This window comes from Malania oleifera, chromosome 12 (genome assembly GCF_029873635.1).
Source record: "Malania oleifera isolate guangnan ecotype guangnan chromosome 12, ASM2987363v1, whole genome shotgun sequence".
In the NCBI taxonomy this organism is placed as follows: domain Eukaryota; kingdom Viridiplantae; phylum Streptophyta; class Magnoliopsida; order Santalales; family Ximeniaceae; genus Malania; species Malania oleifera.
The window spans coordinates 7,910,813-8,054,991 of record NC_080428.1 but is presented as its reverse complement, the minus strand read 5'-3'; the positions used below and the strand labels follow the sequence as shown (position 1 = coordinate 8,054,991).

Sequence of the window (144,179 nt, the reverse complement as noted above, 5' to 3'; positions counted from 1 at the left end):
AGATATGAATTCTCATCAATGTTTCAATAAGGCATCCCCTAATTAGTGACAATACTTTAATAAGTTGTTTAATGAAAACCAAACTATAAGTTTAAACCTAGAAGTGAAACTAATATAAAAACCAAGAAAATATCAGAGGAATGGAGGAAAATCACTTTAATACCTATATAAAAAAAAAAATTTAAAAATGGGGCAGCCCAGTGCACACTTTAATACAACAAAAAAAAAAGTGATGTTCGAAAGTGTAATAACTATCATGGAATTAAACTTATGATTCATGCAATGAAATTGTGGAAAGGATTAATTGAACAAATAATAAGAATAGAGCTCGGGAGATCGACAACAAATGTAATCTGTCTATTAGGAAGATTAATGGAAAGGTTCAAGAAAATGAATACTTGCATATGGTTTTTATTGACTTGGAGGAAGCAAATTGTAAAGTACCTAGGAAAGTTCTTTGATGGGTTCTAGAAAAAGAAGAGAGCATGCACAAACATACTGATGTTATTAAGACATGCATGATAGAGTAACGATTAGTGTTAGGACTATAAGAGGAAAGTCTATAGAATTCCCAATCACAATAAGTGTACATCAAGGATCTACTTTGAGCCCCTATCTATTTGCTTTAGTGATTGATGAACTCACGAGGAATATCCAAAAAATGAGAAGTTATGGAGCATGTTGTTTGCAAATGATATTGTTTTGATTGATGAAAGTACGAGTTGGGTAGAGTCTAAGTTAGAACTTTGGAAAACAATGTTAGAATCTAAAGGTTTTAAGATAAGTAGAAACAAAATAAAGTATGTAAAATGTAATTTCAGCCATGTAAAGAGGAATATTGAAGTTAAAATTAAACTTCATAAGCAAGAAATCAATAATACTAGCAGATTTCAATATCTTGAATCTATTATGCAAGCAAAGGGAGAAATTGAAAAAAATGTAGTACATAAACTTAAATAAAATTGGGTAAAATGGAGGAATGCTTCAGGTGTGATGTGTGATCGTAGAATATCACTAAAATTAAAAAGAAAGTTCTATAGGACAACTATAAGACCAGCAATGCTATATGGATCAGAATATTGGTTAACTAAGAAAACATATTCAAAAGGTAATAGCGATCAAAATGTGCATGCTAAGGTGGATGAGTGGTGTAACATTAAAGGATAAATTAAGGACCAAAAAAATTTGAAATGAGTTGGACATAGCACTAGTAGAAGATAATAGAGGGATGGCTTAAATGGTTTGCTCATTTGAAATGCAAGCCAAGTAATGCACTAATGAGGAGAAGTGAGCAAATTACTATTAATGATACTAGAAAAGAAAGGGGCAAACTTAAAATAACTTGGAATAAGATGGTGAGAAAAGAGTTAACAGCTCTTAAGTTAGTCAAAGAAAATGCCTTGATTTAGTGAATTGGTGGAGAAGGATTCATATAGTTGACCTTACTTAGTGGGACTTAAAGGCTAAGGCTTGTTATTGCTGTTAGCCGTTGTTGATGTGTTGTTTGACTAGTAGTAACTATTTGTAATTTAGTAGTGATCTAACACTTGCATCAAGATTTATTTGTGGAGTCTTGGTAAGTTTAAATCACTCAATCAAGACCGATTTATGAGACAAGGAAATATGGATTCACAAAGATGCATTAAGTGTTTTGTTGCTAAGGAATTCCATGAACCTTACATTTCTAGGATGTGTTTGCACCTTGATACAAATGGGATTATGCCAACTCTTGTATTCTAGTGATCTTAGTGGCATGCATGATCTCTCCTTAGAGGAATTTTAATTGCAATAGGTGTAAAGAGTGTTGTTTAGTATTTTGTGGAGATAAAGTGCATTCTTGAGTTGATTAAACCATTGATTTGATGTTCGTAAGATGCAGAAACAGAGGGAGCAAGTAACAAATCTTCAAGTTTTGGTCAATTTGAGTCATGAATTGTGAACCAATTGTAATGTAGAATTACCATCATCAACTAACATTTATTCTCACCTAATTCATGCCTCATTAGCACTATTCTTTGTGGGCAAAGCTTTGTGTTTGTTACAAGAAGTGGTACAAGTACACGATCTAGTGGTAGTATGGGTTCCCAAGATGGTCTATGACACCATACTATCATAGTGGTAGAGACAGGCGTGGTAAAGGTTCATCATGGAAGTGCACCCCTTATAGATGATTAAATCACGTGACTAATCTCTATTGGAAATTGAGTAGTAAACCCCTCAAAGTAGTTGATGCTACAACTACTAATTCGGCCTCTACCACTACGCAGTTAAAGAACAAAGAGTTGTTTCTATATCAAAATATGAATACTCCGAAGTTTCTCCAGTATCAGGCATCTCTTCTGTTGCATCTTTTGCTCAGTTAGGTAAACCTATGACTCGTCTTACATGTAGTAATAGGTTATATATTCCTAACTTCTCTGTTAATCTAATGCATTTTAGCAAACTCACAAAATCCTTCAATTGTTCAATACTCTTGTTCCTAATTTTGTTGTTCTTCAAGACTCAAAGATGACAAGGATGATCAATGGACATGAAGTTGGAGACCTCTATCCCTTTGACTCATCATCGTATTTTACTTTTTGCTTAGTTACAACTACACCTCTTCAAATTCATTCTTTGCTCAATCGTACCTCCTTAGAAAAGTGAAAAGTGTAAGTCATGTATCTAATCTAGACTTGTAATGACCAGGAAATTAAAAATTATTAAAATAATTAGAAAGTATAATAAATGAAATGGATTAAAGGATAATAAGGGGAAAAGGAAAGAAATAGGAGAATTAGTAGCAGGCCTCATCGACGAATGTTCTATCTTCGTTGACGAGTGTCCTTCTAGAGATCATCGACGAATACTGCTCCTCGTCAACGAAGGAATCCTGAAAGAGTAAATTTTGAACTCTAAATTTCATCGACGAAAGTATCTTCTCATTGACGTAGTATCTACAGTGACTCGTCGATGAACTCACGTGTCTCGTCGACGAATCCACATGGCAGTAGCGTCTATAAAAAGGTCCACGGGTACTTCTACACAAAGAAAATGAATTTTCTTCGTTTCTCTCTCTACAAATTCGGTTTCTCTCCCTTCTCTCTTCGATTTTGGGTTGTATTTGACCCAGTTTGATGATCTAAAACTACCACGAGATTCGTAGGATCATTCTCTACAAGGCTATAGGAGCTTATCATTGGTTTGAGAGGTTTGAGAAACATCCCAAAATAAAGGTAAGTGAGTTATTTTGGGAATCTCTTAACGAGTATTTTTATTTGAAGTCTAGGAAGTATTAAATAAGTATTTTTTCTTAAGATTTGAATCAGTTGGGATTTATTTAATTAAACTAGGGTTTTGATTCAGGGTCCAAGTGAACGTCGTGGGTATCAGTTCGGGGATCCTGCCAGCGTAGTTCAGAAGTCAGGTAAAGGGAAATTATATATTAAATTAGGTTTTTATATATTAAATAAAATGGACCATGTTATATATATGTATATGAGTTTTCATTTGGGTATAAAATGTCAGCCATGCAAAATATGTTTTCTAAGCTTAGGATTGCTTATTTAGCTATGTTTATGTGAAAATGAACCAATGAAAGTGAATAATATTTTCAGGATAATTATGTAAGAAATGAAAGGTATATTTTTAGTATATAAATATTAAAAGTTGATTGGCCTATTTTACAAGAATATGTATGAATTTTACTGCTAAATTGTGTGGCATGAGTAAATGTAAGTTCTATGCAAATATATGTTAAATGTATGAGATGCAGGCTAAGTAAGTAAAGCATTAATATGATATGGACTATGCTACTTGCATATGTTAATGCAACCATGTAAATGTAAGACAGCTAAAAAGAGTCATGTTAGCATATTTTAACACATTTCTATGTAGACTAACTGATGACTGCTAAAAGATGTTGTAGACTAACTTATGATGGCTAAAGACCAGTTGTAGTACGAATGAAAGAAAGAAAAATGCAATGAAATGACAATGAAATGATAATTGAATGAAATGTGAAATGTGAACAATATAAATGGAAAGAGTCACTTAAAGTGAAACGCAATGTAATGCTTAAGTTATGAGCATGAATAGATGTGAATGGTTGATCGAGTAATGACAGAAAGAATAATGTATTATGTTATTAGAAGTATTTATGTCATTAGAACATGTTACGATTGGGTGAGGCATACTCTTCGCCTGAGGGCTTATTGAGAAAGGCGAGTGCGCTAGTAACTTCAGATGTGGCAGTAGCTGCATAACGTACTAGGCCAGAAGGAACCTACTTGTCTGGGTGGGTAGATTTCTCAATCCTTGGGGCCTTCGCCAGTAAAATTTTGTTGAACTGTGTGAGTACAAGATCGATTTAATACGTGAGGGCTTACTGAGTAAGCCGAGTACCCTAGTATGCTTTAATAGTGACCTTCGGGTTGCTTAAGTATTAGAGCAGAGGGGTGCTACTTGTATGGGCAGGTAATCACCTCTATCCTCAGGTAATCTCATGGGTTAAATCTATTGCATGTGATTGATTAGGTTCAGAGAATGATTTCAATGTTTGTGATAACGATTTTCAAATGTTATTAAATGATATCTATAAACCTCATGTTAGCCACACGCTATTTTAATATCTTGTTTCTTCCCTTACGGAGATGTGTCTCACCCGAATATGATTATTTCTTTTTTAGGACATCCTCGAGGTCGGGCCTAGAGAGCTCGAGGGTTTTTAGCATTTTTTAGGACTATAAAAGAAAAGGTATGTCATGGTAATATTTTGAGGAAGTAAATATTTTATATTTTATGTTTTTATGTTTTAAGTCTATTGAGAAAGGAATGATTGTGAATACTGAAATCTTTTGGAGATATGTGTATGTATGGAAATGCAGGTGATGATGGATAATATGGATTATAGATAGGAAATAGTAGACTCTGGTATTATATTTATGGATATTATGTTTATGTTTTCCACTACGTATATGTTGATTTATGGATTATCAGAATTTTATCAGGTATAACGCACTGGACCCAAGATTAAGGGTTTGGGGTGTTACAATACTAGAGTGAGTCATTTGGTGAAGCATCATAATGTCCTCTTTGCCTTTCAAGTCAATAATTAGTCTATCAATCCTTTTTATTAAGTTCATTCAAATGGTTAAGTCCTGGTAGTGTTTATCTAGCAGGATTTTCAACTTTTCATTTGTCTATTATGTTTGTTGATGATCTATTCAAGGGTGACTTGGCTTTACTTAATGAAATATAGCTCTATGTTACGCAATAAACTATGTTCCTTTTGTCTAAAATTAAAATTATGTCTAATGTATCTATTTCCATTCAAATGACAATGCAAAGAATATTTTAGTACTCAATTCACTCCCTATATAAGTAAATTACACATACTCCAAAACTCCACAACAAATGAGTTTCTAAAAGAAAGAATAGACATATTTTAGATGTAGCTCTTACCCTTTTATTTCAAATGATTGTGCCTAAGGTGTTTTGACGCGAAGCAGTTCATAATAGAATGTGTTCTCAATTCTCAAAGGTAAAATACCATATTCTGTCTCATTTCCTCATGAACCTCTATTTTCTTTACCTCCTTGTGTATTTAATAATGTTTTGTTCATCAGTTAAATCCTAGTGCTAATAACCTGGATACCTATATAGTTGTTCATGTGGACCTTGGTCCTTTACTAGCTTAATACAAATGATCAGCTAGGGATGAGGATTCCCCATAAATGGTCCCATGGGACAAAGAAGTCTAGGTTAGCCAAAAGACGGTTATCGGTTCAAGGACACAAGTAATGCGCTATAATTATAATGAAATTATAGACCATTTGTTTTATTATTGCTAATTGGCTAAGGAGATTTGGGTTAGGCTGTTTCAGTCTTTGATAAGGATGTGGTTTTCCCATAAACAGCTGAAGCCTTCTTCAAAGTGCATTACACAAGCTTTGGAAGAAGGAAGGGATGGTTCTTTGGAGATATGCTATATTTGCCATCCTTTGGACTCTTTGGATGCAACAAAACACAAGGATTTTTAATGACAAGGCAACCCAACTCTGTATCCTATGGGACTTAGTGATTTTCCTCATGTCTTTTTTGGCTTATTCTTTTGGTTCTTTCCAGGGATTACTCTTGTCAGACACTCGGAGGAATCAGAGGGGAGCATTATTGTAATTTCTTTTGTTTCTTTTGTTCCTTTGGTTTTCTAGGACGATCTATTATCCTCCAACCCTTGCAAATTCTCCTCTCTTTTTGTTAATGAATTTCTTTTTCTATCAAAAATAATAATAATAACTTGGATCCCTAAGTTCACAAGGGTTCTTTTGGGTATTTTCATTCTCAAAAAGTTAATTTATTGCCTTTATGATGCAATTCTACAATCTTAATTTAATTTTTTATTTTTGTCGAGTGTTGTTGTTTAGTTAGGGGTACTTTTGTAATTTTAGAATGTTGGGGTTTATTTTGGTCAAATTAGTTCTGAGGGTCATTTACAATATTCAGGGGTATTTTTGTGATGGGAATTATTTTTGGTGGGGCTTCAAGAGATAAGTGGCTTCTCAAGGGGGTTATGTGCAAAATAGGAGTTGGCTTCTCTTAGATCCATTAGGCCTAGTGTAAATAAGAGTCTTCAGCCACTCTTCCAGAGGCTTTTTGGCATTTATCTTTAAAAGGATTTCTCTCTCGAGCTCAACTCCAGATCATATAGGGTTTGAAGATTTGGAGGCTTGGTTTAAAGGCACAAGAAGTTAGCAAAAAGTCATTGTTACTATTGAGATTATAGTAAGTGGAGACTTTAGCACCAACCCAGCTACTTTTGTTGAGGTTGGAGACCGGCGACCACCAACCCTACCCACCATGTTGAAATTAAGCCACCTAATTTTGACTTCCACCCCCCATCCATGGCTATAAATGAGATGTGTGTGTGTGTGTGTGTGTGGAATTGTGTTGTAGTGTGCGTGCAGAACAGAGTGTGCAGAAGGTGTGAGGAACAGAGACTGTTGTGAGAGAGAGTGAGAGAGAGAGAGAGAGAGAGAGAGAGAGAGAGAGAGAGAGAGAGAGAGCTAAGTAAAGAGCAGCAGCCTCCTCCTCCTTGTATTTATTCTCCCAGTCTATAGTGAAATTCAGTGTGCTCCATGGATGTAGGTCACAGTGGACTAAACCACGTAAATCTAGTATTCCATTTTGGTTGTTTATATTTTGCCTGTATGTGATTATTGTTCCTAGATCTCTCAACAATTGGTATCAGAGCTAGATCGGAACAAAATCGCCAAATTGGAGCCCCTATCCAGTATCTCAAAATTGAGTTTTGAGGCCACCATTGTGTTTCTCTCATCAAGACAAAGCCAACAGTATAAACTGAAGCTCAAATGGAGTTCCCACGACGCCGCACGTGCCCACACGCGCCTTCGGCAGCCACCCGACGAAGCCACACACTGTCACACGCCTCCCAGTCCTCGGCAGGTGATCCCATGCTTGCCAACTCCATATTTGATTTTAATTTATTTACAAATATTTAAGCAAATTTTTGGAAAAACTTTATTTTTGAACATCTTTTAAACAAATTTTTTTTTTTTAAAAGCTACATGAACTGGTTTGGAAATTATTTCCGACTCCTGTTCCTCCAATGTGACCTTACGTTGGTCTGTTGGATGCATGATGTGTGGCTTGTTGTGGAAAAAAAATCATGTGAAGCCAATGCCATTAATCCAAAACATCGACACCGACAGTGCACAACAACGCCATCGGAATATTCCTGCAAATCCCAATCTCCACCGCTGAGTGCAAGCACATGTGAACCGCTATAATATCGCCAATGGCTCCATCTTCATCATGATGGCCTCGATGAAACCAGCAATATTGGTACCGTGGCCCAACTCCGATAGCACGATGTTGGGTATAGAGTTGAACCGTATGTTCAGCAGCGGTGGCAGCGCAACTCGCTCTCCGAGCCGAAGAAATAGTTGACCCATTGGCTTATATTTTTAATTAAATACCTAATTACTCTCAGTATTTTAACACGGTCTCCTATTTATAATATTTTGGTTTTATTGAGTAATTTATTAATTTTTGGCATTTTTTTATCGCGGGAAAATTTTCGGGAGCTAAAACCAGTACTAGTTTATAATTTGAGCATAATTTTTCCGTCCAAACTTCGATTAAGACGATTCAAAATCCTAGAGAAAGATGAGAAGATTATCTACAACTTTCATGTTTTGAGTTTTGAGATAAATGGGCTCTAGTAGGGTCAAAATCACCCTTGTTTGCCAAGAAATACAAAAAAGAAGGAAAAAAAGAAAAAAAAAATTAAAAACATATTTGATGTGACCCAGCCATGCACCCAGGTCCGGGTGTCTCGCTGGGTAGGGCAGTGACCCTCTCCCCATATAAATTTTTTTTTTTTCTCATCCAGGGGGCCGCACCTTCTTCTTCTCCCTTTTCCTTTCTCTTATTCCCTTCTCCCTTCTCCTTTCTCTTCTCTTCCCCTACTCCTTGCTGTCGTTCCTCCATGCTCCAGCTGCTGCCTTCTTTTTCTTCTTCTTCTTCTTCTTCTTCTTCTGCTGCTACTGCTGCTTGCCTGAGTAGCCGACCCTCTTCTCCCTTCTTTCTCACGCACAGTCCCCAGCTCCCCTCTCACTTTCGGCCCTTCTCTTACCTTCTCTCATTCTCCTTGCTCCTTCTCCTCTTCTCCTCTCTCTCCCCCTTTCTCCTTACCTTCCTGCTGCGGCCTTCTTCCTCAAGTCTTGTCGTGCCTTGCTACAGCCGTGAAGGTCTGCTGCTGCTTTTGTAGTTGGCTGGACCCGAGAACATCCCAACCGAAGATCCTGTTTTTGTTCCCTTGTTGCTACTACTTCGAGCCACTCCATTCGAGAAGAACTGTTGGTGCTGCTCCAGCCACTGCCCATGACCAGCCACTTCCCGATGTCAGCCACGGCCAGCCACTCTCAACTCTCTCTCCCTTCTTTCTCGTTCTTTTTTTTTTTCTTTCCTTTCTTCATTCTCTTTCTTTTAAATTGTTTCTTTTTATTATTGTTTTTAAAGAACTGAGTTACTGTTATTTACTTTCTTTGGCAAAGTTTTATTTTAAGTTTTAATTTTTGAAGTTTGTTTGAGTGTTATTATAGTGGTAGAATTTTAATTAAAATTTTAATTTTTTTTGTTTGAAGTCCTTTAAATAAAGTTAATTTCTTTCCTTATTCTTCGTATTTATTTAGCGTTGGTTGAGTGATTATGTCTAAGTTCGTGTTGATCTCCTGATATAAAAAGAAAAAAAATAATAAATATATTTTCTTTATGATTTATATTAATTGTCTTCTTTAAAATTTAAATTTTGTTGAGTTCAATTTAGTTTAATTTTTATTAAAGTTCATTTTTTTAGTGTTTAGTTTATAGTTTAGTTCTTGAAGTCTTGAATTTCTATTTAAGTTCTTGGTTGCACTAAAATTAGTTGTTATTTAAATTTGTGATTGGTTGTGTTCTTAGAATTGTTTGTTTTAATTACGTGTTAAAGTTATCATCTTTAGTTTTTATTCCGGAGTTTAAATGCATGTTTCAATTCTTTCTTGATTAGACGTAGGATTTTCGTGTTTCGTTATTGAATTCAGTGCGTGTTAGGATTAGAATTTAAATTGCATGCTCATTTAATTTGTCAAAAGAAATCTCAACCATTCTGAAAAAACTCGAATCTGAACTGTGTTTAGTAAATTTTATTTTCAATTGGAAATACGTAAAATTTGAGATCAAACCGCATTCCTTGAAGAGACGACATGGCCTTTAGGCTAAATATTACACAACGGAACTCTTATACTTGGGATAGCTTCCGAGCTGCTCATTTTTAGAGTGAGTTAGTTAGGATTTTCTAAAACCTCGCTCTAATGCCAATTGAAAGTTGAGTTGTAGTCCCAAGAGGGGGGGTGAATTGGGTTATTTAAATTTTTCGTTTAATTCTTTTTGAGAATTCTTAACCACTTGTTACTTTAACAAACACACAGTAAAGCTTTTTAATCACTTAATCAATCCACAAACCAATACTCAACACAATTAATCAAAAATCAATCAACCAAGAACCAATCAACAACTTTAAAGTAAGCAACCAAAGATACCAAATCAAGATATGATATGCAGCTTCTTGACAATTATCAATTTTTACAAGAATTCAAGATATTTGCTTGTTTGCAGCTGTTTGAATATATGTAAGCCCTGTATTGATGGATTTGATTTCTTAATATGATGCACAATCTGAAATCCAACACTCCTTCCAAGAACTTGGACTTTAAATAAACTTTCAGTTAATGAGTCTTGGGTGTTAAGCAATCAACCTACTCCCTTACGATTTTCGCAATTTGTATTGATCAACCAACGTACTTCCTTTCAATTTCCGTAAATCTCAAAATCAAATTAATCTTTAGTTTATTTATATCCAATCCACGCAGTGTATATGATCAAAAATTAAATTCAACCACACAGTTAATATATGCTAGAATTTTAAGAGAGCAAGGAAAGAGAGTGACACCACATTTTTTACGAGGTTCGGCTTATCCCCAGCCTACGTCCTCGCTTTTGGCCAATATCACCTAAGTATTTCACCAATATCCTTCTCTAAATGATGATTAGCAGTAGAAATCAAAGTAGGATGGATCAGCACTTTAGTATTCTCAACAAATCAGATTTTGCAATAAGTGAGCAAGAGATGGCTTTGAAAGAGCAAGTATGTTTTCAACCTTGAAACAGATTTTTCAATTCTTGGTTATGATTTGATTTGCAAAACCATGTATTTATAGGCTTAGAAAAAGTAATTTCATGTTGCACAAGATTACTTGGAGTATCTCCTAAGTTTTCATAATTTTTGGGGCACAATAAACCTTTATTTGAAATTTAAAACATTTAATATTTTTTAACCATTAACAATGTTCAGGCGATTGAAGTATCGGATTCAGTCTTTTGATATTCCTTAAAAAATTAAAAATTTGAACTGGACATAGGGTCAGACGACTGAACTGAGGGTTCAATCTTCTGAAGTTCTAGATCAGACGACTGAACTAATGGTTCAGTCTTATGAGGGTGTACTGCCTCCTCTGTATTCCTTAAGAAAAATCTTCAGTAGACTGAACCAATTCTTCAGTCTTTTGAATAAATTCTTCAGTAGACTGAGGTAAAACTTCAATCTTCTGAGGTACATCTTCAGTCTTCTGAGGGTACACCTCAATCATCTAGGCAGACCAAATTCAAATTTTTCATTTTAGTTTTCAAAAATCATTTTTGCTCTCTCGCTATTATTTCTTATAAAACATTTTTGGGGTTTTAAATAAGGTCTCTAAGTCAATGAATAACCCTAGAAGAGATTTCAACATATTTCCATAAGATATTTAAAACATGAAGTAATTACATCATATCTCTTAAAGCCTACAACTCTAAGCTTTGAAGTCTTCCATGATATTTTTGCTTTCGCTCCATCTTGTCTTCAAGCTTTAATATATTTTAGCAAGTCCTCATTCATGCTCTAATGATCTTCAAGCTTTATTAGATCATCTTTGAATCCATGCCTTAATATTCTTTAAGCTTCATTTGATCATCCTTCTTTGGAGTATAAGCTTTTAATAATCTTTGTGAGCACTTGACCTTGTATTCTCATTCTTGAGTCCTATCACATCATCACTTAACCAAATATGTTAAGTTCCTCTGATTTTTTATCATCAAAAAAATATTTGAAGCCTTGTAAGGCCAACAAAACTTGTTGAACTTTCTGGTTAGTAAGGTTATGTCCTCGTCCAAGTCCTGCTCACTTTCCTCACTAGAGCTACCCCTTGAAGCTTTTAGAGTTGTAACTTTCTTTTTTTTTCTCTGCTCATTTAGGCTATCATTGATTGCCATTTCATATGTGATGAGAGATCCAATGAGCTCGTCCAACGTCATTTGTAACGCCTCGACCCCCCCCCCCCAACATGGGCCCGAAGTGCTACCTATCCATTTATTTACCTGATAATCCACATTCTAATATCATGTACGCAGCGAAAAACATAATTATAAGCTTCCAACAAATATAATACCAGAGTGTTCTAAATCTATCTACACACCATAATAAACCATGCGTCCACCTGTATTCTCATATATACACATCTCCAAAACATAACCTACACTTCCAGTATTCTCAACCATCCATATCTCATAAGACTTAAAAAATAAACCATAAAACATAAAATATACATATCAAAATTAATATATAAATATTCCCTTTTCTCTTTTTATTACCCAAAAATGCTATAAAATCTCAAGCTCCCTAAACTCGATCTCGAGGAAATCCTAAAAAAGATAAATTCATATTTGAGTGAGACACATCTCAGTAAGGGAAGAAACAATATATTAAAACAGTGTGTGGCTAACATGAGTTTATATAACAGCAGAATATTCATCATTTGAAAATCATTAACTTAATCTCTGAAATCATTTTTTGATCCTAATCAAACACATGCAAGACATTTTACCCACGAGATTACCTAAGGATAGGGATGATTACCCGCTCATACAAGTAGCACCCCTCTACTCTGATACCTAGGCAACCCAAAGGTCATAGCTAAAGCATACTAGGGCACTTACCTTACTTAGTAAGCCCTCAAGTGATAAATTAATCTCGTACTCACACAGTTCATACAAAAGTTTACCAGTGAAAGCTCCCAAGAATAGGGAAATCTACTCGCCTATACAAGGAGTTTCCCTCTGCCTTAGCACGTTATACAGCCTACTGCTACACTTGGTACAATCAGGGCACTCGCCTTTCTCAGCCAGCCCTCAGGTGAAGAGTTTGCCTTGCCCAAACGTAACATGTTCTACTAGCATAAATACTACTAATACCATAATACATTATTTTGTTTGCCATTATTCTGCATCTCTCAACTGTTCATGTTTTCATCTTTTACTTTTCATTTCATTTCACTTTACATGACTCTTTCCTATTTTACATTGTTCACATTTCACATTTGATTTATATTTCATTCATTTTCATTTTCATTTCATTTCATTTCATACCCAGCATCTTTCAGCTATTTCACCTAACATCTTTCAGCTGTTTTACCCAACATTTTTCAACTATCATACATTTATCCAGCATCTTTCAATTGTTTTATCCAGCAACTTTCAGTTGTTTTACCTAATATTTTTTAGTTGTCATGCATTTACCCAGCATCTTTCAGCTGTTTTACCCAGCATTTTTCAATTGTCATACATTTACCCAACATCTTTTAGCTGTTTTACCCACCATATTTCAGTTGTTTACATGGTTGCATTAACACACACAAGCAGCATAGTTCATATCATATTTCATTCTCAATGTATTACTTACTTAACCTGCATCTCATACATTTAACATATATGTAACGACCTGCTTAATTTCCATATAATTTTAATATATATATTTTTTTATAATATAATAAAACTAGTATGACAAGCTCAGCAGATCATAATCAACCTAAACCTGTGGGTACAGGGATACATCATAAGTACAGTGCGGAAGCCTAAGCAGCAGGAAACATAAAATCATAATATATCATATACCCATCATCACTTATCACAATACCAGAGTTACTACATCCATTGTGTCACGACGTCCTAGGAGCGCGTGTGCCCTGGGCAGCGAAATTGAAATCAATTTTGATTTTCAGGGAAAAACATGGAATGTCGGAGTCGCCACTAACCTTTTAGTGTGGTTAGAACACGTGATTACTACTCCGTTAGGGGTAGAATGGGTCTATGTTACCAGAGTTAGGGTCGGGAGTTCGGTTACGCGAGGGGAAGGTACAAGCACCCCCTACGCGCCCGTTCTTACGAACAGTACCTAATTAATTTGAAATTATCCCTAAGTTAATCTAACAAGTCTTTACATTACTCCTTTTTATGCATTTATAAATACACATGAAAAATAAATAAATAAATAAATAAATATAATATATATATATATATATATATATATACACATATATCCCCTCAGAGCTTAAAGGTACGTGAAGCCCGAAGGCTAATACCCCCCGCAATAAAATCATAGGGATTAAAAATCAAAAAAACTTTATAAAATACGCTCCCAAATTTTAGAAATTTTATGGGTTTTCCTAAGTATGAAAATACTAGTTTGGGAGGTTTTGGATAATAGATATAATAATTTAAACATAATAAATAAATAAATAAATAAATAAAATAGTAAGAAACTTGAATATTAGTATACCGCAATACGTACTAATCAACATATATAATAGAAGCTAAAATATCTAACATACCAATAATAGTAGAATGTAAACATATAATATAGACTAAGATAATGAGCATATCATAATATTAAAAAACTACATGTACGTTATAAACAAAAATACTTAAACATACCATAATACACATAATCACGATAATAATAATAAATATCCACGAATAATATAATACGTAATAAATTACTATAATACTATATATACTAAACATACCATATAATGGCATGATACCAAAACACCAAATATACGTTATTAACTAAAATGCCAAACTTACCATAATAAACAATACCTTGTATATTAACATACTAAAAATATAATAATAATATATAATATTACCTAAAATGCTATATTACTAAATGTACGTGGTCACCTAAAATACTAAATTAAATGTATAATGTTACTTAAAATTCTAAGTTGCTAAATATAAATATCACTTGTTCAAATAAATATTATAGCATTAAAAATTCCACAACAATGTTATGAACACGACAAAATAATAATACAATCGTATACGAGAAATAAATAAATAATAAACAATAATGAACATAAATATATACGCAATAACAATACAAAGTAAATTAAATAAAACACTACTCAAAACCCTAATAACGTGAAATAGCCAAAACCCTAAAATAAAACAATAACCCAAAACCCTAAATGGTCGTATTATGAAAATAATGTAAATAATCAAGAATCCTAGATGTGCATAAATATTACAATCCTAAATAATAAACAAAATCCTTAAACATCGTATGAAAAATAAACATGATAAATATCCTAAATACACCGAAACCCTAAATAATATCTACACAACAACATGATATACAAACCCCTTAGATATATATAACAATGATAAAAAATCCTATGATAATATACCCACCATAATATATAATATACCACAAATATGTAACAATGACAAAACTATATATCATAAATACATAATAACAATAAGGAACTAAAATGATAAACTATATACATGATAGGACAACAATAATGAGAGCAAACCGGGTAATATTTATAATAATTATCACAAAAAAAAAAATTTAAACAAACATCACCGTGATTAAATAAGATCGTGAACACAATATTTAAAAAATTTATCATATATATAATAGAAAGCCTAAATGCCAATATTTACTTACTACGATAAATAACATATTAATGTAAACACCTATACAATGAAGTCTTAAGCTTTAAGTATTAAAACAAGTCAAAATAAGAAAAGAAACAAGGAAATAAATAAATTCATTAATTAACAAATAAACAAATGGACATCAAATATATATAGAACCTGCATAAATATTATTACACAAGATGAAAAATAAATAAATAAATAAAATCCTGCAAAAAATAAATTATATATATATATATATATAACATCAATTAAATGTATGATAAAAAATAAATAAAAAAAAAGAAATTAAACTTCACATATACACGTGCGCATGTGTGGCTTGCATGAAATACACTCACCGAGGGGGCTGCCGGGGGATTTGCAGAGGCTATGCGTGGTCAGAGGTGGGGCTAGCCGGAGAAGGGGCTGTGCTCGGTCGTTTGCTGCGGCCGACCGTGGTCGCTGGACTCGGATGGCGGCTGGAGGGACGTTGCAGAGGAGGGTGGAACAGGTGCTGAAACTGGTGCTCGGGTCTGCTGGTTTGAATGGTGGCAATGAGCAGAGAGCGACGGCGGGAACTCCTCTCCTGCTGGTGCGGCTGTGGAGGATGGTCGGTGCAGGGGATCTGCTGCAAGGGGGGCGTCCGAAGATCGGATGTTTGTAGAAAGCAGCCGTGGAGCAGAGGTGGTGCCAGTGGTTATGGCAGAGGGTCGTGGGAAACTGTGGCGGTGGGCGTCGTCGGAGTGTTGCAGCGATCTGGAAGCTGCTGGAGGGTGGTGCTCAGGTCTGCTACTGTGACGGCAATGTGGAGAAAGAACAAAGATAGGGAGAATGGAGATGGGAGAAGGTGACGGCGGTTGTGTGTCTCCGGGGAGAAGAAGAAGAAGAAGAAGAAGTAGGAATATTTTCTTTTTTTTTTTCGGCTGCGCCCCCTTTTCCGCTGCTGTGCGCTGCCTCCGCCTTTATAAAAAAATTTTGTGAAAACCCTAAGAAACTTTCCTTTCTGGATTTTATTTTTTCTTTTTCTCTTTTTTTTTATGCTTTTATTCTTATGGTAATAATGAAAAAGGAAATAATATTAATAATCATAATAATATAAATATCAATAAGGTAATAATAATAATAATAATAATAATACTAAATAGTAAATAGTAATAAATAATTATAGTAAAAATAAAAATAATAAAGATAAAATAATAATAATAATGATAATAATAAATAAATAATAGTGATAATAATAAATTACTAATAATAATAGTAATAATATTAATAATAATAATAATAATAAACAAATAACAATAATAATAATAATAATAAAGCATCAATTTTGAATAAAATAATAATAATAATAATAATAAAGTAATAATAATTATAGTAAATTAATAATAACAATAATAATAAATAAAAAATAATTATAAGAAAGTAATAATAAAAATACTAATAATAATAATAAAATAATAATAAAAAGGGAACCCCTTGTTCTATTTGGCTAGGGCAAAAATAGGGTGTCTACAGCTGCCCCTCTTTGTAGGCTTAGTTGCTTCAATGTAACGGTAGGAACTCTCCTACGTTTTTTGTAGTAACAAGCCTATTTTAGCCAGGCCACGCAACTGTCTGGGCTTTTCAATCAGATGTTGTTTTCCTTTTCCAATCAGGGATAATTTGCACTGAATGTAAGAATCCAAACGCCAAAGTATGTGAGAATGACTTGCACTGGGTTTGAGAACCCGAGCGCCAAAGTACAATGATACTAACTTGCACTGGGTTCGAGAACCCGAGCGCCAAAGTATATGAGAATGACTTGCACTGGGTTTGAGAACCCGAGCGCCAAAGTACATGAGACTAACTTGCACTCGGTTTGAGAACCCGAACGCCAAAGTATATGAGAATGACTTGTACTGGGTTTGAGAACCCGAGCGCCAAAGTAAATGAGACTAACTTGCACTAGGTTTGAGAACCCGAGCGCCAAAGTATATGAGAATGACTTGCACTGGGTTTGAGAACCCGAGCGCCAAAGTACATAAGAATGACTTGCACTGGGTTTGAGAACCCGAGTGCCAAAGTACATGAGAATGACTTGCACTGGGTTTGAGAACCCGAGCGCCAAAGTACGTGAGACTAACTTGCACTGGGTTTGAGAACCCGAGCGCCAAAGTACATGAGACTAACTTGCACTAGGTTTGAGAACCCAAGCGCCAAAGTATATGAGAATGACTTGCACTGGGTTTGAGAACCCGAGCGCCAAAGTACATGAGACTAACTTGCACTAGGTTTGAGAACCCAAGCGCCAAAGTATATGAGAATGACTTGCACTGGGTTTGAGAACTCGAGCGCCAAAGTACATGAAACTAACTTGCACTAGGTTTAAGAACCCGAGCGCCAAAGTATATGAGAATGACTTGCACTGGGTTTGAGAACCCGAGCGCCAAAGTACATAAGACTAACTTGCACTAGGTTTGAGAACCCGAGCGCCAAAGTATATGAGAATGACTTGCACTGGGTTTGAGAACCCGAGCGCCAAAGTACATGAGAATGACTTGCACTAGGTTTGAGAACCCGAGTGCCAAAGTACATGAGAATGACTTGCACTGGGTTTGAGAACCCGAGCGCCAAAGTACGTGAGACTAACTTGCACTGGGTTTGAGAACCCAAGCGCCAAAGTACATGAGACTAACTTGCACTAGGTTTGAGAACCCGAGCGCCAAAGTATATGAGAATGACTTGCACTGGGTTTGAGAACCCGAGCGCCAAAGTACATGAGACTAACTTGCACTAGGTTTGAGAACCCAAGCGCCAAAGTATATGAGAATGACTTGCACTGGGTTTGAGAACCCGAGCGCCAAAGTACATGAGACTAACTTGCACTAGGTTTGAGAACCCGAGAGCCAAAGTATATGAGAATGACTTGCACTGGGTTTGAGAACCCGAGCGCCAAAGTACAATGATGGCTTGCTTCGAATGTAAGAATCCGAGCAGTAGGGATACGATGATCCAGCCATGGGACACAATGATGGCTTGCTTCGAATGTAAGAATCCGAGCCGTAGGGACACAATGATCCAGCCATGGGACACAATGATGGCTTGCTTCGAATGTAAGAATCCGAGCGCCAAAGTATACGATGATCCAGCCATGGGACACAATGATGGCTTGCTTCGAATGTAAGAATCTGAGCCGTAGGGACAAGATGATCCAGTCATAGGACACAATGATGGCTTGCTTCGAATGTAAGAATCCGATCCGTAGGGACACGATGATCCAGCCATGGGACACAATGATGGCTTGCTTCGAATGTAAGAATCCAAGCCGTAGGGACACGATGATCCAGCCATGGGACACAATGATGGCTTGCTTCGAATGTAAGAATCCGAGCCTTAGGGACACGATGATCTAGCCATGGGACACAATGATGGCTTGCTTCAAATGTAAGAATCTGAGCCGTAGGGACATGATGATCCAGCCATGGGACACAATGATGGCTTGCTTCGAATGTAAGAATCCGAGCCGTAGGGACATGATGATCCATTCATGATACACAATGATGGCTTGCTTCGAATGTAAGAATTCGAGCCGTAGGGACAGGATAATCCAGCCACCTCAATCCAGTAACAAGATGTGAAGGCAAAGTTTGGAAAATTATTACTCTATTTGGAAAATGCACTTGGGATAAAGTCTGAATGTCAATGAATGAATCCCCTTGTCTTTGGGATCTGTTGCCCTAGTTTCAAAATAAATCAACGTGTGTCTGGGGTCAACTTGCCCTAGTTTTCCAAGTAAATCAATGTGCGCTTGGGGTCAGTTACCCCAGCTCATAATTAAACACAACAAGAATCTCTCCATCAAGTATGTCAAATAATCATTCGAAAGCTTAAGACAAGTGTGAAGGGTGCTCTATTGCTGCTTGTGATGCTAGAATGATATGCTGCTATATGTATGCATGTTGCTAACTTATAATACAGTGATATGTTGCTATTAATATGCATATTACTAACTTGTGATTATATGTATGCATTTTTATTTTTTGTGTAATGTATGAAACGCACAATGGCGATGCATGAGATGTATGGTAATGCATAAGATGTATGGCAATGGGTGAAATGCAAGACAATGCGTAAAATGTATGGTAATACGTGAAATGCATGTTAACGCATAAGATGTATGGAAATACATGAAATGTAGGTAATGCATTGAATGGATGATAATGCATGAAATGTAGATAATGCATGCAATGGATGATAATGCATAAAATGTAGATAATGCATGAAATGCATGACAATGCATGAGATGAATGGTAATGCATGGAATGCATGGCAATATATGAAATCTAGGTAATGCATGAAATGTATGACAATGCATGAAATTTGGGGTAATGCATGACAATGCATGAATCTTTTCTCCCAATGCACTCGTGATCAATGTCCTCATCTTTGGTCTCCACATGAAACTCGCCATATTTGAATGGATCCATAACTGATCTTGGCTTAATCTTCTTTATTCATCCAGTCATGAAAGTGATTGACTCAGCTCAAAAATCACAAAATCTACCCCAGTTGAATGGACCTACAGCTGATCTGGACTCTGATTTCCTATTCCAATCTGATAAGAAAGTGTTTGAATGGGACCTACTGAGACTCAACTCGGAATTTGCCCTAGTTAAATTCATCTGCCATCGATCTTGACTCTATTATTGGATTCCTTTTGAACTTGACATAACATTTGTCCCAGTTTGACTGCCCTTTCTCCACAAGGATCTTTTTATAGAAATTTCTGGTGATTCTGAAACTCTTTGACTATCCATCCTCTTTTAATGCTCTAAAGAATAAGAAGGATTCCTTTTTTTCTTTTTCTTTTTTTTGTGATTTTAAGGAACGAGACATGATTATGTAACTATGACATCAACTTGCTAAATCAAAAGGCCATCCGCACAAAATAAATGTTTTACCATGTTTCAATGCTATCATAGGGAAAAAATTCATACCAGTATTCAAAAGTCATGTAACGTTAATTTCCCAACCTAGATGACTGTCCTTCTCATCAACTGCCCCGGTTTCATCAACCTATGCTTTGATCTCAAGATGGTCTTTAAGACTCGGGACGAAACGTAGGCTTAGGGATGTAGGATTTCAGAATAAAAGGAAAACTAAGGCTCAACAATACCACCCCAAATAATGTTTTATGCCCCCAGTTCGAGTTGAGGCGCTATTGCAAGATGTTGACCGAACTTGTTATTTAAACAAGCTACCTACGTACCTTTTCAGGATCAGGTCATTACGTAGTTCAGACTCAACATTGAGTCTAACAAATCATTTAAGACAATAATGTATACCAATCTGGTTAGGACTTTCATTTGGATCGTAATGTAGGCTAAGGATATGGGTTAAAGAAGAAAGAAGTTACATAAGGCTCAAAATCATCAATTTCATCAAGGGTAATTTGGTCAAAGATCACATATGTAGTAAGTCCCTTATTCTCTTTCTTCTTCCTCCTGTTTTTCTTTTTCTTTTCTTTCCCTTTTAATCTTCTTTTCCTTCTTTTACTGCAACTTTCACTTTTCCTTTTATAAAGGAATCTTGTCTTCATTTTCATTTGAACTTCAATTGGGACCAATCTTTTAAATACTGCCCCAGTGTGGGGTGTGATCCTTCAACAGGTTAATCAAGGAATGAATTTTTCAGGCTCAAAAGGGTTGTCAAGGGATTTCTTCTTTTACTTTCTTTTGGATAGCAGAAAAATGGCCTGCCATCATTTTGGTAATGACTATTGTCTCAAATGATTTGCCAAACGCTAAGGGACCCAAACCCAGGTTGGATTTTTGGTGATCTGACTTTTAAGAGAAAGCTGGTTTAACATTCAGGCTCAATTTGGTTAACAAATGGTAAATCATTGTTTAGGTTCTTTTAGGGATAACTGGTCGGCCAAAGAGGGCCATCCATCATTTGATCAAAACATGAGTGATTAATTAATAGGAAATTATTAAAACAGCATAGCCGCTTCGTTGAATTCCTTGGAAAGTAAGATATTTCTTCATAACGTCTGAATTCAATGATTGTTTCATCCTTTAACATATCTTTCTAACTCATGAACACTGGCAATATTACTTTCCCTATTCCGGCATGAAACATAAGTAAACAAAATTTTGGCAAATGAACTCATGATGCAAGTGAGATAACGAAATGCATAATTCATTTTATTGAATATAGAAACTATTCCGAGACACAGGCATCCATGGATTACAAAAAGCAAATAACAATGGAAAAAAAAAGAACATCAACTGAAAAGGATTAGATAGTCAAAAGTTTGGTACTCCATCACTTTAGCCTCGGTGGATAACGACTGAAACCATTGATTTGGGAACCCCCCTGATATGTTAACCACTTCCTTCCTCGTGTTTGGGCAAAGGATTCCCCTGGACTCCTGGTTGCTTGTCATCAAAAGCTAACCATCCTGCATCTCTTAACGATTGCACCTTATGCTTAAAAGCCTAACAGCGGTCAATAGTATGGCCGGGAAAGTTAGCGTGGTACTCACAATGAACCCGAGGATCATACCACTGTGGAGGAGGGTTCACAACAGGCATCCCAGGGATTGTGGATACCATCCCCCTTTCCCGCAGCTGACGAAATAATTCGGCATATGTCATAGGAATGGGGTCCACCCTTCGAAAGTTTCTGGTCACAAACCTGTCTTGTGTTTGCTGATTCGGTGGACCAGAGTGAACAATCTAGGGCCTTGTGCCTGTATGCGCCGTTTGATTTACCATGGGCTCAAAACCAAAGTTTCTATTGGGCCATTGGTTCCCACCTCTGGTGTACTAATTCTTCCAATTAAATTGCCCCTGTATCATTTGTGCCTCTTCCTCCTTCTTTCTATTGGTCCACCTTTTGCCTAAACCAGTTTCCAAGCCACTATCCTTGACTAGGCCTGCCTTGATAGCGCCTTCAATTCTTCCTCCCGCAGCCACAATATCCATAAAATCGTGGGGAGTTGCTCCCCGAAGATGTGTGAGGTAGGGGTCTTTCAATGTGCTCACAAGCAAGGAGATGGCCTCTCGGTCACTCACCGGGGGGTCCACTTCGATCGACATATCCCTCCACCTATAAGCATATTCTCTGAATGTTTCGGTGGATTTCTTCTCCATCTCTTGTAGAGTCATTCGATCAGGCGCCATTTCCGTCATATGGCGGTAGTGAGTAACAAAGGCGTTGGCCAAGTCCTTCCAAGTGCAGACTCGAGCCTTATCTTGCTGAATGTACCAACGGATAGCGGACCCGGTCAAACTGCTTTGAAAGCAATGCATCATTAGTTTTTCATCGTCTGAGTACGCGGCCATTGCTTGGCAGTACATCACTAAATGTGTTCGAGGGCAACGGGTCCTGTCAAACTTTTCAAAGTCTAGCATTTTGAACTTTGGTGGCAGGGTGACTTTTGGCACCAAGCATAGGTCATTTGGATTCACGGAATCGAAAGAATTAGATCCTTCCATTGCTTTCAAGCGCTCTTCCAATACCTCACAGCGACGCTCAGCCTCAGATTTGCTGATCCCCATATCAGATGGTACTAATGGAGGAGTTCCTGCCACTGGGAACCCTTGTGCTGGCACAGTAGGGATAAAAGAAGGCATATTTGGCAGTGGACCCCCCATAACACCTAGTGGTGGAACTGATGTTTGTCCATGATCTGGGGTGAACCCTGGGGGATAGGCGGGGTCCACATCTACTTCAGGATCAACATGCACTGCCTTTCCCTTATTCATCAGTAACTCTAGAACCTTACTTATCTTATCATTTATCTCTTCTTGTCCTTGTTCTAGGCCCAGGACTCTATTTTCCAACTGTTCACTCATTTCTCTCGCTCTTCGCCTGGTATTGTACTGATGCGTGGTGGTCTCAATTATTGCTTTATATTACTCAAACAACCTTTTTGAATTGAAAACTAACAATTTCTTTTTTAGAATCATGAATGCACAATTATGTACTGCATGAGTGAATGTGTTTTGATACATGATTAGGGTATGCAATAGGTGTTTATGCATGGATGCAACTAGTGCACTTATATATACAAACAAAGATATGAGTGTGCATGCAACTTATCGTGCATGACTATGTATGAAATGAAGTGTATGCATACGATGTAACCTAAATGACAACTCAGCCAGGATTCTAGAAAAATTCCACTAATGAAACATTTCAAAGATTAAAACGACCATTAATGGACCACGATTTCAATTCAAATCTTCCTTTAACCATTCATTTCCTAATTAACGGCCCATGTACCTCAGATATGAAGGGTTAGATTATGTTCTAAGGTTGGGGTTGACCCAAGCTAGTCAACCCATTGGATTCATTCAATGTGGGCTTATGGACTTTAGTGTACACTTGGGCCTCAAGTATTTTAAAATATGGGCTTCAATGTATTTCATGATGAGATTAGGCCCTAGTTTTAAAAAGGACTTGGGCTTGGATTATTTGAAAAATGTCGGCCCGAATTTTTAGGTAATAGGGCCGAAGCCCATTTTTGAAATTTGGGTTTGACCCCTTTTGAAAATCGGGCCTGGGCCGAGTTTTTGCTTAGGAAAAGGTCAGGCCCAAGTTTGTTTTTAAAGAATTGGGCCCGAGTTATTTGAAAAGGGTTGGGCCGACCCATATTTTAAAATGCTTGGGTCAAGTGCTTCATTTTTTGAAAGGATGGACCATCGTCTCATTATTAGGCTTTTTCAAAATACTAGTTAAGTAGTATATAAGTCTAAAATGGATGCAGAATGCATGGTATAATACAAGGTATCTCACAACATATATACAACATATTATACATGGAGTAGGATGTGGCTCCTGTCCCAACCCAGGGTAGGTATGTATATACAGGGTTCTTCATGACTCTATCCTAATTAAGGAAAACTATATACAAGTATGTGTGGGTAGGCTCTAATCCCTATATACAAAGGTTCCCAATCTAACCTCCATCCTCACCCAAAAGGGGTTTGGACAAAGTTTAAATTGAGCTGAGTGGTTCGCAGGCCCCCACAATCCCTACCACGTGGGGATAAACGCTATTACACCCCTATCTAACCCTAAATGGTAAAGCTCGGGTATAGAGGATGAAAGTGTGTGCATTCAAATTTTAACCTAATCCCACTATATCCACATTTATTCACATGCTATTAAAAATAAAGAAACAAGATATCTACAATTAATATATTTATTCAAAAGTTAAGGAAACACAATATATGCAATTAATATGTTTATTCAAAAAATTTGGAAACAAAATATTTTTAATTAATATGTTTACTTAAAAAAAATATATGGAAACAAAATATTTACGATTAGTATACAAAATATCTACAATTGATATGCTTATTCAAAATATCTACAATTAATATGCTTATTCAGAATATTTGGAAACAAAATATCTACAATTAATATTCACAAAATTAGGAAACAAAATATTTTTAATTAATTAAGGTTATTTGTAAATTATGGAAGTAAAATATTTACAATTAATCAAGGTTATTTACGAATTACAATATTCACAAATAAGGAGTAATTAAAAGATTTATTAAATTTGAACTTGGAATAATTTCTAATTAATTAATGGCTCGACTCTTTAAGGTCCCCAGCGGAGTCGCCAGGCTGTCGCGGCGTCCCGGGCGGCGAAATAAAAATAATTTTTAATGTTTAATTAAAAAATAAGAATGTCGGAGTCGCCACTAACCTTTTAGTGTGGTTAGAACACGTGATTACTACCACGTTAGGGGTAGAATGGGTCTATCTTACCAGAGTTAGGCTCGGGAGTTCGGTTATGCGAGGGGAAGGTACAAACACCCCCTACGCGCCCGTTCTTATGAACGGTACCTAATTAATTTGAAATTATCCCTAAGTTAATCTAACAAGTCTTTACATTACTCCTTTTTATGCATTTATAAATACACATGAAAAATAAATAAATAAATAAATAAATATATTATATATATATATATATATATACACATATATCCCCTCAGAGCTTAAAGGTACGTGAAGTCCGAAGGCTAATACCCCCCGCAATAAAATCATAGGGATTAAAAATCAAAAATACTTTATAAAATACGCTCCCAAATTTTAGAAATTTTATGGGTTTTCCTAAGTATGAAAATACTAGTTTGGGAGGTTTTGGATAATAGATATAATAATTTAAACATAATAAATAAATAAATAAAATAGTAAGAAACTTGAATATTAGCATACCGTAATACGTACTAATCAACATATATAATAGAAGCTAAAATATCTAACATACCAATAATAGTAGAATGTAAACATATAATATAGACTAAGATAATGAGCATATCATAATATTAAAAAACTACATGTACGTTATAAACAAAAATACTTAAACATACCATAATACACATAATCACGATAATAATAATAAATATCCACGAATAATATAATACGTAATAAATTACTATAATACTATATATACTAAACATACCATATAATGGCATGATACCAAAACACCAAATATACGTTATTAACTAAAATACCAAACTTACCATAATAAATAATACCTTGTATATTAACATACTAAAAATATAATAATAATATATAATATTACCTAAAATGCTATATTACTAAATGTACATGGTCACCTAAAATACTAAATTAAATGTATAATGTTACTTAAAATTCTAAGTTGCTAAATATAAATTTCACTTGTTCAAATAAATATTATAGCATTAAAAATTCCACAACAATGTTATGAACACGACAAAATAATAATACAATCGTATACGAGAAATAAATAAATAATAAACAATAATGAACATAAATATATACGCAATAACAATATAAAGTAAATTAAATAAAACACTACTCAAAACCCTAATAACGTGAAATAGCCAAAACCCTAAAATAAAACAATAACCCAAAACCCTAAATGGTCGTATTATGAAAATAATGTAAATAATCAAGAATCCTAGATGTGCATAAATATTACAATCCTAAATAATAAACAAAATCCTTAAACATCGTATGAAAAATAAACATGATAAATATCCTAAATACACCGAAACCCTAAATAATATCTACACAACAACATGATATACAAACCCCTTAGATATATATAACAATGATAAAAAATCCTATGATAATATACCCACCATAATATATAATATACCACAAATATGTAACAATGACAAAACTATATATCATAAATACATAATAACAATAAGGAACTAAAATGATAAACTATATACATGATAGGACAACAATAATGAGAGCAAACCGGGTAATATTTATAATAATTATCACAAAAAAAAAAATTTAAACAAACATCACCGTGATTAAATAAGATCGTGAACACAATATTTAAAAAATTTATCATATATATAATAGAAAGCCTAAATGCCAATATTTACTTACTACGATAAATAACATATTAATGTAAACACCTATACAATGAAGTCTTAAGCTTTAAGTATTAAAACAAGTCAAAATAAGAAAAGAAACAAGGAAATAAATAAATTCATTAATTAACAAATAAACAAATGGACATCAAATATATATAGAACCTGCATAAATATTATTACACAAGATGAAAAATAAATAAATAAATAAAATCCTGCAAAAAATAAATTATATATATATATATATATATATATAACATCAATTAAATGTATGATAAAAAATAAATAAAAAAAAAGAAATTAAACTTCACATATACACGTGCGCATGTGTGGCTTGCATGAAATACACTCACCGAGGGGGCTGCCGGGGGATTTGCAGAGGCTATGCGTGGTCAGAGGTGGGGCTAGCCGGAGAAGGGGCTGTGCTCGGTCGTTTGCTGCGGCCGACCGTGGTCGCTGGACTCGGATGGCGGCTGGAGGGACGTTGCAGAGGAGGGTGGAACAGGTGCTGAAACTGGTGCTCGGGTCTGCTGGTTTGAATGATGGCAGTGAGCAGAGAGCGACGGCGGGAACTCCTCTCCTGCTGGTGCGGCTGTGGAGGATGGTCAGTGCAGGGGATCTGCTGTAAGGGGGGCGTCCGGAGATCGGATGTTTGTAGAAAGCAGTCGTGGAGCAGAGGTGGTGCCGGTGGTTATGGCAGAGGGTCGTGGGAAACTATGGCGGTGGGTGTCATCGGAGTATTGCAGCGATCTGGAAGCTGCTGGAGGGTGGTGCTCGGGTCTGCTACTGTGACGGCAACGTGGAGAAAGAGCAAAGATAGGGAGAATGGAGATGGGAGAGGGTGACGGCGGTTGTGTGTCTCCGGGGAGAAGAAGAAGAAGAAGCAGGAATATTTTCTTTGTTTTTTTCGGCTGCGCCCCCTTTTCCGTTGCTGTGCGCTGCCTCCGCCTTTATAAACAAATTTTGTGAAAACCCTAAGAAACTTTCCTTTCTTGATTTTATTTTTTCTTTTTCTCTTTTTTTTTTATGCTTTTTTTCTTATGGTAATAATGAAAAAGGAAATAATATTAATAATCATAATAATATAAATATCAATAAGGTAATAATAATAATAATAATAATACTAAATAGTAAATAGTAATAAATAATTATAGTAAAAATAAAAATAATAAAGATAAAATAATACTAATAATGATAGTAATAAATAAATAATAGTGATAATAATAAATTACTAATAATAATAGTAATAATATTAATAATAATAATAATAATAAATAATAATAAACAAATAAAAATAAAAATAAAAATAATAATAATAATAATAATAATAATAATAATAATAATAATAATAATAATAATAAAGCATCAATTTTGAATAAAATAATAATAATAATAATAATAATAATAAAGTAATAATAATTATAGTAAATTAATAATAACAATAATAATAAATAAATAATAATTATAAGAAAGTAATAATAAAAATACTAATAATAATAATAAAAAGGGAACCCCTTGTTCTATTTGGTTAGGGCAAAAATAGGGTGTCTACACATTGTATTTAAATATACATAATATACTCCCAAAACAGACATAGGGTCATTTTTCACAAAATCTATCTGATCCTATCAAAGTACTTCAGAATGGACAGGTCAACTGTATCTATCCCAGCGTATCTTTATTCGCTCTCCTATCAAGGGCTCCAAAAAAGTTCAAATAATTCGGGGTGAGACACCTCTCTGTAAGGGAAATAAACTAATACTATTGTGTGGCAACATGATTAATTCTGTGTTCTATATAAAATCATACATAAGCATATTAGTACAACTATCTGTATCATATCTGGAAAACTTATATTCTCATGTCATGGCAGAACATACATGATTTTCATAAGCATAATTCGTCTCACATAAATATAATATAAAAATAACCCGGGTAGGTTAGTTGGCTATTGTCATGTATTACTCCCACATGACTGGGTTGTCTAGCTCGAAGGCGGGACCTGACAATGGTTGGTTGACCACTGCCAAGTCAAAAGTTACAGTCTATAAGTCCTATGGGTTTGCCAGACCTGGTTCATACACTAGGGGTGCTCACACTTCTTAAAACCACATTAACTATTCATCCTCACGCTACTCCGTATAGCAGCGTTAACATAATATCGTGATGATCACAAACACATAGCAGCAGTACCGTGCTAGTGCTAGTCTAAACCAAGTCAACCAGGTTTTGATAGCATATAACATATAATGAAATTGTGATACATGGATATTTCATACCATTAATTACCAAATCAATATCATCATATCGTTTTTCATATATACGTATATCATGAAAATCATCGGCTTGTACGCCGGTATTTCACATTTTACCATAGCTTGGCCCGTACGCTGGCAAAACATATCCATAGCACGGCCAGTACGCTAGCAAATTATATCCATAGCACAGCCCATATGCCAGCAAATCATATCCATAGCACAGCCCGTACGCCAGCAAATCATATCCATAGCACGACCTGTACGCCAAAAATACATATAAAAATTCTCAGCCCGTACGCCAATTTTTCATTATAAAAATTCATATTTTATCATATTCCCATAAAACAGTATTTCATTACAAATTTTGCTCTTGCCACATAAAATAGGTTTTATACATATTTAAACATATCATCTTTTACAGTAGTATTTCCAAACATAAAGTATATATAAATATATTTATTTTCCTGAAATCAGATGTTATAATAACATACATAAAATTTCATAAAATAACTAGTTTAGTTTATCCCCTTACCTGATTCTTGAAAAGCCTCTAAGATAATCAGTCCTACACCCGCAGGGTTTCCCATTCAATACCCTGAAAATGATATTTCCCAAAACTAAACTTCAGTATTTCTACACATACTACGCTTTCTATAACTGTCAAGAAACCAAATACTAAGTAGAAAGTCTTACCTTGGATTTGGGATGGTTTCCAACTCAGCCCCACAGACGGTCCACTCCAGTAGATTTGAAGAGAACTCTCCCAGGAGTGTCGTGGCGGCTTCAGATCGTCAAATTGGCAAAAATTCGACCCAAAAATTAAGAGAGAAGAGAGGGAAACCAAAATGGGAGAGAGAGAAAGATTTTACGCCAGAAATTCTGCTGAAAATGAAGTTTAACACTATTTATACACTGGCCTTCGTCAACGAGCCACGTCACCTCGTCGACGAGGTCATGAAGGAAGTTCATCGATGAACCCTGTTCCACACAGATGAAATTCAGAAATGAGAGGATTACTTATCGGTATTTTCTCGTCAAAGAAATGTACCCTCGTCGACGAGCCCAATTGTAACTTCGTTGACAAACACGAAGCGCTCGTCGACAAGGCCTGCTGCCTCTTTCTTTTCCTTCCCAATTTCTATTTCCTCCCACTCCATTATTATTTAAAATACCATAATCTCCCTGGATCACTACATTCTCCCCTCCTTATAAAATTTTGTCCTCAAAATATACTATGCATCGTCCCCTGAAACAAAATGGTCTACTTATTTTATTACTTTCCCTCACTTATGGCAGAGGAATACTATGGTTACATTCCGAGTCCTGAGAGATTACATATACAAAATAAAATTCTCCCAAAACTAAAATATTACTTACTAATTAAACCTTTACATGTATCTACAAAAGAAAAATTACCTATTTTTCACATTTTACTTGTCAGATTCCTTAGAATACATGCGGATACTTCTGCTTCATCTGCTCCTCGGACTCCCAAGAAGCTTCCTCCACTATATGATTCCTCCACAAAACTTTTACCAAAGGAATCTTCTTGTTACGTAACTCCTGCACTTTCCTATCCAAAATCTGTACTGGCACCTCCTCATGCACTAGTGAATCACTGAGCTCTAATTCATCATAACTAATAATATAAGAAGGGTTTGGGACGTATTTCCTCAACATAGATACGTGGAATACGTCGTGAATTCTGGATAACACAGGTTGCAAAGCTAGCATGTAGGCCACCGGCCCCACTTTCTCTAGGATCTCAAATGAACCAATAAACTTAGGGCTAAGTTTACCTTTCTTTTCAAATCGCATAACCCCTTTCAATGGAGCTATCTTCAAAAATACATTATCACCAACTTCAAATTCCAGATTCCTGTGACGATTATCAGCATAACTCTTCTGTCGGCTCTGAGCTGTACTGATTGTGTCTCTGATAAGCCAAACCTTATCACATGCTTGCTGAACAAGCTCTGGTCCCACTACTCGCCACTCACCCACTTCATCCCAAAATAAAAAAGAACAACATCTCCTACCATATAGTGTTTCAAACGGTGTCATTCCTATGCTGGCTTGATAACTGTTATTATACGCAAATTCCACCAGCAGCATGAATTAAGTCCAACTACCCCCAAAATCTAATACGCACACTCGAAGCGTATCTTCCAATATCAGTATCGTCCTCTCAGTCTACTTGTCTAACTGAGGATGGAATGCCTTGCTAAATGATAACTGAGACCCTAGTGCTTCCTGCAAACTCTTCCAAAAACATGATGTAAAGCGTGGGTCTTGATCTGACTCAATAGATACTGGCACCCCATGTGAACGGACTATCTCCTGAATATAAATTTTCGCCAACCTATTGAGGGAGTGGCTTATCTTAATAGGCAAAAAATGGGCGGTCTTAGTCAAACGGTCAACAATCACCTAGATGGTATTCTGGTCGTGCAACGCCATCAGCAATCCTAACACAAAATCCATAGATATATGATCCCACTTCCACTCTGGGATAAATAATGGCTACAACTGCCCTGCCGGCCTCTGGTGCTTAGCTTTTACCTGCTGGCACGTCAAACATTGGGTTACATATTCAGCAATCTCTTTCTTCATACCACTCCACTAGTACGACTCTCGCAGATCCCTATACATTTTTGTACTATCCGGATAAACTATGTATAAAGATCTGTGAGCCTCCTTTAAAATAGTTTTCCTAATCTCAGTATCAGCAAGAACGCATAATATGGAACGGAATCGCAAAGCTTTGTCATCTATAATACTAAATTCCTCCCCCTGTCCACTTTGTAATCTATCCATCACCTCTGCTAATTCTGGGTTTTCCTTCTGGGCAGCTTTAATTCTTTCCTGTAGAGTAGGCTGCACCACTAAATTAGCAATACAATCCTGAGAACCACTCTCGACCAACTCTATACCAAATCTCTCCAGGTCCATCATAATCGAATACTGGATTTCCATAGCTGCCATCACTGATTCCCTAGATTTTCTACTCAACGCATCAGCTACCAAGTTTGCTTTCCCTGGGTGATAACTGATGGTACAATCAAAATCCTTAATTAGCTCCAACCACCTTCTTTGCCTCATATTCAATTCCTTTTGCGTGAAAAAGTACTTCAAACTCTTGTGGTCGGAAAAATCTCACAACGCTCGCCATACAGGTAATGCCTCCAAATCTTTAATAAGTGTACTACTGCAGCCAATTCAAGATCATGGGTAGGGTAATTCTTTTCATATTCTTTCAACTATCTAGAAGCATATGCCACCACCCTGTCATGTTGCATCAATATACAGCCAAGTCATTTCAAGGACGCATCACTGTAAATGACATAACCCTCACCCCCTAATGGGATGACCAATACTGGTGTTGTGACTAAACTCTGCTTCAATTCCTGGAAACTCTGCTCACAGCTGTCGTCCCACTCAAATCTGACATTCTTTCTAGTCAGTCGTGTCAGAGGCCCTGAAAATGCTGAGAATCCCTCAACAAAATGACGGTAATACCCAACTAACCCTAAGAAACTCCTGATCTCCTGAACGTTCCTCGGTCTAGCCCAATTCACTACTGCCTCAATCTTACTAGGATCCACATAAATACCGTCTCTAGAAATTACATGCCCTAAAAACACGACCTTCTCAAGCTAGAATTCGCATTTACTGAACTTAGCATACAACTTCCTTTCCCGAAGTATCTGTAGAACGTGCCTTAAATGCATCTCATGCTCCTCATAGCTTTTCAAATAGACCAGTACATCATCAATAAAAACAACAACAAACTGATCTAGATATGGATAAAAAATCTTATTCATCAAATCTATAAATATAGCAAGAGCATTCTTCAGACCAAATGGTATAACAAGGAACTCGTAATGCCCGCACTTGGTCCTGAAGGCCGTCTTCGAGACATCTTCTGCTTTTTCTTTTACCTGATGATATCCTGATCTGAGATTAATCTTTGAATACACTCGTGTACCCTGGAGCTGATCAAACAAGTCATCTATACGGGGTAGAGGATATTTGTTCTTGATCGTCACTTTATTAATCTCTCTATAATCTATACACATCCTTATAGAACCGTCTTTCTTCTTCACAAATAGGATTGGAGCTCCCCACAAAGATACACTAGGTCGTATAAAGCCCTTATCTAGCAAATCTTGCAACTGATTCTTCAATTCTGTCAACTCTGCTGACGCCATTCGGTAAGGTACTTTAGAAATCGGCATTGTACCTAGAAGTAGATCAATAGGAAAATCTACCTCATGATCGGGTTGCAAGCCTAATAACTCATCTGGGAAAACATCTGTAAATTCTTTTACTACGAAGTACCCTACTACACTTCACTGCTGACCCAATCGGTGTAGATACCAACAATTCAATGTCTAACAAATGTGTTTCTACCCCATAAAGTCTAGTGTACTCCGAAGATACAAACGAGTGTGTAGCTCTGGAATCAAACAATGCTATAACTTTAAAAGAAAGCATAATAACCATACTTGTCACCACGTCACCGGCTGTCTCAGCGTCCCTCTGCGTTAGAGCAAACACTCTAGCTGGAGTCGTATTCCTCTATTGGCCCCCTCGTGGCTCCTAATAACCTCCCATGTATGGTCTGGGAGCAGGAGCTGCATCTGGTGGTGTAGAGCAATCTCGCACCATATGACTCTACCTACTGCAGTGGTAGCAGACAACTCGACCTGCGCGACACTCTCCTCAGTGTCTCCTCCCACAAGTCTGGAAGACTGGAGGACCCTACACTACCTATATCTCACGACCTTCAGTCTCCTGTCTTCGTCCTTTATCATGGTTTCCTATCCTCCATTGATTCTGTCTAGAACCCTACTAGTAGCCCGTAGATGCAGTTCTTTTCCTCTGTCCCTGCTCCTCTGCATCCAGCCGCTCACCAACCTCTGCCAAGGCTACCCTATCGACTAACTCCGTAAAGTCCTGGATCTGTAGTACCACCACCTTCTTGAAGATACCTTGCCTCAAACCTCTCTCAAACTGCCTCGCTTTTTCACCTCATCAGGTACAATATACATAGCAAAGTTAGAGAGCTTAATAAAACGCATCGCATACTGTTGGACTGATAACTGTCTCTGCTTCAGACTCAGGAACTTCTCCAATTTAGCTTTCCTAACAGTAGCTGGGAAATATCTATTGAAGAACAACTCTTTAAACTGATACCAAGTCATGACTATCAGCATCGTCCTCTGCTGCTCCAGCAATCTCACAGCCATCCACCACCTCTCGGCCTCCCCTATCTATTCTTCAGTACACTACAACACAGCCAAGACTTTCTCAGTCTCCTGCATCCAGTTCTCGATGGCTGCAGGATCGGCCCCTCCTGAAAATGCTGGAGGATTCATCTTCGTAAACTTCTTGATAGTGCATCCATGGACTACAGATGAACCACCTTACTCTCTGGAGCTCCTAGCGATCTTAGCCATAATCTACTAAGCCACGCTACGTAATACTGCGTCAGGGTTGGTCTTACCTACACTCGAGGGCCCTGCCCCATCACTGCCGCTTGCATGTGCACTACCTCCTCCTGGATCCATCATGAAAAAAACAGACGCAACTCAGTAATCCTATCCTTATAATTTACCCGCAAAACTTAGCCTCCTATCACAACACTCTCAGCTTATTTCTAACCCTAGTCCTACACTCTAGGAACATAACCCGACAATAGTTACCTATGATTTTCCTAAAATCGTTACCCTAGGAAAAACATAGAAACCATCACGGAAGTCCTGCCTCTAGACTGTAGAACAAAACCTTAAATAATTTCCTATACTCTAGTATCGTTTCTGCTGTATCCTAAAGTTTATAGAACCTAACAACCTAGGCTCTGATACCAAACTGTAACGACCTACTTAATTTCCATATAATTTTAATATATATTTTTTTATAATATAATAAAACCAGTATGACAAGCTCAATAGATCATAATCAACGTGAACCCATGGGTACAGGGATACATTATAAGTACAGTACGGAACCCTAAGCAATTGGAAACATAAAATCATAATATATCATATACCCATCATCACTCATCACAATACCAAAGTTACTATATCCATTGTATTTAAATATACATAATACACTCCCAATAGAGACATAAGGTCACTTTTCACAAAATCCATCTGACCCTATCAAAGTACTTATCCTTTAGAAAGGGCAGGTCAACTATATCTATCCCACCGGAGCTTTATCCGCTCTCCTATCAGGGGCTCCAAAAATGTTCATATAATTCGAGGTGAGACAACTCTCAGTAAAGGAAATAAACTAATACTAGTGTGTGGCAACATAAATAATTCCGTGTTCTATATAAAATCATACATAAGCATATCAGTATAACTGTCTATATCGTATCTGGAAAACTTATATTCTCATGTCATGGCAGAACATACATGATTTTCATAAGCATAATTCATCTCACATAAATATAATATAAAAAACAACCCTGGTAGGTTAGCTGGTTGTTGTCATGTATTACCCTCACATGACTAGGTTGTGTGGCCCGAAGGCGGGACCTAATAGTGGTTGGCCGACTACTGTCAAGTCAAAAGTATAGTTTGTAAATCTGATGGGTCTATCAAACCTAGTTCGTACACCAGGGGCGCTCACACTTCTTAAAACCACATCGACTATCCGTCCTCACGCTACTCCGTACAGTAGCGTTAACACAATATCGTGATGATCACGAACATATAGCAGCAGTATCATGCAAGTGCTAGCCTAAACGTAGCCAACCAGGTTCTGATAGCATATAACATATAATGAAATTGTATTACATTGATATTTCATACCATTAATTACCAAATCAATATCATCATATCATTTTGCATATATACGTATATCATGAAAATCATCGGCTTGTACGCTGGTATTTCACATTTTACCATAGCTTGGCCCATACGCCAGCAAAACATATCCATAGCACGGCCAGTACGCCAAAACATCATATCCATAACATGGCCCGTATGCCAGCAAATCATATTCATAGCACGGCCCGTACGCAAAAAAATCATATCCATAGCACGGCCCATATGCTGGCTAATCATATCTATAGCCTGATTTATATGCCGCCAATACATATAAAAATTCTCGACCCATACGCCGGTAATACATACAAAAATTCTTAGCCCATACGCCAGTTTTTCACTATAAAAATCCATATTTTATCATATTCTCAGAAAACAGTATTTCATTACAAATTCTGCTTATGCCACACAAAATAACTTTTATACATATTTAAACATATCATCTTTTACAACAGTATTTCCCAACATAAAGTATATATAAATATATTTTTTTCCCTGAAATCGGATGTTGTAATAACATACATACAATTTCATAAAATAACTAGCTTAGTTTATCCACTTACTTGATTCTTGAAAAGCCCCTAAGATAATCAGTCCTGCACCCGCAAGGTTTCCCGTTCAACACCTTGAAAATGATATTTCCCAGAACTAAACTTCAGTATTTCTACACATACTACGCTTTCTACAACTCTCAAGAAACCAAATACTAAGTAGAAAGCCTTTCCCTGGATTTGGGATGATTTCCAACTTAGCCCCACCAATGATCCACTCCAGCAGATTTGAAGAGAACTCTCCCGGGAGTGTCATGGTGGCTTCAGATCGTCAAACTGGCAAAAATTCAAGCCAAAAATTAAAAGAGAAGAGAGGGAAACCAAAATGGGAGAGAGAGAAAGATCTTACGCTAGAAATTCTACTGAAAATGAGGTTTAACACTATTTATACATTGGTCTTCGTCGGCGAACCACGTCACCTCGTCGACGAGGTCATGAAGGAAGGTCCTCGACGAACCTTGTTCCTCGTCGATGAAATAAATTTAGAAATGAGAGGATTACTCTTCAATATTTTATCGTCGACGAAACGTACTCTCGTCGACGTGCCTAATTGTAACTTCGTCGACGAAATGTACTCGCGTCGACGCGCCTAATTGAAACTTCATCGACGAACACATGCTACCTCTTTCTCTTCCTTCCCAATTTCTATTTCCTCCCACTCTATTATTATTTAAAATACCATAATATCCTTGGGTCACTACTATATATTTCCACACAGCATTCATATTTACTCATGTCACACAATTTAGTAATAAAATTCATACACTTCCTGTAACATAAGCCAACGAACATTTAATGTTTATATACTGAAAATACCTTTCATTTCTTACATAATTACCCTGGAAATATTTTTCCACTTTCATCGGTTCATTTTCACATATACGTATCTAATAAATAGCCTTAAACTTGAAAAAAAACATAATTTAAACAGTTGACATTTTAAACTTATACCGAAACGTATACACGTACATTTAACACAATTTATTTTTTATTAAATTCATAAAAATTTTGATTTAATATATATATTTTTCCCTTACCTGGTTTCTTGAACTACACCAATAGGAACTCCAAAAAATACCTGTGGTGCTCACTTGGACCCTGAATCAAAAATTCTAATTCTATTAAATTAATCTTAAATAAAAAAAATATTTTAATATTTCCTAGGCCTTTAAATACCAAATAAAGAGTTATACCCTCAAATATAACTAATTTGCAAAAATTTTCAAATCTCACTCTCGCTTTGAAGTGGGGCCTAAAAAACCCCAATTAGAAATTTACTTATGTCAAAATGACTACGATCACGACTAGGACGCCATGGTGGTGTCTAATTGTCGACTTAACAGCAGATTTAACGAGAAATTAAGAAATTAGGGGAAGATCGCCTTACCCTAGGAATGGTGTCTACGCCTCTCCCACGAAAAATTCACTCCAGTAGAAACGTCGATGGCGGAGTTAGGAATCCAACGAGACCTTCTTTTTTTCGATCAACGCTCATTAAGCCGACAAAATCGAAGAAAGAGAGGAGAAGGATGGAGGAGAGACACAGGAACATGAGAAAGTTATTGAGAGAGAGATGTGGAGAGGCTACTAACATATTTCAATCCCAAGTTAAGCTTCCTTTCTCTTTTCTTTTTTTTTTTCTTTACTTACATTACATATATCATATTATTTATTTACATCAGATTTAATAATACTTAATTAATTAATTAATTCATAATAATTTTTTTAAAAAATTTTATTTATTTATTTATTTAATATTAATTAATTAATTAATTAATAATTACTCTTAACTTTTTTTTCATACTATTTTTTTTATTTTTTTATTTTTTTATTTAATACATTAATTTAATAATTTTTTAACTACTTAATTGATTAATAATTTTAATTAATTAATTTTTTAATTAATAATTTTTTTTTTTTTTTGTTATTACATTCTTCCCTCCTTTAGGAAATTTCATCCTCGAAATTTTGCAAGCTAATCAATCATTTCCTCATTTCAAGAATTCCAAACATTTCCATTTACTCCAATTTAAATATCAAACACCTAAGTTGACCACCAATCGTTAAACCACAACGCCTAAATTATTCTTCTTCAATGATTTTTCTCCCTAAATCAACCAACCTAACCATGGAGTTCAAATCCCAAGTTATAATTTCTCTACTCAGAAATATCACCATCAAAGGATTTGCCATGATTTTCTAAAACTAACTACTTCTTCAGAAAAACACAGAAGACCATCAAGGAATTTTTGCCCCCAAGCTTACGAAACACAACTCAGAATTCCTAATGGTATCTTAATCTACCAATCCATATCCTTATCGCAACTCAATCTTACACTCTGGTATAAATCATTCCTAACCTAATACTCCAATATTTCTATATTCAGGCGATGTCAAATTAATCACACTCCCGACTCCCCCCCCCCCCTATGTGGGCCCGGAGTGCTACTAATCCATTTATTTACCTGATAATCCACATTCTAATATCATGTACGCTGCGGAAAACATAATTATAAGCTTCCAACAAATATAATACCAAAGTTTTCTAAATCTATCTACACACCATAATAAACCATGCGTCCACCTATATTCCCATATATACACATCTCCAAAACATAACCTACACTTCCAGTATTCTCAACCATCCATATCTCATAAGACTTAAAACATAGACCACAATACATAAAATATACATATCAAAATTAATATAAAAATATACTTTTTTCTCTTTCTATTACCCAAAAATACTATAAAATCTCGAGCTCTCTAAACTCTATCTTGAGGAAATTCTAAAAAAGATAAATTCATATTCGGGTGAGACACATCTCAATAAGGGAAGAAACAATATATTAAAACAGTGTGTGGCTAACATGAGTTTATATAACAACATAATATTCATCATTTGAAAATCATTAACTTAATCTCTGAAATCATTTTCTGATCCTAATCAAACATATGCAAGATATTTTACCCACGAGATTACCTAAGGATAGGGGTGATTACCTGCCCATACAAGTAGCACCCCTCTACTCTAATACCTAAGCAACCCAAAGGTCACAGTTAAAGCATACCAGGGCACTCACCTTACTCATTAAGCCCTTAAGTGATCAATTAATATCGTACTCACACAGTCAAACAAAAGTTTACCGGCGAAGGCTCCCAAGAATAGGGAAATCTACCTGCCCATACAAGTAGTTTCCCTCTACTCTAGCACGTTATGTAGCCTACTGCTACACTTGATACAACCAGGGCACTCGTCTTTCTCAAGAAGCCCTCAGGTGAAGAGTTTTCCTCACCCAAACGTAACATGTTCTACTAGCATAAATACTGCTAATACCATAATACATTATTTTGTTTGCCATTATTCTGCATCTCTCAACTGTTCATGTTTTCATCTTTTACTTTTCATTTCATTCCACTTTACATGGCTCTTTCCCACTTTAAATTGTTCACATTTCACATTTCATTTTTATTTCATTCATTTCCATTTCCATTTCATTTCATTTCATACCCAGCATCTTTCAGCTATTTTACCCAGCATCTTTCAGCTACTTTACCCAACATTTTTTGTTGTTGTCATACATTTACCCAGCATCTTTCAGCTATTTTGCCCAGCATCTTTCAACTGTTTTACTCAACATTTTTCAGCTGTCATACATTTACCCAACATCTTTCAGTTGTTTTACCCAGCATTTTTCAGTTGTCATACATTTACTCAGCATCTTTTAGCTGTTTTACCCAACATATTTCAGTTGTTTACATGGTTGCATTAACACACACAAGCAGCATAGTTCATATCATATTTCATTCTCAATGTATTACTTACTCAACCTGCATCTCATATATTTAACATATATTTCCACACATCATTTATATTTACTCATGCCACACAATTTAGCAAATAAAATTCATACACTGCTTGTAAAATAAGCCAACCAACATTTAATATTTATATACTAAAAATACCTTTCATTTCTTACATAATTACCCTGAAAATATTTTTTCACTTTCATCAGTTCATTTTCGCATATACGTGTCTAATAAACAGCCCTAAACTCGAAAAAAAATAATTTAAATAGTTGGCATTTTAAACCCATACCGAAACATATACACATACATTTAACACAATTTACTTTTCATTAAATTCATAAAAATTCTAATTTAATATATATACTTTTCCCTTACCTAGTTTCTTAAACTACACCAATAGGGACCCCAAAAAATACCTGCAGCGCTCACCCGGACCCTGAATCAAAAATCCTAATTTTATTAAATTAATCCTAAATAAAATATTATTTTAATATTTTCTAAGTCTATAAATACCAAATAAACAGTTATACCCTCAAATATAACCATTTTGCCAAATTTCCCAAATCCCACTCTCATTTTGGAGTGGGTCCTAAAAAACCCCAATTGAAAATTTACTCATGTCAAAATGATGACGATCACGACTAGGACCCCATGGTCGTGTTTGATCATCGATTTGATAGCAGATTTAACGATAAATTGAGAAATTAGGGGAAGGTTGCCTTACCCCAGGAATGGTGTCTACTGGCTCCCACGACAAATCCACTCTGGTAAAAATATCGGTGGCGGAGTTAGGAATCCAATGGCACCTTTCATTTTCCGATTGAAGCTCGTTAGGCCAATGAAATCGAAGAGTGAGAGGAGGAGGACGGAGGAGAGACGCGAGAACGTGAGAGAGTTATAGAGAGAAAGATTGAGAGAGAGACGTGGAGAGGCTGCTAACGGATTTCAATCCTAGGTTAGGCTTCCTTTCTCTTTTTTTTTTTTTTTTTTCTTTACTCACTTTACATATAATATAATAATACTATATTATATTTTATATATATATATATATATATATATATATGCACATCTATACGTTAACCATTATATATATACATATATCATATTATTTATTTAATACATTAGATTTAATAATACTTAATTCATTCATTCATTCATAATAATTTTTAAAAAAAAATTATTTATTTATTTATTTATTTAATTTAATAATGTTTAATTAATTAATTAATTAATAATTACTCTTAACTTTTTTTTCATAATATTTCTTTTTATTTGTTTATTTAATACATTAATTTAATAATGTTTAACTAATTAATTGATTAATAATTTTAATTAATTAATTTTTTTAATTAATAATTTTTTTTTTCGAGTTATTACATCATTGCTTTCAAATCTCTTCTTTCAGCTATAACTGTTGCTTTTGGCTCCTAGATTTGAGGTAATCCTCAAAGTACCTTCCTAATCATTTCACAAGTAGGATATGTTTTGCCAAGAGCATTTAAATAGTTAGTAATGTGTGTGAATCTAGTGTACATGGATTATACATATTCTTTGGAAGTCATTCTAAAGGCTTCATATTCATTAGCATATCTATACAACTATCCTTCACATCTTTAATTCCTTCATATGTTACTTCTAGTTTATCTCAAATCTCCTTAACAGTTTTACATGCCATGATTCTATTAAATTCATTTGCATCTAATGCACAGTATAAAGCATTCATAGCACTAGCATTTACACTTACTAATTTCATGTCATCTTTAGTAAAATCATCTTCAGCTTCAAGAACACTTTTTCCTTCAACAGTTGTTACAAGTATATAATCTCCCTTAGCTACAACCCTCCACACTCTCTAATCTATATTTTGAAGAAAAATTCTCATTCTTTGTTTCTAAAATGTGTAGTTAACACCACAAAAGATTGAAGGGCATGAAGATGATTGTCCCGCCCCAAAAGTGTAGACACCAAGATGAGCCATGTGATCTTTAACAAAAATGTTTAAGCTTTTTGTAATAAGGCTCTGATAATAGTTGTGAGTTTTTGTGCAATCCCAAGAGGGGGGTGAATTGAATATTTTAAAAATCTAGGTCACTTTTTGCCCTATTTTTAAAACACAACCACACTATCTCAAGCTTAGGGTTTCTTAATCAATCTTAAGGCTATAGATATTTAAAGCAAGCACAATAATCACAACAACATAAATGTAAATAGACAAGTGCAGAAAAATAAATAAGAGTAGGGAAAGAGAAAGCAAATACGGCGATTTTTACAAGGTTCGGCTATGCCCGCCTACATCCTTGCCTCAAGACAACCACTTGAGGATTCCACTATCCACTCCTTAACCAACGTGGAGCCACCATATACACACTCCTTCAATCAGGCAAAGTCAGCCGTTACACCACTTCTTATAGGTGGAGCCACCTCTCCAAATGATATCCCCTCGTTTAGCACAGTTCTATACCCAAAGATATAAAAATGAGAATAAAAGTTTTTGCATACAGTAAAAAGCTTCTTCAATAAGCTAGTTTTTATAATTAAAAACCTAATGCACTCTCACAAGATAAGATTTAAGCTCAATAGAGTTAGGGTTTCTCTCTTATAAAAAATATCTTTGAAATAAATGAGAGTAGATGAGAGTGGTTGATCTTTGATGCAAAAATAAATGTGCAATAAATGCTTCCCCAAAGATTCAAGAGCAATAAATGATTTCTCCAAAAGTGATTTTCAAAACCAAGAGTATAGGAGAACCTAGGGTTTCTCTCTCAAAATGATTTTGTAAATGAAGAGAGTATACGAGAGTAAATGCTCTTTGATTTAAGAAAATGAGATAATAAAATGCCCAAATATGTAAGAGTTTAATACAAGATTAGTAAAAGTTTTTTAAGGGTTTTGGGCTTGGTATTTATAGGCAAAGATCCCTTGTGACCGTTTTATGACTGTTTGGCTAATATAATAATAATAAATTTGAATTTTGTGGCCCCTTTCTTTTCCTCAAAATAGCCTAAACCCGAGAGTTTCAGTCAACTGACCCGAGGTCTGGTCGACCAGCCCAAAGGTGATTTTCCTTTTAGCGTAGTTCGGTCGACTGGGTCATGCATCTAGTCTCCCGAATCTTCATTTCATGAGTACCGGTCAACCGGGCTCATGATCCGGTCGACTAGGCCCTTTATAAAAATGCATTTTAGCCTTGCTTTGAACTTCAAAATCTTCTCAAAACTTTTTTATGAGTTTAACTTTTTAAGTAAAAGGTTTTCCATGAACAATTTGAGTTCCTAGGGTCAGTCTATGGTCGTTATTGAGTTTTCCATCAGATCAAGTAAGACATGAGCATACAATTGAATCTAAATGCATTACAACTGAAACAATATATGGCTTCACTCTTTGCTCTTCAATTTTCAATGGAATAGGCAAGGTGATGTGTGCTTTAAATGCCTCATGGCTTCCATATTGCATTGACTATTTGTGCCTTATGAAATATAAATTTGTTCATACACTAAATACACAAGTGAGATGCATATGATTTGTCATTATCAAAACGAGATAGGATTCAAAAAGTTAACACCCTAGAAGCAATTGAAACCAATTGCTCTGATACCAATTTGTTGTGCAAATCAATGCGTAGAGGAAACTAACAATCTCACAATGCAGCACTTAATAGTGAAATATACATAAAACACAATCACACAGATTATAATGAAAGCAATGAAATAATGACATGAAAAAATACGTGGTTCGGTAATGCCTACATCCATGGGAGCAAATGGCAGTGAATTTTTACTATCTTGTGTCAAAAGACACTGAGTTACCTCTTACAACATGTATATATAACTCTCTAGAAGTTTTTCTCCTGAAACCCAACCTATACAACTTCCCAATTCAAAATTTGAAAACCAGCATTGAGTAACCTAGCAAAACCGTCGACGGTTTCAGACATACTGTCGACGATTTAATGCTGAGACCAAACGGTCGATAAAACACTGCATAATAGTCGACTGTTTTCTTCTCATCCCGATAGTACCATCGATGGTTTCATGCAAACCCTCGACAATTTCATGCAAACCAGCATCTGTTGTTTTCTACTATGTTTTCTCTTTGTACATGCATTCCACTCAACATATGTGCTACATATTATAATAAGTTTGCAATTCAACCATTGATTTTTGGAAATCTTCATTGATTCACGGGTATTCTTACTTTTGGTTTTATAATCAAGAATCACTTATTCCCATAAAAATCTTCAACATCGACATCTCTCATCCCATTTTACAAGATGTGCATCTAGATTTTCAACCTAGTTTGGGGAAGCAATAAAAGATATAAATTGGCAAAAAAGACTCTAGCTAGTTATACTTTAAAATTTCAAAAATACCCCAATTATGAAATGATTTGCACATGGTTAAAAGTCATAATTTGACAAACGTATTTATGAATTGCATATTTATTGTTATCATCATCACCATTGTTGTCATTTTTGCCATTGCCATTTTCATTGTTGTTATTTTTCTCAATTATTAGAATTATTATTTTAGAAAATTGTTGCAATGCCAAATTAGCCTTTGAATTATGTAATGATTTATATTCTTATTCTAATTATTGTTTTTGATATCATGTTTTTAATGAGTTAGCTAATTTTATATTTTTTTAATGAATTCATTAATGTTTTTTATACCCTATAATTTTGCTTAGAGAAAATAAACAGAAATATAAAAAATAACAATATATGTCGTACCAATTTTTTAAAAACACAAATAAAAATATTTGCAAAAAGGGTGCAAGTAAATTTTACACATTTTTTGAAATCCCCAACACTTTACCTCATGGTAAAGAAAAATTACTAAATTACAAGTGAATGTTTTTGTGGGTGGTGAAGTGAACGTGAGTCCACCGTTTAGAATTTGGTGCATGCCTAGCTACCCAGTCATAGAGAGCTATGATGAGAAATGGGAGGATTGTAGCCAACTAATTAACGGGATTGGGTGGTGTCAAAAGTGAAACCGTGGATGAATACATATAGTAATATATATATATATATATATATATGCCCCTTTTAAAAGTCAAAAGACACATGCATGATACATATATTTTAAATTACACAGAGAAGTAAATTAATAAAGGGCAGGCCAAAAATTACACCACTCGCCCATCCACAAACTAGTTCCACAAAATTAATGACATGAAGTATGGCATCGCACGCTGCTCATCGCTCTCATCTCCAAACTGCAGCTGACAGCTCCTGTGACGATGATGGACATCCCAGGAGGACTGGTAATTATAATTAAAACCCTTCCACCCCGCTACTGATCCTACTACCACCTTAATTATTAATCCCTTACCCTCCATGTATGTTTGCATGCATTTTCCTTGTTTCATTTCTTCTTTTTTCCTTTTGAAACTCTCTTTCTATCTTTCCAAACAGACAATTAATTAGTGGTCTAATAAAGAGAAAGAAGGAATAAAAAAAAAATGGTGATAGACTAATGAATTAATTTTTCAGGAACCTTGAGGAGTTGCGTCGCTCATATAATTACAGCGCTGATTGGGTCAGGGGTTTTGTCTCTTGCATTGAGCATTGCACAGCTGGGGTGGATAGGAGGGCCATTTGCCTTGATCTGCTTTGCATTTGCTGGATACATTTCAGCAGTGCTGCTGTCTGACTGCTATAGGTCTCCTCATCCCGTCACTGGAACAAGAAACTACTCTTACATGGATGCTGTCAGGGTTTATCTTGGTACCAAACACACCCTCTTGTGTGGCTTTCTCCAGTTTGTCAGCCTCTACGGCACATGCATAGCTTATGTTATCACTACTTCAACCTGTATGAGGTATATTTCAATTCCTATATATATATTGTCTAGGGACACACCTTTGACTGTTTGTTTTTTAAATTAGTATCTTAAATTTGAATTTGTATGAAAAGTTATAATGTAATTTGCATTAAGAAAAAACATGTACACAAATTTAAAAAAAAAAGAATCAATGTTTGCAATCCAAACTTCAAAACAAGTACACCTATGATCAATTTTTTTAATAATTTATTTTTTCCCTCTTTTTCTTCTTTTGATTCTAGGGCTTTCTTAAATTAACAATGCAGAGCAATTCAGAAGTCAAACTGCTACCACAAGGAGGGACATGAAGCTAAATGTGCAAGCGGGGATGGTTTGTACATGGTGGTGTTTGGAGCAATTCAGATTATATTGTCCCAGATACCAGATTTACATAGTATAGAATGGCTCTCTACTGTTGCAGCCCTAATGTCCTTCTCTTACTCCTTCATTGGATTGGCCTTAGCCCTTGCAAAAGTAATAGGTAGCTGTCAATTACCTTCCTTAATCTACCTGTCAATTTATGCTTGGGACTACAAACTCACCGAATTAAACTTTGATACGAAAAGCAATAACTATTGAAAGAAAAATAAAAGTAAATTAATAGTTAGATGTCCAAAGTTTCGATAATCCAACCACAATTAGGCTCTTTAGACCGATTTGAAACTTAAAAAAAATATCAAGATAACGAAAAAAGAAATTCACTCTTTCAATTATTAAGGAAAGAGAGAAAGAAATAAAATATATATCAAATTAATGAACAAAAATTAAAATTTTCAAATTATTAGCATATATTTGGTGTCTTAAAATTTTTAATTATGTCAAAATAAATTTTAAATTTTAGTAGTATTTGTAGCATGTGAGTGCAGAGAGAGAGAGAGAGAGGGTAAGAGAGAGGGAGAGAGAGAGAACACAATCAAAATGAATTTCCTCTTACTCTCTCCATTATTTTCCTAGAGAAAATCTTGATCCAAACATTAAGTTTAATGCTTTTATTTTTGTGTAATTGCAGAAAACGGGAGAATTAAGGGAAGTATTGGAGGAGTCCCAGCTGCTACAGCAGTTCAAAAACTATGGCTAATCTTCCAAGCACTTGGTGACCTTGCTTTTGCATATCCATACTCAAATCTTCTTCTTGAGATACAGGTGTGGCTTCTTGATCTATTAATCCTATTTCCTAGCTATAAAGAAATTCTCTATCAATAATGAAAAAGTGGAAGACAAATTCGAATCAAAGGCTGAAATGATCAAAAGATGATATTTGTGAAAATGAAGGATACTTTGGGGTCTCCTCCACCAGAAAATAGTACAATGAAGAAGGCTTCAATGGTTGCAATCTCTACCACCACCTTCTTCTACATCTGTTGTGGGTGTTTGGGTTATGCAGCGTTTGGGAGCGTTACGCCAGGGAATCTCTTGACGGGTTTTGGATTTTATGAGCCCTTTTGGCTCGTTGACTTCGCTAATGCTTGCATTGTTGTTCATCTTATGGGAGGATATCAGGTAGGTACTCCTCATGAACTATTTTGTATTTACCTCGATATATATATATATATATATGTCTTTTACGCTGGTTTGAAATTTGAAACATTAAGAAAAAGAAGAAATATCAGCCTGTGTTTTTTCTTTCAAAATTCAGATTTGAAATCTTTAAATTCTGAATTTATTTTCGTTCCTCCAGGTGTATGGCCAACCCATCTTTGCATTCATGGAAAGATGGTCAGCCAAGAAGCTCCCAAGAAGCGGACTTGTCAATAAATTCTACACCTTCAAAGTCCCATTTTTGCCAGCTTTTCAAGTGAATTTTCTAAGATTAAGCTTTCGAACTATTTATGTTGTGTCAACGACGGGAGTAGCTGTGATCTTTCCCTTCTTCAACGAAGTTTTGGGAATGATAGGTGCAGTCAGCTTTTGGCCTATGACCGTATATTTTCCTGTAGAAATGTACTTCGTGCGGAAGAAAATTAGTAGGTGGACAAAGAAGTGGATTGTTCTTCAGATATTTAGCAGCTTGTGCTTCCTTGTCACGATGATGGCTTTCATTGGTTCAGCTGAAGGCGTTATTAGGGCCAAGTTAGGCTAATGAATGTACATCTTCCTTGTTTTTCTTTTTTTATTTTTTTTTCTCTTTTTAATTAAAAACTGTCACAAAACTCTCTGTAATTTAATTTTATTGATACTATGAACATTCCATTAGTTGACTAAATGACTGTCATTTACATTTTATTTAAGCATTTTTTTTTTATCTCAGAATCAGTGAATAGAAAGTTCATTTCATTAAATAATATTAAACATCATAGGGTTCTTTGATGGTTTATGAAAGCACAGGAGAGAGTGTCATTTTTAGAAAACATAGAAGTGGGGGCAACCAACTCCCCTAAAACTTTAAAAAAAAAAAAAATAGAGAGACTTTGGACGCAAATCAAAATTTCCTGATCTCAGTGCAGATTTATGACTGTTTGATAAAACCACGATAAAGAAAATCAAGGTAGTAGTTTGAACTGTTCAATTCTCCATTCTCCCAAATCCTTACCCTAATTTCAACATACAAAATGTTGAAATTAGGAGATAAAAAGTGACGGTATGGTCCCGGAGTTTTGGCATTTAAAAATTGATTCATTGCCTAAAGAAAATCATACCGCCACTTTTTATCTCCTAATTTCAGCTATTTGCCTCCCCATTTCTACGTTAAAATAAAAATGTTGAAAAACTAAAAACAAAGATAGCATTTTGTAATTTGAAAATACCACTGCAGAAAAAACCTGCACCACCTACTCAACTTTTTTTATCTTTTTCTACAAAAAGAAAAACTACTTGAGAAAAAAGTTAGCTTTTCTATAGTGAATCATTTGAATTTTGGTCACACAAAATAGCTGCCCTTCGACCATGTGCTATGCAGAAATTGCTCTTCCACATGCGGGTGCAATAAGCTGTGACCAGACTCAAGAAATTGGAATAAAATGTTGTTCTTCTTTTTTCCTCCTAGCCACCTAACAAAAACAGCGTTAATGATACCCCCAGGGTCTGGTTCAGGTGGCAGTGCGGGCTGCGGGAATGCCTGTCACGAGGTCAGGTGTTCAAACCTTCCCGGGTTTGTTGAGAATTCCACTTGTGAGCTTGTCCCACATTGAAAAATTAAAGTGAATGATGGGTACTTATATACATGGATGGACCTAAGATCCAATTAGCTTGAGCTTTTGGGTCAAATTGGTGTTCACCCATGTGTATCAAACCCACCCATGGGCTCCTCCGATCCTAACAAGTGGTATCAGAGCCGATGGTTCGTAACTCTCGGTAAGCGACATCGTAGAAATCAAGACGGGAAGCTAATTCTCCTGATGTGCTAACAGTTGGAGGACCAAGTGTGTGGCTGAGGCCAATAAGGATCATTTAGGCTGCGGATGGATATGAATAGGGTCAAGACGTGGAAGGTAGGATTGATTTGGAGGCACGTGGAATGCAATCTGAGGCACGTAAGACGCCACTGGTAAGGCCCACTTGAGCAACTGTTGGAGAATTGTCCTAGAAGGGAGACGGTTTCTGTTCAAGGGGGAGCAGGAACTCACAAGTAAGGGGGAGATTGTTGAGAATTCCACTTGTGAGCTTGTCCCACATTGGAAAATTAAAGTGAATGATGGGTGCTTATATACATGGATGGACCCAAGATCCAATTAGCTTGAGCTTTTGGGTCAAATTGGTGTTCACCCATGTGTATCAAGCCCACCCATGGGCTCCTCCGATCCTAACAGGATTCATTTCCACCCCTGGACTCCTGAATTTACCCTCCCTTTGGAGTTGTGGGGTCAACTTCAAGGGGCGCAGGATTAGTCACGTGGATCGTAAAAACGGACACGTGGATTCCCGGTGCGTAATCCAAAAAAAATTGCGTTAATGAAAAGAAACTCAGTGATGTTCTGCTCAGTGCCTTCACTACCGTCCTTCTGTTCACAAACTTCACTTCCACCCTCTACTTCCTCTAATGGGCTAACTGGTTCTGGCTTTGCAGGCCCTGGACCAGCAAACACCTTCACCATTGAAGGATGCAACAGCCTGTCACCAAGTTTAAACCCCTTGCGATACTCATCAAGGACAAATCCTTCTTCAAATTCTGTGGACTCCTCACGCATAATAGCTTCGTGCAACTATAATCCCCCAAAAAACTAATGTCAGAAACAACCAAGATTAGGAACTAGGATTAATCCACAGCTAAAAAAGATCCAAATCTTTTTCAAGTCATTATTACTTGCCAAAGCTTCTTTATATGATTGCAGTGAAGCTATGATGGTTGAATTATGGCTCAGTATTGTTACTGTTGAATTATGGCTCATTTCTAGAAGTTCACCATTGAAGTCTTCAATGGTGGGCTAGCTTTTCAATTGTAGGTGATGAGTTGTTATAATAGTGTTATTTTCTAACCTATATAAATCCATCACTTCCATTTGTAATCTCATCCCCAAATTTGCCTACTTCTCTCTTAGGCACATTCTCTCTTCTCTCTCTCATTTTGTAATATTTCTACAATAGAGGAATATTGATTGATAGTGTCCGATGACGTAGGCACAATTAGCCGAACCTCGTTAAATTCTGGTGTTCTTCCTTTCATCTATTCAGTAGTTAGCTTTTTTCAGATATAGTTGTAGTAATATATTGTGTTAATTACATGTCTAAGGAAAATTCTGTCTAGGAAAGTGGGATTTAAGCTATCCCTTGTGACCCCGCACTTCCCTGAGAATTTACCTGGTGTAATTTTGTACAATTATTCACTCTCTATTTACCTGTACAATAGCAAACTATGGTAAAGTTAGGTGGAATAATCTCAAGTTTCACAACAATTGGTATTAGAGCCAAGGTTATTCTTAGTATGCTCTGTGATTGCAGCTTAGTCTAATCTTCCACATCAGAAAAGTTTTCCTTGGGCTATTGGCATTCCGCATCGACAGCTATTGAATAGCATTTATGGCAGAGATGGAAGATAGTGCAAAAACATCCACATCAAACTCATCTATTTTGGCAAGAACTACTGTGACAAATGCCAAATTTGCAGTAAATATTTTTTACGGCACTGGTCATTTTGGTATGTGGCAAAGTAAGGTTCTAGACGCTCTCTTTCAGCAAGGTCTAGACATTGCCATTGAAGAAGAGAAACCAGAAGATATTGAGAAGAAAGAATGGGGGACCATCAATTGGTTAGCATGTGGTACAATTCGATCGTGTCTTTCAAGAGAGCAGAAGTATGCATTCTGTAAGGAAACTTTTGCAAATAAGCTGTGGAAGGCACTGGAGGAAAAGTTTTTGAAGAAAAGCTCTCAGAACAAACTCTATATGAAGAAGAGACTATTTCGCTTCACTTATGTCTCGGGTACCACTATGAATGATCATATCACCAACTTTAATAGGTTGGTTACTGATCTAGTTAATCTGGATGAGACTTTTAAAGATGAAGACCTGGCTTTGATGTTGTTGGGATCCCTTCCTGAGGAGTTTGAGTTTCTACTCCATGGAAAGGATAAAGTGTCTCTTGTGGAGGTTTGTGCTGCTTTGTATGGCTATGAATTGAGGAAGAAGGACAAGCTTGAAAGCACAAGTGAAGCCAATGAGACTCTAGTAGTTCGAGGCCGTTCACAAAGCCAAAATAGAAGAAAGAAAGAGAGATCCAAGTCAAGGTCCAAACCAAACAATGATGAATATGCCTTTTGCCGGGAAAAGGGGCATTGGAAGAAAGACTGTCCGAAGCTAAAGAATAAAGGAAAACTTGATAAAGGAAAGGTCATCTCAAATGTGGCTGAGTACAAAGATGGAAGCTCAGATCTTTCACTTGCTATTACGTCATCAACTAGTTCTTCAAGTATATGACTACTAGATTCTGGGTGTAACCATCATATGTGTCCCAATCGGGATTGGTTCTTTGATTTTAAAGAACTATAAGGTGGAGTCGTCTACACAGCAAATGATATCTCTCTTACCACACATGGGATTGGTTTAGTCTGCTTGAGGAATCAAGATGGATCAATCAAAATATTGACGGACGTTAGATATGTACCAAGTTTGATGAAAAATCTTATTTCTGTGGGAACCCTAGAATCAAAGGGATTCAAAGTAATAGCAGAAAACAGAGTCATGAAGATCATCTCTGGTGCACTCATGGTAATCAAGGGAATTCTGAAGAATAATAACTTTTATCACTATCAAGGTCATACAGTTATTGGGACGACAGCAACAGTTTCTACTGATGATAAGGAAATAGAAGCAACTAGGTTATGGCATATATGATTGGGGCATGCAGGTGAAAAATCCTTGAAACTTCTTACAAATCAAGGATTATTAAAGGGAACAAAGACCTACAAACTAGATTTCTGTGAACATTGCATCAAAGGGAAGCAAACAAGAGTGAAATTTGGTACTGCAATCCATAATACCAAGGGCATTTTGGATTATGTTCACTCTGATGTGTGGGGACCTTCCAAGACAACTTCACTGGGAGGAAAACACTACGATGTGACCTTTGTTGATGATTTTTCTCAAAGAGTATGGGTGCATACTATGAAAACTAAGGATGAAGTGTTAGGAGTCTTCCTCAAATGAAAAAATATGGTGGAAACTCAAACAAGCAGAAGGATCAAGCGCCTCCGTACAGATAATGGTGGAGAATATAGAAGTGATCCATTTCTTAAAGTCTGCGAAGATGAAGGTATTATACGACACTTCACAGTGAGAAGTACACCACAACAGAATGGAGTGGCAGAACGTATGAATCGAACATTGTTGGAGAAGGTTCGATTTATGTTGTCCAATGCTGGGTTGGGTAGAGAATTTTGGGCCGAGGCTGTAACATATGCTTGCCACCTCATCAACCGCCTACCATCTACTGCAATTTTTGGTAAAACACCATTGGAGAAATGGTTTGGAAAGCCTGCTACAGATTATGATTCCTTACATGTATTCGGTTCCACTACCTACTATCATGTCAAGGAATCAAAGCTGCATCCGAGGGCTAAGAAAGCAATCTATATGGGAATCACCTCTGGAGTAAAGGGATATCGTCGTTGGTGTCCATAAACAAAGAAAATAATCTTCAACAGGGATGTTACCTTTAATGAATCTACTTTTTAAAAAAGGGTGACAACAGAAAGTGTTGAGCAAAAAGATGTTGCTCCAAAACAGGTGGAGTTTGATAGAAGAATTGTTTTCCCAGAAAATGAAGACTCTCCTATGGTAGAAGAAGAGTCGCCTAAAAAAGAGGTTTCAACCCAAGAACCTCCACAACAACATGAATCTATTGCATTGAGTAAGCCAAAGAGAAAAATTAGAAAGCCTGCTCGCTTTGTTGACATGGTGGCTTACGCATCTCCAATTGCAAACGATGATACTCCTGTCACTTACAATGAAGCAATCCAAAGTTCAGAAGAAGAAAAGTGGAGGGGAGCCATGAATGAAGAAATGCAATCCCTTCATAAGAATCGAACATGGAAGCTTGTTAGTCTTCCAAAGGGAAAGAAGACAATTGGGTGTAAATGGGTATATACAAAGAAAGATGGTTTTCCTAACAAGAATAGTGTTCTCTACAAAGCAAAGTTGGTGGCTAAAGGCTATGCACAAACGGAGGGAATTGATTACAATGAGGTATTTTCTCCAGTAGTAAAACATTCCTCTATTAGAATCTTATTGGCTTTGGTAGCAAAATTGGATATGGAACTAGTTCAATTAGATGTAAAAACTGCATTTTTTCATGGAGACTTGGAAGATGAAATTTACATGACTCAGCCAAGAGGTTTCAAAGTTGCTAGAAAAGAAAATATGGTGTGCAAACTTGAAAAATTTTTGTATGGATTAAAGCAATCCCCAAGGCAGTGGTACAAACGATTTGACAAGTTTATGATAGGGCAAAAGTACAGAAGAAGCAAATATGATTGCTGTGTGTATTTTTGCAAGCTACAAGATAGATCTTACATATATCTTCTTCTTTATGTTGATGATATATTGATAGCCTCCAAGAGTCAGACAGAAATTAAAAAACTGAAGGCTCGATTGAATAGGGAGTTTGAGATGAAGGATCTAGGCGAAGCAAAGAAAATTCTCGGTATGGCGATAAGTAGAGATAGGAAATTGGGGAGGCTTTGTTTGACTCAAAAACAATATTTGAGGAAAGTACTGAAGCGTTTTGGTATGAATGAGATGTCAAAACCTGTTAGTACTTCGCTTGCTCCTCATTTCAAGCTGAATGCATCTATGTCTCCAAAAATTGAAGTACAATGAGAATACATGTCAAAAGTACCATATTCAAGTGTTGTTGGTAGCTTGATGTATGCCATGGTGTGTACAAGGCCCAATATTTCACAAGCCGTTGGAGTTATGAGCAGGTATATGCATGATCCTGGAAAGGAACATTGGCAAGCTGTGAAATGGATGTTACGATACATTTTGTGTATGGTAGATGATGGACAGATATTTGAGTAAGATAAGCAAGATGATCATAGTATTGTTGGATACTGTGATTCCGACTACGCTGGTGATTTGAATAAGCGTCGGTCAACTACTGGCTATGTTTTTACTCTTGCAAAAGCGCCGATTAGTTAGAGGTCTACCTTACAGTCAACAGTTGCTTTGTCCACTATAGAGTTAGAGTATATGGTAGTCACAGAGGCTGTGAAGGAGGCAATTTGGCTTCAAGGATTGATGAAAGATTTGGAAATTGAACAGAAGCACATCAAGGTGCATTGTGATAGACAAAGTGCTATCCATCTAGCAAAGAACCAAGTCTACCATTCAAGGACAAAGCACATCGACGTTCGATATCACTTTGTTTGAGAAATTCTGGAAGAATATGGAATAGTAATTCAGAAGATTCGAACCACTAAGAATCCTACTGATATAATGACAAAAGTGGTGATTGTGGTCAAGTTTCAACATTGCTTGAACTTGATCAACATTGTTGAAAATTGAAAGATTTGCCCTACAAGCACGTTTGAAGACATTATGGAATCCATGAGAGATGTTAAGAGATAGAATTTCACCAAGGTGGAGATTTGTTGAATTATGGCTCATTTCTAGAAGTTCACCATTGAAGTCTTCAATGGTGGGATAGTTTTTCAATTGTAGGTGATGAGTTGTTATAATAGTGTTATTTTCTAACCTATATAAACCCATCACTTCCATTTGTAATCTCATCCCCAAATTTGCCTACTTCTCTCTTAGGCACATTCTCTCTTCTCTCTCTCAATTTGTAATATTTCTACAATAGAGGAATATTGATTGACAGTGTCCAAGGACGTAGGCACAATTAGCTGAACCTTGTTAAATTATGGTGTTCTTCCTTTCATCTATTCAGTTGTTAGCTTTTGTAGCATGTAGTTGTAGTAATATATTGTGTTCATTACATTTCTAAGGAAAATTCTGTCTAGGAAAGTAAAATTTAAGCAGTTCGTTGTGACCCCCCACTTCCCTGAGAATTTACCTGATGTAATTTTGCACAATTATTCACTCTCTATTTACCTGTACAATAGCAAACTGTGGTAAAGTTAGGTGGAATAATCTCAAGTTTCACAACAGTTACTGTCACTTGTAGTATCTTCTCCATGAATAGCACCATCTGAATTGTCCTGCTACAAAAAGCTATCAGAATAATCACATTGACAAAGACACGGCCTTCAATAATGCATGGTAAGGAACTAATAATGAAAATTTTAGAAAGCTTCAATATAGTGAAAATGAATAGTGCATATAAATTTAACTGTCAAACCAAATTCAGAATATCAACAAATCCTCCCATGCAGATCAAGAGGAGAAAAGGAGGGAGAGGACTACTCTCTCCTCCATCAACCCTAATTTGGCATCAGAGCATTCAATTCCCCCTCTATTGTTCCTTTTTTTTTTTTTTTTTCCTTCTGTCAATCTCATGTGAAAAAGGGGCAAAAACAAGGAAATAAGAGAAACCATCAGCTGTGGAATAGAGGCAAAGTAGGCGCATGATGTCACAGTGTCTATACCATATAGACATCCATACAGTACATTTTGTACAGTTGATGCAGGGCAGCATCAAGGTTTTGCAAGCATGGAGAAATTAGTAAAGGAATGGGAAGGGAGGAAAGAGGAGATACTGGCGGTGGGGGTGGGGGACTTCAATCAAATTCATCACCTACTACAACATGGCTTTCACACACTATTTATAAGAAAGCCTATTCACATGAAAATTTCACATAAACCCTTAGAACTAAATTACATTACAAAGATACCCCTAGAATACACAAATACTACAAACAAGCCCCCAAATACACAATATTCTACTCATTAAATTAAACATACAATAAACTACTAACTTAAACCAACAATTCATTGACCCAACTCTTCTTAATTATTCTCCAACAAGGATCTTCCCAAGGTTTTTGTTCTTGTCCTACATCAACTCTCCCCCAATTAGAAAAAAATCGGCCTTGAATTTTGAAATGTTGAAGGATCAAAAGTAAGAGGCAAACTTGGACTCTTCGAAAGGCAGCACTTAAAAGAGACAAGAAACCACATTCCATTGGCAGCACCATAGACTTGACTTGAGAATTAGCATCAATGAACTCATTGGAGATGACAAACTCTACTATAAGAATGTTTGAAAGACTTTGGATGTCTTCAAACACATTCATTGTCTTGCTTGTAGTGTCTTCAAGTTGAGTAACTTTGACATGATCAATATATGCTTTGTCCTGTTTGGTTGGTAAAGGAGGCTTCAAAATGATTTTCTTTCCATTATAGTGGATGACATGTGTTCTCATGTCCTTTAGTCAAACCCAAATCATCCAACCAAGAAATACATGGCCAATGTTCATGAGTATAATATCACACCAAATATTATCAAAATAGTCACCCATTTATATAGGCACCAAACATCTTTCACAAACATATATGGCAGAGTCATCAATCCAATATATGTCATAAGGCTTTGGATGGGGTTCTAAATGAAGTTACATACAAATGACTATTTATGGAAACCAATTGGACATCTTCCATCAATGAAGATTTTGCAAACCTTTTCTCCGCATTTGAGAAAAGTGTTGTACAGCTTGAAATTGTGCCCGAAGTTTAGCGAGTGGCATTCCTTTCCTATAATTGTCACCATGTTGCTGAATCTATGCATAAGTATCAACAGCCTTTTAACACAACTTTCCCACAAGCTTTACTCCCAATTTCTCAAAAACAATCTTCAATTCACCTTGATTTTGATTGTCCCGCTGAAATAAAATAAATTCATAAAGAAAACCCATAAATTAGAGGAACGATATCTTATCTGATTTTTAACGCTAGAGTGACAATTTCTAGAGTTTCGTGCCAAACTATGCCACTTTCTTGCAATAAATTGTGTCCACAATCAAAATGTCTCCTTCCAGGTCAAAATATTGGAATCGGGAAAACACTCAGGCAGTGTCCCACTCGCTGGTCGCCAGCACATGGTGGGTGTGTTGCCAGCGGCAAGGCTTTTCGGCGGCACCGAGTTTCCAATATGCCGAAGACTAGCAATAACTTCTCACTATTCTATCCGCCCACTTCGCTGACCTATCTCTCTCTCTCCCTCTTTCCCGACCAGCACTGTAACGGTTCGCCAGGACTTTGCAGCTGCGCCAAGTCACCCGCACGCCGGGGACCAGTTGTAACTACTTGCTAGTCTATCTGCCTATCGGTCTGGCCGTCCACTTTGCTGACCAACATTTCCAAGCGCAGCTTCAATGATCCAACTTTCGAACATCACCCCGATGCCCAACTGCCGCTCACACAACTACTTATGATTGCTGCTTTAAACTCCTCTCCGATGATGCTAAGGCTACTTCTCTAAGCCTCTATCTCTCTCTCCTGACTGATTTTGTAACGGTTCCTCAGGTTTCTTTGGTCTAACTGGGAGTCTCTGCAAGCACAAATCCTACTCCAACGAGCTTTAGGTAAGTCTTAAATCTCAAATCTCCTCTGCTGAGCATCACCAACAAGTCATCTGTTGCCTCTCTCTAACTACTCTTCTCTGATAGGAAAACTAGACAATCTTCGAGAGTCTCGCTCAAATCTCCTCCGTCAAGCACCTAGACCATCTTCAATCCAGCCCCTCTGACTAGATGATTGGCTCATCGTCTCTTCTTGTCCCGCCCACAGACAAGACACCGAGGTTGTTTACGAGAGTCCTATCTCATCTTGAATATCCCAGCTCGGAAGCCTCCACAAATATCCTACTTAACTAGATCAATTCCTCTCTTCCTATCGCCGCACTCACTATTGCCATGCCACCGCCTACAAGATGCTATGACTCCACAACTCCCCAAAAAAAAAAAAACATTCGGCATCCACTCTCTTTCTTTTTCAATCATAGGTTGAAAAGTGATAAGCCTCTATAGACACATGTAATTGTCGTCCATCACCGCTAAAATCCGCAATGAGATTTTTTCCCCGGTTCGTTCCTGGTTTGATATGTGTGCGTGGATCCAACACCTATCACTAGAACGAGTACTTGTTGTTTTTGTAGTTTTTGATTGAATTCCTGTACAACTTAAAAATTGAACTTTTTTAATCCCAAGAATACTATAATTTCATGTCAAACTTAAGCGTTTTAACAACTTCCTTTTTCAAGAGATACTAGCTTTCATTCTAATTTCAAGTTAGTGCTTTGCACAGGCTTAGCCTATAAACTAGCCTTTTTACACCCCGAGTTTAGAGCTGCAACATGTTTATACAAAATTAGTTCTTTCTTCAATCAATAGATGCTTGTACTCTGCCTATGTAGCACTAAATGCCTTAATTATACCTACAAAAAACTGATCCCAAGCCTAGACAGAGAAAGGTTGCATTAGGTAGCTAACGGCCAACATAGAACTTGTTAGATCTTTAAGATATGAATTTTTATCAATGTTTCAATGAGGCATCCACTAATTAGCGACAATACTTTAATAAGTTGTTTAATGAACTATAAGTTTAAACCTAGAAGTGAAACTAATACAAAAACCAAGAATATGTCAGAGGAATGGAAGAAAATCATTTTAATACCTATATAAAAAATTTTAAAAAAAAACGGGGGGGGTGGGGGGGGACAGCCCATGCACACACTTTAATTCCTATACCCAAAAAAAAAAAAAAAAGTGATGTTCAAAAGTGTAATAACTATGATGGAATTAAACTTATGATTCATGCAATGAAATTGTGGGAAGGATTAATTAAACAAATAATAAGAATAGAGCTCGGGAGATCGACAAAAAAAGTTATTTGTCTATTAGGAAGATTAATGGAAAAGTTCAGGAAAACGAATAGGAATTTGCATATGGTTTTTATTGACTTAGAAGAAGCAAATGATAAAGTACCTAGGGAAGTTCTTTGATGGATTCTAGAAAAGAGGGGAGCATGCAACAAACGTACTAATGTTATTAAGACATGTATGATAAAGTAATGACTAGTGTTAGGACTGCAAGAGGAGAGTCTATAGAATTCCCAATCACAATAAGTGTACATCAAGGATCTACTTTGAGCCCCTATCTATTTGTTTTAGTGATTGATGAACTCACGAGGAATATCCAAAAAATGAGATGCTATGGTGCAAGTTGTTTGCAGATGATATTGTTTTGATTGATGAAAATACGAGTTGGGTAGAGTCTAAGTTAGAACTTTGGAAAACAATGTTAGAATCTAAGGAAACAAGATAGAGTATGTAAAATGTAATTTCAGCCATGTAAAGAGGAATATTGAAGATAAAATTAAACTTGATGATCAAGAAACCAATAATACTAGCAGATTTCGATATCTTGGATCTATCATGCAAGCGGAGGGAGAAATTGAAAACGATGTAGTACATAAACTTAAAGCAAATTGGGTAAAATGGAGGAGTGCTTCAGGTATGATGTGTGATCGTAGAATATCAGTAAAATTAAAAGGAAAGTTCTATAGGACAACTATAAGACTGGCAATGTTATATGGATTAGAATATTGGTTAACTAAGAAAACATATTCAAAAAGTAATAGTGGTCAAAATGTGCATGCTAAGGTGGATGAGTGGTGTGACATTAAAGGATAAATCAAGGACCAAAAATATTCGAAATGGGTTTGACATAGCACTAGTAGAACATGAGAGAGGTACGACTTAAATGGTTCGCTCATTTGAAATGCAAGCCAAGTAATGCACCAACGAGGATAAGCGAGCAAATTACTATTAATGGTACTAGAAGAGAAAGGGGCAAACTTAAAATAACTTGGAATAAGATGGTGAGAAAAGACTTAACAGCTCTCAAGTTAGTCAAATAAAATGCCTTGATTAAGTGAATTAGTGGAAGGCTTGTTATTGTTGTTAGCTGTTGTTGTCGTGTTGTTTGACTAGTAACTATTTGCAATTCATCAAGATTTATTTAAGGAGTCTAGGTAAGTTTGAATCACTCAATCAAGACCGATTGAAGAGACAAGGAGATATGGATTCACAAAGATGCATTAATTGTTTTGTTGCTATGGAATTCCATGAACCTAATATTTTTAGGATGTGTATGCACCTTGATACAAATGGGATTACGCCAACTCTTACATTCTAGTGATCTTAGTGGCATGCATGATCTCTCCTTAGAGGAATTTCAATTGCAATAGGCGAAAAGAGTGTTGTTCAGTATTTTGCGGAGATATAGTTCTTTCCTGAGTTGATTAAACCATTGATTTCATGTTCGTAATGTTGGAACTGGTGTAATCCTAAGAGGGGGGTGAATTAGGTTTTAAAACATTTTTAACTAATTTAAATAATTACGCCGATTCACCATATATCATATCTCATTCAATGTGCACACGCGTATGTAAAATAATTTTAGCAGTGAAAATAAACATACACATGTACAGTATCTTATCTAAATCAAATGTGTGTATGCAAATAACTCTAACATTAAATAAACATTCATACACATGCTGAAATTAAAGTGCAGGAATTTAAATAAGATAGAGAAAGTGACACCAGATTTGTTATCGAGGTTCGACCAAACCAGCCTACATCCCCGCCTTGGGCATACTCCCCAAGGATTCCACTAAACCTGCTCACTTAACCAGGTGGAGCAAAAGCCTTTTACATCCTCTCCTTGCGGGGCGAGGAAAACCCTAGCTCAATTACTAGTTGAGCCGAACTAGTCTCACTTATGGAGCTAAGACTCCCAGTTCAATTCCAAGCTGAACCGAACCGATCTCATTTACGGGGCTAAGACTCTCCAGTTCAATTAATGGGCAAAACCCAACCATTACATTAAAACCATTTTGTACATAAAACATGCTTCTGAAATACAAGCAGAGATGTACATGCTTAAGCTCATAAAATATGCACTCTCTAATGATATGATTTATGTTCAGTAGAGTAAGGGTGCTTAACTATATTGAAACCCTAATAAAAAGTTTTCTCCAAAAAGATATTTCAATAATAATATCGGAAAACCTAGTGTTTTGCTCTTTCAATGATTTTTGCACAATTATAATGTATGTGAAAAATGAGTACTATATTCTCCAACAAAGATCTATGCAAATGAAAACTACTTGGAGAATCTAGGAGTTAAGCTTAACAAAATATTTGTGCAATAAATAAATTCTCCCAAAAATGTTTATCAGAGAAATAACTGGGAGAAATGCAAGCAATACTCTTAAAGATTGATTTTCAAAAAGTAAATAACGAAAGAGAGTATATGCATGTAATTAAAAGTAAAATTCCAAAAATAAAATACTCTCTTTAAAAATTATTTTGAGATAAAACAAGTGAAAGAGAGTTGAAGGGATTTGCTTAAAATATTTTGCCTCAAAGAAGAAATTTTTGCAATAAAAATGAGTTGGGGGAGTTTTGATTAACAAAGGATTAGAGAGAAGTTTTGGGTTAATCAAAGTTGCTAATCAGGACTTTTGAGGGGGTATTTATAGATTTTCAACAAATATGACGATTGAGGGACACGCTCAGTATTTTGGAAAATTTTAATTAAATTTTAATGATGTTTTAAACTTTTTTAAAAATTCCAACCCTAGAGCACCAGTCGACCAGGACAAGTTCGGTCGACCGAAGTTCTTGAGGTTCGGTCAACCAGGCTAAAAATGAACTAGGGTCTCGGTTGACTAGACATGCATGTCCAAGGCGATTTTTCAATATTTTCGAGGTTCAGTCGACTGAGAAGATTTGAACTTGATAGTTCGGTCGACCAAGGCGTTAGGGCATCTCTGGAGGACCCTCAGTCGACCAGAGCGTTGGAATACATTTTGTGCTCGGTCAACCAGGTGGTCAAAAAGCTAACTTTAGGGAGGTTCGGTCGATCGAGGTCAAATGAGCTTCATGAGCTCGGTCGACCAGATTGTGGTCAACCAATTGACCCAGATCGGGTTCGATCGACCAAGGACAGAATGAACTGCACAGGTCGATCAAACGAAGGTGTAAATTTTGTGCATTTCCGTCCTATTTCAGACAACAAACACTTTATTCAAATGGCTAACATATATAAGTATATGGGTGAGTGTCTTAAGGTCATTTTTAGGTCTTTTTGAAGACACCGAAAAAATTTCGTGTCGGTCGACTTTCGTAAAGTTTGTTTTAGCCCTAATTTTGACCCTAAAGTTATTCCAAAAACTTTGTATGATTTTAGCCTTTTTAGAAAAAAAAATTTTGGTGACATGTGCTAGTCTTTAGGGTCAATCTATGGTCGTTCTGAGCATTTAAACACATCATGTAGATGCATGCATTATTATAGACTAGAGATATAAAATTAAATGCATATACAAATTAAAATTAACATCTTTGTCTGTTGCTCTTTAGTCTTCCTGGAATACACCTAAAAAATATGATTTTGTATTCCTCCAAGCTTCCATGTCCTTTACCTCATGTGTGTGCTAAATCATGAACCTGGTCAAAAACACTAAATGCACACATGAGATACTTGTACTTTGTCAATATCAAAATAGCGATCGGACTCAAAAATTCAACATGTAAGATGCAGAAATAGAGGGAGCACATAACAAGTCTTCAAGTTAATTTTGGTCGATTTGAGTCATGAATTCTGAACCAATTGTAATGTAGAATTACCATCATCAACTAACATTTATTCTCACCTAATTCATGCCTCATTAGCACTATTATTTGTGGGCAAAGCTTTGTGTTTGTTACAAGAAGTGGTACAAGTACACAATCTAGTGGTAGTACGGGTTCCTGAGATGGTCTATGACACCATACTATCATAATGGTAGAGACAGGCATGGTAAAGGTACATCATGGAAATGCACCTCTTATAGATGATTAGATGACACGACTAATCTCTATTGAGTAGTAAACCCCTCAAAGTAGTTGATGCTACAACTACTAATTTGGCCTCTACCACTTCGCGGTTAAAGAACAAAGAGTTGTTTCTATATCAAAATAAGAATACTCCGAAGTTTATCCAGTATCAAGCATCACTTCTGTTGCATATTTTGCTCAATTAGGTAAACCTATGACTCTTCTTACATGTAGTAATAGGTTATATATTCCTAACTTCTCTTTTAACCTAATGCATTTTAGCAAACTCACGAAATCCTTCAATTGTTCAATACTCTTGTTCCTAATTTTTTTGTTCTTCAAAACTCAAAGATGACAAGGATGATCAATGTACATGAAGCTAGAGACCTCTATCCCTTTGATTCATCATCGTATTTTACTTCTTGATTAGTCACAACTAAACCTCTTCAAATTCATTCCTAGCTCAATTGTACCTCCTTAGAAAAGTGAAGAGTGTAAGTCATGTATCTAATCTAGACTAGAGTGAGACATTTGGTGAAGCATCATAATGTCCTCTTTGCCTTTCGAGTCAATAATTAGTCTATCATTCCCTTTTCTTAAGTTCATTCAAATGTTTAGGTCCTCGTAGTGCTTATCTAGCAAGATTTTCAAATTTTCATTTGTCTATTATGTTTGTTGATGATCTATTCAAGGGTGACTTGGCTTTACTTAATGAAATACAGCTCTATGTTACGCAATAAACTATGTTCCTTTTGTTCTAAAATTAAAAATATGTTTAATGTATCTATTTGCATTCAAATGACAATGCAAAGAATATTTTAGTACTCAATTCACTCCCTATATAAGTAAATTACACATACTCCAAAACTCCACAACAAATGAGTTGCTAAAAGAAAGAATTGACATAGTTTAGATGTAGCTCTTACCTTCTTATTTCAAATGAACGTGCCTAAGGTGTTTTGAGGCGAAGCAATTCATAATAGAATGTGTTCTCAATTCTCGAGGTAAAATACCATATTCAATCCCCTTTCCTCATGAACCTCTATTTTCTTTACCTCCTTGTATATTTACTAATGTTTTGTTCATCAGTTAAATCCTAGTGTTAATAACCTGGATACCTATATAGTTGTTCATGTGGACCTTGGTCATTTACTAACTTAATACAAATGATCAGCTAGAGACGAGGAGGCCCCATAAATGGTCCCTTGGGATGGAGGAGGCTAGGTTAGCCAAAAGACGGTTATCGGTTCAAGGACACAAGTAATGTGCTATAATTATAATGAAATTACCGACCATTTGTTTTATCATTGCTGATTGGCTAAGGAGATTTGGGTTAGGCTATTTCAGTCTTTGATGAGGATGTTCCCATAAACAGCTGAAGCCTTCTTCAAAGTGCATTACACAGGCTTTGGGAGAAGGAAGGGATGGTTCTTTGGAGATATGCTATATTTTCCATCCTTTGGACTCTTTGGATGGAACAAAACACGAGGAATTTTAATGACAAGGCAACCCAACTTTGTATCCTATGGGACTTAGTGGTTTTCCTCATGTCCTTTTGGGCTTATTCTTTTGGTTCTTTCTAGGGATTACTTTTGTCAGACGCTTAAAGGAATTAGAGGGGAGCATTATTGTAATTTCTTTTGTTTCTTTTGTTCCTTTGGTTTTCTAGGAGGATCTATTATCCTCCACCCCTTGCAAATTCTCCTCTCTTTTTGTTAATGAATTTCTTTTTCTATCAAAAATAATAATAATAATAATAATAATAATAATAATAATAATAATAATAATAATAACTTGGATCCCTGAGTTCACAAGGGTTCTTTTGGGTATTTTCATTCTTAAAAATTCAATTTATTGCCTTTATGATGCAATTTTGCAATCTTAATTTAATTTTTTGTTTTTGTCAAGTGCTGTTGTTTAGCTAGGGGTACTTTTGTAATTTTAGAATGTTGGGGTATATTTTGGTCAAATTAGTTCTGAGGGTCATTTGCAATATTCAGGGGTATTTTTGTGATGGGAATTATTTTTGGTGGGGCTTCAAGAGATAAGTGGTTTCTAGAGGGGGTTGTGTGCAAAATAGGAGTTGGCTTCTCTTAGAATCCTTAGGCCTAGTGTAAATAAGAGTCTTCAACCACTCTTCTAGAGGCTTTTTGGCATTTATCTTTAAAAGGATTTCTCTTTGGAGCTTAGCTCCAAACCATATAGGGTTTGAAGATTTGGAGGCTTGGTTTAAAGGCACAAGAAGCTAGGAAAAAGATGTTGTTACTGTTGAGATTGCAGTAGGTGGAGACTTCAGCACCAACCCAGCTACTTTCGTTGAGGTTGGAGACCGGCGACCACCAACCCTACCCACCATGTTGAAATTAAGCCACCTAATTTTGACTTCCACCCCCCATCCATGGCTATAAATGAGATGTGTGTGTGTGTGTGTGTGTGTGTGTGTGTGTGTGTGTGTGTGTGTGGAATTGTGTTGTAGTGTGCGTGCAGAACAGAGTGTGCAGAAGGTGTGAGGAACAGTGATTGTTGTGTGTGTTTGTGTGTGTGTGTGTGTGCATGTGTGTGTGTGTGTGTGTGAGAGAGAGAGAGAGAGAGAGAGAGAGCTGAGTAGAGAGCAGTAGCCTCCTCCTCCTCCTCCTTGTATTTATTCTTCCAGTCTACAATGAAATTCGGTGTGCTCTGTGGATGTAGGTCACATTGGACCGAACCACATAAATATGGTATTCCATTTTGGTTGTTTATATTTTGCTTGTATGTGATTATTGTTCCTAGATCCCCCAACAATTGGTATCAGAGCTAGATAGGAACAAAATCACCAAATTAGAGCCCCTATCCAGTATCTCAAAACTGAGTTTTGAGGCCACCATTGTGTTCCTCTCGTCGAGACGAAGCCAACGGTATAAACTAGAGCTTGAATGGAGGTCCCACGACGCCGCACATGCCCACACGCACCTCCGACAGCCACCCGTCGAAGCCATGCACCGTCACGCGCCTCCTAGTCCTCGACAGGTGATCCCATGCGTGCCAACTCCAGATTTGATTTTAATTTATTTACAAACATTTAAGCAAAGTTTGGGAAAAACTTTATTTTTGAACGTATTTTAAACAAATTTAAAAAAATAAATAAGAAATAAATAAAGCTACATGAACTGGTCTGGAAATTATTTCCGGCGCCTATCCCTCCAACGTGACCTTACGCTGGTCCGTTGGATGCATGAAGCGTGGCTTATGGTGGAAACACAATCACGTAAAGCCAACACCATTAATCCAAAACATCAATGCCGAAAGTGCACAACAACGCCATCGAAATATTCTTGCAAATCCCAACCTCCACCGCTGAGTGCAAGCACATGTGAGCCTCTATAATGTCACCGATGGCTCCATCTTCGTCATGATGGCCTCAATGAAACCAAAAATATTGGTGCCGCAGTCCAACTCCGACAGCACGATGTTGGGTATAGAGTTGAATCGCATGTTCGGAAGCGGTGGCAGCACTGCTCGCTCTCCAAGCTGAAGAAACAGTCGACCCATTAGCTTATATTTTTAATTAAATACCTAATTACTCTTAGTATTTTAACATGGTACCCTATTTATAATATTTGGGTTTTATTGAGTAATTTATGAATTTTTGGCATTTTTTTATCGCAAGAAAATTTTCGAAAGCTAAAACCAGCACCAGTTCGTAATTTGTACATAATTTTTCCGTCCAAGTTTCGATCAAGACGATTCAAAATCCTGGAAAAATATGAGAAGATTAACTACAATTTTCATGTTTTGAGTTTTGAAAGAAACGGGTTCCAAGAGGGTCAAAATCACCCTTATTCTTTAAGAAATAAAAGAAGGAAACAAAGAAAAAAAATTAAAAAACTTATTTAATGTGACCCGGCCATGCAGTCGGGTCTGGGTGTCTCGCTGGTAGGGCAGTGACCCTTTCCCTTCATAAATTTCCTTTTTTTTTCTCATCCAGGGAACCGCACCTTCTTCTTCTCCCTTTTCCCTTCCCCCTTCTCTTCACCCTTCTCCCTTCTCCCTTCTCTTCTCTTCCTTCCTTCTCTTCCCCCGCTTTTTGCTGCCATTCCTCCTTGCTTCAACTGCCTTCTTTTTCTTCTTCTTCTTCTTCTTCTTCTTCTGCTACTGCCTACTCGAGTAGTTGACCCTCTTCTCCCTTCTTTCTCACGCACAGTCCCCAGCTCCCCTCTCACTCTTGGCCCTTCTCTTACCTTCGCTCATTTTCCTTGCTTCTTCTCCTCTTCTCCTCTCTCTCCCCTTTCTCCTTGCCTCCCTGTTGTAGCCTTCTTCCTCAATTCTTGTCGTGCCCTACTGCTGCCGTGAAGGTCTGCTACTACTGCTATAGCTGGCTGGACCCGAGAAACCCCCAACCAAAGCCCCTAGTTTTGTTCCCTTGCTGCTGCTGCTCCGAGCTACTTCAGCCAAGAAGAACTACTAGTGCTGCTCCAGCCACTGCCCACAGCCAGCCATTACTTGATGCCAGCCAAGGCCAGCCACTCTCAACTCTCTCTCACTTCTTTCTCTTTCTTTTTTTCTTCTTTCTTTTCTTCATTATCTTTCTTTTTAATTGTTTCTTTTTATCATTGTGGTAGAATTTAAATTACAGTTTTCATTTTTTTTTTGTTTGAAGTCTTTTAAATAAAGTTAATTTCTTTCTTTGTTCTTTGTATTTATTTAGCATTGGTTGAGTGATTATGTCTAAGTTCGTGTTGATCTCCTGATATAAAAAGAAAAAAGAATAAAAAATATATTTTCTTTAGGATTTATATTAATTGTCTTCTTTAAAATTTAAATTTTGTTGAGTTCGGTTTAGTTTAATTTTTATTAAAGTTCATTTTTTTTAGTGTTCTACTTATAATTTAGTTCTTGAAGTCTTGAATTTCTATTTAAGTTCTTGGTTGCACCAAAATTTGTTGTTATTTAATTTTGTGATTAGTTGCGTTCTTAGAATTGTGTGTTTTAATTACGTGTTAAAGTTATCGTCTTTAGTTTTTATTCCGGAGTTTAAATGCATGTTTCAATTCTTGCTTAATTAGACGTATGATTTCCGTGTTTCGTTATTGAATTTAGTACGTGTTAGGATTAGAATTTAAATTGCATTTAATTTGTCAAAAGAAATCTCAACCATTCTGAAAAAAACTGAATCTAAACTGTGTTTAGTAACTTTTATTTTCGATTGGAAATACGTAAAATTTGAGATTAAACCGCATTCCCTAAGGAGACGATCTGGTCTTCAGGCTGAATATTACACGACAGAATTCCTTTACTTGGGATAGCTTTTGAGCTGCTCATTTTTAGAATGAGTCAGCTAGGATTTGCTAAAGCACCGCTCTGATGCCAATTGAAAGTTGAGGTGTAGTCCGAAGAGGGGAAGTGAATTGGGTTATTTGAAATTTTTGTTTAAGTCTTTTTGAGAATTCTTAACCACTTGTTACTTTAACAAACACACAGTAAAGCTTTTTAATCACTTAATCAATCCACAAACCAATACTCAACACAAGTAATCAAAACTCAAACAACCAAGAACCAATCAACAACTTTAAAGTAAACAACCAAAGATACCAAATTAAGATATAATATGCAGCTTCTTGACAATTCTCAACTTTTACAAGAATACAAGATATTTGCTTATTTGCAGCCCTATGAATACATGTAAGCCCTCTATTGATGGATTTGATTTCTCAATATGATGCACAATATGAAATCCAACACTCTTTCCAAGAACTTGGACTTTAAATAAACTTTCAGTTAATGAGTCTTGGGTGTTAACCAATCAACGTACTCCCTTACGATTTTTGCAATTTGTATTGATCAACCAATGTACTTCCTTTCGGTTTCCGCAAATCTCAAAATCAAATTAATCTTTAGTTTATTTAATATCCAATCCACGCAGTGTATATGATCAAAAATTAAATTCAACCACATAATTAATATATGCTGGAATTTAAAGAAAGTAAGGAAAGAGAGTAACACCACGTCTTTTATGAGGTTTGGCTTATCCCTAGCCTACGTCCTCGCCTTTAGCCAATACCACCTAAGGATTCCACTATACCATTCCTTTTTGGGCGGAACAAACCGTTACAAGCGATACCCCACGCCCAAACACTCCTTCAATAGGCTAGAGTAACGCCTCTCCAAGCGAGACCCCATGCTCGGTCACTCCTTCAATAGGCTAGAGCAACTCCTCTCCAAGCGATACCCCATGTTCGGTCTAACGATCCAACAACCTGGAATCTTCAATCACTAAAAGAAAACAAGAGACAATCTCTGCATACAATGGCACTCTCACATAGAGCAGAAGATTACAATTTCAAACACTAGATACTTCAATATTTAAATATCAAATTGAAATAAGATTGAAGCTCTAGTAAGATTTCACCAATATCCTTCTCTAGATGATGATCAATAGTAGAAATCAGAGTAGGATGGATCAGCACTTTAGTATTCTCAGGAAATCATATTTTGCAATAAGTGAGCAAGAGATAGCTTTGAAAGAGCAAGTGTGCTTTCAACCTTGAAACAGATTTTTCAATTCTTGGTTATGATTTGATTTTCAAAAACATGTATTAATAGGCTTAGAAAAATTAATTTCATATTGCCCAAGATTACTTGGAGTGTCTCCCAAATTTTCATAAATTTTTGGGGCACAAGAAACATTTATTTGAAGTTTAAAACATTTAAAATTTTTAGTCGTTAACAGTGTTCAGGCAATTGAAGTATCGAATTCAGTCTTCTGATGTTCCTTAACACACTGAAAAATTTGAACTAGACACAGGGTCAGATGGCTAAACTGAGGATTCATTCTTCTAAAGTTCCTGATCAAACGACTGAACTAAGGGTTCAGTCTTCTAAGGGTGTACTGCCTCTTCTGTATTCCCTAATAAAAATCTTCAGTAGATTGAACTAATTCTTCAGTTTTTTGATTAAATTCTTCAGTAGACTGAAGTAAAATTTCGGTCTACTGAGGTACATCATCAATCTTCTAAGGGTGCACCTTAGTCATCTGGCCAGACCAAATTTAGATTTTTCATTTTAGTTCTCAAAAATCATTTTTTCTCTCTTGCTTTGATTTCTTATAAAACATTTTCGGGGTTTTAAATAAGGTCTCTAAGTCAATGAATAACCCTAGAAGAGCTTTCAACATATTTCCATAAGATATTTAAAACATGAAGTACTTACATCATATCTTTTAAAGCCTACAACTCTAAGCTTTGAAGTCTTCCATGATATTTTTTCTTTCACCCCATCTTGTCTTCAAGCTTTAATATATTTTAGCAAGTTCTCATTCATGTTCTCATGATCTTCAAGCTTTATTAAATCATCTTTGAATCCATTCCTTAATATTCTTTAAGCTTCATTTGATCATCTTTCTTTGAAGTATAAGCTTTTAATGATCTTTGTGAGCACTTGATCTTGTATTCTCATTCTTAAGTCCTGTCACATCATCACTTAACCAAATATGTTAAGTTCCTCTGATTTGTTATCATCAAAACAAGATTTTAAGCCTTGTAAGGCTAACAAAACTTGTTGAACTTTCTGGTCAATAAGGTCATGTCCTCGTCAGAGTCCAGCTCACTTTCCTCACTAGAGCTACTCGTTGAAGCTTTGATGGTTGTAACTTTCTTTATTTTGCTCTACTCATTTAGCCTCTCATTGATTGCCATTTTGTATGTGATGAGAGATCCAATGAGCTCTTCCAACATCATTGCTTTCAAATCTCTTCCTTCAGCTATAGCTGTTGCTTTTGGCTCCTAGATTGGAGGTAATTCTCGAAGTACCTTCCTAATCATTTCATAAGTAGGATATGTTTTTCCAAGAGCATTTAAATAGTTAGTATGTGTATGAATCTAGTATACATGGATTGTATATATTCTTTGGAAGTCATTCTAAAGACTTCATATTCATTAGCATATCTATACAACTATCCTTCACATACTTAATTCCTTCATATGTTACTTCTAGTTTATCCTAAATCTCCTTAACAGTTTCACATGTCATGATTCTATTAAATTCATTTGCATCTAATGCACTGTATAAAGCATTCATAGCACTAGCATTTAAACTTACTAATTTCATGTCATCTTTAGTAAAATCATCTTTAGCTTTAGGAACACTTTTTCCATCAACAATTGTTACAGTTATATAATCTCCCTTTGCTACAACCCTCCACACTCTCCAATCTATATTTTGAAAAAAAATTCTCATTCTTTGTTTCTAAAATGTGTAGCTAACACCACAAAAGATTGATGGGCGTGAAGATGATTGTCCCTCACTAAAAGGGTAGACACCAAGATGAGCCATGTGATCTTTAACGAAAATGTTTAAGCTTTTTGCAATAAGACTCTAATAACAATTGTGAGTTTTGGTGCAATCCCAAGAGTGAGGGTGAATTGGATATTTTAAAAATCCAGGTCACTTTTTGCCCTATTTATAAAACACAACCACACTATCTCAAGCTTAGGGTTTCTCAATCAATCTTAAGGCTTTAAACATTTAAAACAAGCATAATAATCACAACAACATAAGTGTAAACATACAAGTTCATAAAAATAAATACAAGTAGGGAAAGAGAAAGCAAACACGACGGTTTTTACAAGGTTCGGCTATCCCCGCCTACGTCCTTGCCTCAAGACGACCTCTTGAGGATTTTACTATCCACTCCTTAACCAAGTTGGTGCCACCTTATACACACTTCTTCAATCAGGAAAAGCCACCTATTACACCACTCCTTATAGGCGGAGCCACCTCTCCAAACGATATCCCCTCGTTTGGCACGGTTCTATACCCGAACCACAAGATATAAAAATGAGAATAAAAGTTTTTGCAAACAATAAAATGCTTCTTCAATAAGCTAGTTTGTATAATTAAAAACCTAATGCACTCTCACAAGATAAGATTTAAGCTCAATAGAGTTAGGGTTTCTCTCTCAAAAAAAAATATTTTTGAAATAAATGAGAATAGATGAGAGTGGTTGATCTTCGAAGCAAAAATAAATGTGCAATAAATGCTTCCTTAAAGATTCAAGAGCAATAAATGATTTCTCCAAAATGATTTTGTAAATGAAGAGAGTAGATGAGAGTAAATGCTCTTTGATTTGAGAAAATGAGATAATAAAATGCCCAAATATGTAAGAGTTTAATACAAGATTAGTAAAAGTTTTTTTTAGAGTTTTAGGCTTGGTATTTATAGGCAAAGACCTCTTGTGACTGTTTTATGACCGTTTGGCTAATATAATAATAATAAATTTGAATTTTGTGGCCCTTTTTTTGCTCAAAATAGGCTCAACTCGAGAGTTCTGGTCAACTAACCCGAGGTCTGGTCAATCGGCCCAAAGGCAATTTTCCATTTAGCGCGGTTCAATCGACTGAGTCATTGATCTGGTCTACTGGATCTTCATTTCATGAGTACCAGTCGACCGGGCTCATGATCCGGTCGACTAGGCCCTTTATAAAAACGCATTTTAGCCTTGTTTTGAACTTCAAAATTGTTTGAAACCTTTTCTATGAGTATAGCATTTTAAGTAAAAGGTTTTCCATGAACAGTTTGAGTTCCTAGGGTCAGTCTATGGTCGTTATTGAGCTTTCCATTAGATCAAGTAAGACATGCGCATACAATTTAATCTAAATGCTTTACAACTGAAACAATACATGTCTTCACTCTTTGCTCTTCAATTTTCAATGGAATGGGCAAGGTGATGTGTGCTTTAAGTGCCTCATGGCTTCCATATTGCATTAACTATTTGTGCCTTCTGAAATATAAATTTGTTCATACACTAAATGCACAAGTGAGATGCGTATGATTTGTCATTATCAAAACGAGATAGGATTCAAAAAATTAACACCCTAGAAGCAATTGAAACCAATTGCTCTGATACCAATTTGTTGTGCAAATCAATGTGTAGAGGAAACTAACAATCTCACAATGCAGCACTTAATAGTGAAATATACATAAAACACAATCACACAAATTATAATGAAAGCAAGGAAATAATGACATGAAAATTACGTGGTTCGATAATGCCTACATCCAGGGGAGCAAATGGCAGTGAATTTTTACTATCTTGTGTCAAAAGACACTGAGTTACCTCTTACAACATGTATATATAACCCTCCAAGAGTTTTTCCCCTGAAACCCAACCTATACAACTTCCCAATTCAAAATTTGAAAACCAACATTGAGTAACCTAGCAAAACCGTCAACGGTTTCAGACATACCGTCGACGATTTAATGCTGAGACCAAACAGTCGATAAAACACTGCATAATAGTCGACTATTTTCTTCTCATCCCGACAATACTGTCGACGGTTTCATGCAAACCCTCCACAATATTAGCCTTTGAATTATGTAATGATTTATATTCTTATTCTAATTATTGTTTTTGATATCATGTTTGTAATGAGTTAGCTAATTTTATATTTTTTAACGAATTTATTAATGTTTTTTAGACCCTATAATTTTGGTTAGAGAAAATAAACAATAATATAAAAAATAACAATATATATCGTACTAAATTTTTAAAAAACACAAATAAAAATAGACTGTCAGAAAAGGGTGCAAGTAAATTTTACACATTTTTTAAAATTAAAGAGTCTATATCAAAATTATCCCCCAACACTTTACCTCATGGTAAAGAAAAATTACTAATTATAGGGGAATGTTTTTGTGGGTGGTGAAGTGAACGTGAGTCCACCTTATTTACAGGCAAACAATACGTTTAGAATTTGGTGCATGCCTAGCTACTCGTAGTCATAGAGAGCTATGACGAGAAATGGGAGGATTGTAGCCAATGTGGCAGTCTACAACATTATTAGACAACTAATTAACGGGATTGGGTGGTGTCAAAGTGAAACTATATATATATATATATTTTGGCTCCTTTAAAAAGTCAAAAGATACATGCATGATACATATAGTTTAAATTACATAAGAGTAAATTAATAAAGGCCCATCCACAAAGTAGTTCCACAAAACTAGTGATATGAAATATGGCACCGCAGGCTGCTCACCGCTCTCATCTCCAAACTGCAGCTGACATCTCCTGTGACGATGATGGACATCCCAAGAGGACTGGTAATTATAATTAAAACCCTTCCACCCCGCTACTGCTACTACTACCACCTTAATTATTAATCCCTTACCCTCCATGTATGTTTGCATGCATTTTCCTTGTTTCATTTCTTCTTTTTTCCTTTTGAAAATCTCTTTCTATCTTTCCAAACAGACAATTAATTAGTGGTCTAACAAAGAGAAAGAAGAAATAAAAAAAAAATGGTGATAGACTAATAAATTAATTTTTCAGGAACCTTGAGGAGTTGTGTCGCTCATATAATTACAGCGGTGATTGGGTCAGGGGTTCTGTCTCTTGCATGGAGCATTGCACAGCTGGGGTGGATAGGAGGGCCATTTGCCTTGATCTGCTTTGCATTTGTTGGATACATTTCAGCAGTGCTGCTGTCTGACTGCTATAGGTCTCCTCATCCCGTCACTGGAACAAGAAACTACTCTTACAAGGATGCTGTCAGGGTTTATCTTGGTACCAAACACACCCTCTTGTGTGGCTTTCTCCAGTTTGTCAACCTCTACGGCACATGCATTGCTTATGTTATCACTACTTCAACCTGTATGAGGTATATTTCAATTCCTATACATATGTGTGAGTGTGTGTGTGTGTGTATAAGGATGTATATCTTAATTATATATATATATATATATATATATTGTCTAGGGACACACCTTTGACTGTTTTTTTTTTTAAATTAATATCTTGAATTTGAATTTGTATGAAATGATATAATGTAATTTGTATTAAGAAAAAACATGTACACAAATTTAAAAAAAAAAAAAATCAATGTTTGCAGTCCAAACTTCAAAACAAGTACACCTATGATCAATTTTTTTAATAATTTATTTTTTCCCTCTTTTTCTTCTTTTGATTCTAGGGTTTTCTTAAATTAACAATGCAGAGCAATTCAGAAGTCAAACTGCTACCACAAGGAGGGACATGAAGCTAAATGTGCAAGCGGGGATGGTTTGTACATGGTGGTGTTTGGAGCAATTCAGATTATATTGTCTCAGATACCAGATTTACATAGCATAGAATGGCTCTCTACTGTTGCAGCCCTAATGTCCTTCTCTTACTCCTTCATTGGATTGGCCTTAGCCCTTGCAAAAGTAATAGGTAGCTGTCAATTACCTTCGTTAATCTACCTGTCAATTTATGCTTGGGACTACAAACTCACCGAATTAAACTTTGATACCAAAAGCAATAACTATTGAAAGAAAAATAATAGTAAATTAATAGCTAGAGGTCCAAAGTTTCGATAATCCAACCACAATTAGGCTCTTTAGACCGATTTGAAACTTAAAAAAAAATATCAAGATAACGAAAAAAGAAATTCACTCTTTCAATTATTAAGGAAAGAGAGAGAGAAATAAAATATATATCAAATTAATGAACAAAAATTAAAATTTTCAAATTATTAGCATATATTTGGTGTCTTAAAATTTTTAATTATGTCAAAATAAATTTTAAATTTTAGTAGTATTTGTAGCATGTGAGTGCAGAGAGAGAGAGAGAGGGTAAGAGAGAGGGAGAGAGAGAGGGTAAGAGAGAGGGAGAGAGAGAACACAATCAAAATGAATTTCCTCTTACTCTCTCCATTATTTTCCTAGAGAAAATCTTGATCCAAACATTAAATTTAATGCCTTTTTTTTTGTGTAATTGCAGAAAACGGGAGAATTAAAGGAAGTATTGGAGGAGTCCCAGCTGCTACAGCAGTTCAAAAACTATGGCTAATCTTCCAAGCACTTGGAGACCTTGCTTTTGCATATCCATACTCAAATCTTCTTCTTGAGATACAGGTGTGGCTTCTTGATCTATTAATCCTATTTCCTAGCTATAAAGAAATTCTCTATCAATAATGAAAAAGTGGAAGACAAATTAGAAACAAAGGCTGAAATGATCCAAAGATGATATTTGTGAAAATGAAGGATACTTTGAGGTCTCCTCCACCAGAAAATAGTACAATGAAGAAGGCTTCAATGGTTGCAATCTCTACCACCACCTTCTTCTACATCTGTTGTGGGTGTTTGGGTTATGCAGCGTTTGGGAGCGTTGCGCCAGGGAATCTCTTGACGGGTTTTGGATTTTATGAGCCCTTTTGGCTCGTTGACTTCGCTAATGCTTGCATTGTTGTTCATCTTATGGGAGGATATCAGGTAGGTACTCCTCATGAACTATTTTGTATTTACCTCGATATATATATATATATATATATATATGTCTTTTACGCTGGTTTGAAATTTGAAACATTAAGAAAAAGAAGAAATATCAGCCTGTGTTTTTTCTTTCAAAATTCAGATTTGAAATCTTTAAATTCTGAATTTATTTTCGTTCCTCCAGGTGTATGGCCAACCCATCTTTGCATTCATGGAAAGATGGTCAGCCAAGAAGTTCCCAAGAAGCGGATTTGTCAATAAATTCTACACCTTCAAAGTCCCATTCTTGCCAGCTTTTCAAGTGAATTTTCTAAGATTAAGCTTTCGAACTATTTATGTTGTGTCAACGACGGGAGTAGCTGTGATCTTTCCCTTCTTCAACGAAGTTTTGGGAATGATAGGTGCAGTCAGCTTTTGGCCTTTGACCGTATATTTTCCTGTAGAAATGTACTTCGTGCGGAAGAAAATTAGTAGGTGGACAAAGAAGTGGATTGTTCTTCAGATATTTGGCAGCCTGTGCTTCCTTGTCACGATGATGGCTTTCATTGGTTCAGCTGAAGGCGTTATTAGGGCCAAGTTAGGCTAATGAATGTACATCTTCCTTGTTTTTCTTTTTTTTATTTTTATTTTTTTCTCTTTTTAATTAAAAACTGTCACAAAAGTCTCTGAAATTTAATTTTATTGACAATATGAACATTCCATTAGTTGACTAAATCAGTATTCAAGTATTTTTATTTTTTTTTATCTCGGAATCAGTGAATAGAAAGTTCATTTCATTAAATAATATTAAACATCATAAGGTTCTTTGATGGTTTATGAAAACACACTAAGAGTGTCATCTTTAGAAAACATAAAAGTGGGGGCAGCCAGCTCCCCTAGAAATTTAAAAAAAATAAAAAATAGAAGACTTTGGACGCAAATCAAAATTTTCTGATCTCCTGGAGGACAGATTTTGTATATAAAAATTAAATAAATAAAAGTTAGAATGATTTTCTTTAGGCAGTGAATCAATTTTTAAATGCCAAAACTCCGGCACTATACAAAATTTTGTATAGTGCCGGAGTTTTGGCATTTAAAAATTGATTCACTGCCTAAGGAAAATCATACCACCACTTTTTATCTCCTAATTTCAGCTATCGGCCTCCCCATAAAAATGTTGAAAAACTAAAAACAAAGCTATCATTTTGTAATTTGAAAATACCACTGCAGGAAAAAAGGTGCTCCACCTACTCAAACCTTTTTTATCTTTTTCTACAAAAAGAAAAGTTACTTGAGAAAAATCTGTGAATCATCTGAAATTTTGGTCGAGGCAGAGTAGCTGCCCTTTGACCGTGTGCTGCGCAGAAATGGCTCTTCCACATGCGGGTGCAATATGCTGTGACCGGACTCAAGAAATTGGAATAAAATGTTCTTCTTCTTTCCTCCTAGCCATAGCCACCTTATATAGTCATTTTATATTCCTTCGTTATTGACTTAATAATTATAAAAAATAAATTAATAATAAATAATAAGTTATTTATATAAAAAAAAGGAAAATTAAAAAGATCAAACCTAAAAATAGACTCATTCCTATTAAAAGTCATGGTACATGTTAAGAACCCAAATAATAAAGGGGCCTAGAAAATAAAATTAATAAAAATAATAATGGGGCAAAAAACTAAGGGCTCAAGCTAATCTTGTGTGTTCTGTGCATAAAAATAGAGAATAGTGGAACAAAATAAAATTATTCTATTTCTACATATTCATCATGCAATTTTCAGTTCATTCCATCTCTATTTTTTCCATTCAGCAAAACATTCTGTTAAGAGCAGAATCAACCATAATGAGGCAAGAGCAGTACTCTCAAGTAACTAAACCAACACAACTGAAGCAAATGCATGAGGAAGCGCAAAAATGCAATGACATGGTTTCTCATCCTCTGCAAAACACAGCGGATTCACCCCCACAAAATTACAATGAGAGAGAGAGAGAGAGAGAGAGAGAGAGAGAGAGAGAGAGCCTTGCCACTGTTACAAACTCGAGCATTACAACTGCAGGAATCAAATGGCACCAAAATTTGCCATCCCGACAAAACGGTAACATACAAGTAGTGGCTGCCCTAACAAAAACAGCGTAAATGAAAGAAACTCAAGCCCCTGCTTCAGTGCTCTTCTGCTCAGTGACTTCACTACCATCCTTCTGTTCACGAACTTCACTCCCACCCTCTGCCTCCTCCAATGGGCTAACTGGTTCTGGCTTTGCAGGCCCTGGACCAGCAGACACCTTCACCATTGAAGGACGCAACAGCCTGTCACCAAGTTTAAACCCCTTGCGATACTCATCAAGGACAATTCCTTCTTCAAATTCTGTGGACTCCTCACGCATAATAGCTTCGTGCAGCTTTAACCCAAAAAAAAAAAAAACTAATGTCAGAAACATCCAAGATTAGGAACTACGATTAATCCACAGCTAAAAAAGATCCAAACCTTTTTCAAGTGAGGAGATTAGGTTATACTGATTAAGGAAATGAAGTAATGTTCACTGCTATGGCTAATACTCTTATGTCACAGGTGTGACACAACGAAGTCTACCTCTAAAAACTTTGTTATTTGTACAAACTCAGAGTTGGCCCAAATCAAACAGTTTAAAAGCGTATCCAGGTTTTATGGAAACCTGAAAATTTAGATCAAGTATTAGAAGAAATTCCATCAAGTACTTGAGGGAATTTTGAGCCAACTCAGTACACAACCTGCAGTAAGCCAGTGACAAAGGACAATCATTATGCCAACTGGCAAAATGCTGCAATTTACATGAGCTTTCCATACAAGAAGCAAAACTTTGTTCATCAGGATGAAATTTAAAGTCAAATGATTGCTTTAGCAGTGTGCACCTCCATCTTAGGGTGATTGTGAAACAAGAGACCCCTAGTCCCCTTAACTATCATTTCAGAAAAGCACAATTCAAATTTATCTTCCTTTCTATACCCATCATCCTCACATTGTCACAAGGGAGCTCAAAGCCCTGGGGATGGATGCATTGAAGATCTTGGGGTAGCACCAAGACTGGGGGCACTTCCAGCTCCACTTTAATACCCATTCTCTATTTTATATTCCTATGTTATGTTGTTTACTGGTCTGAATTATCAATTAAAGATGCAGAAACCCAGCCCTGAGTTAGCAAGTTTTACATGTTCTAAAAATCACTTGAACTAGATAACTCACCAGTGGATCAAACGGATTCCCAATAGTCTCCACAGAAACAACACCAAGTGAGTCTAGAACCTCAACAAACTGTTTATATATGCTCTGATAGCTGCTGTTGATCTTCTCCTCTCCCTCGGTTCCAACCTTCATCTGCACTTTAGCTCTCTCAAAGTTATCCAAAACAGGCAACAGATTCTCCACAACTTCCCCCTGTGCGTTTTCTACCAGTGAAAGCCTTTCCCTTTCAGTTCTTTTCCGGAAATTGTCAAAGTCTGCACTAATCCTAAGAATCCGATCCTTCTCAAATGAGAGCTCCTCAGACAAAGTAGCCACTCTCCTTTCAAGATCAACTTTCTCATCTTCAACAGATTTAATGGAAGCTTCTATCTCCGCAATTTTGAAATCATTATTACTTGCCAAAGCTTCTTTATATGATTGCAGTGAAGCTATGATGACTGAAGCAGGTAATCCCTCTGCATCATTATTGTTACTGTCACTTGCAGTATCTTCTTCATGAGCAGCACCATCTGAATTGTCCTGTTACAAAAAGCTATCAGAATAATCACCTTGACAAAGACACGACCTTCAATAATGCATGGTAAGGAACTAATAATGAAAATTTTAAAAAGCTTTAATATAGCGAAAATGAAGAGTGCACATAAATTTAACTGTCAAACCAAATTCAGAATATCAACAAATCCTACCATGCAGATCAAAAGGAGAAAAGGAGGGAGAGGACTGCTCTCTCCTCCATCAACCCTAATTTGGCATCAGAGCATTCAATTCTCCAAATCAATTGGATTTGTCTTCCCCCTCTATTGTTCTTCTTTTTCCTTCTGTCTGTCTCATGTGAAAAGGGGGCAGAAACAAGGAAATAAGAGAAACCATCAGAGGTGGACTAAAGGCAAAGTAGGTGCATGATGTCGCAGTGTCTATACCATATAAACATCGATACAATACATTTTGTACAGTTGATGCAGGGCAGCAGGGGCAGCATCAATGTTCTGCAGCCATGAAGAAATTAGTAGAGGAAGGAATGGGAAGGGAAGGGAGGAGAGAGGAGATAGTTGGGGGGAAGGGGGGGAACTCACGCTCACTTCAACCAAATTCATCAACTACTACAACATGGCTTTCACACACTATTTATAAGAAAGCCTCTTCACATGAAAATTTCACATGAACCCTTAGAACTAAATTACATTACAAACATACCCCTAGAATACACAAATAATACAAACAAGCCCCCAAATACACAATATTCTACTAATTATATTAAACACACAATAAACTACTAACTTAAACCAACAATTCCTTGACCCAACTCTTCTTATTTATTCTCCAGCAAGGATCTTCCCAAGGTTTTGATTCTTGTCCTACATCAACTCTCCCCCAATCAGAAAAAAATCGGCCTCGAATTTTGAAATGTTGAAGGATCAAAAGTAAGAAGCAAACTTGGACTCTTCAAAAGCCAGCACTTGAAAGAGACAAGAAACCACATTCCATCGGCAGCACCATAGACTTGACTTGAGAATTAGCATCAATGAACTCATTGGGGATGACAAACTCTACAATAAGAATGTTTGAAACACTTTGGATGTCTTCAAACACATTCATTGTCTTGCTTGTAGTGTCTTCAAGTTGAGTAACATTGACATGATCAATAATCTCATATGCTTTGTCCTGGTTGGTTGGTAAAGCAGGCTTCAAAATGATTTTCTTTCCATTATAGTGGATGACATGTTTTCCCATGTCTTTTAGTCAAAACCCAAATCATCCAACCAAGGAATACATGGCCAATGTTCATGGGTATGACATCACACCAAATATTATCAAAATAGTCACCCATTTATATAGGCACCAAACAGTTTTCACAAACATATATGGTGGATTTATCAATCCAATATATGTCATAAGGCTTTGGATGGGGTTCCGAAAGAAGTTACATACGAATGACTCTATTTATGGAAACCATATCCAGTGGACATCTTCCATCAATGATGATTTTGCAAACCTTTTCTCCGCATTTGAGAAAGGTGTTGTAAAGCTTGAAATTGTGCCCAAAGTTTGGCAAATGGCATTCTTTTCCTATAATTGTCACCATGTTGCTGAATTTATGCATAAGTATGCTGCAGCTATATATCAACAGCCTTTTAACACAACTTTCCCACAAGCTTTACTCCCAATTTCTCAAAAACTATCTACAATTCACCTTGATATTGATTGTCCTGCTGAAATGAAACAAATTCATAAAGAAAACTCACAAATTAGAGGAACAATATCTGTATTTAACGCTGGAGTGACAATTTCTAGAGTTTCGTGCCAAACTATCGCACTTTCTTGCAATAAATTGTGTCCACAATCAAAATGTCTCCTTGCAGATCAAAATATCATGGAGAAAGCCCAAAATCTCACACCTGTAGCAATTTCTCACGAAATTGGAAGCAGGAAAACACTCAGGCAGAGTCCCACTCACTGGTCGCCAGCACATGGGGGGTGTGTCGCCAGCGGCAAGACTCCAGTGGCAAGGCTTAGCGGCGGCACCAAGTTTCCAATATGTCGAAGACTAGCTATAACTTCTCACTATTCTATTCGCCCACTTCGCTGACCTCTCCCGCTCTCCCGACCAGCACTGTAACGGTTCTCCAGGACTTTGCAGCTGCGCCAAGTCACCCGCACACCAGAGACCAGTTGTAACTACTTGCTAGTCTATCCGCCTACCGGTCTGGCCATCCACTTTGCTGACCAACATATCAAGTGCAGCTTCTATGATCCAACTTTCGAACATCGCCGCGATGCCCAACTGCCACTCACACAACTAGTTATGATTGCTGCTTTAAACTCCCCTCGGATGATGCTAAGGCTACTCTCTAAGCCTCCATCTCTCTCTCCTAACTGATTTTGTAACGGTTCCTCAGGTTTCTTTGGTCTAATTGGGAGTCTCCACAAGCACAAATCCTACTCCAACGAGCTTTAGGTAAGTCTCAAATCTCAAATCTCCTCTGCTGAGCATCACCAACAAGTCATTTATTGTCTCTCTCTGACTACTCTTCTCTGATAGGAATACTAGACAATCTTCGAGAGTCTCACTCAAATCTCCTCCGTCAAGCACCTAGACCATCTTCAATCTAGCCCCTCTGACAAGATGATTCGCTCTTGTCTCTTCCTGTCCCGCCCACCGACAAGACACCTAGGTTGTTTACGAGAGTCCTATCTCATCTTGACTATCCCAGCTCGAAAGCCTCCACAAATCTCCTACTTAACTAGATCAATTCCTCTCTTCCTATTGCCGCACTCACTATTGTCATGCCACCACCTTGAAGATGCTATGACTCCACACCTCCCCCAAAAAAACACATTCGGCATCCACTCTCTTTCTTTTTCAATCATAGGTTGAAAAGTGATAAGCCTCCATAGACACATGTAATTGACGTCCATCACCACTAAAATCCACCATGAGATTTTTTCCCCCATTCATTCCTGGTATGATATGTGTGCGTGTATCCTACACCTATCTCTAGAATGAGTACTTGTTGTTTTTGTAGTTTTTGATTGAATTCCTATACAACTTAAAAATTGAACTTTTTTAATCCCAAGAATACGATAATTTCATGTCAAACTTAGGCATTTTAACAACTTCCTTTTTCAAGAGCAACTAGCTTTCATTCTGATTTCAAGTTAGTGCTTTGCACAGGCTTAGCCTATAAATTAGCCTTCTTACGCACTGGGTTTAGGGCTGCAACATGTTTATACAAAATTTAATCTTTCTTCAATCAATAGATGCTTGTACTCTGCCTATGTAGCACTAAATGCCTTAACTATACCTACAAAAAACCAAATCCCAAGCCTAGAAAGAGAAAGGTTGCATTAGGGCAACATAAAACTAGCCAGATCTTTAAGATATGAATTCTCATCAATGTTTCAGTGAGGCATTCCCTATTAGCGACGATACTTTAATAAGTTGTTTAATGAAAACCAAACTATAAGTTTAAATCTAAAAGTGACACTAATATAAAAACCAAGAAAATATCATAGGAATGGAGGAAAATCACTTTAATACCTATATATATATATAAATAAAGGGGGCAGCCCGGTGCACACTTTAATACCTATATACAAAAAAATAAAGTGATGTTCAAAAGTGTAATAACTATCACAGAATTAAACTTATGATTCATATGATGAAATTGTGGGAAGGATTAATTGAACAAGTAATAAGAATAGAGCTCGGGAGATCGACAACAAAAGTTATTTTTCTATTAGGAAGATTAATGGAAAAGTTTAGGAAAATGAATAGGAACTTGCATATGGTTTTTATTGACTTAGAAGAAGCAAATGATAAAGTACCTAGGGAAGTTCTTTGATGGGTTCTAGAAAAGAGGGGAGCATGCAACAAATACTAATGTTATTAAGACATGTATGATAGAGTCATGACTAGTGTTAGGACTGTAAGAGGAGAGTCTATAGAATTCCCAATCACAATAAGTGTACATCAAGGATCTACTTTGAGCCCCTATCTATTTGCTTTAGTGATTAATGAACTCACGAGGAATATCCAAAAAATGAGATGCTATGGTGCATGTTGTTTGCAGATGATATTGTTTTGATTGATGGAAGTTCGAGTTGGGTAGAGTCTAAGTTAGAACTTTGGAAAACAATGTTAGAATCTAAAGGTTTTAAGATAAGTAGAAACAAGATAGAGTATGTAAAATGTAATTTCAGCCATGTAAAGAGGAATATTGAAGATAAAATTAAACTTGATGATCAAGAAATCAATAATACTAGCAGATTTCGATATCTTGGATCGATAATGCAAGCGGAGGGAGAAATTGAAAACAATGTAGTACATAAACTTCAAGCAAATTGGGTAAAATGGAGTGCTTCAGGTGTGATTTGTGATCGTAGAATATTACTAAAATTAAAAGGAAAGTTCTATAGGTCGACTATAAGACCAGCAATGCTATATGGATCAGAATGTTGGTTAACTAAGAAAACATATTCAAAAAGTAATAGCGGTCAAAATGTGCATGCTAAGGTGGATGAGTGGTGTGACATTAAAGGATAAATTAAGGACCAAAAAAAATTCGAAATGAGTTGGACATAGCACTAGTAGAAGATAAGAGAGGTACAGCTTAAATGGTTTGCTCATTTGAAATGCAAGCCAAGTTATGCACTAATGAGGAGAAGCAAGCAAATTACTATTAATGGTACTAGAAGAGGAAGGGGCAAACTTAAAATAACTTAGAATGAGATGGTGAGAAAAGACTTAACAGCTCTCAAGTTAGTCAAAGAAAATGCCTTGATTGAGTGAATTGGTTGGAGAAGGATTCATATAGTTGACCTTATTTAGTGAGACTTAAGGCTTGTTATTGCTGTTAGCTGTTGTTGCTGTGTTGTTTGACAAGTAGTAACTATTTGCAATTTAGCAGTGATCTAAGTCTTGCATCAAGATTTATTTGAGGAGTCTAGGTAAATTTGAATCAATAAATCAAGACCGATTGATGAGACAAGGAGATATGGATTCACAAAGATGCATTAATTGTTTTGTTGCTATGGAATTCCATGAACCTTATATTTCTAGGATGTGTATGCACCTTGATACAAATGGGATTACGCCAACTCTTGCATTCTAGTGATCTTAGTGGCATGCATGATCTCTCCTTAAAGGAATTTCAATTGCAATAGGCGTAAAGAGTGTTGTTTAGTATTTCATGGAGATAAAGTGCATTCTTGAGTTGATTAAACCATTGATTTGATGTTCGTAAGATGCAGAAACAGAGGAAGCAAATAACAACTCTTCAAGTTTTGGTCGATTTGAGTCATGAATTGTGAACCAATTGTAATGTAGAATTACCATCATCAACTAACATTTATTCTCACCTAATTCATGCCTCATTAGCACTATTATTTGTGGGCAAAGCTTTGTGTTTGTTACAAGAAGTGGTACAAGTACACGATCTAATGGTAGTACAGGTTCCCGAGATGGTCTATGACACCATACTATCATAGTGGTAGAGATAGGCGCGGTAAAGGTACATCATGGAAGTGCACCCCTTATAGATGACTAGATCACGCGACTAATCTCTATTGGAAATTGAGTAGTAAACCCCTCAAAGTAGTTGATGCTACAACTACTAATTCGGCCTCTACCACTTCGCAGTTAGACAACAAAGAGTTGTTTCTATATCAAAAGATGAATACTCCAAAGTTTCTCCAGTATCAGGCATCTCTTCTGTTGCATCTTTTTCTCAATTAGGTAAACCTATGACTCGTCTTACATGTAGTTATAGGCTATATATTCCTAACTTCTCTTTTAACCTAATGCATTTTAGCAAACTCGCGAAATCCTTAAATTGTTCAATAATCTTGTTCCTAATTTTGTTGTTCTTCAAGACTCAAAGATGACAAGGATGATCAATGGACATGAAGCTAGAGACCTCTACCCCTTTGACTCATCATCGTATTTTACTTCTTGCTTAGTTACAACCACACCTCTTCAAATTCATTCCTAGCTCAATCGTACTTCCTTAGAAAAATAAAGAGTGTAAGTCATCTATCTAATCTAGACTAGAGTGAGTCATTTGGTGAAGCATCATAATGTCCTCTTTGCCTTTCGAGTCAATAATTAGTCTATCAATCCTTTTTCTTAAGTTCATTCAAATGTTTAGGTCCTAGTAGCGCTTATCTAGCAGATTTTTAAACTTTTCATTTGTCTATTATGTTTGTTGATGATCTATTCAAGGGTGACTTGGCTTTACTTAATGAAATATAGCTCTATGTTACGCAATAAACTATGTTCCTTTTGTTCTAAAATTAAAAGTATGTTTAATGTATCTGTTTGCATTCAAATGACAATGCAAAGAATATTTTAGTACTCAATTCACTCCCTATATAAGTAAATTACACATACTCCAAAACTCCACAGCAAATGAGTTGCTAAAAGAAAGAATAGACATATTTTAGATGTAGCTCGTACCCTCTTATTTCAAATGAATGTGCCTAAAGTGTTTTGAGGCGAAGCAGTTCACAATAGAATGTGTTCTCAATTCTCGAAGGTAAAATACCATATTCAGTCCCCTTTCCTCATGAACCTCTATTTAATTTACCTCCTTGTGTATTTAGTAATGTTTTGTTCATCAGTTAAATACTAGTGTTAATAACCTGGATACCTATATAGTTGTTCATGTGGACCTTGGTCATTTACTAGCTTAATACAAATGATCTGCTAGAGACGAGGAGGCCTCATAAATTGTCCCATGGGACAGAGGAGGCTAGGTTAGCCAAAAGACGGTTATCGGTTCAAGGACACAAGTAATGTACTATGATTATAATGAAATTATCGACCATTTGTTTTATCATTGCTGATTGGCTAAGGAGATTTGGGTTAGGCTGTTTCAGTCTTTGATGAGGATGTGGTTTTCCCATAGACAGCTGAAGCCTTCTTCAAAGTGCATTACACAGGCTTTGGGAGAAGGAAGGGATGGTTCTTTGGAGATATGCTATATTTGCCATCCTTTGGACTCTTTGGATGGAACAAAACGCAAGGATTTTTAATGGCAAGGCAACCCAACTTTGTATATAATGCGACTTAGTGATTTTCCTTGTGTCTTTTTGGGCTTATTCTGGTTCTTTCCAGGGATTACTCTTGTCAGACGTTCAGAGGAATTAGAGGGGAGCATTACTGCAATTTCTTTTGTTCCTTCTGTTCCTTTGGTTTTCTAGGAGGATCTATTATCCTCCACCCCTGGCAAATTCTTCTATCTTTTTGTTAATGGATTTCATTTTCTATCAAAAATAATAATAATAACTTGGATCCCTGAGTTCACAAGGGTTCTTTTGGGTATTTTCATTCTCAAAAAATTAATTTATTGCCTTTATGATGCAATTCTGCAATCTTAATTTAATTTTTTTGTTTTTGTCAAGTGTTGTCTTTTAGCTAGGGGTACTTTTGTAATTTTAGAATGTTGGGGTTTATTTTGGTCAAATTAACTCTGAGGGTCATTTGCTATATTCAGGGGTATTTTTGTGATGGGAGTTATTTTTGGTGGGGCTTCAGGAGATAAGTGGTTTCTAGAGGGGGTTATGTGCAAAATAGGAGTTGGCTTCTCTTAGAATCCTTAGGCCTAGAGAAAATAAGAGTCTTCAGCCACTCTTCCAGAGGCTTTTTGGCATTTATCTTTAAAGCATTTCTCTCTGGAGCTCAGCTCCAAATCATTAGGGTTTGAAGATTTTGGCGGCTTGGTTTTGAGGAGTAGACCTTGTGGTGCCTACCAATCCCTCTATCCCTGCTAAAGGCGCAAGAGGCTAGCAAAAAGCCGTTATTACCATTCTGAAACAATGTCAATACAAGTACTGATTTGAAGCGACTAGAAATTGTCTGATTTGCTGAACTGAAATTCACAACAGTCATATTTATTGATTTTACAGATTTAGTAGTTATTTGAATCAAGAAAGGTTGCTATAACACTATCCTGAAATCTGTCTTTATTTCTGAATTTCTTGTTCTATTTCTACACCAATTGGCATCAAATTGGTATCAGGGAAAGTTTGATCTTGTGGGTTCATGGCTGCAAAGGGTGGAAGAGGGAATAGCAACCATAGAGGTGGATACATGACTATTGAGTTGTTTGGAGAGCTGCAGGGACAAGTTAGACAACTTACTCAGCTTGTTACACAAGCTATGGGTAATCGAGGCGATCATATTGATGATAGGAGTTCGTAAAATGAAAGGCCTGCACGACAAAAAGAAAGGCCTCCAAGACAGGAAGATCACATTTTACATGCTCGACAAAATTCCAAATAGTATGGCGTACAAAAAAAATATTTCATAATTTGACGGTGATGAGGAAGCTGAAGAATTCTTGGACTGGGTTGATAGCATTGAGAGTTATTTTTGAATGGAAAGATGTGCCAGAAAAAAGGAAAGTGAAGCTTGTGGGAGCAAAGGTCAGGAGACCTACTTCTACTTGGTGGAAACATTATCAAAAGGATTGAGTGAGAACAGGGGGAGAAGGAATATCAGAATATGGATAAGATGAAAGAGAAGCTGAAGGCTCAATTCCTACCCCAGAATTATGAGCAAACCTTGTATCAAAGGGTTCAAAACCTGAGGCAGAATGAGAAGTCAGTCAATGAGTACACCCAGAAATTCCATAGGCTTTCGTTGAGGTGCAATCTTGCTGAAACCAATGTTCAAAGGGTTGGTCACTATGTGAATGGTCTAAAAATGACCATACAAGAGCAAGTAAGCTTGCAGCGTCCTTATAAGGTGAGGAATTCCTATCAGCTCACACAAAAGTTGTCACAATTTACCCGCAACATGCCTAACAAGATTGGGAGGACACACCAGTGGTGCATCAACTAGTAAGGTGGGTGGCGGCAGTCTAGAAGTTATCAGACAGCAGTCCCTACACACGCTAACCAACCAACCATTAACAACTGTCAAGAAAGTAGCCCAAGTAAAGCAGGGGAAAACAGTGATCAAATGCTACAGGTGCGTCAAGCTTGGGCATAAGTCCAATGAGTCAGGAAGGTCTGAAGGCAAGGTTAATCTTGCCAAGGATCCAGAGGCTGATGGTGAAGAGAATTTTGCAATTCTTGAGGACCAAGAGCAGCAACTGGAAGCTGAAAAGGATGTGGCGGAAGAAGGGATTTGAGGATAATGTCCTTAGTGAGGGTTTAGTCACTTAAAGGTCAGTACTTTCCCCTCCAACAACAGCGACAATTGGCTACATAAGAATATCTTCCAAACTAAATATACAGCTGGTGGAGAGCTTTGCAACTTGGTAAATGATAGTGGGAGTAGTGAGAATTTGGTTTCTTAAGATATGGAAGACAAGCTGGGATTTAAAACTGAAAGACGTCCATATATCAGATTCTGTCATTCAACAAAAGGAATGACGTAATCATCTCTTCCAGATGCCTCATAAATGCTCAATTGGTATATTTGAAGAATATGATTATTGTGCTGTGGCTCCCATGGATGCATGCCATATTCTTCTTTGGAAGTTTTGGAAATATGACAGAGTAGGGGTAAGCATAATTCGGTTAAAACCGAACTAACTAAATTAACCGAGTAAATTCGATCAGTTCAGTTCGATTAAAAATTTATTCAGTTTGGCTCATTTTTCATTTTCATTGAATTTTGATTTTCAGTTCAATTTTTTAGTTTGGTTAATTTGGTTAACTGAATTAACCAAATAGTATAAAATTATTAATAAAAAATTATACATATTATATATATTTTATATATTATATATATACTAAAATTTTATATATTTTTTATATATTATATATATTAAGATTTTATATATATTATATATATTATTTATATTATATATATTAAAATTTTATATTTTATTTATATTAAATCTTTAAAAGTGGACAAAATAGAAGTCAAATATACTTTTTTTAAACTAGGAGGATAGATCGTTTATCATGCAAGGATTGTAAAGTTATTTCAGGTGAAAGTCTAACCACACAACATAGAATCTTAGTGTTAGATATATGTATATAAAAAATGGAAGAAAAAGAATAAAATAAACCAGCATAAGAGAACTAGGTGGTGGAACCTAAAAGGAGAAAATATAATAAAATTTAAAGATAAAATGATCAAAGATGGGATTTGACTATAGAGAATGAGATAGATACAAATACTCTTTGGAGTAGATTAGCTAGCTCTATTAAAAAGATAGCAAAAGAGATTTTAGGTGAATCAAGGGGAAGATTCTAGAATAGCAAAGAAAGCCGGTGGTGGGATAAAGATGTACAAAAAGTCATAAAGGCAAAAAGAATTTGGTATAAAACGTGTCAAAAATGTAGAAACAAGGATAACTTTAAAAAGTATAAGGGGGCACGAAAATATGCAAAAAATGTCGTTAGTGAAACTAAATACAGATCATTTAATAGTTTGTATGATAGATTAGATACAAAAGAAGGGGAAAGAGATATATTTAAACTCGTTAAAGCTAGAGAAAGGAATGTATAAAAAGTAAAAAGTGAGGATGATATTGTCTTGGTTAAGGATGAAGACATTAAAGAAAATGACAAAGCTACTTTAGTAAGTTGTTTAACGAAAATTAAATAGCATGCTTAAACTTAGAAGTGTCAAATAAGGAAAAGACTAAAAATATGAGATTTATTCGCAAAATTAGAGTTAATGAAGTTAAGTTTGCACCCAAAAAAAAGAAAAATGGGAAAGTTATGGGACCATATAACATCACAATTGAAGTTTGGAAATGCTAGGTGATAACGAAATTGTATGGTTAACTAATTTATTTAATACAATTATAAAAACTAAGAAAATGACAAATGAATTGAGGAAAAGCACTTTAATACTTATATAAAAAAAAAAAAAAAAAAGATATTCAAAATTGTAATAACTATCATGGAATTAAACTTATGAGTCATACAATGAAGCTATGGGAAAGGATAATTGAACAAAGATTAAGGTTAGATACAAAGGTCTCAAAAAGTCAATTTGGTTTATGCCTGTGAGATCTACCACAGAAGCTATATATCTTTAAAGAAGATTAATGGAAAAGTTTAGGAAAAAGAAGAGAGACTTGCATATGATATTTATTGACGTTGAGAAAGCATATGATAGGATACCTAAGGAAGTTCTATGGTGGGATTTAGAAAAAAATGGTGTATGTAGTAGGTATACTGATGTAATTAAGGATATGTACGATGGAGTAATGACTAGTGTTAGGACTATAGATGGAGAAAACTAGAGAATTTCCAATCACCATAGGTGTACATCAAGGATCTACTTTAAGTCCTTATCTTTTTGCTTTAGTGATGGATCAATTGACTAAAAGTATTCAAAAGGAGGTTCCATGGTGTATGTTGTTTGCAAATGATATTGTATTAATTGATGAAACTAGAGACGGAGTAGAGGTTGAATTACATTTATGGAGAGAAGCTTTGGAATCTAGAGGCCTTAGGATAAGTAGAAATAAGACAGAATATATGAAATGTAATTTTAATAATGATATGAGGAATATTGGCGACAAAGTTAAACTTGATGATGAAGACATAAATAGTACTTGTAGATTTTGATACCTTGGATCTATTATGCAAACTGAAGGAGAAATTGAAGATGATGTAATGCATAGAGTTAAAATAGGTTGGGTAAAATGGATAAGTGTTTCAAGTGCGCTCTGTGATTGTAGAATACCCTTAAAATTGAAAGGAAGTTTTAAAGGACAGCTATAAGACCAACTATGCTATATGGATCAAAATGTTGGGCGACGAAAAAACATAATATCCAAAAAGTAAAAGTTGTCGAGATGAGAATTCTTAGTTGGATGAGTGGTATACAATTGAAAAATAAATTAAAGAATGAACATATTCGCGGTAAGTTAGGTGTAGTTTCTATAAAAAAATAAAAATAAGAAAAAGACAACTCAGATGGTATGGACACTTGCAACGTACGCCACATAGTGCACCAACGAGGAAGAGCGAGTTAATTATTGTGGGGGGCAGTAAAAGGGGTAGGGGTAGACCTAAAATAACTTGGGAGGAGATAGTGAGTAAGAATTTATTATCCCTGAATCTATCAAAAGAAATGGTCTATGATCGCATAAATTGGCGGAAAAGGATTCATATAGCCGACCCCACCTAGTGGGACTTAAGGCTTGGTTTTGTTGTTGTTGTTGTTGCTGTATATATTAAAAATTTATATTTTATATATATTAAAATATTAAATAGGTTAATTGATTTAAGCGAAATTTGGTTCAGTCGGTTTTGAGTTTGGTTAATATGAAATTTCGGTTCGGTTTGGTTCATGAGATTCTTTAACCAAAATTTTTCAGTTAATTCGGCTAATTAACTGAATTGACTGAATGCTCAATGCCGGATCTCCGCCTACACAAGCAAATTGTTGATAAAACTCCACTCTCTCTTTAATGAGATGTCGAACAGCACCAGGGGTGCCCATGATGAAAGCACCGACCTATCTCCATGACAAAGGCACAATCCAAGATGGTATCAAGAATACTTAATTCATTTTTTGCGAAAGATGGTGAGAAAAAAGAGAGGATGCTTGTGATGAAACTGATGAAGGATGATTGGTTGCAGAAGACTTGTTTTAGAACAACATGCACAACCGGAAGAAAGCTTTGTTATAAATTGACAATGACAGCTGCAAAAATCCGTTGGCTGAAGTAGTGGTGGAAAATTTGAGGCTTCAAGTGCTGGAACACCTGCAGCCATATCGCATTCTTTGGTAAGGGAAGGAAGCATTCATGACAACAATATGCCTGATTAATTTTTCAATTGGAATCACCTATAAAGAATCCATTTGGTGTGACATAGTACCGATAGAAACATGTCATATTCTACTTGTGTCATCCTTGGCAAAGAGACCGAAGTATTGTCCATGGTGAGCATGTCAATACCTACTCTTTCTATGCCAAAAATGGTGACAAGAAGAAGCCAGTTTTAGAGCCCATGAAAGACGCTGATGCCACAAAGATGGGGAAGGATGAAATGCAGGCCATTAGCTTTGATTAAACAATCCAACATGTCGCTCAAAATGAGAAGCGCTTGCTGGGATTTCCAGGCATCTCCTAAATTGAAAATTAAGTTACAGCACATGAAGCTCTTGGTATTATACTCATCCTAAAGATGAGAATTGTCTTACAATAAAAGAAATTTGTTCACTAATGCTGGCCCTTTTCCCATGATTGATTGCCCCAATAAAAGGCTATTGACGATCAGCATATTCAGAAATTGATAAAGTAGTTGCTTCTACCCAAGCCAAATCAAGAGTAAGACAGAAACAAAAACATGTTTTGGAGTCCAAGAATGCTGGAAATGTGGAGGATGTTCAACTAGCTCAAGGGAAATCTTCACACCCAAGGCAAAAAGAATCTGTTGATTGCCATTGCAAGTTTAGAAAGGATAAATTGAGGTCTAGGGCTATGAGCTGCAATCATGAAGATGAATTTCAAACTAGGATATTTTCAAAAATGGTTACCAGCAAAGGAGAAGATGTGGTGAAAATGGCAATCAAGGTGCAGGAAATTAAAAGAGAAAATAATACTTCAAATTTCTAGTCATGTGGAAAGAAAATTCTGACCATCAAAAGTCCTAGATAATCAAATGGGAGCATATGCTGAATGATGTGTGAACCAACTTTATAAGGAAGCTGTTAATCTACATAGGCAGTTCAAAGAGTATCAAGTTGGTGACTGGGTGCTGGTTTTCCATCAGAAAGAGAGATTTCCATGTTTATCATAAGTTGAAAGGTTGAAAAGTTGGTGCACAAATTTGGTGAAAATGCCTACGAAGTTGAACTTCCTCATGGCTTGGATATATCACCAATCTTTAATGCAGCCGATTTATACCTGTTCCGTGGTGATATACAAAGTGTCGAGTGAAAGAACACCAAAGTCACTTCTAGCAAAGCATAAAAAATTGGAGATGCCATACATGTGCAAGAGGTGAAGACTAGGGCTGAAATTATTTAGGTTCTTGGTAAAATGAGCTGGCAAACCTGATTATGAGAATTCATGGATTAGCAAGGAGGAATTCATGAAGATTGACCCTAACCTAATGCCATGCAGCAAAGATGACAGACATGCAACAACTCGCATGGAGGTGAGTTTTGGGGCTTATTTTGGTCAAATTAGCTTTAGAGGGAGTCATTTGTAATATTCAGGGATATTTTTGTGATGGGAGTTATTTTTGGTGGGTCTTTAGGAGATGAGTAATTTCTAGAGGATGTGCAAGATAAGAGTTGGCTTCTCTTGAAAGCCTTAGGCCTAGTATAAATAAGAGTCCTTAGTGATTTTTCCAGAGGTTTTTGGCATTTATCTTTGAAAAGATTTCTCTCAAGAGCCCAGCTAGGGTTTGATGATTTGGAGGCTTGGGTTTTGAGGAGTCGACCTTGTGATGCCTACCAGTCCCTCCATCGCTGCTAAAGGCACAAGAGGCTAGCGGAAAGCTGCTGCTATCACTCCAAAACAGTGCCAAAACAAGTACTGATTTCAGGACTAAGTTGCTGTTAAGACTAGAAATTATATCATTTGCTGAACTGAATTTCACAGAAGCCATCTCTTTACTATGTTAAAGATATAGTGGTTATTTGAATCAAGAAAGGTTGCTAAAACACAATCCCTAATTCTCAGTCTTGATTTATGAATTTCTTGTTCTATTTCTACACCTATCTGCGTCACTCTGCCAGCATCATTTCTTTGGCATTGCAGATGTGATGTTCTTGAGTCCAGTCCTCATTAAGCCTTTGATTCAGACCTTGATTTCATCTTACCTAATCAACCTCCACCATGATTCAACATTGCTGGCTTTGCCTAGCCCTTGTCCCACTTCACCTTCACTCAAGTTCTTCTAGTCATGTGGATTGTCCTCCACTGTAGGTATACATGCACCAGAGCCAGAAGTAGTTGAATGTCTACCATCTTCTCATTCCATGCCTTCAGTTTCCTCATCTATAGATCCTATCTCTCTCAACACAGACTTTCCCTTAGATGTTTACAGAAGTCTTATGATTCTCTGCCCCACCCCCCTACTCCTACTATCATTTTGTTACAACGTTATACCACCCTTGTCTTGTCCGAGGTATGGAAGCTCTCCCACAAAGGGAGAGCTGCAATACACGAAGTGTCTGCTTTGCAGGATAGAAATATATGTGAACTTATCATGCCAATATGTCTCTGTTTGGTTGTCATTCGGTGTACACTGTAAAGGTCAACCCAAAAGAGTGAATTAGTGGATTAAGGCCAAACTTAAGCATATAATTTACTATTCCATCACATTTTAACCAGTAATTAAATCATCGCTGCATTTGTTCATCTCTTTGGCTTTCATTTTTCATCACCCATTACACCAATTAGATGTTAAGAATTCCTTCTTACATGATGATCTCTAGGAGGAAGCTTACATGGAGCAACCTCTCATGTTTGTCGCTCAAGAGGAGTCAAGGTCGGTGTGGCTTAAAACAATCTCTTCAACCAAGGTTTGGAGATTTAAGGAGGTTATAATTATTGTCATTCAGCAATGTGGGGGAGATTATTTTGTAATCATCATCGTGCTGTTGTTGGAAAATTTTTAATGGTTGTTTATGTGGATGATATTGTAAGGCATAGAGCATCTAAAGCAATTTTAAAGTTCAAGTCTGAAGATCAGTGACCATTGACGTCCTTGGGAACTAAGCTAGCCAGATCTTGTGCACAAATTTCTTTATGGAAAAGAAAATATGTTCTCGATATGTTAAATGAGATCCGTTTGGGGGAATCCAAACCTATTAATATTTGATAAATAATGCCAAATATGGGTGAATCGTTAGCTTAATGTGAACAATATGAAGATTAGTCAGAAGCATGGTCATAAATTTCAGTAATTTAACCAAATTTTGAATCCAGTCAAAATTTTAGATTTAGGGAGAGTTCAAAAAGAAATCAGGTTTTATCTCTTTTATTGAAAAAGTTCGTCTGAAATTTTGGACCTGAAATTTTCAAATTTTAAAATAAAGACTTTTTAGAAAGAACAAAATTTGGGGTTTTTATTTTGTTTCTAAATTATTCAGTATTCACAATCATCCTAATATTTCCCAAAGATTCATTCAAAATTTCCATTATTTAATGAATAAGTTTTCAGTGTTTCTTTAAATCAAAATCCAAATTTCCATTGAAATTGAAATTTCCATTAAAATTTCCTTGAACTGAGACCCTCAAAGTTTCCATCCAAATTGAAATTTTAGTCCTTCATTAGAAAGTTCAATTATATTACAGTCATGAGTCTGAATATTTCTTTTGCAGCAAGTGTTCTTCGGCAGTTTCTAAACCCTCCACAAACTAGTCACTAAGATGTCAGTAAGATGTTATCAGTATTTTGCGATATTCTGCTCCTACATTCTATAACAAGATCAGGGTCAAGCTCTTATTGGGGACACAGACTCAGACTACACAAGGTTTTCTGTTGACAACAGAACGACAACTGGGTATTATGGTTTTTTTAAGGAAACTTGGTGTCTTAGAAGATAAGAAGCAAATCGTAATTGCAGGATCAAGTGCAAAATCTGAAGATAAGGCCATGGCCCATACCACATAAGCACCTATGAACTAATTTGGTTGAAGAATGTATTGGAAGAGCATGAATTTCAATATTCCAAGCCTATGGAGTCAGATAACCAAGCAGCTGCTTATATTGCTTTCAAATCCATACATGAGAAGACTAAGCACATTGAAGTTGACTATAATTTTGTTCAAGAAAAGATTTTGCAAAAGCTTATGAAGATCACTCACTTGAAATCTAAGTATTAATTAGCTGATTTGTTCACCAAGTAATTTGAGGGTACTTGAGTTAAATTTATTTGTGACAAGCTCAAAGCATACATATTTCATGGTTTTAAATAGCAGCCACAACTATTAGTTAATGGTGTTATGTAATGGTTTGTTGAAGTGACAATTCCGTTATGCAATGCTAAAGCAATGACAATAGAAAAAACAGTTGTAGCACTCGCTACCCCAATTTTTTATTTTAAATCAATCCCAATTACAGTGTTTTTTTGGATAAGGAAAAATATATTTACAGAAAAACAATGTACACAACAAAGACAACAAAATGTCCTTCAAAAAACAACAGAAAGAACTGCCCTCCAATCTCTTTGAAGGTCAGGCAGTGACAACCAAAATGAATGAGAGCCCAAAAGAAGGCAATAAACACACTTCTATCCACAAGCAGCAAGGGAAGCTGTGCAATCCTTGAAAATTCTTGAATTCCTTTCAACTTAGGGTCCACAAGGTAGCAAACCCCATGCATTCCATAAGGCCTCCCTTTATTGGTTTTGCCAAAACCCCATTATCTCACTAGTAAGAAATCTCCACGACTTGAGGAGCCACCCAAGCTTCACCAAAACAAGAGAAAAGAGCATCCCAAAAAAAGTTTGCCACCCAACAATGAAGTAAGAGGTGTGCATTTGTTTAATTGTATTCACCACATGGAACACATATAAAGGCCGAGGGTCTTGTAGGGTCTTCTAATCTATAACAAGACAGGCGTACCAAGCATATTCTGGGACACAGTCCAAATGAACAGCCGAATCTTAAAAGGTACTTCAGACTTCCAAAACTAGCTTTTGCCCCTACTTGAAGGAGCAAAAGAATCCAAGACATTGATCAAGGTGGTGAGTTCATCAACCTCTCTTTCATAGAGATCCTAGAAAAAAAAAATGGAAATAAAGAGAGCCCCCTCTAAAGAAAAGGACCTGATAGGTAGTCAAGGCACCATCCTCTCCAGCAATCTCTCACCAGCCCAAGCATCCTGCCAAAACCAAACCCTACTGCCATCACCCACTCTCAACCCAGTAAGAGGAAAGAAAAAGCAAGCAACGTAGGAGACAAACCTCAAAGGGGTTGCATGAGAAACAATGCCACTTCCTCTAACGTTCCACCCATTTCAATGGACCCATCTTTATTTGTTATCACCTTGTGCTAACCTCTAAAGGGAAACTCCACAATTATTTTCCAATTAGTGATATGTTTTTAGAAACACGTTTCCAAAGTTCCAGCCCCCTTCCGAGTTGGTTCTCCTAACTGTCTCCAGTTAAGTAGGGGACCTCTTTGATTCTCCCCCCACCCAGTCCAAAGGAATCATGCATCAACCTCTTAAGAGCCCTGGCGGAAGAGGGATGCAATAATTATTTAAATTTTTGCAATATTCATGAGAGAAGCATTAGGTAACAATTTTTTTTTCCTTTGAACGATGTTTTGTTTAAAAGAAATTAAATATTTTGATCATATTTGCAACTTGATATTGTTCTCAGTTCAACCTTCTTTCTCCTACTTTGCTTGTTCTAGTTGTTAATAATATTTTTTTCTGATGAATAACATCGCAATTTTAAAGCGCGGGTTATACAATATAGCTTGTTGGTCCAAACAAGAGAAAGGCTGAAAAAAAAAAATCCATTTGTTTCCACTTTTCTTCCCTCCACTTCTCTCCAAGCAAATGAAGTGTTGCCTTCCACACTCCCCTAAAACCCCTAAAATCACTAGCACAAAAAACATAAGAACATCCAAGGAATCTAGAATCTAGATACACCCAATGACCCAATTATCTCCAAAAAAATCAAACAATTTATCTCATGCAAAAAACAAAAATGCTGAGCAATATGAAAAAAAATGATGAAATGAGATTTTTCACTAATTAAAGCTCAACACATAAACATTAGCAGATAAGTATTAATGAATACTTAATCATACCTAGATACAGATAAGTAGAGAGTGCTAGGGAGTACTGGATACAAAAAGCAGATACTGCTAGACATTACAGAATTTCAGAAGTTAATGAAGTTTGAGATTCATTCATAAAATTAGAATTAATGAAGTTAAGTTTGCATTAAAAAAGATGAAAAATGGAAAAAGCTATAGGACCAAATGACATCCTAATTGAAGTTTGGAAATGCCTAAATGATAAACAAATTTTGATTAACTAATTTATTTGACACATTATAAGAACTAAGAAAATGCCAAACAAATGGAGGAAAAGCATTTTAATACCTATATAAAAAAAAATAAAGGTGATATTCAAAATTTTAATAGCTATCATGGAAATTAAGTTATGAGTCATACAACGAAACTTCGGGGAAGGACAATTGAACCAAGGTTAAGGTTAGACACAAGGGCTAAATGAAATTAGTTTTTCACATGGTTTTTATTTACTTTGAGAAAGCATATAATAGGGTTCCTAGGAAGTTCTAAGGAGGGTTCCAAGTAAAAAAAAAAAAAAGTACATAGTAGCTATACCGATGTCATTAAAGATATATGCAATAGAGTAGTGAGTAGTGTTAGGACTAGAGTCTAAGAATTTCCAATCAAGTGTTGTGAGTACTTATCTTTTCTCATTAGTCATGGATGAACTTACTAAGAGTATCCAAAATAAGGTTCCATGGTATATGTTGTTTAAAGATGATATCGTCTTCATTGATAAAACTTGGGGAGGAGTAGAATCTAGGATAGAATTATAGAGAGAAGCTTTAGGATCTAGAGGTTTCAGGATAAGTAGGAATAAGAAAGAATATATGAAACGTAATTTCAATCATAGTAGGAAAAATATTGGAGAGAAGATTAAATTTGATGGTCAAGAAATTAGTAGCACTAATATACTTCGATATCTTGGATTTATTGAGCAAGCTTAAGGAGAAATTAATGAAGATCTAATACATTGAGTTAGAGCAGGTGGAGAAAATGGAAAAGTGCTTCGAGTGTGTTGTGTGATTGTAGAATACCATTAAAATTAAGAGGAAGTTCTATAGAGCGGCCACAGCACCAGTTTTTCTATATGGATTAAAGTGTTGGGCAACAAAGAAACAACATATCCAAAAAATTAAAAATCTTTTAAATGAGAATGTTAAGGTGGATGATTGGTATAACATCAATAGATAAATTAAGGAATGAACATATTCATGGTAAACTAGGCACACCATCTGTAGAAGATAAGGTAGGGCCGTAGGGCTGAGATGGTTTGGGCACTTGCAACACAGGCAAAATAGTGCACCAAGAGGAGTAAGCTAGTTACTTTTATGGTAGTAGGTGGGAAAAAGCTAGACCTCAAATAACATGGAATGAAAGGTAAAAATTTAGCAGCCCTCAAATTGTTTAGAGGAAATTGCTGACAATCGTGTAAATTGACAAAAAAGGATTCATATAAATGGCCCCACTTAGGGACTACACTGACCCCACTTCATTTGTCGTTGTAATTTGCTAGACACTGCTGAATTGTGGTGTCCATAAAGTGTTCATTAGTTGTGTCATTTCTATTAATGACAACATAAATCTTATAAGACATGTCTTACCTTGGTTTTAAAAAATTAAAAGAGCTTAGCCCAATGCACAAGCCTCCCACTTACAGCATGACCCACAGGAAAAAGGATGAACCGTGGCTTACCGACGTCATTCCTCAAAAACTGACTCTCAAATGCAAATCAATATATGCAAATATGCTGTCCTTTAATTGTTCCAAGGTAACTAAGTAATTTTGGAGTTCCTGTTTGTACACAAATAAAAAAATTTACTATATATTCCTAGACTTGCAAAATAAGGGAATGATGTCAAGGCAATTCATTATACCTCCACTGGAATTTCTAAGACACCAACGTAATTGCCTTCTAAAGTTTATCACCAAAGGAGATTCAACAAATCCAATCAAAAGGGGTAGCAAAACTACAAAGAGCCATTATCAACTCATCAGAATTTTCAAATCTCACTAAAGCAATGGATTGCCATAATTTTTTGTTGACAAATCAATGCAACCGAAGGCAAATAACTTTGCCAAGGAGACGTTAAATCTCAATCATTTTAAGAAACTTATAGTTGTCAAATTCATCTCAACAAATAATTAAGTGGTGGCTAATCATTCTAACAATGTTTCATGCATTGTTTGGTTGAACATAATGAATCTTCAGTTGAAGTAACAACCCCACAAGCACATGCACAACCATACACACACACATGAATGCACAAAATGCAAAAGATTGAACAAGAATGAGAAAGAAAAATTCAAAAACACTATAAAGTTCCTTAAAAAGAAAACAAACAAAGTGGGCTGAGCTAAAACCAAAGAATCAAAAGTCAAAAAAGCTAAAATACACCAAAACTATAGTTCAACTTCTTAAAACAAAGCAATATCTCTACCCTAAAAGCCACAAAGTTCAATAATGAAAAAAGAAGTGAAGCAAGATCACCACAATAAAGCTACAAATAACCACCATAAGCCCACAAACCAAAATGTAACTTGCCAAAACAACTAGACCCGATTCAATTTCTTTGACAATTTTCCATTTCCTCTCCTTTTACACCAAATAAAGCAACATGAATGTCTGCTCACTACCTTTCTTGTTTTATTAAAGTGGCATGTGGTAGATGGAAATTAAGATTCTAGAAAAGTTTTTTACATTTCAAAATCTTTTATCTGTCACCTAACTTATTTCCTAAGTTACCAATGAGTATAACTTAACCTTGAGATCCATATGTGACATTTTTAGAATTCAACCGAGTTTTGGAACTGAACAAAACATGAGACATTTTTTGTGTGAATCTCTTAACTGTTCCACAAAACAAACAACCCCTAAATTTGATGGTATGTGCAGTGTGCTAGATGAAGATGTCCAGTTAAGCCAAAAAATACCCCCAAAAAATTTCTTTTATAAAATCAATGTTTTACAAGGCAAAGGCGTAAGAAGAGTATTTTAACCCTCAAAAGGTGAGGTGTAAGCCTTAAGGAGTTGGGGCATAATCCTTATGAGAATTTCTAGATAAAAATATGTAAATAAATTACATATTTTTTAAAAATAATTAAAAAAATTTTAAGAAAATCACAAATATAAAGTAAAAAACTTAAATATACTTTGCAAACCACTTGTTGGCCATTCAAAAATTACAAAGTTGAATTCATGATGTAAATCATTACAAAGTAGCTATGCTATAACAAAGTCAAAATTGTTTTCACGATCTAAGATACTACCCTCAATTATTTTGGAAAGGTTGAGGTTCAAGAGTTTTACAAATCAACTCATATTATGACATTCCTTTAATATAAACATGTAGTTAGAATTTTCTAACCAAAATAACTTGGGTATCACACACCCAAACTGCATAAGTATCAACTAAAAAGGCACAAAAGGTGCAACTTTTGAACAAATGCGTAAGCCTCAGCATGTGATGCGTTAGCCTTTTTGGAATTTGGTATTTCAAATTGAGCCTCAAGGCATTTTAGGTATGTCTTGGCTTGAGGTGAGCCCCGATTAAGCCTTGTGAAACATTGTATAAAATTGCTTGGGAAAATTATGATGTGGATTAATCCATGCGTGTTAATTAAAGAAAATAATAAAGATGGACTTTAAGAAGTGAATGCCCACCATCCTAAAGACTATCACCTCTTTAAGCTAGTGGCGCGAGCAATTTTCATTTTCAAGATCAAACTCAAGTTCCCCCACAATACTCTCGTTCTGTCAACATGCAAGCAATGATGGGCCGAATAGTCCAAATGATTGCCAAATAACAACAATAAAAAAGTATGCATTTGCATAAACAAAAACAAACCAAAACAAAAAAAAAAAAAAAAAGCAGAAAGCAAGGAAAAAATATAAGAGTAAAAGAACACAAAGTTGTAATATATCCCTACTAACAAAGGAGTCCTGTTGAAACTAAACTTGTTTATGTGCCCTGTTAATGTTGAAGGCATGTCTGGTAGGCTGGCAATTGTAGCTATTTAAAGTTGCAGTTTAAAAAAGCTACACTTTGGAGCTTTGCCAATTGGGGTTTTAACTTTCAACCTTCAGAAGCTTTTGGCAGTTGTCTGTTACAAATTACAAAATGCTTAAAAAATAAACACTTAGTGTTTGAAGACCATGAAGGAATATCAAACAATCAAAATGCTAATGTAGCAACCACAACCTCCAAAAGTTCATCAAATTGCTAAACCCAAAAAAAAAAAAAAACTAAAAATGACAACCACCAAGCAAATGAAATATGAATGCCTTATGCCAAATGTGCTAATTCAAAAGGAATTAATTCTAATAAACATCCAAATTGGTCAGCTACAATCATCAAATCCTCTTTACATGAATCATCAATCCTCTTTACACATACCAAGCTTCTTAGAACCTTTGGCCAACTTACAGTCTCAAGAGTCCCTACAACCTTTTAGCTGCTAGCAACTTTCAAGTTACTTATATAGTTTGTGAGCTACATGCACCTTTTGAGCTACCTACACCCTTTAGGCTTCTTGCAACTTCCAAGCTAACTATAGCCTCTAGGCCCATATCATTTACATCAAAAAGTATTACAATTCTTATTTACTTCCTAGCTTTATGCAATATTCCTATGAAGGTGCAGCAAAGAATTGAAACCCGCCTAGCTAAAGATATGCGGCACTACTCAAGGATCTGTATGGGAAAAGGTAAGCATATGTCAACAATATGGAGAGAAAATTGGCTTGGAAAGATTAGCAGGAAAGATTTGCTCCAATACCTTAGAGGTAGGTGTTCCCCTAAAAGAGTAAAGAAATGGCCAAACACTCAGAAACTTAGTACTATATAGACCTAAAATCCAGTCAAACATATAGATTCCCTGTTAAATGAGATATTTTCAAGGATTTATATTAGGGTTAATATCCTTTTTCAAAAAGTTCTGAGGTGAGAGTGACAACCCCTAAAAAATCTCTTTTAAGGGAGCACCCAAAGGGTCAAAGTCCTCACAGAGGTTGTTTTCATGGAAGATACCACCCCCCCCCCCCCCCAAAAAAAAAAAAGAGTCAGATAGAGAGAGAAAAAGAACAGATTTTTAGGGGGCACCATAACAATTTAAAATCCTCTCTAGGAATCCTTCTTTGGGGCGAGGCAACAAGGAGGCAATCACAAAACCTTCTTAAAGGAGGTGCCCCTTGGGCTAACAACTAAGCTGGCAAGCTCAGCAAACCACCTAAACCACTTTCTCCTATCATCTTAGACCATATTCAATGAACAAGTTCATCAACACCTAAAACTATTGAAGCATTTGGTGGTTTTTAACTTCCCACCTATCAAATCATTGTAACTCCTTTACGAGGCCTCTATTGTTAGTAGCAATCTCAGTGAAAAACTAACTAATAGCTACTGCAATGATAGCCCAATCAAGAACATTAATATTGCAAGGGGTTGCTACTCTTTAAACAACCATATAAGCAACTCTATACAAAATGAAATTGAAGAGACTAAACAAATGGAACAATCTAAAAAGATAGACTAGACATATTAGGTAGACTATAGAACACCACGTTGACCTCTCTACATTATGATAGTCTATGCTTTCTAAACAATCAAACTATCCAATCAACATTCACAGAGCCATAATCCCTAGTTAACATTTTTTAGGGAATTGCTTCAACTAACCATTATGAGCTTTCCTTCCTCTTGCACCGCCACATCTTTCATATTCCCATCAACCAAAAATTGATGTGTGACCTCCATAGATTGAGGCTCAGACCTCATATCAATATAAATAGAATCAAACCTCAACATGTCTATTCATGAAAGGTATTTTTGAAAATGCCTACTCCAAAAAGCAATCTCCAAAAGGCATGTATGGTTGAAGTTTAAATTTAAAAAATATATAAATAAATAAACACTATAAACTACAGCATACCAAATATTACCAACAAATCTATCCCTATAAGGTAAGTGTAACTTATGCATTAATTTGGGTTGAAGGTGTAAACACGTAAAATTACCTCTTTGCACTAGATTATGGAATTGATCATCGTCAAACTCGCTGTGTGTAATTTTAAATAAATTATTGTATTTGCATTCTTGCAGGAGGCCAAAATTGCAATACGAATCAAGATTGGCCACAAAGACGCGTGGTGGGGTCTCTATCCATCCTAGTTTTGGATGTTCTAAAGCATTTTGATATAATAAGCTCAAACCAAGTTTCACCGAAGGGAGTCCCAACCCCCTAGCTCTTACTCAAGCAACTCAAAGTGTCTGCCACAGCGCCACATGTCATTCATGAGACATATTTTTTCTATTTTCTGCTATTCTAACAATGTATCCTGACCTTATTCACTCTATAACTTGTCATTTTTCATTAACAGAGATGTGACATGGCATCCTCGACATCCCACACCATTATGCCTCCGTCTATATCAATCGTCAAGGGAGATCATTTGACCCTTGAGCTCTCTCTCTCTCTCTCTCTCTGGATTCACATGGTCAAGAATCCCTTCAGGCATCACAACACCTTCACCTAACATAATCCATGCTTGAGCTTCTTGAGAATAGCCGACTCTCCTCTCTAGGGCATTCATTGCTAGCATATAATAAAGCTCTCCTTCCCTCTCAAGAAACCCTCCGCAGGAAATTAAAATGCAATGGCATGTCAAAAGGAACACGAGGAGTGTAGCCAACATGAATTTCAGATTGCAAAATATAGCAAACCAAACATTACCATTAACCCACTAAGCAAGACCAGAATCTAGCAAAACACAAGAAGCAAATCTACTAAAGCATTGCCCATTAAGAAATTAGCTTAAAATTTTTAGAAGCTCAAAATAAAACTAAAGTAGAAATTCAAATTGGTCATAAACTAAACTGAATAAACAAACGGCAGAGCAAACAGAGACGAATTGTGGAACTCCAGTTTCAGCTTAAACCAGAAAATAGATGCGTACTCAGGAACTTCAGAAGAAAGAACCGCCGAATATTTAATTTAAAAATAAAAAATAAAAAACAACAGATAAATTTTTCAATTGTTTTACTGAAACAAATAGAGTATCAGTGACGAATAAGAAATTAGCAAATAAAATAATGAATCAATAAACCAAGAATACCTCGATATCAGATTCTCGAACTTGGTCAGTCTCAGTAGCTTCCCCATTTGAAGCAAAGGGCAGGAACCTCACTGATTTATGGGAAAATCGGCCAGAGAAATGCAGTGAGTTTATAATAATACGGGAAGGTTTGGTGCTTCTCTGTCTGAGAGACACGCAAAAGAAGCTCGGAAAGTCCAGAAAAATGGAGCTTTGAGGTGGTGGAGGAGTTCGGAAGGTTGGGATTCTGAGGAGAGTATCCATTGGGATTTGGGAGTTGGAGAAAAGAGGAAGATAAGAAGGGGAAACATTAAAAGAGATGAGTGGCATTAGGGATATGCAAGAAGCAGGAAGGTGCGGGAAGCCTCCGATAGCCTGCGGGCTGGACCGTTGGGGGTTTCCGGGTTGTTTCAATATTGTATTTTTCATTAAAAAATTTATTTATTTTTTAAATGAATAGCAGGAACTTGGAAGATTATAATATGAAATAATGAAAATAATTTTTTCTTTAAAAAGGAAAGATGTTGGGGATGTGGCTCATATTTGAGTGGAATGCATACATCGAAAAAGTTTTGTGAAGCGAGGAATAAGAGAGAAGTCTGCAAGATGAGGGATAACCGTCGACAGTTTGCACTATAATTGTCAAACGATTTGCACTATAACTATCGACGGTTTCAGGTAGTGTGCAAAGGTATACCTCTTGATTTCAAATCGTCGACAATTTAGGTCAAATGTCGACGGTTTTGATCGATGTGCATCACGAAATTCAAATTGGGAGGAGACCAATAGATTGGGTAGATTGGAGGATTTTCTTCCGAAAATTGCTACGGGGATGGTTTAGATAAGATCTAAGGTTCCTGTATGCTTAGGGTTCGAAATTAATCAATGTTTGTAACCCTAAGTTTGACATTGTTCATAATGAAAATCACAGTTGCTGCTCCCGTAGACATAGGCAAATTGCTGAACCATGTAAATCTTGTGTTTTGATTATTACTTTTGTTTTTCTCATTGCTGAGTGATTGCTTCTTTCGTATTGATTCATCTTTGAGTGATTGCACTGCTTGCTTGTTTGATTCGTGAGATTGTGTGAGGGCTTTTGTTCTGCGCATTCATGATTAACAATTGGTATCAAAGCTATTGGTTCTCAATGGTTGGGGTCTCTTGAATGAAGTTCAATATTAATAAGTTCGATGAATTGGAAATTTCAAGTTTTAGAAGAAGACGGTGAAGGACTTGCTAGTGCAGTAAGGTATGGTGAAGCCTCTATATAGAAAGAAGTCGAATGATATGAACAATGCAAGTTAGAAGGAAATGAAAGCAAGGGTTGTGTCGACTATCTGGCATTATATGGCTGACGACGTGATGTATCATGTCATGGATGAGGAACCACAAGCAATGGTTTGGTTGAAACTTGAAAGCTGATACATGTCCAAGTAGCTGATGAACAAGTTGTATCTTAAGCAAAAGCTTTATTGGCTTAAGATAGCAGAGGGTTCGGACCTGACTCAGTACATCAACACATTTAATCAGATCATTAGTGATCTGAAGCGAGTTGATGTGAAGTTCGAGGAAGAGGATAAAGCATTAATGTTGCTGAATTCCCTATCGACGTCTCCTACAAACGAGAACCTGATTACGACGCTAACTTGGGGGAAAGAAACCCTAGAGTTGGAGGACATCATAAGTGCATTGTTGGAGTTCCATCAAAGGAAGAAGGCCATCAATGAGGATTCACATGGTAAAGGGCTCGTGGTGAAGGGAAATCATAATCATGGGAGGAACAACTTTCGGGGTGGATCGAGCAACCATAGGGCTCGGTCCAAATCAAGGAATATAAAGGACATATGGTGTTTTAAGTGCAGGAAAAAAGGGCACTTAAAACCCCGAGTGTTCGGAAAGGAAGAAGGGGGTTGCTGAAACCAAAGAAGGTTCGTCAAACACAATGAATGTAGTAGAAGAATGAGACTTTGGGAGCAGTGACAGTGATATGCTCTCGATTTCATCTCGGTCGGATGAGTTTGCAGATTCTTGAATCTTGGACTTGGCGTGTTCTTATCATATGACTCCCAACAATGATTGGTTCATTACTTACAGATTGGTGAGTTCTAGTTCTATTCTGATGGGGAACGATGTTGTGTGCAAAGTTATCGGGATGGGGAATATCATAATCAATATGTATGATGGTGTGGTGAGGATGTTATGTAATGTGAGGCACATATCGGAGTTGAGGAAGAATCTGGTTTTGTTAGGCACCTTGGATTGTAACGGGTTTAGTTACAAATCTGAAGGTGGGGTAATGAAGGTGAATAAGGGCATTCTGACCATGATGAAGCGTAACAGAGTAATATATACACACTGTTGGGCACAACAGTTGTAGGTGGAGCTGCAGCCATGGAGTCTGAGTCAGATAGTACTGTTCCGTGGCATATGCATTTAGGGCATATGGGTGAGCGTGGAATGAAGGAACTTCACAAGAGAAATATTTTGAAGGGGGTCAAATCATGTAAGCTAGAGTTCCATAAGTATTATGTGTTTGGGAAGCAAAATAGGGTTCAATTCATGATAGCCACACACAAGACGAAGGGAGTACTGGACTATATTCATTCGAATGTTTGGGAACCAGTGTGAGTGGCATCACGAGGGGGACATGTGTATTTCATGAGTTTCATCAATGATTACTCATGGAAGGTCTGGGTTTACTTCATGCGACACAAGTTGGAGACTTTTACCAAGTTTAAAGTATGGAAAGCTAAGGTGAATAACCAAATCGAGAGAAAAATCAAGTTCATCAAGACAAACAATGGAGCTGAGTAAAAAGCTCAATGTTGGTATATTGAGAATCACAAGTATCTAATGTGTGTGTTTAGTACTTAAACGGGTTTATATTACAACACCCACATAGAGTATAAATAAAATGGAAGCCATGAGGCATTTAACACTCATATCACCTGGCGTATTCCATGGATATTGAAGAGTAAAAGTGTGAAGACTTTGTTTATTTCAATTGTATTGCATTTAGTTTGTATTGTCAATGCATGTCTTGTATGATTTAGTTTAATGCTTGATATAGACCATAGAAAGACCTTATAGAATCAATCTTTTCATGGAAAACCTTTTTCTTAAAATGCTAAACTTATACAAAAAGGTTTGAAGTGTTTTTTAGGTCAAAAGGGGGCTAAAACTCATTTTTGTAATGGGCCAATCGACTGGAGGGTCAAGCCTAATCGACCGAGCATGTTTTTCAAAAGGGCCAGTTGACCAGACCTCTAAGCCCAGTCGACCAAACTAACTAAATGTTCAGAACTTGAAATTTGAAAAGGGCCAGTCAATCGGACCTTAAATCCCAGTCGATCGAACTTCACATGGCTGATGATCCAGCCGATCAGATCATGTGCCAGTTGACCGAACCTCGCGAAATTAGAAAATCGCCTAAGGCCAATCGACCAGACCCTATGCTAGTCGACTGAAACTCTCGAGATGGGCCATTTTGAGCTCATAACGATTAGAAAATTTCAAAATAAATTATTATTTTAATGAGCGGCGGTCATGTAACAGCTAGAAATTCAAAAACTCTATAAATACCTTGCCCAAAGGATCATCTTGCATATACTCTTGAATATTTTGGGCAGTGTTTTTCACTCATCCTTTCAAAAATAAAGAAACAAATTTCTCTCATCTACTCTTTTATTTGAAAAATCATTTTTGAGAGAAACCCTAGGTTCTCCTATACTCTTGGCTTTGAAAATCATTTGTGGAGAAAACATTTATTACTCTTGAATCTTTGAAGAAGCACTTATTGTGTATTTATATCTTACATCAAAGATCATTTACTTGCTCTCATTTATTTCAAAATATTTTTTGAGAGAGAAACCCTAAAACTTTATTGAGCTTAAATCTTATCTTGTGAGAGTGCATATAGATTTACACTATACAACCTAGCTTTGTGAGAAGCATTCATTTATACGCAAAAATTTCTTTATCATTTGTATCCCCACGGTTTGGGTAGTGAACTATGCCGAGCGTGGGGTATCACTTGGAGAGGAGGGCTTCATCCTACCAAAGGAGTGTGTAAGGGGGGCTCCACCCGAGTGAAGGAGTGTTGTAAAAGGTAGTTCTTCCTGGTTAAGGAGCGGTATAGTGAAATCTTCAGATGGGTTGTCTTGAGGCGAGGATGTAGGTAAGGATAGCCGAACATCGTAAGAGTATTGTGTTTGCTTTATCTTTTCCCTCACTCTTTACTTTTCCGCACTTGTATGCCTTCATTTAATTTGTTGTGATCATTGTATGTGGTTTAAAATTTTTGCATACTTGAATATTTGTAGGATTTGAGATTGCTAGTAAAACCCTAGGTTTGAGAAATACTGATTGTGTAATGCCCCAACCTGAGTCTGCCAGGTAGTACTACGCCTCTCCTCCTCCACCTGGACCAGACAACAGGGAGCTGGGGGTCTTATCGGATTGATGACTGGCCCCACAAATCAACACGTGTCCTTTTCAATGTGTTTTGTCCTCACTCACACACTTCCTGAGAAAACTTTCCAGGAAGTCACTCATCCCAAGATTGCTCCAAGCCAAGCACGTTTAACCATGGAGTTCTTATAGGAAGGCTCCCGAAAAGAAAGGCACACTTTGTTGATATGGGTAGTAACATCTAATCTTTTAAGTCTTTCATCCATGGGGTATCACATTCTCCCCCACTTATAGAACACAACGTTCTCGTTGCGAACCCACATTTCCAAACCCAGTCGATGTGAATCTCATCACACTTCCGGCTGGGTGTTGGCTCTAATACCATTTGTAACGCCCCAACCTGAGTCTACCACGAAGTACTGCGTCTCTCCTCCTCCACCTGGACTAGACAACAGGGAGCTGGGGGTCTTATCGGACTGATGACTGGCCCCACAAATCAACACGTGTCCTTTTCAGTGTGTTTTGTCCTCACTCACACACTTCCTGAGAAAACTTCTCAAGAGGTCACCCATCCCAAGATTGTTCGAAGCCAAGCAAGCTTAACCGTGGATTTCTTATGGGAAGGCTTCCGAAAAGAAAGGTGCACCTTATTGATATGGGTAGTAACATCTAATCTTTTAAGTCTTTCATCCATGGGGTATCACAGATTGTGTTTTTAAAATAAGGCAAAGGTGACCTAGATTTTAAAATATCTAATTCATCCCCCTCTTGGATTTACACCAAAAATCACACTTGGTATTAGAGCCTCATTGCAAAATAACTTAACCATTTTTGTTAAATATCGCAATGTCTCATCTTGGTGTATCCCCTTTTGGTGAGGGACAATTGTCCACACGCCCTCCAATCTTTTGCAGTGTTAACTACACCTTTTGGAAACAAAGGATGCAAATTTTTCTTCAAAACCTAGATTGGAAAGTGTGGAGAGTTGTCTCTACGGGAGATTATGTACCTGTCTCAATTGTAGAAGGAAAGAGTATTCCAAAAGCTGAAGATGATTTTACTAATGATGATATGAAATTGGTTCAAGTAAATGCTAGTGCCATGAATGTGTTATATTGTGCCTTAGATGCAAACGAGTTTAATAGAGTTATGACATGTAAAACTACTAAGGAAATATGGGACAAACTAGAGGTCACATATGAGGGTACTAAGGATGTGAAGGATAGTCGCATAGATATGCTAACTAGTGAGCATAAAGCTATTAGAATGACTGTTAGTGAATCCATACAATCCATGTACAAGAGATTCACACTCATTACTAACTTTTTAAATGCTCTTGGAAAAACATATCCTACGTATAAAATGATCAGGAAAATACTCAAAGGACTACCTCAAATATAGGAGTCAAAAGCTACGACCATAGCTGAGGGGAGAGATTTGAAAGCAACAATGCTGGATGAGCTCATCGGATCCCTCATCACATACGAGATGGCAATCAATGAGAGGATGAATGAGTAGAGTAGAACGAAAAAGGTCACATCACTCAAAGCCTTAACGAGTAGCTCCAATAAGGAAAGTGATCAGAAGCCTGACGAGGATATGACCTTGTTGACCAAGAAGTTCAACAAATTCTTCAAAAAGAAACAGAGATCTAAAAGAAAATACAGACGGTCGAGATCAGAAAAAGGAGAGTCAAGCAAATGAAAATAGAAGTCAAATCCTCTGATATGCTATAACTACAATGAAGTAGGCCACATCAAGTCAGAGTGCCCACTATTGAAGAAGGATTCAAAAAAGAAGAAAAAGGCAATGAAAGCCACTTCTTGGGACAAACATAGTACCAACAGTTCAAACAGCGAATCCAGTGACAATGAAGTCACAAATTTGAGTTTAATGGCACATAGTGACCATGAAGTATGCTTAAGGTCATCCTCCACTAAGGACAAGTGGTATATGGACAGTGGATGCTTGAGGTACATGATGAGTGATAAAGTTAAGTTTGCATCCATCACACCGAATGATGGAGGGTACATGACCTTTGGAGACACTGTCAAAGGGAAGATCATCAAAGTTGGTAAAGTGGGTAAGGAACCCTCTCTCATTATTGATAATGTTTTGCTAGTACATGGTTTAAAGTATAATCTGATAAGCATCAGTCAATTATCTTTCAAACATGATAAATGCATTATTGAAAATTCATCTGAGCACAAAACACTGTTTACTGCTAAACGAAATGAAAATGTGTATACTATTAGCTTTGATAACTTAGCCCCTCAAGACGTAAAATGTTTTTTTACTATTGATGAGGCTAGTTGGCTTTAGCATAGGAGATTAGGACATGCTAGAATCGATTTACTATCAAAATTGGTAAAAGGAGAATTAGTTAAAGGTTTACCTAAGACACAATTTGTAAAAGATAGAATTTGTGATGCATGTCAACTAGGAAAACAAACTAAGTCTAGCTTTAAGAAGAAGAAAAAAAAAAGTTGTCTCCACTAGTAGGCCACTCCAGATGCTTCACCTAGATTTATTTGGCCCAAATCAAGTTCAAAGTCTAGGAGGTAAATCATATGCCTTTGTCATTATTGATGATTACTTTAGAATCACCTGGATTTTATTTCTAGCTCATAAAGATCAAACATATGAAATATTTGCTAAATTGTGTAGGAAAACTCAAAATGAAAAAGGCTATACAATCACACATATTTGGAGTGATAGAGGTAGAGAATTTAAAAATTAGGATATGGAAAAATTTTGTGATTTACATGGCATATCTCATAATTTTTCTTCACCAAGGACTCCAAAACAAAATGGTGTAGTTGAGAGAAAGAACATATCACTATAGGAAATGGGTAGAACTATGTTTAACGAAGGTAACCTTCCCAAATATTTTTGGGCTAAAGCAGTTAGTACCACTTGCTATGTCATGAATAAAGTATTAATCAGGCCCACTCTCAAAAAAACCCCTTATGAATTGTGGAATGGCCATAAACCAAATATTTCCTACTTTCACGTCCTTGGGTGCAAGTACTTTGTTCTCAGGGATAAAGATAACCTAGGAAAGTTTGATGTAAAATCTGATGAGGGAATCTTTCTAGGTTATGCCATAGATAGTAAAGCCTACAGGGTGTTTAACAAAAGAACTTTAACTATTGTAGAGTCCATCCATGTAGTGTTTGATGAGTCAAATCTCTTCTCCAAAAAGATTGATGAGGACGATCTTGAAATAGGAAAGGGATTAGAAAAATTGTCCATTGAAAATAATGCTAAAAAGAGCACTAAAATTAAACAAACATCTATTGAGGATAATCAGATTGAAAGTGAGGTTCAGGAATTGCCTAAAGAGTGGAAATTTTTGAAAAATCATCCAAAAGAAAAAATTATAGGTGAACCATCATGAGGTGTAGCCATCCGATCATCACTTAGAAACATGTGTACCTACATGACATTCTTATCTCAGGAAGAGCCCAAGAATGTGAATGAGGCAATTGAGGATGAATCATGGGTGATGTCTATGCAGGAGGAGCTAAACCAATTTGAGAGAAATAAAGTCTGGATCTTAGTTCCTAAACCTGATGATCATACCATCATTTGAACCAAATGGGTCTATAGGAACAAGAAAGATGATAATGGGGTTGTAATTAGGAATAAAGCCAGATTAGTTGCCCAAGGTTACAACCAGGAAGAGGGAATAGACTTTGAGGAAACATATGCTCCTATAACTAGAATGGAAGTCATTCGAATGTTATTAGCTTATGCATCTTTTAAGGATTTCAAGTTATATCAAATGGACGTTAAAAGTGCATTTCTGAATGGCAACATAAATAAGGAGGTCTATGTTGAGCAACCCCCATATTTTGAAAATCACAAATGACCAAATTATGTTTTTAAACTTTCTAAAGCCTTGTATGGTCTAAAGCAAGCTCCCAGAGTTTGGTATGAAAGATTAAGTGGTTTTCTCCTAGATAATGGGTTCACTAAAGGAAAAATAGACACAACCCTCTTCATAAAGATTGAAAAAGAAAATATGCTCCTAGTGCAAATATATGTAGATGACATCATCTTTGGAGCAACTAATGGAGAAATGTGTAATGAGTTTGCCAAATGCATGCAAGATGAATTCGAAATGAGCATAATGGGTGAACTTACATTCTTTCTAGGACTTAAGATAGAACAGACTAAACATGGAACATTTGTTTGCCAATCTAAATGCATAAAAGACCTGCTAAAGAAATTCAATATGGAAGATGCCAAAATCCTAGAAACGCCTATGAGCACTTCCACTAAATTAGACAAAGATGGGCAAGCTATACTGGTGGATGTTAAGCACTATTAAAGCATGATTGATAGCCTATTATACCTTACTGCTAGAAGACTAGATATCATGTTTAGTATATGTATGTGTGTGAGATTCCAGGCAGCACCAAAAGAGTCACACCTATTAGCTGTTAATAGGATACTTAGACACCTCATCGGAACCATTGATTTAGGCTTATGGTACCCTAAGTATACCTTGTTTGAGATTGTCAACTATTCTAATGCAGACTTTGCCAGTAGCAAAGTAGATCAGAAGAGCACGAGCGGCACATGTCATTTCCTAGGATAAACTCTGGTCTCTTAGTTTTCCAAGAAACAAAATTCAATTGCACTATTACACTCTTCCCATTAAATGTGATAACACTAGTGCAATAAAACATATCAAAGAATCTCATCTCACACTCACGGACTAAGCATATTGAGATTAGACATCATTTTATTCATAACTATATACAAAAGAAGGACGTGGCACTTGAGTTTGTAAGCACTGACAAACAATGGGCCGATATATTCATGAAATCACTTCAAGAGGATAGATTTATCCAAATTAGACGTGAATTAGGCTTATTGCATACTAAGGAAGTTGCCTAAAAAGTTACTTGAGTAATCTTTTGAGAAATTAGGCCTATCCCGTGATAATAAATGGAGTGCATAACTCAGGGGGAGCATATCTCTTTATAATCTCATAACTCAGAAAATTTAATTTGCTTATGCTCTTATTTATCCATAATGCAATAAATGTTTAAATTTATTTGATAGATACATATTATCTCCTGACTATAGCATGAACTACTTTGGGCTATACTGAATTGATTTGATATACTGGATTGCATGCTTTTATGGAATGTCATCTGCATAGCTGATGCAGAACTTTTTGACTTGCATGCTGATAGTTATTTAGGAAATGTGCATGCTATTTTGAATGGAACGTCATCTGCATGGCTGATGCAGAACCTTATGTATGCATGCTAGTAGTTAACTAGGGTATTGTATGATGAATTTATATAATTATATACAGGCATACATGTTATCTAGTTGACTGAAGTTATGATTCCATAAGACTTACCTTAAATTCTGAATGTTAACAAGTCTTATGTAGTATCAAGTAGTGACCATGTTCAACACATGATTTTATCCTAAATGGTCTTTTATATTGTTGTTGTGAACAAAATTGCAAAATTCCTTTTCAAACAGCTAAGACTACTATCTATTTTATGTCAAAAAGGGTGAGTTCTTCTTTTAAGTTAAGGGATTCTTTCAATTCTCAAATACTTTTACGCTTAACTTAGCCTTTTTGTTGATGGCAAAAGGGGGAGAAGGGTCATGAGGAGCAAAATTGCAATTTTTTTTTAATACTCCCTACTTCTTGAAAATTTTAGATAGGGTAAGTGTCTAAGCTGCATTGCTTAAACTAAATGCATGTTAAATAACAATGTCTTCTTTCTTAGATATGTTTTATCTACATTTTTTTTTTAATTTATACATATTGTAAGGGGGAGCCTTTTCAGGTTGAACCCATTTTACTCGTGTGTTTGTCATCATCAAAAAGGCAGAAATTGTTGGCTTTTTGAGTCCGATCCCTGTTTTGATAATGACAAATCACAAGTATCTGATTTCTGCGTTTCGTACTTGAATAGGTTTATATTTCAGCATGCACGTAGAGTATAGATAAAATGGAATCCATGAGGCATTTAACTCCCATATCACCTGGCGTATTCCATGGATATTGAAGAGCAAAAGCGTGAAGACTTTGTTTATTTCAATTGTATTGCATTTAGTTTGTATTGTAAATGCATGTCTTGCTTGATTTGATTTAATGCTCGATATAGACCATAGAAAGACCTTAGGGAATCAATCTTTTCATGGAAAACCTTTTTCTTAAAATGCTAAACTCATACAAAAAGGTTTGAAATGCTTTTGAGGTCAAAAGAGGGTTAAAACTTATTTTTGTAAAGGGCCAGTCGATCGGATGGTCAAGCCCAATCGACTGAGCATGTTTTTCAAAAGGGTCAATTTACAAGAACTCTAAGCCCAGTCAACCAAACTGACCAAATGGCCAGAACTTGAAATTTGTAAAGGACCAGTCAACCGAACCTTAAAGCCCACTCGACTGGACTTCACACGGCTGATGATCTAGCCAACCAAATCATGTGTCCAGTCGACCGAACCTCACGAAATTGGAAAATCGCCTAAGGCCAATAGACCAGACCCTATGCCAATCGACCGGAACTCTTGTGTTGAGCCATTTTTGAGCTCCCAATGGTCAACAAATTTCAAAATAAATTATTATTTTAATGGGCAACGGTCATGTAATGGCTAGAAATTAAAAACTTTATAAATACCTTGCCCAAAGCTCATTAAATAACTTTTGATCCTCTTGCATATACTATTGAATATTTTGGGCGTTTTTTTTTTTCACTCATCCTTTCAAAAACAAAGAAGCAAATTTCTCTCATTTACTCTTTCGTTTGAAAAATCATTTTTAAAAGAAACCCCAGGTTCTCGTATACTCTTGGTTTTGAAAATCATTTGTGGAGAAAACATTCATTACACTTGAATCTTTGAAGAAACACTTGTTGTGTATTTATATCTTACATCAAAGGTCAATTATCTACTCTCATTTATTTCAAAATATTTTTTGAGAGAGAAACCTTAAAACTCTATTGAGCTTAAATCTTATCTTGTGAGAGTGCATATAGATTTACATTGTACAACCTAGATTTTTTAGAAGCATTCATTTGTATGCAAAAATTTCTTTATCTTTTGTATCCATGCGGTTCGGCTAGTGAACCATGCCGGGCATGGGATATCGCCTAAAGAGGAGGGCTCCATCCTATTGAAGGAGTGTGTAACGGGGGGTTCCACCCGAGTGAAGGAGTATTGTAAAAGGTAGCTTTGTCTTATTAAGGAGCGATATAGTGAAATCCTCGAACGAGTTGTTTTGAGACGAGGAAGTAGGCGGGGATAGTCAAACCTCGTAAAAATATTGTGTTTGCTTTCTCTTTTCCCTCACTCTTTACTTTTTCGCACTTGTATGCTTTTATTTAATTTCTTGTGATCATTGTATGTGGTTTAAATTTTTGCATACTTGAATATTTGTAGGATTTAAGATTGCTAGTAAAACCTAGGTTTGAGAAATACTGATAATGTTTTTAAAATAGGGCAAAGGTGACCTAGATTTTAAAATTTCCAATTCACCCCCCGCCTCTTGGGTTTACACCAAAAATCACACTCGAGTTTCAGAGAGTTTTGTGAGCAGCATGGTATAAGGAGGCATTTTACAGTGTGTCGGACACCACAACAAAATGGTGTGGTGGAAAGGATGAACTTACCCTAGCTGAAAGGGCTCAATGTCTCAAGTTGCCTGCTAGCCTCGCTATGAATTTCTGGGCCGAGGCGATTAGCATGACATGTTTCTTGGTAAACAGATCACCAAAGTCGTCACAGAATAAGAAAGTTGCTGAGGAGGTGTTGATAGGTAACAAGGTAGACTACTCCAGATTGAGAGTATTTGGGTGTCCAACCTATGCGCACATTTCTAGTAAGGAGAGATCAAAACTTGAGGTGAAGTCTAGACGGTGCACCTTTCTGGGATATCAGAAAGGCGTGAAAGGGTACAAGTTGTGGGATCTAGTGGCAAACAAGTTGGTGATCAGTAGATATGTGGTTTTTTATGAGAAAGCGAGGTTGAGGCGTACTCAGGAGGAAATAGGGAAATAGGTGCTAGAAAATCGCAGCAGCAATGAGCATACGACTCAAGTGGAGTTGGAGACTTAGGACAGAAATGCAGGGAGTCCTAGCTTGAGAGATCAACCGGTGGTGCAAGTGGAGTCAGAAACTCAGGGTGGAGATAATGTTGAGAACACAAGGAGTTCTAGCTTAGATGACTAGCAGTCGCATTGTAGTATAGTTGTAGACAGACCCAAACACATCGTCAAATAGTCGCATTGTAGTATAGTTGTAGACAGACCCAAGAACTTCGTCAAACCACCCCATAATATGATTTTGACGATCTGGTGTCTTATGTGCTTATCACTAGTAGCGGGGATCCTACTACCTTTTTTAGGAGGCCATGCATAGCTAGGACAAGGGTAGTTGGATGGGTGCTATAGTAGAGGAGATGGAATCTTTGCATAAGAACCAGGCGTTTGAATTGGTTGAAGTTTCCAGCTGGGAAGTTGGTGATTGGATGCAAGTGGATATACATGAAGAAATAAATAGTGTCAGAAAGGGAAAGAGAGAAGTACAAGGCTCGCTTGGTAGCAAAGGGATACTCGTAGAGGAAAGGAGTAGATTATGATGAAATATTTTTCCCTATGGTTAGACACACTTCCATCAGGGTAGTGTTAGGACTGGTGGCGAAACATGTATGCATCTGGAGCAAATGTACGTAAAGACGGCGTTCCTCCTTGGTGACCTCGAGGAGCTGAGTTACATGACATAGGCAAAAAGGTTTAACCAACCTAGACAGGAGCACTTAGTCTGAAAACTAAAGAAGTCACTTTACGGGCTAAAGTAGTCTCCAAGGTAGTGGTACAAGAGGTTTGATGCTTATATGACCCATATTGACAATAAAAGGTGTGAGTACGATTGTTGCGTCTATGTGAGGAGTCTTGAGAACGATTCTTTCATATTTATTTTCCTCTATATTAACGATATGCTAATTGCTAATAAAGACATGAGCGAGGTAAATTGGTTGAAGACTCTGTTGGGAAAAGAGTTCGACATGAAAGACTTGGGTGCAGCCAAGAGGATACTTGGCATGGAGATTCGTAGGGACAGAGCTGCAGGGAGACTACAGTTATCTCAGGGCAGCTATGTAGAGAAGGTGCTAGAGAGGTTTAGCATAGCTAATGTTAAGCTAGTGAGCACACCTTTGGCAAGTAATTTTAGGCTATCTATCGCCCAATGCCCAAGGACAGACAATGAGGTTCATGAAAGATCCCCTATGCTAGTGCAGTGGGGTGTCTGATGTGTGCCATTGTGTGTATGAGGCCGGATCTAGCACATGTTGTCAACGTGGTAAGCAAGTTATTTTTAAATCTGGGTTGACAACATTGGGATGCTATCAAGTGGATTCTTAGGTACTTGAGAGGTACAACCGGATATGGCATCATGTTCAATGAACAACAGAGTGATCCGTCAATGGTAGGGTACGCGGATGCTGACTATGCAGGAGACTTGGATGATAGGAGGTCTAGCACAGGGTACGTATTTACCCTTGTGGGAGGACCTATTTTTTGGAGTTCTATGATGCAGTCTCTCGTAACTTTATCTACTACTGAGTCGGAGTACATGGCAGTGGCTAAGGCTGCCAAGGAAGCGTTGTGGCTTACGAGGTTGGTCAAGGAGCTGGGTGTCTAGTAAGGTGGAGTTCGGTGGCAGTGTGATAGTCCTAATGCCATCTACTTGGCGAAGAATCAAGTGTATCATGCAAGGACGAAGCACATTGATGTGCAATATCATAAGGTTAGGGAACTGATTGCTTCAAGAGAACTTCTACTTGAGAAGGTACATCTGACAATGCAGCCGATATGCTAACGAAGCCAGTCATAACGGATAAGTTCAAGCATTTTTTAGACTTGATCAACGTCTCCGGTGCTAAACGGGAGATGGTCCCAATCTACTATCTGGGGTAGAGTAGTAATATGTTTTCGGATTTCCTAAGTGGTGAATATTTGCCAAGGTGGAGATTGTTGGGGATGTGGCTCATATTTGAGTGGAATGCATGCACTAGGAAAGCTTTGTGAGGCGAGGAACAAGAGAGAAATTTGTAGGATAAGGGATAACTGTCGATAGTTTGCACTGTAACCTTCGACGGTTTCAGGCAGTGTGAAAAGGTATACTTCTCAGCTTCAAACTATTGATGGTTTAGCCTAAATCGTCGATGATGTTGATCGGCGCATGTCACGGAATTCAAATTCGGAGACCAATAGGTTGGGTAGATTGGAGGATTTTCTTTCAAAAATTACTACAGGGATGGTTTAGATAGGATCTAAGGTTCCTATACACTTAGGGTTTGTATTTAATCAATGTTTGTAACCCTAATTGTAAGCTTGACATTGTCCATAGTGAGAATCAGAGTGGCTGCTCCCGTGGACGTAGGCAAATTACCGAACCACGTAAATCTTGTGTTTTGATTGTTGCTTTCATTTTTCTCATTGCTGAGTGATTACTTCTTTCGTGTTGATTCATCATTAAGTGATTGCATTGTTTGCTTGTTTGATTAGTGAGATTGTGTGAGGGCTTTCGCTGTGCGCATTCGCGATCAACAAAAGATATAGAAAAATTATTAAAATAACTATTTGTGAAAAAAATTATTTGATCTTATAATACATTCTAATAGTGTTTAGGAGCATAGTTTCGGAGTTTGAATTTAGATTCATGTGAAATTGAAAGAAATTTAATACAATTTTATATTATATTTTATCCAAATTCACACAAATACACATCCAAGGTTCATTTGATTTAATTAAATAATTTATAATATAAGTATGAATAGTGTATGCTGACGTGTCACAAAGGAGGAATTACTCAAAATGGCAACTGAGCAAGTGATAAGGAAATATGAAATCATGGGTTTTGAATGTTCAATAGAGTCACCAATAGTCTATTATTTTTCTATGTATGGTTATATCATCTAAATTGTATTAGTTTTTTTAATCTCTAATCTAAATTAGGTCGCAACTAGCAACCTTTGTTTTTGTAACTAGTGCATGGCATGAGATTAATATTATGTGAGGGAAAAGTATTAGTGCCTTCTACACACCTATTCCACGAATAGTGTCTGATTAGCCCGTGATTACCCGCTTTGAACTTAACTAATCGAATCTTGTTAATATTCCATGTGTATTTTTTTATTAGGCTTTAAATATTAAACAGCCCCATCATTACGGACATTGCTTTCACCTTAAGAGTCTCAAAAGGATGTCATTATCCTACATTTTTCAAGTTCGGTTATTGGATTGATTATAAAGTTAATAGTTTCAATATATATAAGCAATTATGCAAAAATACGAAGAAGTGCACAATAGATGTTAACATGAAAAATGTGAGTTATGGTGTAATCCCAGTAGGGGGTGAATTGGATATTTAGATAATCTAGGTCACTTTTTGCCCTATTTTTAAAACACACAATATTTCAATCTTAGGGTTTCTCAAACAAGCACAGAATTAAATTTAAAACATATACAATAATCACAACAAAATAAATGTAAACATATACGTGCGGAAATTTAAATAATGAAAGGAAAGAGAAAGTAAACACAACAATTTTCATGAGGTTAAGCTATCCCCGCCTATGTTCTCACCTCAAGACAACCGCTTGAGGATATCACTATCCACTCCTTCAACCAAGGCAGAGCCACCTTATACACACTCCTTTACTCGGGCGGAGCCACCCGTTACACCACTCCTTATAGGCAGAGCCACCTCTCCAAACAATATCCTTTCGTTTAACAAGGTTCAAAACCCCAACCGCAAATACAAATCAGAATAAGAGTTTTTGCGTATAATGAAATGCTTCGTTAAAAGCTAATCTGTACAATGAAAAACTTAATGCACTCTCACAAGATAAGATTTAAGCTTAATAGAGTTAGAGTTTCTCTCTCAAAAATATTTTTGAAATAAATGAGTAGATGAGAGTTGTAACGCCCTGAACCCAAAACAAGGGTTCGGAGTGTTATTTGAAATAAATCTCTGATACCGCCTCTGATGCCCCGAACCCGCCAAGTGGGGCCCGAGTGCCATGTGCTCTATTACCTGTACCTAGCATCATAACCTCAATCACGTAGTAGAAATAACAACAATTCCTTAAAAATATGCCAGAGTTTCTACATTTATATACATCTCAAAAACATAACCCAACATCCAATATTCACAAATATTTACAACTCTGAAAACCTAAATATATTACAACCCAAAAATTATAATCAAATTTTATACCCTCTCTTTCTTTCAAAAATGCTATACTAGCCCTGAGCTCACTAAGCTGGATCACGCGAAGGTCTTGAAAAAGAAATTCCATATCAGGTGAGACACATCTCAGTAAGTTGGAATAGATTAACACCAGTGTGTGGCTATCATGAGGTTTGTGTACAAATATATATAATTATCATTTATAAACATATCACAGTTATGAAAACATTCTCTATCCCTACTCACATACATGCAGTGTATTTTAATAAAACGAGAGTTCCTAAGGATTGGGGTGATTACCCGCCTATACAAGTAGCACCCCTCTGCTTTGATACCTTATGCAATCCATAGCTACAAATGAAGCATATCAAAACACTTACCTTACACAGTAAGCCCTCGGGTGGATAATTTATCTTGTACTCACACACACATTCAAACAAAAGTTTACTGGTAGAAGTTCCAGATAATAGGGAAGATTACTTGCCCATACAAGTAGCTTCCCTCTGCCCTAATACTTTATGTAGCCCAATATGGCTACATCTGATACCTATCAGGGTACTTGTCTTTCTCAGCAAGCCCTCGGGTGAAGAGTATACTTCACCCCAAATAAATATGATACTACAATATACAATTCATTCTTACTTACTCTGTATCTGTTATCTTTGTAATATACATATTTTCATGTTCTCAATAGTTCATATTACATAGTTCACTTTCATAGTTCACATTACGTGAATCTCATGTATAGTTTCCATCACATGAATCTCATATAAAGTCCACATTATGTGCATCTCATGTAAAGTTCACCTTACGTGGATCTCATGTATAGTCCACCTTACGTGGATCTCATGTCATATACATCATCTATAACAGTTCACATCACGTGAATCTCATGTCATATACTTCCTCTGTAACAGTTCATATCATGTGAATCTCATGTCATATTTAACAATACACATGCAATACATATTCTTATTACAATTCAATATTCCCAATATCTCATAAATATACATATAATAATTCATCACAGTATTTACATTTTACTCATGCCACACCATTTAAATAATACACATAATCATATCATTTAAAATAACAAAAGCCAACCCATGTTCATTGTTTAGTTTACTGAAAATACATATTTAATATTCTTCACATATATCCAGAAAATTCATTACTTTCCATATTTCATTTTTATAAAGATTATCTACACAACCCTAGGCTCAAAATCGTAGTTCAAACGGTTGGCATTTCTTTTAAAACACCCCTGATAATCATATACATTTATACACTCATATATTTTCCATTTAAACCGATAAATTCATAGAAACTACTGGCTTAATCTATTCCCCTTACCTAGTTTCCTGAATTACGCCGGTAGGAATCCCAAAATGATACCTGCAGCGCTCACCCGAATCCTGAATCAAAAACTTTAGTTTAATCAGATAAACCCCAAATAAACTACTATTTCAACACTTTCTCAACCCATATGTCTTAAATAAACATTTAAAAACCCAAAAATTAGGAATTCAAACCTTTACCTCCACTTTGGAGCAATTCCTTAAAAGCCTAGTTTAGAAATCTGCTCCGATAGATATGCAGAGAATCTCCCCTACAACACCGTAGCGGTCTCCGTTTGTTAATTCGGGCTGAATCTAGGCCGAAAACTTAGATATAAGGTAAGGAGAATGTTTTTAGAGAGATAAAACGAAGAAGAAATGAATTTCTTCGCAAAGAAGCTTCCTTTAATCCTTTTGTACACGATGTTGCCACGTGGCTTCGTCGATGAGAAGACATGATTTGTCAATGAACCACAGAAGGGAATTCATCGACAAAACTTAAACAACTGAAATTCACTCACTTGGGATCTCTTCGTCGATGAGAGACTAAACTTTATCGACGATCCTTAGGAGAACACTTGTCGGCAAAGACAAGAGATTCGTCGACGAGGTCTGCTATTCTTTCTTTCAAAATTTTCCTTTTCCCCCATATTATTTATTTATCTATTCTATTTATTATCTTTCCTAATTAATTATAATTTCCCAGGTCTCACCAAAAGTAGTTGATCTTTGATGTAAATTATGGATGTGTAATAAATGCTTCAAAGATCTAAGACCAATAAATGATTTCTCCAAAAAGGATTTTTGCAATAAATAATATTGAAGAAGCTAGGGTTTTGCTCTCAAAAATATATTTTCAAATGAACGAGTATATGAGAGTAAAATGCTTCTTTGATTTGAGGAAATGAGAGAATAAAATGCCCAAATATGTAAGAGTATAATCTGAGATTAGCAAAAGTTGTTTTGAGGGTTTTGGGCTTGGTATTTATAGGCAAAGACCCCATGTGACCGTTTTATGACCGTTTGGCTCATATAATAATAGTAAATTTGAATTTTATGGTCATTTTTCTGCTTAAAATAGCTTCAACTCGAGAGTTCCGGTCGACTGACCCAAGGTCCGGTTGATCGGCCCAAAGGAGATTTTTCTTTTAGCGCAGTTCGGTCAGCTGGGCCATTGATCTGGTCTACCGGATCTTCATTCCATGAGTTCCGGTCGACCGAGCTTATTATCTGGTCAGCGGGGCCTTTTGTGAAAGTGCATTACAGCTATGTTTTGAATATTCAAAAACATTTTAAACCTTTGTATGTGTTTAACATTTTAAGTGAAAGGTTTTCCAGAAAAGTTTGAGTTACTAGAGTCAGTCTATGGTCGTTATTAGCCTTCTCATCAGATCAAGTAAGACATGCATATACAATTTAATCTAAGTGCATTACAACTAAAATAATAAATGTCTTCACTCTTTGCTCTTGAATTTGCCATGTAAGATGGATAGCTGATCGGACAAATGGCTTGCGGCAAACGACAGTCTAGGCGTGATTCATGATCTTAGATTCGCTTTGTAGGAGTAGTGATAATAAAGAATTTACATGTTTTCAGTAGATTTTTAGAAAAACCTTTTAAAAATCTTTTCTTTTTACTTTATTTTACACAAAGCTATAGTAAACTAGATTGGAAGTGGTGAATAATTGCACTTGAGTTGATACCCAACTTACTCACTGTTCTACTGAACTTGAGAGTAGTTAGGTTTATAAATTTTATTTTTGGTAGTCGAGGAACCAAACCTTGAATTGACGAAACAGTACCATAAAGCTTGTATTTATAGGCCAAAACCCTTTATAGCCGTTATGCAGTTGTTAAAGGAAGAAAATATTATTTTACTTTGAAAACTAGTTGTTTTATGGCCGTTGGAGTTCAGTTCTCGATACGAGTCATCGACGAATGGCCTGTAGTCATCGACGAGTGACCTGTAGTCATTGACGAGTCACACTCTTTCGTCAATGAGTCACCTGGGCTTAAAAACATATTTAGCTACTGGGTTGTTTCATCGACAACTTAAAAACCCTTCATCGACGAGTGTTGCCCATTCATTGATGAGTCAGGTTCGTACGTTGACAAGTGACCTAGGCAGAAACTCGATAAGGCTACCGACTTACATTAGTTGACGAATGCCTAGCATTAGTCGATGAATGCTCTATTTTTTTTCCATGCCAATAAGCCTTAAAAGAGCTAACCGCATGCTAGAACAAGTGTTTATGAAATATGTTGAGTTTGATGGTGATAAAAACTTGCCCTAATGATTTTTGGCCTAGTGTTGTCTTCAAAACCAATTTTAACCTTTTGTGTAATTTTATACATTTTAAATAAAAAGGTTTTTCATGAAAAATTGGTCCTAAGGTCAATATAAGGTGAGGTGATGAGCTTTAATTTAAATCATATGATATGCATGCACAATTGAAACCTAATAAACAATACAACTTAAAAACATAAGTCTTCAAGCTTTTGCTCTTTTGATTTCCCATGGAATACACCAAGGTATGTGAGCAATTAAGTGCTTTATGGCTTCCTTTTTGCATCTGTCATTTATGCTTTTTGAAAGATAAACTTGTTCTTACACTTAGCACACAAATGAGATGTTGTAATTTGTCATTATCAAAACTGGATAGGACTCAAAAAGTCAACAATCTCCTCTTTTTTTATGATGACAAACACGAGAGTAAAATGAGGTCAGCCTGACAAGGCTCCCCCTTACAATATGCTTGATTTCAAAAGATAGACAATATAATTCAAGCATATTCAAACATGAAGAATTGAGTTCAGTTTGGTTCAATTTGCATTATGTGTTGAAGCTGACTTTGAAAAAATATTCCAGTAAAAACAAATAAAGTCTTTGAAATGAGGAATAGCTTCCCAAGAGGGGGGGGGGGGTGAATTGGATTCTTTTAAAATTTTAATGATTTTTAAGCTATTGATTTTAATTACCCAGAAAACAAGATATATAAATGATAACTACACTTAAAATACTGAAATTTAAATTCACAAGTCAATTAATGAAATCAACGTAATTTAATCACTCAACCAAAAATATTAGAGCTTTAGTTTATTTTTCTATAAACTCTTAGTATGCACTTTACTTGATCAAGATTTCCGCAGATTAACCAACGTACTCCCTTTTTGGGTTTCCGCAAATGATTAATCAAAACGTACTTTCTAAATATCAAGTACCTTTGTTTCTTTCTCACTTAAGAATCTGCAACCTGCCCATTTAAATCATACCACAATAGCAAGTAAATAATATAAAGTAAAACAGAGAGAAAGACACAAGATTTTTACGAGGTTCGGCTTCAACACAGCCTACATCCTCGCCTTTGGCAAAACACCAAAGGATTCCACTATATCAATTCCGTTACCTGGTGGAACAATACCAATTTACAACCACTCCTTCTGTCAGGCTAGAGCCCGCCTCTCCAAACAATAACCCCTTGTTTGGTCCAACGATTCAACAACTCTGAATCGTTTAAGAATGATGATAAAGAAATTTGTGTACAAAAGAGAACTCTCACAATAGAGTAGATTAGTACAATGATCAGCTCACTTATACTCCAAAGTAATTCAAATATAAGAAATTTGAAGCTCAACACTTAGTATGAATTACCAAATGATTTTTCAAAGAAAATGAAAGATTCTGATTTTTTAAAGCTTTGTTTCAAAAATATAAATCAATATTAGATCAGAAAGTTTAAGCACAAGAAAATTTTAGATTCTTTGAGAAATTTGAATATTTGAAAATCACTTGATCTAAAAACCTTTGAAAAGTAGCTTGATCTAAAAACCTTGAAGGTTGCTTGATCTTAAACTTTGAAGATTGCTGGATCTGAAACTTTGAAGATTTCTGGATCTGAAACTTTTGAAGATTTCTGGATTCAAAACTTTTGAGAATTTCTTAATTTCAAAAACCTTTCAATATTGCCTCTATGATCATTATTTGAAACCTTTAAAGTTTTTGACTATTTATATATGTTTTTAGAAGCCATCCATTACTCCCAAAGATTCCTAAAATTCATTTCCAAATATTTTGAAATAAATATGTTTAAAAACATGGTTTAAAAAATCTTCCCTTCTTAAGCCCTTTTTATCTATTAAAAAAAAAAAAAAAACTTTTTAGAGTATATATGTTTAAAAAAATGGTTTAAAAAATCTTCCCTTCTTAAGCCCTTTTTATTTATTAAAAAAAAAACTTTTTAGTGTATATATGTTAAAAAAATATATTTTTGATTTTCTATGAGCTTCAAACCACTTTATATTTGAGTTTAACCTTTGAAGTACTTACATTAAGAACATCCTAAAATATAATTCTTTAATCTTTAATCTTGTTCTTCCATCATCTTTGTTGTTTCAATATTTTATTTGAGCTTTTCACCAGTATAATTTTATTCCTCATGCTCTTTGTAATCCATAAGCTTTTCTTTGTGTTCTTCAAGGATTCTTTGTAATCCATAAACTATACTTGTGTTCTTCAAGAATTCTTTGTAATTCATAGGCTTCTTTATGCACTTGGGCTTTGTCACTTTCCTGAAAAAATTTTACTTGAAACATATTAAACATATGATTGGTTTGTTATCATTAAAATAAGAATTGTAAGCCTTATTAGGCCAACAGTCTTTATATTCATTTCCAATTGTGAATGACAAAAGCAGGAGAATACCAATTGTAAAAGAATATTGATAATTTTGCTCATAAACCTTCTTCCCTTTTTGTCATCAATAAAAGAGTTAAAACAACTCCCTTATTTCAAGAGGACTTTTAAACATGAGAGCCCTTAAAATCTATGAATTTCGTGACAAATTTTTTTTTTTTTCAACACAAGTCATGAATGCCTTTAGGTTTGTATGATTTAAAGCAAAAGATAAGATTTATCTTTTAAAACTTCATTACTTGCCATAAGAATTTCATTTTGAAAAAAAAAATTTCCCTTTTTGATATTATCAATAAATACTAAGGACTATGTTTGCTATATATCGTTATTTTAACACAAAAGTCAAGCAAGCTTAATTTTTCTAGTAAGTATTAAAAAAAAAAACATTTCATACTTCCACCAGAAAAAGGCAACCATATCGATCCTAAATATCTGAAAAGTTAATGCAAGATCATATGGCTAAATCTAGAATAATTGTGCCTAAGCAACGTATTCCCACCTAAGATTACTGTGAGTTGAAAATAAAATCATTATGCTTAAACATATGTGCCACGGTAAGCTTTAAAAATGAATCTACGCCAAAAGATGGGTGAGCTTAAAAAGTTTGAATTTTAGTTCAAAAGCTCCCCCTTTTTATTTGAGTACTAGCTTATATGCAATTAATCACTTATACCAAGTGCAAGGGTTGATTTCATGAGATGTGCCAACCAATATAAGCAACTAATTTTGAAAAAAATCTACTGTATATTGATTAAGCTACTTTTATCATCCAGTACATCATTCTTATAGAACACTCATGCATCATAAATGTAAAATTAAGTCATATAATGTGCTCATACAACCCAAGAAAAATCCATATCAATTTATGATACCATAAAAACAAGATATGATGTTCATGGTATACAAAAGAGCCTCGGGACTAAAAACAAAAACAATAAACACATTATTCATTTGAATCCATAATATAGTTAAATTAAAGCCTTTTCTCTTAAAATAGAGTTCATGCTCTCCTGTTTATTCTTATGCACACAAGAATCCATGCTCAGTTAAGGATGAAGTTCATTTATCAAAACATTTATCATACAATCATCCATCATAAGAATTTTAGCATGTAGTAGATTTCAAACATTCAGAACATAGTCATCTGCACATAGTTACTGCATATTGCATTCCATTCAGCATACAATAGCCAATCAAGGCTATTTACAATAATTATGTAATAATTGTGCAGTTAAGGTTTAACATGAAAATGACACAACTCAAAACAATGAGTGTGTAAGAAATAAAAACTTCCCAATATCATGCATTTGCTCATAGTTTATGGAATTTAATCAAGGCATGTGATAATAAATTTAAAATAGCATGATTAACCATTTAGGTCCTGAATGGAGTTCAAAAAATATGGTTTAGACCAAAAGGTGTCCATGGACTAGATTTTCCTATAACTAGGTTTGGGAAAGAATAATCACTTAATAGAGTTTGTTATTGTAGGAACCCGAAGCTGGAAAATAAAAGAAAATGAATATAAAAGAGAGACGTAAAGGAAAATAAAAGAAAAAGAAGGAATTTGGAAAGTGGAGACCTAAGCCGACGACGGTTTTGTGAGCTAGAAGAAAATCGGCCACGGTTTTGGGTTAGTCAAGCCAATCAACCACAAAATCGGCGACGATTTTGTGGACACAGGGGAAACCGGTGCCGGTTTTCCTCTGGGCTTGCTCACCTATAAATAGGTTTGAGCTCATTTTTTTTAGAGAATCTCAATTCTATTTCTCATCTCTCCTAGGGTTTCAAAACTTTTTCACCAAAAAGCCTTTCCAAGCTCTTCTTATCTTTTCGGTTGCCTCTCTCACCCTTAGTTGAGCAAGTGTGTTTTCACTTATTAGAAGTTCTAGGGTTTTACAATTTCGAGCCGTTCAGATTCGTTTTTTCCTAAAAAGGTAAGGGGATTTGTTTACATCAGTTATTTTTGAAATCTAAACCAGTAGAATTGTAGTTTAGGTTTATATGTACGACATGATTGCTTATTTGGAAAATTTCACCAGGTAAAATTACTGATTTTTCAGTTTTACGATTTTGGTAAAAACTAGGGTTTTGGGGTATGGTCTCCAATCTTTTAAAAAATCCTTTATTTGTATTAAACTGAAAGTAGGAGATGCTTGAAACTCCTGTTTTCAATTTAAATGATATTTTATGAACCATTTACTATGTTTTTGCATATAAAACCAAATGAGTGTGGCATGAGATATTAAATGTAAGTATACTGAATTGAGAAATATGAGTATGAGATATGAGAATTAGAGTTCCAAATTGCTATCAGGAAATGTATAAAAGAGATGTCAGTTAATTATCAAGAGATGTATGTACAAGGATAAACCAAGAACTGTGTGTGCCGGTTTATACCAAAGAATGAATGAAAGAATGATTGAAGGAATGAAAGAATGAATGAGTGAATGAATGAGATTGTGAAAGATACTGGAATTGCTTAAATGCTTTATGGAATGAAAACAGGTTACGATACTTATGTTACAAATTGTATGTATGATATATGAACTGCCTTAGAAAGCTTGTTACTAAGAAAGCACGGTACCGTTGCTAGAAAGAGAGATATAGTGCAATCACATGTTATTCTTGAGTGTGGGTATCTATGTGAAGTCGATTGGTGCGATGGACCACTAGTTACGTACTGGGACGGTGAAGGCCAAGTCAGGTTGGAGTAAAAGTATGTGGCTAGTGTGGTGACCGCCAGGGCTAGTCAGGGTCTACGGACCACACAACCCTTACCATGGGGGAAGTAAATGGTGGTGTTATGATGTTTCACAGCTGGGATGAGTTCAATATGCATATGCATAATTTAGAAACTAAAATGGGCAAAGTCACAGCGACGAGTACCGAGTAGAGGGTTTGTATAGTGCATGGGCCTATACCTTACCTTAACCTCGGGAACTCTTGCTTGTAATGAGCCAAACCATCTTATGCAAGAATTATATATATATCTTCTATATTTTGGGTTTGTGAATGATTTAAATGTATAAATGTTTTCTACTAGAATAAATTCATATTGTCACACACTAAGTAATATGATCTACCTCACTGAGAAGTATCTCACCCCAATATACAAATCTTGTCTCAGGTCCTACAAGAAACAGGTCCTAGCATTCTAGAGGGATTCTTGAGCATAGTGTTTTTATTAGTCTATGTAAGCTCTTGTATATGTGCACTGCCTTTGGCCAGGTTGTCTTTTAGGGAACTATAATAGTAGGTTATTTTTAAGTACGCATGGATGTATATGAGGGAACAGTTAGAAACTCTGGTAAAATTGTATTAGAAGATGTATGTTTATGTTTTCTGCTATGTATGATCATGTAGATCAGTATAGAACACATGTTTTCACCTTATTTGGGCGGATTGTATATGTATGGTATCAAAGATTTGCATGTTATGTATGTTTAGTGGCACTCTGGGCCAACCTAGAGGGTCGGGGCGTTACAGTTATGCTAAATTGTAAGTGATGATTGATTTTTCATTTTGAATGTCTTTGATTTTTTATTAAGCATTCAAGTCCCAAGATGAGTTTTAGGGATAGATGATCTATAGTATAAGATTAACTATCTAAAGCTCACATTTGTGCAATAGACAAAATATGCTTAACTTTAAATTTTCATATTTAAGCATGGATTAAGCATTAAGAAATATTTATCAAGTAAGGATACCTTTGCCCATTTGGAAGTCGATTTACTCAAGCATGCTTTTGAGATTTTATTCAAGAGTTGATGATTTATGTTTTTCATCTCAGAAATACAAGGTTCCAAATATTATAACTAATTATGCCCTTAACTTTTTACTTTGAACATATCAAAGGAATGATATAAATTGTGCGGAGACAAAAGTCCTATTCAAGTAGATATTGTCTCATTCCTTTCGGGTTCTAGGCTAATGGCTAAGTGGACCATTCGAGGGCATAGAGTAGTGAAGGTGCACCAACCGTTCAGAGTATGGTCGGGAACTAGGGTATACTCTATCTCAACGATCACAAATCCTCCCCATACATGAACCATAGCCTAATCCGTATAGATGACTGAATTGCTAACTAGGCTATCCTATCCCCTAGGGTATCATCAATTTCAAAAAATTAAACTTGCATGGAAATTATATGAAATCATGTAAAGGAAAGCAATAATGAAAGCATGTAAAAAGATCATTCCATTTTATTCAAATTGTCTGTCATTAATGACTGGAGCTACAACCAAACGGTCATCTATTTACGTGGTAGCACAAGGATTTCACTGGTTGTCACAAGCCTTCGAAGACTTCTTGCACAAACCAGTACAGGAAATTAAATCAAAAGCAATAAATCCTAATCTAAGTGGCTATGAATGACATCTTAAGTCTGTCACTAACCTAAAAGAGACCAAAGAGGAACCCTAAGCATATATTCGAAACTTAGTTTTATACCCAAAATGTAGTGACGCAACCCCGTGTGGGGTTACTATAAATAAATTTACAACAGAAGCAAATATAACCTCGAATATTATATATATATACACGAGAGTACTAATTAACTTTATTACAACAATATCTCCAATATTAACATTAACATCTTAAAAAATTCTAAAATAAAATAAACATATCCTATGTATTATAAATAGCTCTTTCTAATCCCACCCACGCTTTCGCCACTCTGATTCTCGGCATGTTCTTCAATCTTATCTTTAATATGGAATAATGATTCGGGTGAGACGACGCTTAATGAGTAAAGATTAGATTATTATTAGTGTGTGGCAAAAATGAGTTTTACAGCATCATAATAAATAACATTTAATACTCTAGGCCATGTTTACATATATAAAAATCTATCTTTCGATGACAACATCTGATACATATCAAAGCTCACTAAGATTGAGCACTTATCTAGCACCCTACCCATTCCGATAGGCCTACTCAACAAGTCCCCCCAATTCAACAAGCTCTCGGACTAAAGTCTCGAGGATTGGAGTGTTACGTATCACCGTCCCCCTTTGTCTTGATAACACCAAACATATCCCTTAGATATGCAATTAAGACAACATCATATAATTTTAACATATCTAACATGCAACTTAACTAAATAAAAATAAACTTATGCCACATGATTTTCATGCTAAAAGTATGTATTTTTAATACAATATAATAATGTTGTAACTTATCTCAACATAAATAAACTTGAAAACATTTAAATAAAAAGCTGACATAATCTAGCCTACTTACCTTTCAATCAACTTTTTTTTGAAATTTTTTTATGAAGAAATGAATCAAGAACTTTCCTAGTTATAGAGAGTTGGAGGAAGGGTATTTTTCGTAATCTTAAGAATTTTTTAAGGATTACGAAATGAAATAAATAAATAAATAAAGGATAAATGGGAGAGAGGGATAAGGACAAGAGGAAGAGGGAAAGGGAGAGGGAGAGGGAGAGACGGATGGGGGGGTCAATTCAGTCTTAGAGATTGAAGATTGAGATTGAATAAATTCAATCTCATCTTCTTTATCTTCTTTTATATATATACTATTATATTATTATATTATATTATCTTTTATCTTTATCCTTATATATATATATTATATTATTTTATATTATTAATTAATAATTTAATAATAATAATAATAATAATAATTTTTTATTACTGCACTAATCATGTAAATATATTTTTGAGGTCGTTACATTCTCCCCTCCTTATAACAATTTTGTCCTCAAAATTTTGTTAGACATAACTCTAATTAAAATCTAGCGTAACAATAGGTTTAAAACTGTCCTAACGTACTCATTCCTATCATTATCATAATTCATACCTATACTCTTGTAAAAATCATTCATAAAGTCTATAGAATCTATATCTTGTGCTCTGATACCAAAGGTAATGACCCGAACCCCTGTGGGTTCCTATAAATAATTTTACAGTGGAAGATTTCAAGTACATTTATTACCAGAGTACTAATTACTTTATAACAACAATATCTCCAATATCAAAATTTGTCCTTAAAATTTTCAAAACATAAAAACGTAACAAATTTAATAATTATCCTAAATAACTCTTTCTAATCCCACCCATCCTATAAATAAATTTACAACGGAAGCAAAGATAACCTCAAATATTATATATATACCAGAGTACTAATTAACTTTATAACAATATCTCCAATATTAAAATTAACATCCTCAAAAATTCTATAAAAAAAAAAACATATCCTATGTATTCTAAATAGCTCTTTCTAATCCCACCCACGCTTTCGCTGTGCCACTCTGATTTTCAGCACACTCTTCAATCCTATTTATAATATGGAATAATGATTAGGGTAAGACGACGCTCAGTAATAGGGGTGTACACGGTTCGGTTCGGTTCGGTTATTACCAAAATCGCCAACCGAACCGAACCTCTCGGTTTTTGAAACTACTGAACCGCAACCGAACCGTACACCGTCGGTTTAAAACCAAACCAAACCGTTTATTTTACGGTTCGGTTCGGTTAATTCGGTTTTATCAAATTTCAAACTAACAAAATGAAAAAATAATTACATAAAGCCCCAAGTCAAGCCACAGCCAACTGGGTCACGGCTTTGAGTGTAAAGCCCAGCACAAAGGAGATTACAGATCCAACTTCATTAAATAGGGTGGGGAAAATTTTTTCTTCCCATTTCCAACCGATGTGGGACGGCCAGAGCACCAAGATAACGTGGGTGTGACTGTGAGCGTCTAGCGTGGGTGACGGGCGTGAGCGTGGGCATTGCTGTGTGCCTGTGTGTGAGCGTGGGCGTGGAGAACTGGAGATGTGGCCGTTGGCGTGGGCGTTGCTGTGTGTGTCTGTGTGAGCGTGAGTGTGGGCGTTGCCGTGTGCGTCTATGTGAGCGTGAGCGTGGGCGACGGGCGTTGCTGTGTGTGACTGCGTCGGCGTGGAGATGTGGGGTGGGCGTTGGTGACTAGCGTGGGCTATGGGCGTGAGCGTCGTGGAGAATCGGAGATGTGGGCGTTGGCGACTAGCGTGGGCGGTGGGCGTGAGTGTCGCTGGTGTGGGCGTGAGCGTCGGAGGGCATGGCAGTCGGCACTCGGCACTGTGCAGTGTGCAGGTTACCAGGAGATGGAGAAGATGATGCCTGCTGTGGTTGTAGCACTGTAGCAGGCTGCTATTGGTTCGGCTCTTCCCAATAGCACTCGTCCCACATGGCCAAAATGGGAACCTTTGGTTCTCATTCCTCCTTTATAAAATCCTTCCCCACTCCTTGAAAAAGTATAAGCCAATAGTTTAAATTAAAAAAATAATGTAGGTATAATATTTTTTTTTTCATGTACTCGTAATCAGTTTTCACAGGATATAATTATTTTAAAATTATAATCGGTTTTCGGTTTTTACGGTTTGGTTTTTGAGTGAAACCGAAACCGAAACCGAAAATCTATCTTTTATATATTGAAAACCGAAACCGATTACCGAAACCGAAAAACCGAACCGAAGCTTCAAACGGTTCGGTTTCGGTCCGGTTCTCGATTAGATTATTATCACTGTGTGACAAAAATGAGTTTTACAGTATCATAATAAATAACATTTAATATTGTAGGTCATGTTTACATATATAAAAATCTATCTTTCGATGACAACATTTTGTACATATCAAAGCACTCATTGAGATTGAGTGCTTATCTAGAACCCTACCCCTTCCGATAGGCTTACTCAGCAAGTCTCCCTAATTTAGCAACCCCTCGGACTAAAGTCCCGAGGATTGGGGCGTTACGTATCGCTGTCCCCCTTTGCCTTGATATCACCAAACATATCCCTTAGATATGAAATTAAAATAACATCATATAATTTTACCATATCTAACATGCAACTTAATTAAATAATGATAAGCTCATGTCACACGATTCTCATGCTAAAAGTATGTAATTTTAACACAATATAGCAATGCTGTAAATTATCCCAAGAAAAATAAACTTGGAAACATTTTAATAAAAAAATTGACATAATCTAACCCACTTACCTTTCAATTAACTCTTTTTTGAAATCTTTTATGAAAAATGAATTAAGAACTTTCCTATTTATAGAGAATTGGAGGAAGGGTACTTTCATAATTTTAGGGATTTCTTAAGGATTAAGAAATGAAATAAATAAATGAAAATTAATTAATTAAATAAATAAAGGATAAAGAGGAGAGAGAGAGAGAGAGAGAGAGAGAGAGAGAGAGATAAGGACTAGAGGGAGAGAGAGAGAGAGAGAAAGATGGATTGGTGGGTCAATTCAATCTCAGAGATTGAAGATTGAGATTGAATAAATTCAAAATAGGAAAGTTTGCAGCAAATCTCGCAAAGAAGATTGTCACCGTCGACTAGGTTGCACCTTGTCTACCTCTACTCACGCCCTGGTCGAGGCTCGTGGGAAATGAGGAAATCAAATTTCAGCATCTTCGACTTAGTCGCGCCAATGGGTCTTGTTCGTCAAGCTGCTAGTCGAGACTTGCAGGATCTCAACTTTAGTTCAACTTTAGGAACTCGACCTGGTAGCCCCTTAAGGTCTTCCTGGTCAAGCACTAGGTAGAGACTCTCAGTATCTCTGACTAAGTAGGCCTTAGTAGCTTGACCTAGTCACCCTAGAGGGTCACTTGGTCGAACCTTACAACATTCTTATTTCAATTTGAACCTTGGAGTCTGTAACTTGTGATCTAGTCGCCCCTTGTGTTGTTGGTCGCACCACATAGTTGAACAGTGTCTTCTTCTCTTTTGGTACATTGAGGCTCTAGGGGCTTGGTTGAGCATTTGATTTGAGATTTAAATGTCCTAAATACTCCCTTTGATTTTCATATTGCTTATCTCCTTAGTTTTAACCTGTTTTTCCTGAAACATGAACGAACTTTGCATAACTCCGAACTACGTTAACAAAGGGTGTTTGCAAGATAAAAAAAGACAAAACAAAGGTAAATGGGGACCTAAAATAGTGCCTTTTAGGGACTCATCACAATCCCCAACTTACACTTTACTAGTCCTCGAGCAAAGCAAAAACTACGAAAACTACAAAATACTATCTTCCTCCTCTTTTGCGGGAAACATGGTTGCATTTACCGTATGCAACAAGACTTTAAACCCCTAGGTTGACCCTTGTAGTCTCGTGAGGATTTCTAGGGAGATACTCACAAACACCAAACTCAGTGAAAATTAAAATAGGATCACATGTAATAAAATCATAACATTTCATATACAAGTGTATTACCTAATTACATGTAGACTTTTTCATTCGTGACTCTATTATACACACAACTCCAAAACAAATTATGCATGCAAGTCTCAATAGTGTACAACCATCATGGAAAGCATAACTCACAGAGAATCAACCAGCAATTGTAATTCAGAGTTAATATCATCATGTAAATTCAAGTATGGATAGGTAACATCATAAGTCATGTGTAAAGTGCATGATTCGTTACACTCAGGTTACCCTTAGATTCCTACAGAACAGTTGTCTTGACTCAGCCTCACTAGCATACTCTCAAAAATACTCAAGAAAATAGGTTCACTCTCATATGTGAAGAAGAATGTCATGATCAAACATCCCACATATTTTGAAGAACTAACACTAAACATGGAGTGAACTAGACTCATAAGAATGGGATCCAACCTATGAATGAGGTGTTGGGTCCTTCACCCTAGTGCCTTCTCACCTACTCGTCATATCTAATCAAGACCACCCTATATTGATCTATTCATAAGCCAGGCATGAACACATCTTATGCATCTGATAGCTGAAGAATCTTCATACATGTAGGATCATGTGTGTTGTGTCCCTAGCTTAACCTTTTTCGTATTTGGAGAAGGTATTCTTTGTATTTTCCCTTTCTTTTTCTTTGTTCTGCTAATTATTTTTACATTTTTTCATCGTTAGTTAGGACAATCATTACAACTTTTATGTCTTCATGCCACCAATGGGAAATCAAGCTCGAAAAGAAGTCCACCAAATATGTTTATCTCTAGGGGCGGCTCAATTTTCACGTTTTGAGTAAGCTACAAGACCTAAGCTTGTATCTCCCCACTAGACATCACCTCTATGCTAGCAAATGCAAGAACCGAGACTAGCATGCAAAGAAAAGCCAGAAAAGGAAAGTTGAGTTCTATAAACTCAAAGTTTGACATCAACAACTCAAGAAATAAACAAAAGGCTCAACAGTACCTCACAAGGTGTCAAAGTTGCCACGTTTGTTCTCTCAATGCTCTCAAGGAACCCTAAGTGCTATGAATCATAGGAAAGTGCATCCTAACCTTATGAAGTACCATCTGAATACAAGACTTGCACAACAATATTAAAACAAATGAACCATTAGTCCGCCCTTAAAGAGTAGAAAATTAGTGCATTAGCTATAGTATGTGAAACCAAGCACAAGCAATTCACTACTTTGCTAGTGAGCATAACAAGGTCATATAAATGATAAGCCTACGCATGTAACATATAGGTGATATAGAAGTATGTAAAGGGTATAAACAATGTTAACATGGCATAAATCAAATAATGGAATTGAAAATTTCAAAAATTGTGTCATTTTTGTGCTTGAAATGTGTCGTGTAGTGTTTTCCTACCCCTTACCCCCAACTTAAAACTTTAGTGTCCCCACTGAAGTGTGGAAAGAAAGAACCTAGAATGCATGGGAGAGGAAATACTGCATGGCGCAATTACGTCAACCAGTGTACCTACATAAGTAGCAACCACAAAATCTAGAAATAGTATGCATGCATTGATACACTGAAGCACAAAAGACATTAAAATCACCACGTAATATTCATTAAAATAAGAGGCAGTACAATGTGTATTGAAGCATTACAAGCGTAAGTACGGCCAGCCAAAAGCATGGTGAAATACAAAGAAAAGATAATAAAGACGAACAACAAAAGTGTGTCGAGGCACAATACATATAGGGAGAGAGAGTACAAAATGGATCCCAGGTGTAGAGACCCGAATGATTATAATAATTAAATAATAGAAGGAGGAGAGAACATGCTTGAGGGGATCGTTGACGGGGACATGTGTCTCGTCGACGAGAAGATACCGAGAGGCTATCTTTCAGTTCTGAATTTTGACGACGAGGAATATCCATTTGTCGACGAACTTCCTTTGTGGCATCGTCGACGAAGTGACGTGGCTCGTCGATGAGTGCAAGTTTATAAATAGCCTAAATTCGAATTTTCCTGCAGAATTAAACAAAGAAACCCTCGCTCACTCTCTCTCTCTCTCTCTCTCATGTTCATCCCCTCCCCCTTCTCTCTAAGATTCTGGGCCGGATTCTTGCCGATTGGATGATACGAGGCCACTACAACACTCCTGGGGAAGTTCTCTTCAAATCTGCCAGAGTGGATTGCTAGTGGGGTTAACTTGAATTTAATCCCAAATTTAGGGTAAGACTTTTTATTTAGTATTTGGCTTTCCTACAGTTGTAGAAAATGTAGTACTCTAAGAAATACTGAAGTTTTGTTCAGGGAGATGTTGTTTTCAGGGTGTTGAACAGAAAACCCAATGGGTGCAGGGTTGGTTATTTTAAGGGCTTTTCAGTATTCAGGTAAATAAGTAACCTAAAGCAGTGATTTTTCATGAAAATAATTATTATTTAATAGCAGATTAATTTCTAGAAAACATGTATTATCTATGAGTATATTTGTGAAAATGTATATTAGGGAAAATACTGCGGTTACACATGAATATATATTTTTAAGTTTGAAATGTTAGGAAATGTGATTTCAGAACAGAATTCATGATTTGATTCAGTATTGTGTGGCATGAATATTATTTTATGCATATTATATTATGTTAAGCCAATTTTACAAAAAAAAAAACATGTTTTAGTTATTTTTAGGAATAACATGATAATAAAATAAATTATGATTTCAGAATATATGATAAACAATACATTTATTCAGATCCAGTATGTATGATATGTTCGGCATAAGGCCGTGATTGATAGCCGATACAAGGCCACAGTTATGCATGTTATTCGGTGCAAGGCCATAGTTATAAATGTATTTGGCACAAGGCCATAATTATTTATGTTATTATAGAATTCAGAAAAATGCTATCAATCTATTTACGTTAAACAGTATATTATCATGTACTATATGTTATCAGAACTCGAATGATAGTTTATATCAGTTTTAGGAGCACGATACCGTAGCTATTGTAGTGATCCTAAAAAAAATAATAAAATAATAAAACAAATTAAATAAAATTAAAAATTAAATAATTTTTAACTTTCCAATAATTATTATTAATTAAATAATATAATAATAATATTAATAATAATATAATATTATAATATATATAGGATATAACGTGGAGGATTTAGAATCCTTCAGGCGGAAGTAATGAACAGAGGCCCCCCTGATCTCCTCCATCTTCTCTCTCCCACTCTCCTCCATCTTGTCTCCGTTATTCGGTCAATCAAAAATCCAAAAATACCATTGGGCTCTACTCGCCGCCATCGACATTTCTACTAGAGCGGATCTGTCGTGGGAGCGGCGTAGGCATATCTCCTAGAGTAAGGCCAAATTTCAAAATTACCTCAATTTCTCTTAAATTACAAGCCCAATTAACAAACGGAAATTGTTAGGAGATTGTGGGGAGATTCTCTACAATTTAGTCGGAGCGGATTTTCAAATTGGAGCTCCAGGGTACCAATCCTAAATCGGGGGTAAGTTTAATAATTTAGGTTTTATTAGGCTATTTAAGGTATTCAGAACCTAGGAAAATTTTAGGGAAAGTTATTCTAGGGATTGTGATAAGTAATGTAGTGAAGTTTGAATTTCAGGGTTTCAGGAGCTTTTGAATGCCTGGGGCTTAGGTTAGGGTGTTAGCGGGCTTTTTTAGGAATCAGGTAAGGGAATTAAGTTAAGTCAGTAATTTTATGAAATTTGAATCCATTTAATTGTTATGTTTATATATATATATATATATATGTTTATTTATTTGGGAATTTAAAGGCTATTTTGAAAACCAACCATTCGAAATGGATTTTACAAACCTAAGATATATGGTATGGTATTTTTGAATAAAATGAATTGTGGAAAGCTTGTTTGTTTATATGGATATATTAAAATGTGAGAAATCGTGTGGCAGATGATTTAATTTGTATGGATTATTGTATATCAAGATTTGGGATTTTGAATTACTAAATTGTTTATGAAATACTGAATTGTTTAAGAAATACTAGAAATACTTGTGAAAATATTGGAACTGTTTATGAAATGCAGTAGTTTGAAATAACGGTCAGTGGCTGGGTACTGTTGGATTGACCAAGGGTCGGGATTATTATTTGACGGCCGAGGGCCAAGTTTTAATGGATGGTTATATGCCGAGTTGTATTTTATGGCCAAGGGCCAGGTTTTTGGAAAAACAGGAACTATAGGTGAATTAAAGTTTTAAATGGTGATTTTTATTATCTAAATTGTGTGATATGCTTTAGGAACCCTGGGGACTAGTGTATTGTGGGCACGGTATCGTTACTAGAGATTTGTTATGTGGCCGTGTGCGCCCACACCTGTGCTGAGAGGTGTAGGGTGGCCTTGTCCGATTTGCCTACGTGAGGTGAATGCACCCCCTAGGTGAGGGCAATCGGACCAGCAATCGGAGCTACGTGTACCCGCGTAGTATGTTAGCAGAGAGTATAGATGACCACTGTATCGATGGATCCCCTAGGACATTAGTCCAGCATTCAGGCCGCACAACCTGTGCCATGGGAAAGTAAATGACATGTTTGTCACAGGGAGTGTCTTATATGCATATCTATTAATTTATATGAATACGGTTAGTTAATAAGATAACTTCAAGGGCTTACTAAGAAAGGTGAGTGCTCTGGTAGCAGTAATGGTACTAGAGCAGAGGGAAACTACTTGTATGGACGGGTAATCTTCCCTATCCTCGGCTAATTATATGTGTGAGTGTAAATTAAGAATGTTTTCATAAATGTGTTTATCTATTTAGTGAACTGGTTAATTTTTGTACACTAAATGCATACTGGCCACACACTGACATTAACTTAGTATTTCCCTTACTGAGCTGTGCCTCACCCCTACTTTACAAACTATCTTTTCAGGGAATCCTAGAGATCAGGTTTAGCAGGCTAGAGGAGTCGGGCTAGTGGTGTAAATTTTACGTAGGTAGTGTGTAGATAGAGATTTTTTTTTTTGTTTAGTTTTATGGGATGTAATTATGTGAAAATGGATATATTTGTATATAAAGAAAGTTAGAACTCTGGTAATGTAATTTAAGGATTTTATATTTTATTTCCGCTGCGTATGTATGTTTTATATTTGATGAATAAGGTATTAGGTACGTTCACGTCACTAAAGTAGCACTCTGGCCCCACGTGGCGAGTCAAGGTCGTTATAGCTATATAGTTCAATTCAGTTCAAACTTGTGCTAACTGCCCTTGCCAGTAAATGGGGTGGGAGATCGATAGTCGATGTGACTTTTAGTGTAGAGTTGTGGACGTCCACCTGGCATTCCGGACCAGCGTGCGATGGGCCCATCGTACTTACAAACATTTTTGATTCGGCAGTGGTCGGACAGCCATTGTCGGGTCCCGCCTTCGGGCTGCACAACCTGTCATGGGGGGTAATACATGACGTTAGCTAGCTATACATCTTGGGTAAATTTCAGAACTACTATTTATAGCAGACGATTTAACGAACATTGAGATACAGTATGTTTCAGTATAACTATGTAATGTATGATTATTCAGTTATGATATCATCAGCATTTTTCAAGCACGTGACATATACTGTATATTTATATAGCACACAAATATTCATGTTGCCACACAACTGTATTTAGTTTATTTCCCTTACCGAGAGGTGTCTCACCCCAGGTTAAACCATTTCAAGGAACCCAAAAAGACAGGTGGACCAAACCCCGAGCCGTTGAGGCAATTATACTACCCTGCTAGGAGGGTGAGTCTTTTGAACTAGGGTCGGTAGGTTTGATGTAAGATCTTAGTTTTATATTTTGGTGTTTTTGAGGATTGTATATATACATTTACAGTACATGGTGAAAATGAAGGCAACTCTGGTATATTGTGTTATATGGTTGGGTGAATGAAATTTATGTTTACTGCTACTTAGGTTTCTGCTATGTATGACAGGTGTATCCCCGTTACCCACAGGTTTGGGTTGACTTTGTTATATTTTAAGTTAATGATAATTAATATGGTTGATTATATAATAAATTAAATAGGTCGTTACACCAGGTCTCCTATCCTAGTCCAACTCAAAATCGGAATTAGAAACAGGGTAAGGATTTTTAGGAGAACTTCTGGGGCCAGAAGAGGTTGCCACCTCAGCTGCAACCGCTTGTACTAACGCCACCATCAAGCCTTGGATTTTAGGAGTCAAAAGTGGCATGTTTGGAAAAGTGGCTCTGAATGGTTGCTGAGGGCACATGACAGTTAGATGCCTAAGGTAAACAAGCGGGATTAGAACTGGAGTTGCTGGCACCTCTAAACGTGCATGGGGCAACGACCTCTCCTCATGTGGTACTCGTGATGTGCTCGTGTATCGCATTAGCTGCTCCTGCTCTTATAAGGCTTCTTGCCTCTAAG

General features: G+C 36.1%; 3 protein-coding genes across 3 annotated transcripts; 2 read left to right on the top strand and 1 right to left on the bottom strand.

Moving 5' to 3' along the window:
- The first annotated feature begins 45,355 nt into the window (after positions 1-45,355).
- LOC131143819 (probable amino acid permease 7) lies at positions 45,356-48,080 on the top strand. Its single transcript, XM_058092190.1, has 6 exons — positions 45,356-45,440; positions 45,670-45,997; positions 46,267-46,481; positions 47,010-47,143; positions 47,273-47,500; positions 47,679-48,080. The coding sequence occupies exons 1-6, from the start codon at positions 45,356-45,358 to the stop codon at positions 48,078-48,080; spliced, it is 1,392 nt and encodes a 463-aa protein (XP_057948173.1).
- Positions 48,081-74,203: 26,123 nt separating this feature from the next.
- On the top strand, positions 74,204-77,168 carry LOC131143818 (probable amino acid permease 7). Its single transcript, XM_058092189.1, has 6 exons — positions 74,204-74,288; positions 74,518-74,845; positions 75,182-75,396; positions 75,946-76,079; positions 76,209-76,436; positions 76,621-77,168. The coding sequence occupies exons 1-6, from the start codon at positions 74,204-74,206 to the stop codon at positions 77,020-77,022; spliced, it is 1,392 nt and encodes a 463-aa protein (XP_057948172.1). The 3' UTR covers positions 77,023-77,168.
- A 1,119-nt stretch (positions 77,169-78,287) lies between these two features.
- LOC131144201 (uncharacterized) lies at positions 78,288-106,377 on the bottom strand. The gene is made up of 3 exons (XM_058092672.1): positions 105,941-106,377; positions 79,637-80,155; positions 78,288-78,815 (listed from the first exon to the last, which is right to left on the bottom strand). The coding sequence occupies exons 1-3, from the start codon at positions 106,346-106,348 to the stop codon at positions 78,564-78,566; spliced, it is 1,179 nt and encodes a 392-aa protein (XP_057948655.1). The 5' UTR covers positions 106,349-106,377; the 3' UTR covers positions 78,288-78,563.
- Between the last annotated feature and the right edge of the window lie 37,802 nt (positions 106,378-144,179).

Coding starts and splice junctions, on each gene's coding strand:
- LOC131144201 (XM_058092672.1), bottom strand. CDS start 106,348: ATGAAAAATACAATATTGAAACAACCCGGAAACCCCCAACGGTCCAGC. Junction 80,156..105,940: donor TTCGAGAATCTGATATCGAG/GTATTCTTGGTT, acceptor TTTTTGTAACAG/GACAATTCAGATGGTGCTGC. Junction 78,816..79,636: donor GGAATCCGTTTGATCCACTG/GTGAGTTATCTA, acceptor TTTGGGTTAAAG/CTGCACGAAGCTATTATGCG.
- LOC131143819 (XM_058092190.1), top strand. CDS start 45,356: ATGGCATCGCACGCTGCTCATCGCTCTCATCTCCAAACTGCAGCTGAC. Junction 47,144..47,272: donor ATCTTCTTCTTGAGATACAG/GTGTGGCTTCTT, acceptor GTGAAAATGAAG/GATACTTTGGGGTCTCCTCC. Junction 47,501..47,678: donor ATCTTATGGGAGGATATCAG/GTAGGTACTCCT, acceptor TCGTTCCTCCAG/GTGTATGGCCAACCCATCTT.
- LOC131143818 (XM_058092189.1), top strand. CDS start 74,204: ATGGCACCGCAGGCTGCTCACCGCTCTCATCTCCAAACTGCAGCTGAC. Junction 74,846..75,181: donor ACTACTTCAACCTGTATGAG/GTATATTTCAAT, acceptor TTAACAATGCAG/AGCAATTCAGAAGTCAAACT. Junction 76,080..76,208: donor ATCTTCTTCTTGAGATACAG/GTGTGGCTTCTT, acceptor GTGAAAATGAAG/GATACTTTGAGGTCTCCTCC.